The sequence below is a fragment of the Cryphonectria parasitica genome, assembly GCF_011745365.1.
Source record: "Cryphonectria parasitica EP155 unplaced genomic scaffold M406scaffold_1, whole genome shotgun sequence".
NCBI lineage: Eukaryota > Fungi > Ascomycota > Sordariomycetes > Diaporthales > Cryphonectriaceae > Cryphonectria > Cryphonectria parasitica.
This window is the reverse complement of record NW_024468909.1, coordinates 4,122,232-4,255,075: the sequence shown is the minus strand read 5'-3', so window position 1 is coordinate 4,255,075 and position 132,844 is coordinate 4,122,232. Positions and strand designations below refer to the sequence as shown.

The 132,844-nt window shown below is 54.3% G+C and overlaps 32 protein-coding genes across 32 annotated transcripts; 13 read left to right on the top strand and 19 right to left on the bottom strand.

The window, feature by feature from the left end:
• Window positions 1-6,744: 6,744 nt before the first annotated feature.
• On the bottom strand, window positions 6,745-10,052 carry M406DRAFT_105432 (uncharacterized protein; the record flags this gene model as incomplete). Its single annotated transcript, XM_040915145.1, has 3 exons — window positions 9,704-10,052; window positions 6,937-9,544; window positions 6,745-6,829 (listed from the first exon to the last, which is right to left on the bottom strand). Exons 1-3 carry the CDS (start codon window positions 9,924-9,926, stop codon window positions 6,745-6,747), a joined length of 2,916 nt encoding a protein of 971 aa, XP_040782414.1. The 5' UTR covers window positions 9,927-10,052.
• A 363-nt stretch (window positions 10,053-10,415) lies between these two features.
• Window positions 10,416-13,834, bottom strand: M406DRAFT_105431 (uncharacterized protein; the record flags this gene model as incomplete). The annotated part of the gene is made up of 4 exons (XM_040915144.1): window positions 10,416-11,413; window positions 11,480-11,579; window positions 11,633-13,607; window positions 13,821-13,834. The coding sequence occupies 4 exons, from the start codon at window positions 13,832-13,834 to the stop codon at window positions 11,004-11,006; spliced, it is 2,499 nt and encodes an 832-aa protein (XP_040781533.1). The 3' UTR covers window positions 10,416-11,003.
• A 2,843-nt stretch (window positions 13,835-16,677) lies between these two features.
• Window positions 16,678-17,235, top strand: M406DRAFT_247864 (uncharacterized protein; the record flags this gene model as incomplete). Its single annotated transcript, XM_040916489.1, has 1 exon — window positions 16,678-17,235. One exon carries the CDS (start codon window positions 16,678-16,680, stop codon window positions 17,233-17,235), a length of 558 nt encoding a protein of 185 aa, XP_040781532.1.
• Window positions 17,236-17,291: 56 nt separating this feature from the next.
• On the bottom strand, window positions 17,292-19,741 carry M406DRAFT_349296 (uncharacterized protein). Its single transcript, XM_040922460.1, has 3 exons — window positions 19,050-19,741; window positions 18,824-18,959; window positions 17,292-18,671 (listed from the first exon to the last, which is right to left on the bottom strand). The coding sequence occupies exons 1-3, from the start codon at window positions 19,114-19,116 to the stop codon at window positions 17,576-17,578; spliced, it is 1,299 nt and encodes a 432-aa protein (XP_040781531.1). The 5' UTR covers window positions 19,117-19,741; the 3' UTR covers window positions 17,292-17,575.
• A 4,850-nt stretch (window positions 19,742-24,591) lies between these two features.
• Window positions 24,592-26,463, top strand: M406DRAFT_271814 (uncharacterized protein). The gene is made up of 4 exons (XM_040918124.1): window positions 24,592-25,121; window positions 25,257-25,886; window positions 26,021-26,211; window positions 26,279-26,463. The coding sequence occupies exons 1-4, from the start codon at window positions 24,831-24,833 to the stop codon at window positions 26,334-26,336; spliced, it is 1,170 nt and encodes a 389-aa protein (XP_040781530.1). The 5' UTR covers window positions 24,592-24,830; the 3' UTR covers window positions 26,337-26,463.
• A 1,320-nt stretch (window positions 26,464-27,783) lies between these two features.
• M406DRAFT_354504 (Brix-domain-containing protein) lies at window positions 27,784-29,098 on the bottom strand. The gene is made up of 3 exons (XM_040922936.1): window positions 28,394-29,098; window positions 28,170-28,303; window positions 27,784-28,007 (listed from the first exon to the last, which is right to left on the bottom strand). The coding sequence occupies exons 1-3, from the start codon at window positions 29,088-29,090 to the stop codon at window positions 27,879-27,881; spliced, it is 960 nt and encodes a 319-aa protein (XP_040781529.1). The 5' UTR covers window positions 29,091-29,098; the 3' UTR covers window positions 27,784-27,878.
• A 915-nt stretch (window positions 29,099-30,013) lies between these two features.
• On the top strand, window positions 30,014-32,081 carry M406DRAFT_344243 (glycyl-tRNA synthetase; the record flags this gene model as incomplete). The annotated part of the gene is made up of 2 exons (XM_040921960.1): window positions 30,014-31,606; window positions 31,686-32,081. 2 exons carry the CDS (start codon window positions 30,014-30,016, stop codon window positions 32,079-32,081), a joined length of 1,989 nt encoding a protein of 662 aa, XP_040781528.1.
• Window positions 32,082-33,187: 1,106 nt separating this feature from the next.
• M406DRAFT_248933 (uncharacterized protein) lies at window positions 33,188-36,844 on the bottom strand (the record flags this gene model as incomplete). Its single annotated transcript, XM_040916576.1, has 3 exons — window positions 33,188-33,765; window positions 33,859-36,509; window positions 36,570-36,844. 3 exons carry the CDS (start codon window positions 36,842-36,844, stop codon window positions 33,188-33,190), a joined length of 3,504 nt encoding a protein of 1,167 aa, XP_040781527.1.
• A 5,773-nt stretch (window positions 36,845-42,617) lies between these two features.
• Window positions 42,618-44,106, top strand: M406DRAFT_349292 (uncharacterized protein; the record flags this gene model as incomplete). The annotated part of the gene is made up of 2 exons (XM_040922459.1): window positions 42,618-42,734; window positions 42,779-44,106. 2 exons carry the CDS (start codon window positions 42,618-42,620, stop codon window positions 43,901-43,903), a joined length of 1,242 nt encoding a protein of 413 aa, XP_040781526.1. The 3' UTR covers window positions 43,904-44,106.
• Window positions 44,107-44,494: 388 nt separating this feature from the next.
• On the bottom strand, window positions 44,495-45,547 carry M406DRAFT_27011 (uncharacterized protein; the record flags this gene model as incomplete). The annotated part of the gene is made up of 3 exons (XM_040918059.1): window positions 44,495-44,865; window positions 44,938-45,163; window positions 45,197-45,547. Coding segments are annotated over 3 exons (948 nt in total), but the record flags the coding sequence as incomplete, so codon positions are not given.
• A 1,108-nt stretch (window positions 45,548-46,655) lies between these two features.
• On the top strand, window positions 46,656-48,506 carry M406DRAFT_336213 (S-adenosyl-L-methionine-dependent methyltransferase; the record flags this gene model as incomplete). The annotated part of the gene is made up of 4 exons (XM_040921120.1): window positions 46,656-46,772; window positions 46,882-47,368; window positions 47,464-48,215; window positions 48,288-48,506. The coding sequence occupies 4 exons, from the start codon at window positions 46,656-46,658 to the stop codon at window positions 48,504-48,506; spliced, it is 1,575 nt and encodes a 524-aa protein (XP_040781524.1).
• A 5,403-nt stretch (window positions 48,507-53,909) lies between these two features.
• M406DRAFT_354503 (uncharacterized protein) lies at window positions 53,910-54,637 on the top strand (the record flags this gene model as incomplete). Its single annotated transcript, XM_040922935.1, has 1 exon — window positions 53,910-54,637. A coding segment is annotated over one exon (268 nt), but the record flags the coding sequence as incomplete, so codon positions are not given.
• A 775-nt stretch (window positions 54,638-55,412) lies between these two features.
• M406DRAFT_233895 (uncharacterized protein) lies at window positions 55,413-56,638 on the top strand (the record flags this gene model as incomplete). The annotated part of the gene is made up of 4 exons (XM_040915958.1): window positions 55,413-55,485; window positions 55,815-55,983; window positions 56,155-56,297; window positions 56,481-56,638. Coding segments are annotated over 4 exons (543 nt in total), but the record flags the coding sequence as incomplete, so codon positions are not given.
• Window positions 56,639-57,406: 768 nt separating this feature from the next.
• Window positions 57,407-58,103, bottom strand: M406DRAFT_100935 (uncharacterized protein). Its single transcript, XM_040914927.1, has one exon. It carries the CDS (start codon window positions 57,803-57,805, stop codon window positions 57,530-57,532), a length of 276 nt encoding a protein of 91 aa, XP_040781521.1. The 5' UTR covers window positions 57,806-58,103; the 3' UTR covers window positions 57,407-57,529.
• Window positions 58,104-58,121: 18 nt separating this feature from the next.
• M406DRAFT_105424 (uncharacterized protein) lies at window positions 58,122-60,876 on the bottom strand (the record flags this gene model as incomplete). The annotated part of the gene is made up of 2 exons (XM_040915143.1): window positions 60,847-60,876; window positions 58,122-60,757 (listed from the first exon to the last, which is right to left on the bottom strand). The coding sequence occupies exon 2, from the start codon at window positions 60,621-60,623 to the stop codon at window positions 58,122-58,124; it is 2,502 nt and encodes an 833-aa protein (XP_040781520.1). The 5' UTR covers window positions 60,624-60,757; window positions 60,847-60,876.
• Window positions 60,877-68,372: 7,496 nt separating this feature from the next.
• On the top strand, window positions 68,373-69,156 carry M406DRAFT_66954 (uncharacterized protein; the record flags this gene model as incomplete). The annotated part of the gene is made up of 3 exons (XM_040925028.1): window positions 68,373-68,690; window positions 68,765-68,844; window positions 68,910-69,156. The coding sequence occupies 3 exons, from the start codon at window positions 68,373-68,375 to the stop codon at window positions 69,154-69,156; spliced, it is 645 nt and encodes a 214-aa protein (XP_040781519.1).
• Window positions 69,157-69,418: 262 nt separating this feature from the next.
• On the bottom strand, window positions 69,419-71,488 carry M406DRAFT_33124 (uncharacterized protein; the record flags this gene model as incomplete). Its single annotated transcript, XM_040920608.1, has 5 exons — window positions 69,419-70,017; window positions 70,134-70,714; window positions 70,835-71,035; window positions 71,129-71,214; window positions 71,306-71,488. 5 exons carry the CDS (start codon window positions 71,486-71,488, stop codon window positions 69,419-69,421), a joined length of 1,650 nt encoding a protein of 549 aa, XP_040781518.1.
• A 4,097-nt stretch (window positions 71,489-75,585) lies between these two features.
• M406DRAFT_100934 (uncharacterized protein) lies at window positions 75,586-76,242 on the bottom strand. The gene has a single exon (XM_040914926.1). It carries the CDS (start codon window positions 75,866-75,868, stop codon window positions 75,704-75,706), a length of 165 nt encoding a protein of 54 aa, XP_040781517.1. The 5' UTR covers window positions 75,869-76,242; the 3' UTR covers window positions 75,586-75,703.
• Window positions 76,243-76,736: 494 nt separating this feature from the next.
• On the top strand, window positions 76,737-78,296 carry M406DRAFT_336210 (aspartic proteinase precursor; the record flags this gene model as incomplete). Its single annotated transcript, XM_040921119.1, has 3 exons — window positions 76,737-76,792; window positions 76,862-78,154; window positions 78,272-78,296. 3 exons carry the CDS (start codon window positions 76,737-76,739, stop codon window positions 78,294-78,296), a joined length of 1,374 nt encoding a protein of 457 aa, XP_040781516.1.
• A 3,463-nt stretch (window positions 78,297-81,759) lies between these two features.
• On the bottom strand, window positions 81,760-84,772 carry M406DRAFT_271803 (RNI-like protein; the record flags this gene model as incomplete). Its single annotated transcript, XM_040918123.1, has 4 exons — window positions 83,829-84,772; window positions 83,283-83,746; window positions 82,951-83,229; window positions 81,760-82,874 (listed from the first exon to the last, which is right to left on the bottom strand). Coding segments are annotated over exons 1-4 (2,610 nt in total), but the record flags the coding sequence as incomplete, so codon positions are not given.
• A 6,898-nt stretch (window positions 84,773-91,670) lies between these two features.
• On the top strand, window positions 91,671-94,488 carry M406DRAFT_66950 (uncharacterized protein; the record flags this gene model as incomplete). Its single annotated transcript, XM_040925027.1, has 2 exons — window positions 91,671-92,090; window positions 92,158-94,488. 2 exons carry the CDS (start codon window positions 91,671-91,673, stop codon window positions 94,486-94,488), a joined length of 2,751 nt encoding a protein of 916 aa, XP_040781514.1.
• An 860-nt stretch (window positions 94,489-95,348) lies between these two features.
• M406DRAFT_325992 (uncharacterized protein) lies at window positions 95,349-96,818 on the bottom strand (the record flags this gene model as incomplete). Its single annotated transcript, XM_040920036.1, has 3 exons — window positions 95,349-95,642; window positions 95,770-96,215; window positions 96,281-96,818. The coding sequence occupies 3 exons, from the start codon at window positions 96,816-96,818 to the stop codon at window positions 95,349-95,351; spliced, it is 1,278 nt and encodes a 425-aa protein (XP_040781513.1).
• A 1,097-nt stretch (window positions 96,819-97,915) lies between these two features.
• On the top strand, window positions 97,916-98,143 carry M406DRAFT_234870 (HET-domain-containing protein; the record flags this gene model as incomplete). The annotated part of the gene is made up of 1 exon (XM_040916002.1): window positions 97,916-98,143. A coding segment is annotated over one exon (228 nt), but the record flags the coding sequence as incomplete, so codon positions are not given.
• Window positions 98,144-101,329: 3,186 nt separating this feature from the next.
• Window positions 101,330-102,725, bottom strand: M406DRAFT_354502 (uncharacterized protein). The gene is made up of 2 exons (XM_040922934.1): window positions 102,267-102,725; window positions 101,330-102,197 (listed from the first exon to the last, which is right to left on the bottom strand). The coding sequence occupies exons 1-2, from the start codon at window positions 102,701-102,703 to the stop codon at window positions 101,579-101,581; spliced, it is 1,056 nt and encodes a 351-aa protein (XP_040781511.1). The 5' UTR covers window positions 102,704-102,725; the 3' UTR covers window positions 101,330-101,578.
• An 828-nt stretch (window positions 102,726-103,553) lies between these two features.
• M406DRAFT_336207 (uncharacterized protein) lies at window positions 103,554-104,831 on the bottom strand (the record flags this gene model as incomplete). Its single annotated transcript, XM_040921118.1, has 3 exons — window positions 103,554-103,951; window positions 104,441-104,724; window positions 104,812-104,831. 3 exons carry the CDS (start codon window positions 104,829-104,831, stop codon window positions 103,554-103,556), a joined length of 702 nt encoding a protein of 233 aa, XP_040781510.1.
• Window positions 104,832-106,534: 1,703 nt separating this feature from the next.
• Window positions 106,535-108,364, top strand: M406DRAFT_33113 (peroxisomal assembly protein; the record flags this gene model as incomplete). The annotated part of the gene is made up of 3 exons (XM_040920598.1): window positions 106,535-106,692; window positions 106,794-107,164; window positions 107,232-108,364. The coding sequence occupies 3 exons, from the start codon at window positions 106,535-106,537 to the stop codon at window positions 108,362-108,364; spliced, it is 1,662 nt and encodes a 553-aa protein (XP_040781509.1).
• Window positions 108,365-110,728: 2,364 nt separating this feature from the next.
• Window positions 110,729-113,614, top strand: M406DRAFT_87404 (uncharacterized protein; the record flags this gene model as incomplete). The annotated part of the gene is made up of 6 exons (XM_040926106.1): window positions 110,729-110,868; window positions 110,992-111,070; window positions 111,143-111,292; window positions 111,383-112,207; window positions 112,269-112,406; window positions 112,491-113,614. 6 exons carry the CDS (start codon window positions 110,729-110,731, stop codon window positions 113,316-113,318), a joined length of 2,160 nt encoding a protein of 719 aa, XP_040781508.1. The 3' UTR covers window positions 113,319-113,614.
• A 312-nt stretch (window positions 113,615-113,926) lies between these two features.
• M406DRAFT_354497 (uncharacterized protein) lies at window positions 113,927-114,835 on the bottom strand. The gene has a single exon (XM_040922933.1). It carries the CDS (start codon window positions 114,797-114,799, stop codon window positions 114,485-114,487), a length of 315 nt encoding a protein of 104 aa, XP_040781507.1. The 5' UTR covers window positions 114,800-114,835; the 3' UTR covers window positions 113,927-114,484.
• A 28-nt stretch (window positions 114,836-114,863) lies between these two features.
• M406DRAFT_271788 (serine/threonine-protein kinase hal4) lies at window positions 114,864-116,772 on the bottom strand. Its single transcript, XM_040918122.1, has 3 exons — window positions 116,560-116,772; window positions 115,354-116,502; window positions 114,864-115,235 (listed from the first exon to the last, which is right to left on the bottom strand). Exons 1-3 carry the CDS (start codon window positions 116,575-116,577, stop codon window positions 115,104-115,106), a joined length of 1,299 nt encoding a protein of 432 aa, XP_040781506.1. The 5' UTR covers window positions 116,578-116,772; the 3' UTR covers window positions 114,864-115,103.
• Window positions 116,773-124,082: 7,310 nt separating this feature from the next.
• M406DRAFT_271786 (patatin-like phospholipase domain-containing protein) lies at window positions 124,083-126,644 on the bottom strand (the record flags this gene model as incomplete). The annotated part of the gene is made up of 3 exons (XM_040918121.1): window positions 126,082-126,644; window positions 125,271-126,030; window positions 124,083-125,212 (listed from the first exon to the last, which is right to left on the bottom strand). Coding segments are annotated over exons 1-3 (2,145 nt in total), but the record flags the coding sequence as incomplete, so codon positions are not given.
• Window positions 126,645-127,046: 402 nt separating this feature from the next.
• On the bottom strand, window positions 127,047-128,736 carry M406DRAFT_320429 (GTP-binding protein-like protein). Its single transcript, XM_040919385.1, has 5 exons — window positions 128,594-128,736; window positions 128,305-128,408; window positions 128,116-128,155; window positions 127,966-128,031; window positions 127,047-127,827 (listed from the first exon to the last, which is right to left on the bottom strand). The coding sequence occupies exons 1-5, from the start codon at window positions 128,610-128,612 to the stop codon at window positions 127,487-127,489; spliced, it is 570 nt and encodes a 189-aa protein (XP_040781504.1). The 5' UTR covers window positions 128,613-128,736; the 3' UTR covers window positions 127,047-127,486.
• Window positions 128,737-129,217: 481 nt separating this feature from the next.
• Window positions 129,218-129,996, bottom strand: M406DRAFT_320428 (uncharacterized protein). The gene has a single exon (XM_040919384.1). It carries the CDS (start codon window positions 129,908-129,910, stop codon window positions 129,659-129,661), a length of 252 nt encoding a protein of 83 aa, XP_040781503.1. The 5' UTR covers window positions 129,911-129,996; the 3' UTR covers window positions 129,218-129,658.
• Between the last annotated feature and the right edge of the window lie 2,848 nt (window positions 129,997-132,844).

Genomic DNA, 132,844 nt, shown 5'->3' with positions numbered 1-132,844 from the left:
TGGTGCAAATGTGCCCTCCAGCCGGTCGTCGTCCATGGAAAGGTCTAGGCGCTTCATGGAGAGCTGGATCGAGCCGGAGCGCGCGAGGATGCCCAGCTTCCAGGAGGACGGACTGGTGCGGCAGGGAGTGCTGGAGACGATGGAGCCACTGGGGACGAGGCCCAAGCCCGCCATGATCAAGAAGCTGGCGGGAATAGGTCGCGAAGGGTCACCAACGGCGTCGTCGCGTGGTGGAAAGTCGGGTGGCAAGAAGATCGTGTTGAAGAGGAAGAATGGGAACTCGATAGGGATCGATAGCACGCTAGGTGGTGCTGGTGCTGCTGGTGAGGTAAATGGGTCCGCGATGGCCGCGTCGGATCTTCTGCTGCTGTCTGGCGTGCAGTCGACAACTCCCTCGACTGCTATGGCAACCCCCCAGCCAGTCACCTCGCCCACACCGACGCCAGCTCCTGCAGCGCTGTCTGCACAATCACCTCTGCCACGGCAGTCACTGTCGGTCCCGCAGAACGCTTCGCCCATCCCAACGCCAAAAGTCGAACAACTTGACACGCCTCTAATCCAGCCTCTTTTCTCAGACGCCAGCTCAGACCAACCAGAACCGATCCCGTACCAACGAGGTCGATTGTCTGGCAGCACACCTGAGCCCCGCGTCATCTCTCAGTCTCAACTGAACTCACGCAACTCGCAGTCTCTTCCCCAGCAGCACCAACAATCACCCTCAGCAAACCCTCTTCTCCTACCACCTGTCGCCTCGTTCTCATCTTCTGCCAACTCCTTTCTTCCTGATCCCATCAAGCCATCCATCGAAGAACTCCCTTCCCTTGCACACCTGCCCACGACACCGCGGTCTGTTCAATCGACCGCGTCTTCGTATGACTCGGACGACTACTTCAAACGCGAGTCTTCGATACAGTCGACGTCACAGCTCAGTATGCCGCCCAAACGCGCCGCGGGCATCGCAGAGCCCCGGCGCCTGCGATCTGCCTCGGTCATACCCGACCCAGAAGAAGACCAGGCTACTTCTGGCCCGTCTGGCCGTCCAGCAGCCGAGCCTCAGCTTGGCCCCCACTACAGCGAGGCAGAGCTCACCCGCATCATGCAGGAGCACGAAAGGATGGTCGTGAGGGCCATCGTCGAGCATGGCGTGGCCGAGGCCCTCAAGCACCAGCAGTACGTGGAGGCTTACGCGCTTCGTCTCGCCTACAATCATAACCAGACAAACGCGCGTTTTCTGCTGCAGACGGAAGCTATGGCCAAGCAGCTCATCACCAAGGAAGCCGCTGGCGAGTGGGCCCTCAAGTTACAGCCATACAAAGACGAGGGCACCAAAGACCACACTGCGCTGAAGTACTTCAGGCCAGAGGCCGAGACTGACAGCTCCATCATCGAGGCGCACCAGCCGCAGCAGGCACCTTATGCGCACCTCCTGTCCATGGACCTGAGCGAGGTGCGAAACCCCAAGCGCAAGCGAAACCAGCAGACTGTCTGGGGGGTGGATGATCGCGTCACGTCAAAGAAGCAGTGTACAGGTCGAGATGCCAATCAGGACGAGGAGGAGCCAGCTACGCTGCTGCAGGAGCACGTGGACGAGGGCGAATCACTGGCAATACGAGGCGAGCCTGACGAGGCAGCGGCGGAGCGGGTCGCCACACCGCCCCGCAAGAGGCAGAAAACCCAGCGCGAGTCAACTGCTCGCAAGGCTACCACAGCAGCTTCCACTGCCCGCCCTACGACCACCAACGGTGCCAGATCCGCCGCCCCGTCGCAGCGAAGAAGGGATCGCGCAGGCTCTAATGTTAGTAACGCTTCCTCCACGCTCAGCTCCATCCCTAGCGACATTGAGGAGGCGTCAGGCGACGAGGCCACAGAGGCTGCACAGCCTGCAGAGCCGCCCAACAAGAAGGTCCGAGCCTCGACAAAGCAGGTGCAAAAGACAAAGAAGAAGACAGGAAACGCACAAATCCAAATGCAGGATGGTGGTGGTGGTGGTGCAGCCGAAATGAGGCGCGCAAAGGGTATGGACAATGCTACCACTGCTGCAGCAGCACCAGCGGCGCGGCCAATTACCGATGAGGGCCCCAGGCGGCTTCCCGCCAGGCGTGCCAGGGGAACAGTAAATCCTGAAGGCTATTATCCGCGCGACCCGTTCTCCAATTCACACAACCCTCATTCCACCACTTCTCAATCGCCCAACAACAACAACAACACCAACAACAACAACACCAGCGCTGGCGGCAGTTCACAATTTGCACCTGTCGCCACCCAACCCGACCACAACAATCTCACAACCACTACAACTACTACTACTAATACCAACGACACTGCTGCTGCTGCCGCCGCTGCACAACAGATCAAGCAGCCCACCAAGAAGAGCAGGAGAGGCATGCCCGACTTTACGCCTCAGTACCGCCTTGACGACGAGGACGCGACCGACAAGCTGCGCGCTCACGCTCGTGCCAACACGCACAAACTCACCACCGGCGTGCGATCGGCCTCGTTCGCTAGAGGTGAGGAGCTGGACGCCCCGTCGCCTCCCGAGCGCCCTGGGTCGGCGGCGTCATCATTGCTTTCTTCTGTCCCCGAGGCTGAGGTTCTGGAGGAGACGGAGCGAGAGCTGGAGACGGAGCCCGAGACGCAGGCTGCTGCGCCCAAGGGCCGCGCAGCGCCTGGTGGTGGTGGTGGTGCTGCTGCGAGGGCTACTCGTGCCAGCAAGCGCACCATCGACGACGTCGAGGACGATGCAACGCCCTTCTCGCAGGATTTTGGCCCAGAAGTAGGTCCCAGCACAGGAGCGGGCTCACGCGCCGAGACCCCACGCCCGGCGAAGCGACAAAAGGGAACACGACGCGTCAAGCAATCGTAAGTTTATCATCAATCCTCGTTCTCGCTTCCATTTCATCTCGTTACCCAGGCGTCATCAAGCGGTAGATGGGAGCTCTCCCCATCCATACCAAGACGGCTCGGGTATTTTGCAGCCTGACTGCGCTGTATGCTGCGCTCAGGTCACGCTGCCAGCCGAGAGACTCTGCGTGGTGTCGCGCACACAGCTGCATCGGAATCCGAATGTCTCTTCCAGCAGATGCTAATCTTCCTTTCCTTTTCCTTGCAGGCCCATGAAGAACAAAGCTGGACCCTCTGCCGGTGCTGCACCCCCTCAGGGTGGAAGACGCGCAAGCCCAGGTGTGAACGGCGCTTCTAACAATCAGGTACGTCTGCGAGATGCGTGACCTTTCTTCTTTTTCCCTTCTCACTTTCTCCAACTTTTCGTTTTTCTGTCCTCGCTTGTCTGCCACATTTCGCATCATTGTCTGGCGGTCCTCCCGTGTTCGCGCGGCTGGTGGCGAGTTTCTTCTCTACATGGGTGCTGGAGTCAGCCAAGTTTCTGTGTGTTTTACCCTTCCAGGCGAAGGGCCCATTTCCGACACACCCGCGTCTTACTACAAATTTGGGCGACTCAAACCCTGTCTTATGACTGGTTGGGCACATGGCACGCAACGCCCTCCTCTCTCCCCTGTTGTGACGTCCCACAAGAGCATCTGATCGTCTTTGCTTCTTTGACGGAACCAGCTGACCTGACTTGCCCGCTTCTAGGAGGAGAACGACGATTTTTGCTCTTTCTGCGGCGGAAACGGCAACCTCGTCTGCTGTGATGGCTGCAACAAGTCCTTCCACTACATGTGCCATACGCCAACCGTCGATCCCGACGAGGACGCGGCCTGGTTCTGCTGGGATTGTATGGTGAAGCGTGATCCCAGCCTGGTGGGTGAACACAATGGCCCATTTGGCAGCCTCATGGCGAACCTCGAGAAGAAGCATTCCAAGGCCTTCGTCTTGCCCAAGAAGGTCCGTGACTATTTCGAGGGCGTTCGCACCGGTCCTGATGGAGAGTACGAGGAGTTCGTTACCCCGGTCAAGGGAAAGTAAGTACCTATCATGCGCACGTGCCGTTGCCTACGTCGAGTCCCGCAGAAGCTGATCTATGGTGTGGAAATAGGAAGAAGGAGAAGAGCGAGGACAGAGAGTTTGACTTCTACCAGCTCGTGGACAAGAACGAGAAGCCCGTCCTGTGCCACTCTTGCTCCAAATCCGCGTCCAGCAATCGAGCCATCATCCCATGCAGCCTCTGCGGACTGTGGTGGCACCCGGAGTGCCTGGACCCGCCCAGGACTCTTCCCCCCAACCACCGCACCTTCGTCTGCCCGTGCCATGTCGACGATCTGCTCAGCCAGGTCCCTTGCCAGCTTGGTCCAGCACACAAGCACCGAAAGATCAAGGGCTCCTCTGACATTACCTATGCTTATCGGCGCGGGAATGTAAACAACGGCTACATCGAGATCGAGGACGATGGCGGCGAGACAGATGGCACTTCGATGGTTGTGCATACCGGCCTGCGGGATCCCACAAACTTCGGCAGAACCCACCGAGTACGCTTCACCGGGATCAGGGATGATTTCATCTCCAAGTAAGTCGACTCTGTATCTTGTACATGACGTGCGCAAATGTGCTGACAAAAGTACTGTAGGGTCAGCCGCCGCCGCAAGCACTCTCGCAAGCACTCTCGCAAACCTGAGCCTATGATCATGGGGCCAGGCAACGCGCAGTTGCCAGATGTAGACTACGAAGAGGACGCAGAAGACCGCTACCAAGCCGCACTCACCATGATGGCCTTTGCCCGCAAGGCTCGTGACGAACGCGGTGGGGGCCCAGTCGACTTTTCTTCCATCTCCATGGGAGTGGTGAAGGATCGAAACAGCTTGTGGATCTCGCCCAAGAACATCAAGGGCGCGACCGCATATGAGCTCACCAACATAGAGAGAAAGTTGATCGACATGTACAGGGTGGTCAGAAAGGAACGCTCCAAGCGCAACGGAGACCACCCGGAACGGGAGCGTCGTCGATCGACTGGGCGCCAAACACCTCACCCGGGCCGCGGTCGCAAAAGCCGGGGAGCTGATGCTGTGAACCTTAACGAGCAGCAGCAGCAGCAGCAGGAGGAGGAGCAGGAGGAGGCGGCGGAGTCTGGTGACAATCCCGATTCTCCTATCGTGATCGACGACGACAACAGCGACTATGACTCAGAGCTTGATGATCTGGGCTTCGCAATCACTGCAGACGCTGCAGAACCCACAGAGAGGCTAAATACAGCCGGAGCAGCTCTCGAGGTAGCTGCTGAGGTGCCCACTAACGAGTCAACGGGTAATGATACCGAGACTGCTGCTGCTGGGCCTGCTCAGACCATCTACAACAGGCTGTTGCAAGTTGAGGCCGAGTCTCCTCCAGCCAGCGCGAAAGAGACCGAGTCTGACATGGAGGCCATCACAACAAGCGTGGTTGAGAGCATTGTCGACCAAGCCGTTGCTGCAGCTCTCACCCCAATCTCGGACACACTCAAGGACGGCGGTGACGTCTCTGCGTAAGTGTCGAGTGCGAACCACACGCTCGACAAAATCGAGACACCTAAGACTGCGGTGGCGGACTAGGCGCCCGCCCCTGCTGCGACTATTAGTCGTTCTGCAGGTTGAAGGGAATCCCTATCAGCCTACTGATTCGATGTATCTGAGATTCATGTCTTCTCTCAGATCAGATCAAACCAAATTGTTGTTATTGTTGTGTTGGGTGCTGGCTTTCATGACGTCTAGTCTGAAGGTTTTGTGCAGCCATTTTCTTTACCGCTACACAGGGCATTGTCGCACATTCATCTGCCCAAGACCCGGAGGAAGCATTTGTGCCTTTCCACTTCTCCAAAAGAACAGAGAAGCATTTTGTGATGACGCCCACTTGATTACAAGTACACTTGAAAATCACAACATGGATGAGCAGCATGCCTGTTTTACTTTGATTGCAGTCCTGCAAAATATCTTATCTCTTGTCTTTATGCCTCCCCACCCCCCCCCCTTTTTTTTCTTCTTTTTTTATTAGCATTCAGAGAGAGTTTGCACCACATTCAAGTGTTACCAACGGGTGACACCATTCGGCATAGGAGTTCAGGCTTTGACATTTCAGGCAAGGGCGAGGAAAAGTGCCACCAGTCCAGTTTGTTGGGCATCTTGAGGCTTGGGGCCTGAGTCTGTCCGGTTGTGTGAGTGAGTGAGAGTGAGAGAGAGAGAGAGAGAAAAAGAGAGAGAGACAGAGGAGAGTCTTTCGAGGCACCTGTGGATGTGCGAATGAGATAACCAAGATATTGATGAACAATACATCATGGCACGACCTCGTCCATTGTGCAACCCTCCTGAATAGCTTCAAGCAGTCCCCATGGACCTCAATGACCCTTTCCTTTCTCGTACTTTGAGGGGGGTTGTATATTTATAAACTATCTATGTGATTTGTTCCCTCGTTTCTCTTATCTACCTAGAGGTGTGTGTGTGCGCGCACTTCCTGAGCTACTTGTCACGTACAGTACATGTCGTGTACGTCCTTTGGTTTGTTATTGCTCTATTCATTAGGTAGCTCATTTCCTGAGCAAGAGTCTCAGGTACATCGAGATCCTGTCTGATTAGATATGCACAAATATCAACAAACACTTGGCTCAGAGCTGGGCTTGAACTGGGTATAGTATATCTATGGTGTCATCTATAACAATTTCCACCTTTAAAACAATAGAAGCTCGTCCCCTCTGGGCGCCTTTTCTTTATGCTTTCAGCATCTCACCGTCCCCATTTCATCGGGTCCCTCAATGGGTGAGTGGTCTTAGGCCTTGGGCTCCTGAGCCCTCAGCAAGCAACTGCTCTAGACTGTCCCTCCTCTTCATATTGCCCAGTCACTCAGATTATCATCTGTCTTGATAAATGGCTCATCAATCCTCTTAATGGCATAATCACTACAAAGGATGCTATACCACCAGATCAACAGTCAGCACATCATATTAGAGATGGCAGTCAGATGGCCATAAGGGAGAACAAAAAAAAAAAGGGGGGGGGGGAGTGGGGTATAACCAACCAGGCACTAGCAATCAACCCATCCAGCTCCCTGACAACTACCTCTCTTCTCTCCCCCTGCACAACACCCCGAGTGATCATGATCTGCAGCTCCCGGATCCTCTTTCCCCTCCCCACACCTGCCTGCTTGAGTACTTCTTTTCCGAGGCAGTCAGAGTGGAAAGCATGCTGGCAAGGGAACACAAAGAACTGCCTGCTCAGTAAAGGCAGCGCACAAACATAGCACTTCTCCCCAGGCTCGACAATCGCATATCGGTGGTCCAGCCCTGCAATGTCGAGCTTGATATTCGCGGCAGTCTGTGAGGACTCGTCCATTTCCTTCTTGAGGGAGTCGATGTTCCGGGAGTAGTCCTCGAGCGCGGTGCAGATTTCTTCTTTGAAGTCGTCGATCACCACAAAGTCCGGAAAGAAGGGGATTAGGTCTTCTATCCGCAGCAGGTCGCTGCACTTCTTCAGGAAGTCGATCGCGGTCTTGATGCCGTTCGTCTGACTGATGACCTTCTTCGCAACCGCAAGCCAGAGCCTCTTCCGAAGCTGAGGGTTGTCTATCGGCCTGTCTGCTATCAAAGATGCAAGGTCGATCTCGTCGTGCGACAGCGCGAGGTCCACGGCCTGCACGTACTGGCCCATGTTGGTATAAATATGAACACACGAGAGCACACGCTTGTGCTGGATGCACAGCCGCAGCGCGAAATCGCGGTCGAAATGCGGCTCGTCACCCTGTGACTCTAAATATGCCAACAGAGCCGACTCGTCACGGGACGGGTGGCTTGCGTACATCGACACGAGGGTGTTGTGGACCGCTGCATCGATTGAGTTGAGCTGGTTGACCACGTACAGAAGATACCGGACGGCCTGGTTCTGCGCCAGTGGGCCCTTGTAGGTGCGGTCATACTCAAGGAGGGCGGGGATCAGATTCCGCGGGTCGAGGTTCGACTGTCGCATGAGGATCTCGACAAGGTCCGCCGCAGCGTTGGTCATTAGCACGCTGCTGAACCTGTAGAAGACGGCGGGGTCCCTCTGCTTTTTGAGCACATTCAACGTCTCAGGCCATCTTTCCCGTTGAACCCAATACGACAGGACGTAGCCGTAGTCGTCTACCGCATTTGCAAAGAACAACAGCTCATCCTCGCGGCCGTGGCTGCTGATGATGTCGTAGACCGTCTTCTTGTCCAGGTCGCCCTTGTGCCTGGTGACAAAATCCTGGTACTCACTCCGGACGGTAGAAAGTTGCTCTTGCGTCTGTGTGGGGCTCAAGTTCTCCGTCAGCTCCGCCTTTGTCACGATCGTGTCGTCCAGGGTATTCAGCTTTGCCATGAAGATCTCGATCAGCCAAGTCGCGATCATGATGCGCTGCATCACCGCCATCTTCTTGAATGTGCCCAACTTGGTGAGCAGGTATTTTCTCAGCGCTTCGTGCTGCCCGTTATCCAGGAAGGTCAAGGCAACTTCCTCAAAGGGCTTGCTGCTCTTGCCGTACACGCCTGCGGCATCGGCATACAGCCCTTTGCTGATCAAATAATCACCACTCGCCTTCGCCACGGTGTCCTTCTGAGCAGGCGTATGTGCATACTGCAGCGCCGCGTCGAACTGTTGCTGCTCGAGCATGATCTTCCAGATATCCCGATCCTCGTCCCTTACTACGATCTCGAAGATCTCCTGCGCCGTGAAGAGCCAGAACGTGTTCTTCTGCAGGTCAACACACAATCCGACCGCCCGCTGTCCCTGGTCAAGGATCAGCTGATCGTACACCTGCGTGCCCGTGAGCCTGTTTGCGGCCACGACGCGTCCGCCAAGCAGCGCAATGACATGCCATTGCGTCAGAGCGATCGCCTCGATGTTGTCCACCGTAGACCGCCTCCTGGTGGCTGGGTCTGTCGAAGCAGCGAGTTGCGCCCTCGACAGCAGCTTAGACTCGCCGAATACTTTCGCACCGAGATCCGTGCCCTGCTGAGGGCTGAGCAGGAGCCTCCCGCAGAACACGCCTTGGGAGTTCAGCCAGGCAAAGGTCCGGTCTGGCGCAGCAGCCTCATACAAGGGGCCCGTCTCGCCAGCCGGGTCGGGCGAGACGACCAGCCCAGACCCTGTCGCGCCCGCCGTCCGCGAGAGCTCGTGGGCGACAGGCTGCTCCGCCTCAAACAGGCGCGTGTAGATGGACCCGGAGCCCTCGCCACGCCCAACCTTGCCGGTCAGGTGGTACAGCCGCGTCTGCGTCGCGACCATGACCCTCCGGACCTCGGCACGACCAGGCAAGACATCCACCCAGAGACCCGTGACAGGGCCGTCAGGGATCTTCTGCAGGACTTTGAGGAACTTCTCTTCTTTCCGGTAGAACTCGGTGGTCGTCTCAATGTAGGCTTCGTAGACATTACCGTCGCTGGCGCCGAGCAGGATCTCACGCGTCGAGGCGGTGGGCAGGGCCGGGTTCCAGGCTACGCACTCGAGCGAGACGCCACGGAGGCGGGCGAGAGGCCGTGGGGTGCGAGATTGCGAGTGGAGGTAGTAGTTCTCGCCGAGGGAGGTGCAGATTATGAGGTGCGAGGCGGTGGGATCGAGGAACATGCGGCGGATGACGCCCGCCTCGGAAGGTCTCTTTGGGAGGTCTATGTCTATAGATTTGGGGACAGATCGTCAGCACTCAGGGTATAATATACAAAAAAAGAAAGAAAAAAAAGAAAAAAAAAACCAAAGCGTGGCACATGCACAGTGTCCTTCTGAAGTTATCTGCCCGTCCATCCTCAGCTTTAAGCGCACGCAAGTGGACATACCGTCGATATCCTCGGGTCTCTCCAGATCGATCCGTAAGATCCTCCCCGTCGATAACGCCAATATCAAGACATTATTTGCGACCTGCGCAGCCACGAAGTCTGCTGAGATCGAGAAGGCCAACTGCACAGGCTCGACATTGAAAATGGGCAGTTGGCCCAGCCCGTTGCTCTCAGCTAAGTCAGCGGCAACGAACCCGCCGCCGTTGGATATCGGTAGAGCCATCTTCTTGAAATGTACGTCATGAGCGGTGAGACCTCATAGTCGCGAGAGAACCGTGGTGGTGGTGCCAGAACTGGCAGGTTCGTCGTCTGTGGGAGGAAGAAAATGAGTGGGTGAGGGGTACAAGTGAGCTGGCCTGGGTAAGTACTAAAAGAGCTCTCAAGGTGAGGAAGGAGCTCTGGTGGTGGTGGTGTTGACTGTCAATGCCATGAGAACCAACAGATGGGCGGGCCAGCTGCCTGCCGGCATGGTTTGGGGGGGCGGGGGTGGTGTTAGGCTCCTTCAGGGGACGACGTCAGTGGTCATTAGCTCCTCGAGCCCCTGTGGTATGTTGCACATGGGCTCAGGAGCTTGCTTCTACAGCTAACAATACAGCAACATCACGTACCTCATAGCCTGCTATGTCCACTATTGCTTGCCCAGGCACAGCAAAGCACAGCACATCACAGATGTCACATAGCTGAGACTGACTGAGATGACTAGCACCAAAGGCAGATAGATGTTCAATCAAATTAATTACCGTGGTCATGTTTCGACTCCATATTCATGGAGTCCTGATAGTCTAGGTTCAACCCCTCCATTCTTTCTTGTGCGTCAGTCCTTCTTTCCTACTCGTGTCCTTCGGCTGTCTGCTCTGCCCGTCGTTACTATCCATTCTCCCAAGGCGATGTTCATGACTGGGTGTATAAAGATGGTTTGTGCATCCCTTTCGTCATGATCCATCTGATGTTCTCCTTGTCAGAGACCATCTCGTCACCCATGAACCTAGGCTCATCGAAGCGTCTGCAGGACTTTTCGCCCCAAAAGGGGAACAAACAGTGCCTCAGAGGCCCGCGAATGCACACCGGTCGACTGTTCCTCCCGTAGGGGATGAAACGTGCCAGACGGGCAGTTCTCCAGCACCCGTAGCGATACTAAAACCATGCCTCATGAGGCGTGTCGCGCGAGAGATTTTTGTCCTTGTCTCCAGGCGAGCCTCAACGGCCTCAGTCTACCTCGAAGTCGAATGTAGCTGCGACATCCCAGTTACTGACTTGCTCGTCCCCTTCTCCCCTCCCTCCCCCGCATCCGTGGGACAGATTATTTTGAGTGCTTCTTGAAGGCCAACAGCTCGGCCAGACTGGGGACCGGACATCCGTGTTTCAGGAAGTCATGCTCCAGCAGTTCCCGAGCCGACGCTCGGGACTTGACATCCACACAGAGACACACCGACAGGAAGGCCTTCAACTCCTTGCTCAACTTCTCGGGCTTCTTGAGCCGCGGGGTTCCGTTCGTAGCGATGAGATACAGCGCCTTCAGAGGCTCTTCGTTCAGGTATGGAGGCTCCGACTCGATCATCTCGATCGCCATGATACCAAGCGACCAGATGTCCACCTTAGGGCCATACTCCTTCTGCTTGACCACCTCAGGAGCCATCCAGTAGGGCGTGCCAACCATGGTAGCACGCTTTGACTTGCTTTCGGTAAGCTTGGCGCAGAATCCAAAATCGGCTACAAGAAAAATAGGTGTTAGCAGTCTTCCAGGAGGACGCAAGGAGACGAGAGACGGAGACGCACTGATCTTGACGTGGCCTTGAGCATCCAAGAGCACGTTGTCACTCTTGATATCACGGTGGATAATGTTCTGAGCATGGAGGTGCTCCAGGCCCTTGCAGGTCTATAGAGACGCGTTAGCTGTGCACAAGTTGCGTTGGATCGTGGGTGACTCACTTCGAGAGAAATAGTCGAGATCTGCTCTTCCGTGATGACGGGGTTGTTGTCGATCACGTCGGTCAACGCTCCGCCCTCCATGTACTCCATGACGACCCACAGCTCCTGGTCGCCGTTACGCAGGAACGCGTCCAGGAAGTTGACAATGTTCTCGTGCGTGCTGTCCTTCATGACCATGATCTCGTTCACGATGAGTTCCTTTCTTGGCTGGTGCGCGAGATCCATCTGCTTGATGGCCACAGAACTGGTGATGCCCTTCACGTTGGGCAGCCTCGAGGGGTCTCTGACCTTAGCAACGTAGACGGAGCCCGAGGCGCCCTGGCCGATCTTCTTCTGCTTCGCATAGATTGAAGTCGGGTCATCCTTCGAAACAATCTCTCTGAGCTTCTTCATCACATCGGCCTCCGACATGGTCGACATGCGCACCTCCTGCTTCTTCTCTTGAGTCGGAGGCTTCGCCGTGAGCGCGGCTTCGGCAGCCTTGACGGCATCGGTCTGCGCATTGTTCTTGTTCCCAACGTTCAGGGGCTTAACAGCAGGAGCGGGAAGGCGTGATGGCTGCTGGGCCTGCGCGCCGTTTGTCCTCGGCTGGGATGAGGAACCGATGCCATTGGGATAACGGTTGGCTGGGGACTGGGGGGTCTGGTCCTGGCGCGGTCGCTGCTGATCGCGTACAGATGATGAACTCTGCTGGGTCTGTATTGGGGGTCGCTGCGCGCTCGAGGATGGTGGTGCGGGGGCTGGTCTCTGGGCACGCAGATCTGCAGGGTTGGTGACTTTCTTTGGTGCTGATGGCGCTGGCCGGACGGGGTTGTAGCGATCTTGCTGAGAAGAGCTGGATCCGCCGTACCCGCCCAGCTCCTGCTGCGCGATCGGAACTTTCTTCTGAGGGATGGAAGCATTGTAAGCCTCCATGTCCAACCGATTCTGTTCCTCTTCTCGCCGCCGCGCCTCTTCCTGCTGCTGCCGATACCTGTCCTCAGCACCGTAGTTGGACGGGGTGCTCTGCATAGGCGGTCGCTGGTCCGGAGGTGAGGGCCTGGGGGGTTGGCCGGAGCTCATGCTGCTCTGGGAGGGGGTCGACGTGTAAGCAGGGCGCGGCTGTGGCGGCTGTGGCGCCTGGCGGGGAGGGGCGATGGAAGAGCCTGCGTAGCCCAGCTGCTTGTTCTGCATACTGCTCGGGGGGGGAGTTGGTGTGAGGCTGGGGTACTGGGCAGGGTTCTCGGCACGCTTCGTCAGGTCCGAGTAGAAGTCGAGGACCTCAAAGACTGCCTGCGGGTTCCGCTCGTAGTCTTCCTTGGTAATAGCAGACGAGTTCAACAGCTTGGACCATTCTGGCGGCAGGCCAACAAACTCGCCCGTCTGAGGGTCGAAGCCGACGTGGACAGCATGGGAGAAGTTGGTCGGGTTGCTGACACCACCCATGCCAGGGCACCTGGCATAGATGAAATCTATCCACTCGTAGAGATCGTCGTCACTCTTGACGCGGATCTGCAGGGACTTGGTCGTTCCATCATCGTCTCCTGGACTCGTCGAGGTCCCATTAGAGTGTCGCTTGACCTCGAATATCGTTCCCGCGGCCTCGACCCGCCCCACATTGATAACGTCCTTCAGGAAGAGAGTGTATGAGACCTTGCCGCCTTCTTGTTTGTGGAAATCCAGTGCCTCTTTGCGCAGGACCAAAAATTTCTGTTTCCACGGCTGGATGAAGTTCTTACTCTCCTTGACCTGCGCCCAGCCCTCCTTGATGACCGCCACACCACCCATGCCGTCGTTCCGGTTAGGGTTGTTCACGGGCAGGGCTATCGTCGAGCCGCTGTACTGGGTCGGAGTGCGTGAGATAGGGTTTAAAGACAACTGGCCCATGCTGTTGGGTAGAGTTGGAGTCTGAGGAGTGTAGTTAAGGCGGGGTTGGGCGTTCACGGGTGGACGAGGCGCAGGGCCTGGGTTCATGAACTGGCCCGAGGTGTACATGCTATCAGATGCAACACTTGGTCAGCGAAAGTGTCCGTGCTGGAATGCTACTCAGGGATGGGGGGAGAAGATATCAAAGAGGACGCTCAATACGCGACACTGCCTCTAAGCCGAGCGCCATGTATGAATGAGGTGTCAAGGATAGAGTAGTGGCCGCTCATGCAACGGACATGAATGGGAGATGTACTGAGGAGGGGGTGGAGTTGACACGTACTTGGGAGCCGCCATCGTGATTCACCTGACAACGCAAGGCCGATTCGATCTGTTTACAGTTCGATAATGGAGGTCGAGACAGAAGCCGCGAGAAACAGCTGGCAAGGCCAAACAAAGGATGTGTTCGTCGGGACGGTTCCTCAGCCTCCTGAGGTGGGTCGTCTTCCAAGATCCCGCCCAGGAGACAAAGCAAGGCTGAGTGTAAGCCGACGGGAAGGAGTCGGCAGTGGTGGTACTTTTCAATTCTGGTGCGAAAAGGTCACCATCGGGGGATACAGACAATCCGCAGTCTCAAGATGGGCGTCCCTGGAACTGATGCCCCAAATTGCAGAGACGACAGCCAGACGAGGGAGAGGGCGTGGTGCAGTCGCCCAGGGTCAGGGAGGGCCAGGCCAGGCTGGTTGAGCTTGAGTCTTTGATGAGGTGAGGCTAGAGAGACAACAAGGCAAGACAAGACAAGCGAGTGCCAATGATATGCTGCGTGCTGAAGAGACTCAGATGCAGGTGCAGTGGCGGTAGATTGTGTCGCGGAGGAAGCGGGCAGGAGGCATGCAATGCCGCCCGATTGAGTTCAACAAAAACGCCTTCAGCTCGATATGCAAATCAAGGCGAGACCAGTCGATAGGAGATGCAATATGAGGCAGAGCAGGGCGAGGTCAGAACAAATTGTGGTCAACAGCAGTGCTGTGGCTCGCGCGATGTCGTTCTTCCTTGTGAAAGGGCAAAGATGGAAGACAGGCGACCGATGGATTGGTCTGGTCCCTACTTGATGGGTGTTTGGCTCGGGTCCGGTCCAAGGTCGGGTATAGTCAGGGGCTGTTTCGCCTTTCTCTTGGGCCACAATATTCAAGACCCAAGATGCAGGGGTCAAAGGAGCAGAGGCAGGACGAGACGAGACAAGGCGGTGACTGAGCGGCGGTGACTGAGCGGCGGGCGGGGATGAAAGGGGGGGTGTGGTTTGGAGGAGGGACTGTGACTGTTGCCCAGGTGCCGCGGATGACGAGCCCGAGGTGTTTTGGGGGCTTTGGTGCTGGTGCTGGTGCTGGTGCTGGTGCTGGTGCTAGTCAGTGGCCACCCATCAGCAGCAGTCAGTATTTTGGCAGCAAAAGCTTCCACAAGGCTGCATTCAATGTAGAACGAACTGGACAAGTAGTAGAAGAAAAGAATGAGACAAAATAAATAATAAAGCACAACTCAAAAGCCCCAGAGTCTCTTGAGATTTAGATGGTTGCAGGAAGACAAGCAAGCCTGGCTGGTGAGGAGGTGTCTGTTAAGGAGGGGATGTGAGAATGTCCTACAGCAGGAGCCCAAAGTAAGGTGAAAAAGGTAGGCTCCCAAGGTGGAGATCTGGAGGGGGGCACAAGAAACGGGAGGCCCCATCGATAGCGTATCGAGCCCTCTGATATGGTGCGTTGGCTGGTGGGCATAGGTCGGCTACTGTGCTGGTGCGTTTCTGGATCGGTTGACGGCGGGTGTCGGGAAGGGGGACAAAAATGGCATCTCAGATTGTTAGGGGATGGCAGGGACAGCTTACTCACCCCTTGGTGTATATTTGTTAGCCTCTGCTGGGCCTCTGATCGGCGCTAGACACCTAGACCCAAAAGCAACCAATCCCCCACACTTGTTGATCCAATCTTTGGTGCGCAAATCCGATTCGACCATCAACAAGCTTTTCCTAAACATGTGACCCTCAACCACCAATGCCTTTATCCAGCCTGGTTGGCTTGGTCAGGCCAACCAAGCGATTGCAAGGCTATAGAGCAGCTCTGGCCATATCAACAAAACAAACAGTTACTATACAAACACTAAAAAGATGGCCATTACTAAATAATACAAGCTAGAAGTGGACATGGTCTATATAAGACATCTGGACCGCACAGTTAGACATAAAGACCACAGCCTCAAACCTCGAGTACATGCATCACATATAGCCAGACTTCAATGCTGGTTCAGACAGCATCCTACTGCACAATCCTGAGCCAGAGCTATCGCTAGTAAACTGGTCTTGAACACCTCACAACTTGCCTACTTGGGTACTTACCTACCTCGCCTGCTGATGTGAACACAAACACATCAGCCACTCGAAACTCGGCATTGCCATCACGAGCACATCATAAGGGCTGTCACAAAGATAACGCGTGCCTGCCTCGATGTCACGAAGCCTGGGTAGCCTGTGTTCCCTGGCAGCTTCTCTACAACACCTCCATCCCTGCATCTGCAGTACGGAAACAAAGAAACAAACAAACACTTACACCACTTGTGCTTGAATACGACTGCACCATCCAGTCACCCCCCCCCCTTTTTGTCTAGCAGTACTCCCCATCGCAACTGGATCAGCCTACTCCTTACCATCAATTCTCATTGCCTGAGCAAACATCATCACCATGGCATCAAACTATCCTCAAGTTCCGCTACTCCCAGGTTTGAATTCACAAGCGTCAGTTTCACTAACAACATCAACAGCGCAATCTGAGACATCTGCAACCTCTCCGCCTGTTTTTACGCCGGAGAATTCACCAACATCATCCCCAGGTTCTTCTGAATGGATGCCTTTACGAATACCATTCACAACCCCTGATGACATTTTCAAGCAACTCAACTGCATTCAAGGGAATTTCGTTGTAGTTACGAGCATGTTGATCCATCAAGATCTCATGAGGCTTTGCTGAAATTTCTTTTCAGATGTTTCTTCCCAAGCCTATGTTGCACTTGATAAAGAAAGAGTTGCCTGTCGCCGCAAATTACGATTCCGATGATACTACTCTAGAACAGAGACTCTCATCATCGTTGTTCCTACCAGAGAACATGAATTGCTTCATGCTGGAATCTACGATCGAATTGTTCGCCAGTTGGACCGAATGGGTTCCTTGGACAGCTGGGTACCAATTCATAGTACAACACTTCGAGAAAGAGGCCATCCTGATGGCGATGGCGGTGAAGGCGATTCTGCGGGTGGTCCACACCCAGCTCGAAACATAGCCGGGGCGTGGCCAACATTGGTCATCGAGGCAGGAGTAACGGAATCGATGGCGCAACTACGACTAGATATGCAGTGGTGGTTCCGAGCCTCCGATCATCAAGTCAAAATTGTTATCATCATCAAATTGAATCGCGATAACAACCAAATCATTCTTGAGAAATATCAAGAGACTCCTACATCTGCTCGACTAGGAGCGACGACGACCCGAGCTTCAATAGTGCAAACGAACGGTGTGTTGCCAGAACCGCAACAAAGGATTAACATCACTCGAAATGTCGGAACGCCCCCATCGTATCATGTCGCTAGGGGCGCGTTAATTCTCAGCTTCCGGCTTCTATTCTTAAGAGATCCGGGCCCGGACGAGGGAGATATCGTGTTGGGTGTTCCGGAACTACAAATATACGCAGCAAGGGTCTGGGCAATACTCGGAGAATAAAGGCATGTTGGGAGCGCGTATTTGGTGATCGTCTCGGGCTCGGTGGTACTGATTTCAAGACAAGCGAGATGTATTTTATTGCTCGATACTGTGCTCTGCATACTTACTGAAGAGGCATACTACAAGCAATCCAAAACATGAGGATTTGCCCCATCCCTCCGTACCCCCTCTGACTCTACCCTGAGAACGCCGTGAAAATCCCAATAAAAAAAAATCCTTACGTTGTCCTGTCCCTTATCTCCACCCCCAAACCAAAATCATTTAAATCCCCGTTCACCCCAAACCCTGTACTCATCCATGATCGAAAACAACAAGAAAAACTAAATTTCTTTTTTTCCCCTCAAGAGACCTGGAAGGTCTTACCGTTGGACCCATTCAGGTCGCTGACCTTGCGCTTCTTGGGCTGTGGCACGTCGGTTACAGGCTCCTTGTCGGATATGACATCGGTGCCGGAGACAACGGGGAAAGGCGACAGGACCTTGGAGATGTCACCCCACCAGGCTTCGCCGAAACGGCGGTACCATTGGACGGTGATACGCAGGCCGTCGGCGAAGGAGGTCTTCTGGTCCCAGCCGAGCTGGCGCAGCTTGGTGCCGTCGACAGCATAGCGGTGGTCGTTGAAGGGGCGGTCGTGGGTGTACTTGACCCACTTCTGGAGCTCGTCCTGGGTCTCGTGGGGGATGCCCATCTCGGCGAGCAGCTTGCTGCACAGGGTCAGGTTGGAGATCTCGTCGTAGGAGCCGACGTTGTAGACCTGGCCCATTTGACCCTTGTGCAGGATGGTGTCGAAGGCGTCGGCAGCATCACCGGCGAAGAGGTAGCGGCGGGTGGGGCTGCCATCACCGTGTAGTACGACGGGTTGGCCGCGGTTCAGCAGACAGCTGAACTTGGGGATGATCTTCTCTGGGTACTGGTGCGGCCCGTAGACGTTGTTGCTGCGCACGATGATGACGGGGAGCTTGAAGCTCTTCTGGTACGAGTGCACGAGCATCTCGGCGGCGGCCTTGGAGGCGGCGTAGGGGTTGGTCGGGGCGAGGATGCTGCTCTCGAGGAGGTCGTCGTCGTCATCCTTGACCTCGCCGTACACCTCGTCCGTCGAGATGTGGATGAAGCGCTTGATGCCCACCTTCTTGGCGCTCTCGAGGAGCACGTGTGTGCCGTACACGTTGGTGTGGGTGAAGCCGTACGAGTTGCCGAAGCTGAGATCCACATGCGACTGTGCTGCGAAATGGAAAATGGTGTCGATGTTGTGCCGCTCGAGGCAGCCCACCACTTCGTCTGGGTTGGTAATGTCACCCTGGTAGAAGGTGAAGTTGCGCTTGTCGTTGAGCATGCGCGTGTTGTTGAGCGACGAGCAGTAGTCCAGCTTGTCGAACGAGACGATGTTGTACGCATGGGGGTACGTCAGCGTCAAATGGCGGACGAGCCAGCAAGCACTTTGTCCTCACTGTCAGCACGCTTTCTCTCCTCTTTTCTCCTCTCCTCAAAAAACAACCATTATCACGCCCTCCAACGTGAGATGTGTGAATGTGACTTTGAGTGGAGAGAAAGATTATAAGTGAGTTGAAGGAGTAAGACATCCACATACATGAAGCCAGCTCCTCCAGTGATCATGATATTCTTCACATCCGGGAGAGGCTCAAACTTGGTGCTCCCCGTCAGGACAGGTGCTTCCTTCCACAGGCCATAATCTTCAAAGAAACTAGGCCGTCGGCCGTTCGCCCCTAGTAAGTCCTCTGCGCATCAGCATGTTGTGCTCGGCACGAGTGTGGCATCACTGTTATCTTCATCAGACTGGGAGGGTGACTACGAACCATTCAAGCCATTGGAGTGACCATTGGCCCCAATTCCAGGACGGGTGCCGTTTGATGAGGTCGCCATGGTTCTGATTTTCTCAATTCAGATCAAAGAAATGGAAGGGAAAACAAGATTGTTGATTGTGGTAGTGGTAGTACACAGAGAGAAGGGGCAAGAGAGAGCAAAGAGAGAACGTGTGTGTCTTTTGCAAAGAGACAGGCTATTTTCCGGCGAGGCGTCGTTGGGGGGGCGGAGACTCAAATCAAGTACGAGCTGGTGAGACTAGATCCAGAGCAAAACAGCTCAGCTGATGGACCTGATTCACAATGTGAGAATAAGAAGGCAAAAGAAGGAAGGGGAAAAGGAAGAAAAAGACAAAAAGGGCTGTCTCGTTTCGTCGTTTGTTTTCCCTCCCTGAGTTCAACGATCGACCTGAGATTGGCGTGTCTTCCTTGTCTTTTAATTCATCCGCAAGGGAGACAGACAAGACTTTGTTTTTTTGTCGGTTCCAAATCAAGTCAATCAGTCCAGCGGACTCTTGTGGTGCCGGGCAGGTAAAAGCAGTAAGAGGCAAAGCTTCGAGGCCGTGATCCAGCAAGGGAGACTGCAACAACCAGTGGGTATCCAAGAGATTAATTATGTTTCTGGCTGAGAAAAAATGTTTCTGGCTGAAAACTAGATTCCCTTTGCTCTTTTATGTATGTACTGTATACTGTTCGCTTCCAAGGGCGAGAACACGCTGGCATGGTTGTGTCTCGAAAGCAGACTCGAGAAAGAGGGTCCGGGGAAGTCTAAAAAAGCTGCGCCGGCTTGTTAGTGGCATCATTTTCCTTCTATTTTCCAGTACATGCCCGCTATCGTAGTTGCACTATGGCAAGAATCTACCGCTTACAGGGGAACCCCCCATCCTTCTTCTAGTGGAGCCTACAGAGGTCCAAGTGCTTCCCTGCCGAGGCCATGTACCGGTACTTCTTGTTTTTTTTTGGGTAGCTTTTCTTGGGGGGGGGGGGGGGTTTGAACCACCACCAGCCAGTGCGCAGTTTGCTCCAATGGCAGGAGAACTAAGTACTTGGAGAATGCAACAAGCTATTCTGTCTTTTTCCTACGGTCGGACAAATCGTTCCTTTCCATGCAGATGTGGCCCTTGAGAGGCACGGACTCTATGGCAGAGCTCAGCTCGGCCCATCCCACAGCTCAGCTCATTGCCATGGCACGCGCACGCGCAACTATTCCCAGAGCCTCTAGAGTCTGGATCAACGCCACATGGTGCGAGTAGACCAGCCTCTAGAAGGTCGCCCCGCCGTACTATGATGGCGAGAGTCGATCGAGAGAGAACCTAGGGCCATAGGCATGCTATGAGAGAATAAGAATTGACAGCTGAGGGCGGAAGGACCAGACCTTGACATCGGCCGGCCCGCGCGGTCCACATCCCTTTCATCGCCGCCCACAATCAATCAATTACTGATGCAAACGTAAGGGACAGACAAACATCCCCACGGCTGGATCAGCCCAGTCTTTTGCCAGCCAGAACAACCTGCTACCCAAAACTTCAGACCCCCAATTTCTATTGCATATTGGGCCCCTCCCACAAGCCGACGGCCCCCTCCAAGAATGACGAGGGTCAACGCAAGCAAACGGCGTCCGAACGAATATTCCCTGGAATGCGCCGATCACAGGCAGCTCTCTCGCTTCTCTCATCTCCTCCAGTCACGGTGAATAATCTTGAAACGTGCCAGAGGGGGGAGGGCCCCAGAAATGGCCCGCCCCCCTGTTCATTCGGCCCTTGACACACCACCAGTACATACCTAGCAGTAGTATACGCGCCACAGCGGTGAAAGAGGAAGGGAAGGAAAAGAGAGGAAAAAGAAGAAAAAACGAGTCAATAGGTTAGACAAGATTGTCTCTGTTTTTTAAATTCTGTTTCTTGTCATCAAAGCCCCGCGTCAGGAATAGAGACAGATAAGGCACGAGGGAGAAAAAGAAGACGGCGTTGACAGCCCCGTCAAGCCCTCCCTTTCTCTCGCGTGTGCCTTCTGGTGCCTCGAGACACATGCCATCCCTCATGGCCAGAGTCTCAGCCGTCGGGCCCGTCCTTAGCTGTGCCCGTACCACGGCGTCGTCGCCGGCGGCGGCAGAAACGATTTTCGGTGTTTCGGTCGCAGTTGCACAAGAACATACGCACAAACACACACACAAAAGAAACGACAGTTCACCCATGATATTGCGCAAACATCACTCTGGGCGGTGATACTCGCTCAATGAAGCAGTCCTGCACGGATCTACGACAGATGCGTCGTCAACCTACCCCACACACATGACGCACACTGGCTCTTCCAGGGTGCCATCACGGCACACCTGGGGCCGATCAACGTGCGGTAGGTGGCACATGGTGGTACTGTATAATAGATACCAAAAAAGGGTGGGCAGTGTGTGTGTGTGTGGTGTGGGCCTTGTCGGCGAAGGGGCCCCTGATGTCTGAGGAGGTTTCGTGGTCCATCCACGGGCAATGATATTACTATGATGAGACTCTACGTACACACTGGCCCAGATGTGTGACGACTTAAGTTAGAATTTAAGCTCTCGTGAGGTCATAGGTATTGCCATGATACACAGTACCAAACTCGACATTATGGCACGACAGACAGCCGGTTCGAGCTGTCAGTCATCTGCAGGCCAAGCCAAATCCTACGTTGCCAGGATGAAATACTATTAGATCATAGTACATAACCCACAACAAGTGCTGCTGGGTGCGTGTGCATGTGTGTGCCATGCCACGGCAGATCGATCAGGAACATGGAGACAGAGGGCCCACTCGTACCAGCGCTTCCTCCCCCTTTCCCTTTTCTTTCGGAGGAGTAAATAGTACTTTGCTGTCCCCTTGGCTGCATCTGACGAACGTGCATACATAAGTACTATCGGAACTAATAGTGTATGAGCCGCTGGGTCGGTACTGGGCTGGAGACGACAAGAGCCATGTACAAGTATTGATGAGGGGCCAAGAAATGCAAGACTGCGCGGGCCGTCCCACGGGGGGCTGACGAGGGCCCAGATTTTGACACCTCATCTATGGCAATAGTATACGTAGATACGCACATCCTCGAGGCGAGATTGGCAGGCTGAGGAGCTCGCTTGACTGGCAGGTTCCCGCTTGGCAGGTCTCGTCGAGGTGGCTGCGTGCATGGGCGACGACTTACGTGGTGGAACATATTCTCAGTTGTGCCATCGAGAAACCTTGACCCCACACCCACTGGCAAGGCAGTTCTTGGGTAACAGTTTGTTTACATGACGACCCAACAAAACCCCGCCCCCTGGCTTCAAGACATGGTATGCGTAAGTATGTGCCATGTCACAGTGGCTGGCTGTGCTACGCTATGGCCTGAGGATCCAGGGCCATGTGGTCACGGACAAGGAACGCAGCTCTGTCCAAGGGAAACAAAGTAAAAAAAAAAAAAAAAAAAAGAACAGAAAAAAGGGTCTCGAGAGCATAGACGAAGAAAGGGACGCACGCGTCTCTTCGTGGCTGGCGCTCTCGTATAACGCCAGTTATGCGATTTCCCTGGCCGTGCTCGAGGGGGCGCGCGGCTGAAGAGGCACGGACCCAGCAGGACGTAGTAGCTTTGCGCCTTCTGGGCGGGGTGGCCGGTGGGCGCTGCAACATTGGCTGCTGGTTTAGCTCGGAGGGAGAGCTCGGAGGAAGGAGGAAGCGAGGGAGGGGGAAAGAGAACAGGACGAAAAGAAAAAAAGGCTTCAACACGAGCACGAGCCAGACACCAAGAGGTACCACTTCTTTCTCTGCGTCAAATGCGTCTAGACTATCGATAGGTTAGAGTTCTGGTCTCTGTCTGCGGAGTCTGGCGTCGCCTTGGCAGCGCTATCCGGTCGCTGCCTTACTTACCTGGGCGCGACAAGGCTGTATGTGGCTTTTGTTTTATTTTACTTTATTTCTTTCCCTTACTCTCCTCCTTTCTCTTTTTGTTTACACACTATGCACTATGGGAAAAGCTGAATGGGAATAGGGCCAGGGGACGGGGGACGGAGGGGGAGGGGACAATGTGCGCTTCCTCGATCGGACACGACACATGTTCTCTTAGTCGCTAGTTTCAGGCTGAAAAATAAAAGAACAGGGCAAATCATCAGGGTTGATCCTCGGCGACCCGAGAGACTGGTCTCAACCTTTTCTGCCCTCTCACACCACACACACACACACACTCTCTCTCTCTCTCTCTCTCTCCCTCTCATCCTTTCTTTGTCCGCAAACAGGAGAAAATTGGATGAATGGATAATAATTATTTATCACTACAAATAGCCTGTAGTAGTATGTACGGACGGCGGTTCTGGTTTCGTGTATCGGACGAGGCTAGCCTTGTGAGACGAGGGTGGTTACGCCCTGTCACGTCTGTACCACCTAAGCTTCGAGGTCGGTCTCGAGGTACCTAGGTCCTTTAAAAAAGGGGCCCACTGTGTAGGCTTGTCGTCCCACTGCAGGTACGAAAGCACTTTAGTAGCTTTAGCACCATAGTAACATGGTCCATCTCCAAAGGCCAGACTTAACATGTGAATCAGTACTTTTTTTCTCTCTCTCCCACACACACACACATGACCAAAAAAAAAGGAAACGGGAAAAAGGCGGAATGCCCCACCATGAGATAGCCCTCGGCAAGAACAGAGGGAAAAGAGATAGAAGAAAAAAGTCTAGATCAAATATGAGCGCGTCTGAACTCGCGCTGGTATGAGAGACAAATTGTTCAATTGACATGGGGGATGGGTAATTGACCATCTCGTTCCAGAGGGCTTAGAGGACAGAGATGTATCGATACGTCTGGGCACCCCTGCTGCTAAGGGTCCTGCCCCTTCCCCCTACTGATCACTCTGCCTCTTTCCTTCCATCCCCCCCCCCCCGGGTCGTCTCCTTCCCCACCAGCTTCAGGGCTATTCTAAACGCTATCGGCTGCAGGGCGTCCCGTCATTGCCCCTGCGCAAGGGAATAAATAAAAAGGGAATGAACGCAGGCCATCGATCCCGGATCGAGTGCCGACCACGTAAACCGTATTGCGCAGTGTGCATCTGTGCTATCAAAAAGGTGGTCACAAAACCAAGGAGCTTCTCTTCTCAGGTGAAGATCGTCATCCTAGCCCAGGCCACCCCCTCCTCCTCCTCCTGTTTCCCCATCTTGATCCGCGTCACCTTTCCCCGTTTGCACACTCTCCACACCTTGGTTTTTTTATGCACATGTCGGCGACAAGAAGCCACCTCGGTGACTATTGCACATGCATGCGGCAGTGGCAGCAGCATCGACAGCAGCAGCGATCTAGATATTAGCTTAGTTTCTGGGGCCATAATAGTCTGGACAGCCCGCCCCAAGCCACCCGATCCATTCCTCACCACCACCCGTCTCGCCCGCCCTCCCCACCGTTCGCATTTAGCTTTCTGGTTTCCGCATTCGGTACGAGTCGATCGCGCAGGCCACTGTTTCATTCCCACCCAGGCGTGGTCACTCCTGCTTCAAGACTTGTGTTCTTGTCCTCCCTTTTTCTCTCTTTTCTTTAAACACTCCGTCTGGTCCGCCTTGACTGGAGTCGCTCTGTCTATTCATACTCATCGGAGCATATCTTCTCTCTCTCGTCCCGTCTTTATTACATCCCATCTCCCTCCCTAACTCCACTCCTATCTGGGCTTACGTCGTTCACCCTTTCGCTCCTCTGGCCGGTCTCTACCTCCTTCACGGCCTGCGACATTCTTCACATTCACCACCACCACCACCACCACCACCACTACTACTTCAGACCTACTCAGCAGCCATGTCTTCAGAAGACGGTCGGTCCGAAAGGGCAGGCTCCATCGCCTCGTCTCACACCGAGGCAGGCAGTCATGAGGAGTTTAACGAGAAGTCGGTCTACATCCGCGATGACGAGAGCCTCTCAAACCTCAAGTCCCCTACCGTGTACCAGGACAGCCACCACGATGATGAGATCCAGGAGGAGGACGAGGAGCTGCTCGCTCACCAGTCGGAGAAGCCAGAACCAGCAAAACCCTCGGCAGCATCTGGTATAATATGGATCGCCGTGAACACACTGGCCACTGTTGGCATTGTAAGACTCTCCACCGTTCTGACAGCAACCGTTGGTACTTAATTTAGAGGGCAACGTTGGACGGCCAGGCTAGGGCTTGGTTGCGTTGTGTCGCGTTGCGCAAGATCTCGGCTAACACCGCATCACGCCCACTAGGTCTTCACCAACAAGGCCATCTTCTCGGACCCGTCCCTGAAGCTCGCCCAGCTCACTTTCGCAGCCTTCCACTTTTGCATCACATGGCTCACCCTCTTGATCCTCTCCCGCCAGAGGTTCGGCTATTTTGAACCCCGGAGGACGTCTATCCGCGCCATCTTCCCGCTCTCTGTCGCCATGTCTCTCAACGTCATCCTGCCCAACCTGTCACTGGCCTTCTCCAGCGTCACCTTTTACCAGGTCGCCCGCATTCTCCTGACGCCTTGCGTGGCCCTGATGAACTTTGTTCTTTACAAGGCCACCCTGCCGCGCAATGCCCTCTTGGCCCTGGTTCCGGCCTGCTTTGGCGTCGGCATGGTTAGCTACTATGACAGCCTCCCCGCCGCCGACGCCAGCGTCAAGACTACGAGCGGCCTGGGCGTCATTTTTGCCTTCTCCGGCATCTTCGCCTCTTCTCTCTACACCGTCTGGATCGGCGCCTACCATCGAAAGCTCCAAATGAGCTCCATGCAGCTGCTGTTCAACCAGGCCCCCGTCTCGGCCTTTATGCTACTCTACGTGATCCCCTTCGTGGACACGTTTCCCGTGTGGAGCGAGGTGCCGCTCAATCGATGGGTTATGATTATGATTGTAAGTTCCCTGCAAAACAAATCCCTGTGGAGGATTAAAAAAAAAAAAAAAGGGGGGGCCGGGGTCAAGAACTCCCAAATTTAGTGTTGCATGTGGCATAGTGACTGACTCGGTGTTGTGCTTGGGAAATTTAGTCTGGTGGCTTCGCCGCGCTCATCAACATCTCCCAATTCTTCATCATCGCACAGACCGGCCCCGTGTCAAGCACCGTCGTCGGCCACGTCAAGACGTGTACCATTGTCGCTCTGGGGTGGATGACCTCGGGCCGGGCGATCGGGGACAAATCTGTAATGGGTGTCTTTGTTGCTATCGGGGGCATCATCGCGTGAGTGGATCTCTTTTGATTGAATCACCGTCGCGATTTTCATCATGCTAATCAAGTGTGTCTACAGTTACTCGATAGTCATGCTAAAAGAGAACCAGAAGAAGTTGGGCCAGGGCGTCAAATGAGTCCTGTTGCCCTGCCCTGGCTTGGTTTTTCTTCTTTTCTGCATTATAAAAATATATATATATATATATATATATATATACATATTTCAAAAATATTTAGCGCAATGATTCATGATCTTTTCCCTCCATCTGCTGGACCCGATATCTCTTCCTTTTTCTCTCCTTATATGTGTCCTAAAAGTATGAGGTCGGTGTTGTTTACAATGGGACAAGTAAAACTACCCTAAAGGCTAGGAAAACCGTGAATCTTACCTGGGGACAGATAAGGTGGGGAAACACAGCTTCACAAGAGAAGGCAGCTGGGCCGAGAGAACCATCTCATCGCCTTCTTCTTTCCCCCCTGCCGTTTCTTTCTCATGCCTGGATCTCGAACTGAAAACGAAGTGGCTCCGTACCGTGCATTCTTCTTCCCCTCCCTCAGTGGTGGTGTGCGCTCTACGCTATGGCCTATCACCACCACTGTACTCTGGTCTGCTACTGCTACTGCTACTGCTCTACTAGTGACTACTACTAGTATTCATCCCTGCGTGGCGTGCAAGACTAGAAAGGGGCCCATATACTTAGGTAGGGCCCGGGCTATGGGGGGGCCCCCGACTATTTAGTAGCTGCTGTACGCCGCCGCCAAGACCTCTCTTCAGCTGAAGTAAGGCATACCCACCCACCTACCCGCACAGGGCTGGCCTAGGCGGCCGTCCCGGGATGTAGCCCATGATGTTTTCTTTCCTTCCCTTTCCTCCTCGCCTTAGGAGTATTTTAGAACTTTGTTCAGGCAGCCACAGCGGGGCTATGAACGCCACACCATGCGAGCATGCTGCTTACTAGCCAGGGATAACACAAATTTCGATATACACATTCAGACGAGGGAGGAAGAAGATCTTCCATAGGAGAGGAGGGTCCATCGGGCAAAGGGAATAAGGGGTCCCAGGGAGATGGGAAGCACTAAGGTGAGTTGGACGGACGGCACCAGGACGACACGGCACGGCACACAAGATAGACTTTGAAGGACGGACGGGAACATGTTCCTACCCTAAGTTTACTTTTCACCCATCCCACCATCCCCGCCGCTGCTGGCCGAAAGCAGAAAGACTTGTGTTCCCATTTCGGGACGAGGAAAGCCGAAGAGGGAACCAATATGTCTGAACGCGTTTCTAAGAGAAGCCCCCCCTTCCCCCTTTCTCGTGGCGTCGGGTGGATCGAGCCTACCTCCCGGCTGTACCATGTAGCTGGACTCGCGGGTGGAGATCCCGTCCAGCCAGGTCAAGAGGGTCTAGAGTGCACCAATGCTGCCTCGGTAAGGTGGTGGGAAGGGCTATTGGCCAGGTACCAATGTACACACGCTTTGGGTCAATTGGGTATCGGCACCGGGGGGGGGGGGGGTCGAAAGGAAGGCAGATGGTGGCCTCGCCCTAGAAATTTTGGCCCCTCCTGACGTGGAGTAATAGGCATTGGTTTGTACAGTATTGACGGACTGGTGGTTCGCTGGCTGATTGACCGTATCTCTCATACGCGCTCCTTTTCTATGACATAGCGGCAGAGTACTACCTACAGGTTGAACCGCGTCCGCGACTTCTCCATCTTGGCCTTCCATTCCCACGACAGCGCATCCTCGCCTTCGCTGCCTGCTCGTCCGATGCCCTTGTCCACACGGCGAAGTTTGAGGGTGCATCGGGGCTGTACGAGGTCCGTCAGTGAATGAGCTGCGGGAAAACCAAGAGGAGCGATTCCCTCCCGAGAGAGAGAAAGAATGAAAGAAGAAAAAGAAAAAGAAAAAAATATGAACAACTGGGAAGACAGAGTTAGGAGGTGGCGGCGGGTATATTAGTATAAACTTACACCCAGCTCCTGAAGACCAACTCTGATGCTCTCGACACCTTTCAGCTCCTTGCCGTCGGCAGCCTGGACGCTCTTCTCCGTCTCTCTCTTGTCACGAAAGATGTATCTGTGACGCCGGAGGAAGATATAGTCGCCTGCAGGTTAGGTAAAGGGGGAGGATGTTAACACAAAAATGCTTTAGTGATGCGGCGGTCTCGGGAAAGGGGAAGGGGGCGGGCACGTACGCTGATTGTGCAATGTCACCACCTGCCTCGCCTGGACGTCCGGCTGCGGGGGGAACAGCGTCTGGAAGCTCTTGGCCGCAAGCAGGCCAAGGCTGCTCTTGAAGTTGTTGAGGAGCAGCTCCGGGTAGAACTCGTCCTGCGCGTTGCCGTGGCCGGGCAGTTTCGAAGCCGGTATCCAGTTGTTGACAGAGTACGTCAGGGTCGGGCCGTGGGGGAGATGGACGACGGTGAGTCTGTTGGGCTTCTTCTGGTCCTCGTTGAGCACCAACACGGTCGTGTAGTCCCGGTTCGAGGCAAAGCGGCAAATCTCCCTGACGCTGTACTTGTGCCCGTATCGATGCGCCGACCTTCGTATATACTCGGAGTTGGGGAAGAGCGACATGAGGATCTCGGCCTCCTTGTGCAGGGTCGAGTTGAGGGATGTGGTGATCAGGACCTTGGGGACCCTTGGGGGCTCGTCGTTGAACAGGCTCGGGAACTTGGCAGAGAGAACGGCGGGCGTCATGTCGAAGTTGGTGCTCGTCGTGGAGGGGGCGACACTCGACTGCCTCTGTGATCGCTTGGCGTGCATCTTCTCCATGAGCTTCTCCGCTGCCTCTCCGTCTGGGCCCTCCTCGTCTTCAACGTCGGATCCAAGCATGCTGTCCGCCTCATCGTCGTCTTCGTCGTTGTCCTTCTCATCCTGCTCCCCATCCATCTCGGCGGCGGCCTGCGCCTCCTCTTCCTCCTCTATCTTCCGCCTCTTGACCGCCACGACGTCGGCGCTGGTGTATAGACTATCCTCGTCGCCATCGTCCCACACCCGCTTCTGGTCGATAGTCTTGGTCTGGTTGCGAGCGAGCCGTTCTCTCTTGAGCTCCGGGTCCCTGGCCTCCTCCTTCCTCCGGCGCATGCGCTCCTCGCGCCTTGCCTTGCCGGACGTCCTCTTGTTCTGCACATGGAGATCTTTGCGCCGTAATTTGTTGCCTGGTATGTTGTTGGTGGAGGGCATATCTTATGGTGTTCTCACAAAAATATAGAGAGGGAGAGAGACAGGGTGTGGGCGTGTGTGAAAGAGACGGATTGAAGGAATTGTGTGGCTGAGATTTGATCAACTGCGATTGGAAAAATGGTTTGCATGTGAGCAGTTCTCGAAATTTTGGCGGGCCCAGAATGGTTTATCGAGATAAGTATCCTTTTTTTTTCTTTTTGGGGCTTGCCTGCCGGATGGGCCTGGACCTGCTACAGGGGTTTGTGGTTTTGGGTTTTGGTTGCTGCCCCTCACTAAGACACAGCACTGCGGGGGAGAAGCACAGCAGCAGGCCCTGGTCTGTTCCTGAAATTTGGTGATCACTTTTGGAAATCTGAGTCAACGATAGCCTTCCTCCCACCTTGAAGCTTTCAACACCACTACTCGTCCCCTCTTTTGATCTCTCCGCCCCCCTACCCACGACGCATGACTCACAACCCCTCTGTCATTACAATTGTCAATTGATGAGAACATTGAGGATATTCAGACCACTTGTTGGTACGCGTCCTGTCCTCCCAACAGCAGCATTCAAGACAAGCTCGACCCGACTGTTTGCCTGCTCTCAACCCCCAGAACCTATACACGGAGGAGAAGTTCCCAAGCAGCCCAAGATGGCAACCCTGACCACCCGCACCGGTCAGACTATGGACCGTCAAGGCATGGAGTCCATGCTGCGTCGACGCATGTTCTACACGCCCGCCTTCGAGATCTACGGCGGTGTCGCTGGTCTCTACGACTACGGCCCTCCGGGCTGCGCCCTTCAGGCCAACCTGATCGAGACCTGGCGCAAGCACTTTGTCCTCGAGGAGGACATGCTCGAGGTCGACTGCAGTGTCGTGACCCCCCATGACGTCTTCAAGACCAGCGGCCACGTCGACAAGTTTGCCGACTGGATGTGCAAGGACCCAAAGAACGGCGAAAACCTGAGAGCCGACCATCTTGTCGAGGCCGTCCTGGAGGCAAGACTGGAGGGCGACAAGAAGGCGCGCGGCGAGGAGGTCCAGGACAAGGAGGTCGACCCCAAGAAGAAGAAGAAGAAGGTCTCTGCTGAGGTCAAGAAGCTGGACGACGCCCTTGTCAAGGAGTACGAGGAGGTCCTGGCTCAGATCGACAACTACGATGGTGACGCCCTCGGCGGCCTGATCAAGAAGTACGACATCAGAAACCCCGCCACTGGTGCCGAGCCCTCGCCCCCGAGGCCCTTCAACCTCATGTTCCAGACCACAATCGGCCCCTCTGGCAAAGACCATGGATACCTCCGACCCGAGACGGCCCAGGGACAGTTCCTGAACTTTGCCAAGCTGCTCGAATTCAACATGCAGAACATGCCCTTTGCCAGCGCCTCCATTGGCAAATCCTACCGGAACGAGATCTCCCCGCGTGCTGGTCTGCTCCGTGTTCGCGAGTTTCTGATGGCGGAGATCGAGCACTTTGTGGACCCCGAGGGCGGAAAGAAGCATCCTAGATTCCCAGAGGTCGAGAACCTCGAGTTGACGCTGCTGGACAAGCACACTCAGCTGTCCGGCCAGACGACGACGCGGAAGATTACCATCGGCCAGGCGGTCAAGGACAAGGTCGTGGACAACGAGACCCTGGGCTACTTCATGGCTCGAATCCACCTGTACCTGGAGAGGGTCGGTGCGGATATGAGCAAGGTCCGCTTCCGACAGCATATGGCCAACGAGATGGCCCACTATGCCTGCGACTGCTGGGACGCCGAGATGCAGACCTCGTACGGCTGGATCGAGTGTGTTGGCTGTGCTGATCGATCCGCCTACGATCTGACGGTCCACCAGAAGAAGACTGGCGCACCCTTGATCGTGCGCCAGGTCCTGACCACTCCCATCGTCGAGCAGCTATGGGTTGTGGACATTGACAGGAAGAAGTTCGGACCCCACTTCAAGAAAGACGGCAAACTGGTGGCCGAGGCTATAGAAGCCCTCGACGAGCCACAGCTGGCAAAGTTCGCAAAGGATCTGGAGGATCAGGGTAGCTTCACCATCGATGTCCCTGGCATCGCAGCTGGAAATGCCACGGTTGGCAAGGACCTCGTCAAGATTGAGTACAAGAGCATAACAAAACACAGTAGGGAGTACACGCCCAACGTCATCGAGCCTTCGTTCGGGATCGGCCGCATTCTGTACTCGTTGATTGAGCACAGCTTCTGGACTCGCGGCACGGAGGGCGGTGATGAAGCTCGCGGTGTAAGCATTCCCTCAAGCCTTCCTCCACCCCTCCACCCCAATTTTCACACGACAGGTTGCTAATCCCACATCTTTGCAGGTCCTTTCCTTCCCTCCAGCAATGGCCCCGACCAAGGTCCTCATCGTTCCTCTCTCCAAGAACGAGGAGTTCTCGCCCATCGCACGCAAGATGGGCCACAAGCTCCGCCAGATGGGCATCTCCAGCCGTGTAGATGACTCCGGCGCCAGCATCGGCAAGAGATACAGCCGAAACGACGAGCTGGGCACGGCCTTTGGCATCACTATCGACTTCCAGACCGTCAAGGATGGCTCGGTCACCCTGCGGGAGCGCGACTCCACGAGGCAGGTGCGGGCGGATGAGTCTCGCATTCTGGAGGCCGTGCAGAGCATGGTGAACGGCAGCAAGTCGTGGAAGGACGTCGAGGGCGAGCTGCCCAAGTTTGAGACACAGGAGCTGGAGATTAGAGAAGCTTAGGTGCGAAACTGAAGGAGGAAGAGGAGGAAGAAGAAGAAGAAGCCACTGAAGCTAATTGAAGAACAAGTAAAAATGTCCCTTTGCGGAACAGCATCAGATTAGATGTTGAATCTTGCGCAGTATTCATCCATCATAGATGAGCAATGAATGAATGGCTTTGGGGAAGTAGATGGGTCAATGTGATATAGAAGAAAAGGAAAAGTACATTGTCTCGGCCCATACCTGATAGACAGGAAGCATGATCTCACAATCATGATTGTGATTTGGCTCCTGTTGGCGTGCTTCACCTGTGTTGGCTATTTGTTATCTTTGTATCTTTTCATCCCATGGCTTCATATTTGTAGACTTCTCTAGTCTCAGTCTCTTGGGGGGTTTTGACTACGCCACACACGAAGCTTCTCGACGAGTGACTTTCACACCTCTGGCTCGCATTAATACAAGGCACTCTCACTCACTGACCACACCACTAGTCTTCACAACGAGCGAAAGGAGGGCTGGAGTGCAGCACTTTTGACCAGACATGGACGGACAGGGCGAAGAAGACATACATTGCGGGCGCCCGCGAACAAGCACCGCATCCGTTGACAAAGCAAGAAGAATGAATGAATAAAACAGTAATCTCTACAAAGAAGTATTGCGAAATAAAAAGGAGAGAAACCATCTCTGGCGTTTCCGTATTTTTGTTTTTGTCATCTCCCCATTCGCGCCATGGGTCGGGCCCTTCGGTCGTCCAGCGGTTGGGTCATGCAATCGTCCTCATGATCAAATCTTTCTTTTTTGTTTCCCCTCAATACAATACGCCGCCGTGTTTCTCTTCGATCCCATCTGCTCCGCCCTGCAGCCCAGCAATTCTCTATGTACCAATCGTGGTGTGTTCCGACAAATAAGAAGAGCAATGGCCCCGCTGAATGCTGCTGTATGCAAAGCGACCGTGGTGGCGAGGCCCATCAGTGTGAGTACAGGTCTGCCAATGACTGCCGAGGACAATTCAGGAATGTCATCGCATCGCTCCTTCAATCCAAGTATGTTGGCGTCCTCCAAACATGTTGCAACAACAGAAAAATAGAAAACAAAACAAGAAAAAGGACCGCGGACTACCAGTACAACTAGTAAGGCCTTGGGCTGGCCGAATTGTTGCGACCTCCATTTCGACCAACACGGCCTCCGCGGCGCCCAGACGAGCCCCCATTCATACCGCCGTCAGCCATATTGTATCCAGGAGGTGGCATCCCGTAGCCAAAGCCACCCATACCCATGGGCATCGGCATAGGGTACGCTGGTGCAGCATAGGGGCTTTGGTTCCCAGCTGGTGGGATCGAGTTGCTGCGGTATTGATCCATCGGCAGGCTGGCACTCGGAAAGGGCATTCCAGCCTGCATGGGATAGTAGCCGTTCATTGGTGGGGTGCCTCGCAACATGTTCTGTTGATATGGCATGCTCATCGGTGGCATCCCGCCCTGCGCAAAGCCAGCAAACTGCTGCTGAGTATTCGGGTCGGCACTATCGCTCCGAGGGACAGCAAGGCTAGCATCAAAGCCACCAGGACTGATTCCGCTCGCAGCTGCGTTAAGCGGGTTGTAGAATGGACCGGTGTTAGCAGCCGCGTTGTACTGAGCAGCTGCAGCCTGCTGTGCTTGCTGTTGCGCTTGTTGTTGCTGCTGTTGCTGCTGCTGCTGCTGCTGCGCTTGTTGCTGCTCTCTTTGCTGCTGTTGATGGTTGTTGTTGCCGCCCCTCTGAGCTGACCTGCTTCGCTCGTTGTGGTTATCATTCCGGGAACCACCAGTGTTGCCACTGCGCGTCGACAGACCGACCTCGTCCATCAGCCGCTTGTATCCCTTGTCGGATTGAGCCTTGATACGGAGCAGGACAGTCTTGACATTCTCAATCACCTGGGAGCGAACAGCCTCGTCAAAGAAGGGCGTGGTGATGACCTTGAAGATCAGGGTTGCTCCACATTGCGAATCCCGCAGGATTGACTCGAGCGTCTGCTCGTTCTTGCTAAAGAACATGGCCTGCACAATCTTGTCACGTGCCTCGGGCTCCGTCTTCTGATTGATCACCTTCAGAACGGTCAAGTATGCGACCTTCTGGGTGCACAGCGTCACGAGGCAGGGAACCAGCTGCGGCGCCAGGACCGTCCGTCGTTGCGGGAACGTGCATGTGTCCAGGAACCATGTCAGAAGCAGAGCCGCGTTGTGGTTTGTAGCCAGCTGCACACTGTGGAGTGCGATGGCCGCAGCCAGTAGCCTCTGCTGGTCCTTGGTGGCGTGGTGGCTTTCCAGACAAGCACGCATGCCACGAGAGCCGAAGCGGCCCTGAGAAATCTGCCACATCTCGCTCATCATAGTCTCGAAGATGAAGTCGGTATACGGGGCCCCGAATTTCAGGCAGCCCTGCAAGACATAATTGCCATACTGGTCCAGGAACAGTGGGATCGTGTATGGCCGAAGGTGGGTTGTGATCACCTTCATCTGGCTATCCGTCTTGCAGACGCTGATGATCTTCTGGGCAGCCCAGGTACCGTTCTTGTGAACTCCTATCTCGGCAAGGTGCGGCGCGATCTTCTCTAGCATTACGTCCCTGGTCGGATCAGAGCATTGCTCAAAAAGCTTCTGCACCACCGTGTTGCCCAGGTAGTCCGAGGACAACTCGGCAATCTCTGGCAGCATGTCGTGAGCAATGTTCTCGATCTCGGCCTGGGGCAAGCTCTGGTTGTCGATTCTCTTGCGGATATCGCGAAGCCTGGGGGCATCATACATTCTGGTGCTGGTAGGCTCGCCAATTGGGGGAATCTCGTCGACCAGAGCACTGTACGTGATGGCATCCTGGAGGTTCTTGCTAATGCGAACGGCATCTTCCTCGGTTGCACCAAACTGCTTGACGATCTCAAGAATGTCTCCTGTCATATCCGCCAGTGGCGGGACAGAGGGCGTGACCATACCAGAAGCTGTGTCAGCCTCACCGAGCGCAGCCGTGGCCGGAACCTGAGATCCGTTTTGTCCCTGGGTGAAGGGAACCGGGCTGGGAGATGGCTGAGTACCATCGTGGCCTGGCGTTGGGGAAGCCGAGGGTGGCTTTGCGAAGTTTATGCGGACAGGCCCAGCGCCTGGAAAGATCTCTTTCCCGTTCAGCTCATTCTTGGCGCTGATAGCGCTCTCGATCCTCTCAAAGTTCACAAAGCCGCAGTTCTTGTGTGTCAAGACTCTTGTGAAGTGAATTGGACCGTATCGCTTGAACATCTCGTTGAGCGTGGTCGTGGTGGTGGATGTCGGGATGCTGCCGAGCCAGAGAGCGCTTGTTGGGCCCAGTTCTGGCTCGTCAGCATTCAAAAGGCCATTGTTCCGGCTGTTTGAGCGGCCTAGGTTCATGGCAGCAACAGCCGGTGCGAGTTCATCGATGACTGATCGGTCCTCTGCCGAAGCGAGGTCTGCAGCCGTGATTGAGCTGTCCAGGCGCGAAGGCGTTGGGTAGTAGTTGGTACGCATGAGCCGCGAAGCTGGACTGTCCAACACGGTCCCGACAGTCCTGGCACGGGGCCGGCCGATTGCAGCCTGGCTGTGGAGAGCCTGGACAGCGGCGTTGTGCTCGTCGATCGCCGCCTGGGTTGCGGCGAGCTGATGCTGGATAAACTCGTACTGGCTCTGGATGCTGTCTTGCTCATAGCCCACCTCGTTTTCGTTCTCGTACTCGTCGTCCTGATACTTGTCTTTGTGGTTGACCGAGTACGACCTGAAGCGGCTGGATTGTGCAAAGTCTGGCATCCGGTAACGCGCTTCCATCAGTGGCTGCGGTTGCGGTTGTGGCTGTGGGGTGCCCACAAGACCAAGATAATCAAGAGTCCTCGCTGGCACGTCGTTCTCGGCGCCACCTTCCCTGGAGAGCTGTGACTGTGTCGGGGAGCTGGGCCCGTTGCTCGAGACACTGGCAATGCTTGCCAGTGTCGAGCCGCGCTCGCGACCGACGGTGCTCCAGCTGCTGCTGAAGATGTTAGGGCCAAACGGTGAGCTTGTGCCCGACACATGCGGTGGGAAGGGGCTTCGCTGAGGTAAGGACCCGGCACGAAGGCGTGAGAGTAGGGCGGAAGGGTTGTTGGACGTCTCAGAAGGCTCAAGACCAGGCGAGGGTGACTTGAACGGGCTGTGCGAAGGAGATGGCCTGGAGGTCTTGAATGCCAGAGAGGGGAGGCTTAGCAGGCCATTGCTAGGCGGACCACCGGTAGTGAGACGGGACGGAAGCGTGCCCGCCCGAGCTCGACGTGTGGACGGCAGGGTGTCTTGGCCTGCGAGCTGAGGGAACTCGGGAAAGCCGTCTGTGGGCGACTCTGGGATGTTCTCGCGGAGAGGGGTAGAGTTGCCGCTGGTGGGCGGCCCGCCCCAAGGATTCACAGGTATACTAGACACACCTTCCTGTGCTTGAATCTCTCTGGCCCTAGATGTTGACGTCTGGTTAGCTTCTGCAAGCCTCGGACAGGAGAAGAGCTCAACATACCTCTTGCTTGGGAGAAACCTAGCACTGCCCGGAGCAGCAAGGGGATCATGAGAGGGAGACCCGGCGCCGGAGCGCGAGGCAGCAGCCATCTTGACCGAGGGGTTCAAGGCTGAGGTGGTTGGGATGCCAAAGGGAGAGCGGAGGCTGGTGCTGCCCCCTGACAAAGGCTCGTTGGGCGAGGTACTGGCACTGGCAGGGTTCGACAGCGACTGGCCGAGGCCGCCTGGCTGTGCGAACTTGCCAATGGTCAAGTGCTCTGGTCTAGAAGTTGACATTATCGATTAAGCTGTCCGACCCTCATCAGACGTGCCTGTCTCTGTGTGTGTTTGGCAATGTAGTAATAGCACTTCACGAGGGGCGAAGTGGGTATTAGAAGGCTGTATGTAGTATGTATGCCCTGTGGAGGGATGCAAAAGATCTTGTCGAGATGAGTCGGAGGTGCGTTGATGCTGGGTCGAAGGGGTTTGTGAGGGGATTCGAGAGGTGTGGAGTATCGACGGGGGGGATCCGCAGATGGGTCGCCAGGGACTTGATCCCGATCGAGGTCACTGGCGACAATGGACGAAGATGTTGTCGATGGTCGGTCGCAGCTATGGGAGACGGCGTGCTGCAATGTTGGACCTCGACAAGAATGGGCCGAAAAAGGTGACTGCGACCAAGCGCGATGTCAAGAGATGATGAAGGTCACAGCACCAAAGGCGGTGGCCTCTGCAGCACTAGACCCACTTCACACAAGTGTGAGGGACGTGCTCTTGAGAGTAACGGTGGTGTCGAAAGGCCTCTCTGGAGGGGCGATCGATCACCAGGGCGAGTGAGACAGGATTATTGTGGTGGAAGCGGTGTGGCGTATACCAGCAACGGCTGATAACGGTCAATTGGGGATTGGACGAAGGCAACAACGAGTAGGTCGGTGTGCTGTGGTAGGAAAGAGAGAGTATGGTCGAGGAGGAACGTCGAAGGACAAAGAGCCAGGACAAATCAATGTGGAACAGGGAAATGGGTTCGTCGGCAAAGGTGTCGTCAGTGTGGACGTGCTGTGGTAGGCGAAGAGTATTTTTTTTCCTCCCTTCTTTTCTTTCTGCTCGAGTCTCGACTCTCTATTTGCCGACCGTACCGTACCGTACTGTGCAGGATGTAGTTGGTGGGTCAATAGAAACTTGGCAGCGAAGAAAGCTGTGCTGCAGGGGATAGGAGGGTCGTCTGCTCTACTCTTGACCCCTCGTCTCTCTTTCTCTCTCTATGATTATGGCCCAAGCTGGTCTCGTGGCCCCATACGTTCCTGTACTGGTGGATGTGTCCCGTAATCCTGCCTGCTGTGGATGAAGTTTGCAGAGCAGCTCAGGTCGTAATCCTTAAAAAATAAATAAGTGCGGTTGCGGGTGCGTGGCAAGCTTCCCGGAGCTGATCAGATCAGATCAGATCAGGTCACGTCAAGGTCGAGACGATATCGCCATGCGAAGGAGCGGACGAAGCAAGAAACTAAAAAGATGAATAGAAAGAAGAAAAAGGAGAAGAGGTAAACAGGTCAATATACAGGCTTCATTAGACGCTCTCAGGTGAGGCCTGGAGAAAAGGATGAGAAGAGGGGAGGAAAATGCTCTTGTTTAGGGATGGGCGGGAGCTGATTACTTGGATGATGTTGACGTTGGCCTAAAAGTCGAGGGTGGGCGCAGGCGGGTGGTGGACGAGGGTGCAAGAAGTCGAAACAAGACCAGCTTCTTTTTTTGGGGCTGCTGGACCCGATGAGAGATGTGGGGGGGGGAGGGATAGTTTCTTGGGTGAAGCCCAGGGAACAAGCACAGCAGGCTGTATGTTTGCCAGAGAGGTGGCGGTAAAGAGACTTTACAGTAAGGGCCGGTGCTGATGGAGCTGATGGTGCTACTAAACGACTAGTGGGTACTGGTGGTAGTTGGTGGTGGTGTTGTGCCACTGTACTACCGTGCTGTGCTGCGCTGGGCAGCCTATCACTGGCCCCGTAAGAGGATGAGGTCGAGGGGCAGGCATGGCATGCGAGCGAACAAGGGGCGAGGATGCGTGAAAAGGGGGGCTAGCTTGTCCCAGGTACTTCAAGGGTCTAGGGTGTTGCGACTGCGAGTCCCTTCTGGGCAGGACCGCGCGGACGGATGAAACACCTCTCTCCTCTTTTTGTCATCTGTATACGGTACCAAGGGCTGCGATGCGGGTGGAAGGATGACTTGTCAAAACTTTGGTGTCTGATACTGATTGGCAGTTCTGTAGCTACTATAGTAGACGCTGGAAGTCCTTCAATCTATCTCCAACAGTGGGTCTTCAAGCCGATGGCATATACTATGGAAGTACGTTGCTGCTGCTATGTACCACGGTACCTGGTAGCAGTACGTACTTACACAGTAGCTAAACGAACAAAGTATGGTACTACTACTACGGCTCACACTAGTATCTCCATTGTAAGGCTGGCTAGCTACCCGTTCGAGTCGCAAAGAACAAGTCATGTTTTCTACGTTTGTTTTCAATAAGAAAAAGAAAAACAATAATAGGAGACCTGGCATTGAGATGGCTCTACTGTGTATTTTTCATGACTCTGTTGTAACCCGAGGTGTGGGGAGTTCCCCACAGGATGTGATCTCGAGGAGGAGGTACTGTGTTTTACGTTTTGAAGCTTCACTTACCTTTCCTTAAAAGGCTTACACCTGCATCGTATCCAGGTGCAGAAGGACCGACTAGTAGGTTTGACGCTCTTCAGAGTGCATTCATACATAAAGTCGTATTCCGTCAAATTCTTTGCTCACCTCTTTGCACCATTCCCCCTTTTCTCTTAGAGTTCAAGGAGATAATCCTCTGCTGGTTCTATTCGATGCTTCCGTTCTGGTCTGCACTGGATCTGCAGAAGACCCTTGGCAGACTTGGCTCAAGTCACTACTACATAGCACGCATTGTTATGCAAAACTTGTTCTCCACACTTCTGAAGGACCCACGACTCTAATTCTGAACTGTCGAAGCGACGCTTCATGTACGAACGACACAGGAGGGGGGGGGAAGGTGATCGTCTGATCGCATGAGCTCGGCGAGCTGTCTGGGCTCAGGGGCCGCTCGAGGTACGCCGACCGAGCGGGAGAGCTCTCTTTTCTGCTCAGCCCTGCACTGTCTCGACTACTACACCTTTTAGTCTTACTACTCGGTGTGTACCTCGGGCTGTCGAGCCTGTTTACCATTGTTATGCCTTGAGGATGGCGTAACCTCGCCGCGCAACCATCCGCACGAGTCACGACTGTGCATTTCGATCCCTTTCGGAGTCGGGGCCGGTCCAAAGGTCAGTTTTGTATCTCCGGGTACATGTGCTTACAAGCGTTGTAATATGATCACAATAAAGAGTAAATAGTAAAAATGAAGGGAAGGACGATCTATACGGAAAGGCCGACGATAATAAGGAAATCCAGAGGTTGTACCAGTACCCCGACACATATATTAATCAGACCATTGATGGAGGTCTTCCCCTCCTGTGATTTCCTCCCTCCACTGCCAGTGTCCAGCACATATTATGTAGTAGTTCCACGGATGATGAACTCGTGGCGTAGACAGCGGACAACGCTGGCTTCTTGCTGGAGGGAACGTGAAATCACCAAGAATTGCACACCACACTGCGAAGAGCATGTACAATTACGGAGGGAAAAGAAGGAAAAAGGGCACCTGGATCCTTCCAATACGACCTCATGCAGGGACAAGCTGCAGGCACTCTGCGACGGGGGCCAATCAACCCTCCCAGAGCCACGTTGGAGCTGATCTGAAACGACGGCCTTGCACCTCACCAACTGACAACCACCACACACTTCTTCCACCCCCCCACTCCTAAAACAAAGCGCCCCCTTTCAGTCCTGGTGGGGAGACTCGCGACCACTCGCCCGAACGTTGTCGTGCTCTGGTGATCACTTTATGTCGGGGCCAACCCTAGGATGAACACCTAATGTCCAACACCATCCAGTCGGAAGCGTCACTCCGACTTTGCTATTTCGTGCCACTACTATATGCCGTGTCTGTAATTACATTGCATGTCCAATTACATTGGACTGGACACTTTTGTCTTGCTGTTTTTCTTTCTTTTTTTTCTTCTTCTTCTCCCGGATCATGCGATGACGTCCGCGCGAACTGATCACAGCCACATCGGCGATTTCCCTCCTCACTTTTTGAGTTCACTGGTGCTTTGCCACGACGAAGGGCTGTGCACTCACCATTGCAGTACCATGTGGTACAGTCTTTGGCTGGCGGGGTCATGTAGCATGAATGGGCAGTCAAGAAGGCTTCTTCAGATCAATACGAGACAGGCCAGGGCAACTCTCTTCGCCCAATTTGACGAGCTTTCCAGGGCCAACCCTTCACGGCCCGCGCCGTGCATGATCCTTTCCCTTCCGCCTATCTTCGTCGTATCGTCTGTTGAATGCGGCCTGTGTTTGCAGTATCTTCGAGCGACTTTGACCTATACAAGGGCTCAAAACCCACAGTCCGATATATGCTAGACAATCCATGCGAATGCTTTTTGAAGCTTCTATTTTTATCACTGCCCCTATTTGGAGCCCCCCCCCTTCGGGATGTGTGTTGCATGCCACTCCTACTAGCCGATCCTTAGCAGATTCAGCAGAAGATTGAAAAATGTCGGCAATGTTGAAAACTTGTCCGAAAAGGAAAGAATAAGAGAAAAATAAGAATATATGAGTCCACAGGGATAGATGAAAAGTATAGAACTTCCATATGTTTCCTATACCAAAGTCTGAGCATGCCACATACTGGCACTATCGTAGCCTTTACAGATTTAGAACAAATAAGGACAATTCGAAAGATCAAATAAAAAAAATAAAAAAAATATGGCGCGTATGTCAGATTTACGTTGAACCGGATACGTCGGTTGAATCAAGCTTACTGGGCACAGGCGTTTATACTCAGCGGGCCCCCACGAGGATTATGTTTTCCTTCCTGGTGCTGCAGAGTATTGGCTGGGCATTTTCTATAAAGGGCATGCCTAAGTAAACCAGCTCGTAGTTGAATTGATAGCTTGGGGTCGTGAAGTTAGACACGCCTTGGAAAACAAACATTCTTGTGTGTACTTGACATGTCAATAGAGGACTGGTCATGGGAGCCTGGTCGTGTGAACATCCGATAATTGTGTCTCCTGCCCTCAGTAATCTCATCAGTCGTATCTTTGAAGAAACATATAACTGCGCCAACCGTGCATGAAGGTCAAGATGACTGCTGTCTGATCTTGTATCTTGGGAACAGTATGTTGCAAATTGGGTTACAAGATTCGTAGTGTCCGATTCACATCAATAATAAGAATTAGGATCCAGGAAGAAAAGAAAAAGAGAAAAAAGAAAGAAGAAGAAAGGAGGAAGCGTCTCCCCCCCCCCCCCCCCCAACGACGATGACGATGGTGCTGACTGCTTATTCGGGAGCGACAGGGGCTTACCTCCAAAATTAAGCGTGGCTCCACCACCAGACCACGACCCGGTACCTGGGGACTTTCCAGATCTTCAACCTCGGGCTTCTGACGGCTTGTTCGATCACTCAACTTTCTGGGTAAGGTGATCCGATATCCTAGATTTGTTTCAGCACTCGAAAGGAGAGCTACTTTGGTCTGCGGGCTGAGGAGACGTGTGTGTCTCGCGAGGCGTCCTGCACATCCATTGCCACTCTGTTCCCCCTTGACGGCTGCCCTGCAAGGCTGACGACGACTTCACCACCTGTCGACTAGTGGCGCGCATCCGTTCCACTACCGGCCCCTGGATTGGAAGCCTCAGCCCTACAGCGAGCCACCACCCACCCGCCCATCTTGCATGGCCTGGCACAGCGCGCCCTCACCTCGATTCACCACTATAGTACTCACAGTACTGTCGAGCCTCTGCAACGACTGCTTACGTACGCGAAATTCTGCCCACGAGGACTGGTCATCGACTGCGCCGCCAGCCTTGCTTGCCACTTGACGATTTGCTGCTGTTCCTCTGCCTCCTATTCCTCCTCCTCCTGTTACTGATTGGCGTCGCATTCCTCGACACTCCTCCCGGTGGACTCCTCGAGGATGCCATGGCTCTAGGCGCAAAAGCCCCGGCCAGGCAAACGGTCATCATTGCCGCCGTGCTGGTGACGCTCGTCTGGTTCCTCGCCCTATACACGAGGACCGACTCCCTTACTACTACTCCTGTGAGTTGATATCTCTGTTGGCACTTGTCTTTGTGCTTGCCCAGCGTCAGAATTCTTGCAAGACCACCAAGCTCATCATTCTTCTCTTCTCCCCTTTTCAGACACATGCGACGGCGGCGGGCGAGGATGCCCAGGACGTATTAGAGCTCGACCCGGCCGTTGTACCACCAGCACACACGGTGAAACCCACGAAACCAGCCAACCCATACATCACCGAGGGCCAGCTCAACCCCTCTGGCCGCGCCCTCGATGGCCCCCTCTCTCCGCCCGCCGACGATCCATGGCGCACCCTCATCCTCTACGCCTACTCCGACACGCCCGAATCCCGCGAGAACCTGCGATATTTCCTCCGCCACGGCCTACACTCGGCGGCCGACTTCATCTTCATCATGAACGGCATCGACAATGAGACCGTCGCTTCCTTCCAGATCCCTGAGGGCGCCTCCAACATCCGCACGGTGCTGCGCCCGGCTACATGCTTCGACCTGGGCGCCTATGGCGAAGTGCTGCGCAGCAAAGAGCAATGGACGCAGGCGGGCTGGGGCGCAGAGCGCATCCCGCTCTGGAGGCGGTACAAGCGCTTCATCATGCTCAACTCGAGCGTCCGGGGGCCCTTCCTCCCACACTGGGGCCAGGGCGCCTGCTGGTCCGACCTCTTTGTCCAGCGCGTCACCATCGACACCAAGCTCGTGGGCCTGACCGCCAACTGCTGGCCCTTCTTCCACGTGCAGGCCGACGTGTGGGCAACAGACTTTGTCGGCATGGAGCTGCTCATCAACCCGCCCTTGCCCGGCCCCAACTCGACCGTCGACGACTTTGCCGACTGGTTCGCCCCCGTGGGGCTCGCCGAATGCTACCCTGACCTGAGCCGCGCCGTGCACGCCGAACTGGGCGCCACGCGCGTGATACTGGAGGCCGGGCACAAGGTCGACCTCATGATGAGCGCCTTCCACGGGATCGCAAACTACAGCGCCGTGTGCAGCCCCCAGGAGCATGCGGATCTCTTGTACAAGGACAAATACTTTGGCACCAACGTGCATCCCTACGAGACGGTGTTTACCAAGACGAACCGCGATCTGGACCGGACCCTGCTTGACAGGTTGACCGAGTGGCACTGGCAGAGCGAGTGGACAAGTTGGGATGCCTGCGGGGCGTTCTCAAGGTGGTGAAAGAGACAGAAAATGCCGCTGGGGGATGTCCATGCGTCTATATATAAATAAATATGCTGCGCGGGCTCATGTATTATATGATCAGGCGGTGCTCTACTATCTGAGCTTTATCAACGCCATTAGACTGTTGTATTAAGGGAATAGCTTCTCTATCACGAGGCCTGCGTCCTAATCGAGAATAACTTGAGGATCTTAAATATATTCTTCTGATAAATTCATATTTTTGGGCTCTTTGAGACAAACACACATGGTTTGAATAAAAGTTGTCCAGGGCCTTACAACTAACTTTACTGTAACAGCAAATGGCATAGGAATATAAATTCTATATTTTTTTTAGCTTTCTGCTTCTAGATGATATAGAGAATCCCGTTTTTGGGCTGGAATTTGCTTGCTGGGTCAAGTCCGGCACCGGGCTTTCTGAAATCGAAAGCGCTCAATGAGAGTGTATAGTCATTCACTTCTCCCCTCCTCTTCACTCTCCGCCCTTCTCTCAATCTTCTCACTGACGAAGAGCCGAGGAAGTTGTTGATGGTCAAATCGGGCAATATGCCACACCCCAGACTGCACCCGGCTCGCAAGGACTCATACAAGGATCGCTGTGCCCTTCACACACAACCCACCTGTAGGCCCAACAATCCAGACATCCCAGTTTTGGCCCTTGCCCTCCCTCACACACACCTTTATCTCTTCGTTGACGTATACAGGCGCCAGGTTCCGGTAGTCAAGGGTCTTGATGCGAAGTGTTTCCTTGGCGTGACATTTGATTGCCTCACGTAGGGCACAAAACATGAGGGTCAGGAGGAGCGGCCCGTGGACGAGCAGGTCTCGGTAGCCTTCGACCTCGCGGCAGTGCTGGCGGTCGAGGTGGATGGCGTGGGCATTGAAGGTGAGCGCGCTGAAGCGGAAGAGCAGCGAGGGTGTAGGAGTAAGCGTGAGGGTATATGTCGGCTCATAGGCGGGTGCTGGGAGGCGTCAGTCTACGTTTCAATGCAGAGAAGGTGGGGCAGTGACGAGATATGGTCTGACAAACTGACCTTTTATCACCCTTCTATGGGGCTCCTCAACATCTCTTCTGGCCTCGTCTGCTGTTTTGGGCGTCATGAAGCACAGCGTCCTCGTCTCCTCGATCGCCGGTTCGGCCATCACACACTCGGCGCCCGAAGCCCCGTCAAGCCGCTGCTGCCTCATCTCGTGCGCAATCTGCCTCCATCCGTACTGCCTCACGATGTCCACGAGGATCTTCTCGCCTGCGCCCGGCGTCTTACCCGTCTCCGCATCCCGGCCAGGCGGAACGCCCTTGATCCTGACATCCTTGATGGTCTCGAGACACCCGGCTACAGCGCCGTCGAGGACGACCTCCTCCTCCCATCCCCTGTGGAAAGTCACACTACCACCGGCCCAGACGCGGCGGGTGAAGGGCGAGCCTGGAGAGTGGTCTGTGTCTGTCCCGTCGGGCAGGAGGGAGGCGGTGGGGTGTGCAGGCGGGAAGTAGACGAGATGGTAGCCCTGGGGCAGCAGAGACGAGAACGGGTGAGGATCTAGGTAGTGGTCGGTGGAGCCTCCAAGGAGGGCGACGGAGAGCAGGTTGGCGTTGGTGGGTGTGAGGTAGTCGGTGTGGATCCTCGGGGGCCGGCTCATGAGCTCGTATTTGATGTTGGCGAAGGTGGCTGGCTTGGTGGTGATTGACCTCTTTCTCTCAGAGGAGGCTACATGTTGGCGCCACGATGGGCTCAGTGTGAGGCGTGGTCTCATCTTAGCATCATGGGTATATGTGTGCAGAAAAGGTTGTTGCTGTTGTTGTTGTTGTTGAGTAAGTGTTGGGTTATACGCCAACGACTTGAGCTAAGTGAGAGAGAAGGAAGTTGTAACATGATGTCAACTTCCTTTCACAGCATCGTGGTTGCCCCAACGGTCCAATACACAACTGTAACCATAAATTCTGTATACTCTAGTCTACTATGTAGATCACATTTGGTCCTTCAGTCCAGACCTCAATTCTTGTTGTTGGTCCTCTATAAACACTTATGAACACAAATACACTCCACGAATTTAGGTGATAGGCAGTCCCAGTCTTCTAGTAACTACTACCAAGTAACCATACTGGAGTGGGTATATAAGAAACCTGCAGTATAATTACAACCATACTGCAGTCCAGATGTATAGGCCAAGATGATCTTGTGCAATTCAGGATGACAATGAGAGGAAGCATTGAAACAATTCCCTCAACATCCTCACTAGAAATGCTCGTACACAAATATAGTGCCAGTGGTCTCCCCCTGTGTACTAAATAGTACCAAGTACTTGGCATATGTCTCGACTTTATCTGGTGTTGCGGGGACCTCTTCAGCGCTGAACTAAGCCCTGAGAGGAGAATGACGAGTGTCGCAGGACCCCCGCCGTACAGGGGCTAAGGGCAGCCGCAGCCAATCAACAAGCTCAATTGGTCTGAGGTCCCCAGGGTCCTCCCAGAGCTCCCCTTCTGCGCCCACTCTATCCGCCCGCTCGCCCACTATCCACGGACAGCTAACGTGCTAACCTCCCACTTTTTTTGCTCAAGCTCCAGAGCGTTCCGGCATGTCTGGCAGCTTGTACTAACTGACACGGCAGGCCGCGCGAAATCCTCCAAGCAGCGGTCAGAGCTCTGCTATCTTTTCCTGCTCCCCCACTCCCCTCCCGTCTGCTCTCCCGACTCTTTTCTCTTCTCACACAACTTGGTCTTCTGATAGCTTCGAGGCAACACACAGTCGCCAAAATGTCGAAGCCTCAGAGCACTAACGGCAGCGAGTCCGAGTTCGAATTCATCGAGACTCCCAAGGCTCCCACCCCTTCCTTCGAGAAGTTCGAGGAGTGTGGCGTGCGAACTACCTCGGTATGATCTGAAACCTGATCTTTATACATCGTCACCGCCTATAGCTCGAGCTTCAGGCAAGCTGTCTCTGACCAGCAGGAACCCTCTGCTAACCTGAACCCCCATCTAGTACCCCGCCATCAAGAATGCCCCTCTGCCAGCTGATGGCCCCGGCAGCGAGAGCTTCTCCCTCATCGCTCTGGGCCTCGCCCTCATAGTTCCCCCCTACTGGCTTGCCTGGAAGGTTGGCGGCGGTACCAAGACCGCCATCTTCTTTGCCCTCTTGACCTCGGCTCCTATTGTCGCAGGCTTCTGGCTCCTCGTCTCCACCGTCAGCCCCCGCAAGAATGAGAAGGCCAGGTTTCCTGGTCGCCCTGTCGAGCACTACCTCACCTTCAAGAAGCCTGAAGACAAGGCCAAGTACCATGGCAAGAACAAGATCCCCATGGAGACCTTCCATGAGATGTACTTTGACGGCGATGTCGACTTCAACGGCGACTGCCTCGAGGTCATGGAGTACAGACATGACTGGGCCAACTTTCGCTTCACCATTGGTCTGATTAAGCACTTCTTCTTCGGCTTCATTCCCGAAGCTATCATGCACACGAGATCCCAAGGCAAGTCGAGGCCCGAATTTTCAACCCTTTAATTACCCTTTTCCTCTCTATTTCGCCGGCGCTGACAGCAAGCCCCCCCCCCCCCCCCTTGACAGACGAGGAGCAGGTTCGTGACCACTACGACCGCGGTGATGACTTTTACGCCTGGTTCCTCGGCCCTCGCATGATCTACACCTCCGGCATTATCGCCGATATCAACAAGGAGGAGACCCTCGAGGAGCTGCAGGACAACAAGCTGGCCATTGTGTGCGAGAAGATTGGCCTCAAGCCCGGCGAGAAGCTCTTGGATATCGGCTGTGGCTGGGGTACGCTCGCCCGCTTCGCCAGCGTCAACTACGGCGCCAAGGCCACCGGTGTCACTCTTGGCCGCAATCAGACTGCCTGGGGTAACAATGCTCTCCGCAAGGTCGGCATCCCTGAGGAGCAGAGCAAGATTCTGTGCATGGACTACAGAGACATCCCCGTCCCCGAGGGCGGCTACAGCAAGATCACCTGTCTCGAGATGGCCGAGCACGTCGGTGTCCGTCACTTCCACAAGTTCCTGACCCAGGTCTACGATATGCTGGACGACGACGGTGTCTTCTTCCTCCAGATCGCTGGTCTGCGCAAGCCTTGGCAGTACGAGGATCTCATCTGGGGTCTGTTCATGAACAAGTACATCTTCCCGGGTGCCGATGCCTCCACTCCTCTGGGCTGGTTTGTCGACAAGCTCGAGGGCGCTGGCTTTGAGGTCAAGCATCTTGACACCATTGGTGTGCACTACTCAGCCACTATCTGGCGGTGGTACAGAAACTGGATGGCCAACCAGGACAAGGTTGTGGCCAAGTATGGCAAGAGGTGGTTCCGCGTATGTTTCCCTTCTTTCTCATGTACTCATCCGTGTGAAGTTTTTTCAACAGCCCACTGACGCCTGGAACAGATCTGGGAATACTTCCTTGCCTACTCTACCATCACCTCCCGCCAGGGTAGCGCGACCTGCTACCAGATCACCCTGGTCAAGAACATCAACTCAACCCACCGCATTGAGGGCATCAATAACCACTTTGGTCTGTCCGGTGCGCTGGCTAGTGCCAAGTTCGACCTGAAGTCCTGGCAGGAGGCCAACACAACTCTGTTCCCCTCTGTCCCTACCCAGTAGACATAGGGCGAGGAGGATTGGGAAGACGCAGCAGCACACTCTGGTCACAGACTAGTCCGGGCTGTTGCATAGCTCCCATAGATACGAAGGAAGAAGAGGGCGCGGATTCTAAGTCGTGTGTGCGATACTACTGGATCGGCAGCATACGATGGGGGGGAGCGCCAGTGGAAGAGGAGTGTGTCTATCAAGGAAGGCTTCGCATATTGGAGTCTCGCTCCATGACGGGCATGTAAAAAAATAAAAATAAAAAAATCACCATCTTTTTGTTTGGATGGCGTTTTGGGAAAGAGACGGGTTGCGAGAGCATCTGGGGCCCTCGACCTCCAATTGGCACGGTTTAGACAAGTATGCAGACCCGTAGATGATGGACGAGCAATGACTCTCATAAGAAAATAACATCTGAGATGTTATGAAGAACAGGAGATCATAGCACAATACGTGAGGCCCTTATCGACGAAACGAACCTCGAACCTCCTGTTTTTCTTTGTGGGGCGAGTCTGAGCCTTGGGCAGCAGCTGTTCCAACTTGGAGTTACAAGGTACAGACGAGAGTCAGTGCTAGGCCAAACCGGGTAAGAGTCGACGCAATACGACCTTGCTATTCTGTCTCTCAGTGCCAAGTGCTGGTCATGCTGCCTTGCTCATCATAACCTACCTAGACCTACCTCATTTCCACGAACGTCTCTTCTCCTTCCAGTTCCATAACATCGAGTCGACCGCATGGTGCTTGTGTGATTTTCTTTCTTTTTTTTTTTTTTTAACCAACAGGCATCCTTCGCAAAGCCCCGTCTTGATTGCTATCTTGTTCTTCTTTCCCCCATCTCAACGTGCATTCAATGCCAGTATTCTTTTACTTATTTCCAGGCTGTTGTTAATTACGCCAGATCCACCAACCAACCACTTGGACCACCACCCTCCACCACTTTGTCCAGCCGCGGAACTTCTCGTAAACAACCCCTGGGCGACCATCACGAAACCTCCTCCCCCCTTTCCCCCTTCCAACGCCATTGGCGTATCGACGACGACGACGACGACGACGTCAACCACAAACAACGAACGTCAAGATGTATTCCGGCTCCAACTCCTTCTTGGGCGGCGGCAATAGCTTCCGGCCCGGCCAGCAACAGTTTGGGAGCTCGTTCGGCCAGCCCGGCCAGCAGCAGCAGCAACAGCAGCAGCAGCCGAGCCCCTTTGCGCCCCAACCTACGGGTTTCGGCCAACCCCCTTCTCTACAGCAGCAGTATACGGGCTACCCGGGCCTCCAGCAACCGCAGGCGCAGGCTCCCCAGCTCCAAGCTCAGTTCACTGGCTTCCCGGGCCAGCCTGCCCCTCAACAGCAGCCCTTTCAGACCGGTGCTCCTCAGCAACAGCCCTTTCAAACCGGGGCCCCTCAACAGCAGTCCTTCCAGACTGGCGTGCCTCCGCCTGTCCCTGCTATCCCCCAACAGTTTCAGAGCCAGTTTAGCCAGCAGCAGCAACAGCAGCCGCAGCAGCCGCAGCCGACCGGGTTCAATGTCGGTTCAGCGCTATCTCAGTCAACCCCCCAGCCGGCCCCGTCGCCTATGAAGCCCCAGCCGACGGGCTTCAGCCAGATGGCTGCGTCGTTTCGGACGGGGGGCACCGCGGCTCCTGCTTCCAGCAGCGCTCCGGCACACAAGTCGAGTAAAATCCCGAACATCCGGCTGAGCTTCATCACGGCGGCAGACCAGTCCAAATTCGAGACTCTGTTCAAGCAGGCTGTGGGAGACAATGAGATGACAATGTCGGGCGAGAAGGCGAGAGATCTACTGCTGAGGTCGAGGCTGGACGGAGACTCACTGTCAAATATATGGTATGTGGCGGCGGCGGTGGTGGCTCGAGGAGGTCATATTCAAGGGAAAATAGCAGAGCTGACTGTGCATATAAAGGCAACTTGCAGATACTACACGATCTGGACAACTACACTTTCCCGAATTTGCACTGGCCATGTACCTCTGCAACCTAAAAATGACCGGACGGACAATCCCCAACCAGCTGCCTGAAGTGATCAAGAATGAGGTCTCTAGTATGGTCGACATCATCAACTTCAACACAGCAGAGGAGGCCGCGAATAGCGGATCGAACACGAACACTTCTTCGATGCCCACGATCCAGGCCCCACAGCCTCAGGCGTCCAACTCCCAGCTGTTGCAGAGCCAAATGACGGGCTTTCCTGCCCAGCAGACCGGATTCCTGGGCCAGTCTCAGGGTCTACAGCCGCAACAGACCGGCTTTCCAGGAGGTTCTCAAGCTACAGGTTACAATGGCCCGAGACCGCCGATGCCTCCCATGCCTACTGGGTTTGGATCTGGCGGTGGCATGGCGGCACCCCTGAATGCGCAGCCAACTGGAATGCCTGGCCAATGGGGACTTGTGAACACTCCGGCTTCTGGTCTGCCCAATATCGACGCTCTGCAAGCGCAGATGATGCCTCAACAGGGCCGTGAGCAGGGCAACTACACCACCACAGGGCTGCAGGGCAACGCAGTCATTCCATGGGCTATCACTAAAGACGAGAAGACGAGATACGACCAGCTGTTCCGGGCATGGGACGGCCTTCACAAGGGCTATATCGGAGGTGACCAGGCCATCGAGATCATGGGCCAGAGCGGACTTGACAAGCCTGATCTAGAGCGAATCTGGACTTTGTCTGACAGCGGTAATAAGGGTCGCCTGAACTTGGACGAATTCGCGGTCGCTATGCACTTGATCTACCGCAAGCTCAATGGGTATCCCATCCCCAACCAGCTGCCTCCCGAGCTCGTACCGCCCTCGACAAGGAACTTCAACCAGTCCATCAATCACATGAAGAGCATGCTGAATGACGAATCCGAATTCCGGAAGAACTCGGGTGCTGCACTGCTCCCTCAAAAGACCGGCGTCAGTTATCTGAAGAATCACTCTTTCCGTGGTGGTCCTGGCGGCGCTGCAGGCAGTCGCAAGGATGCGACCGTCTTCAAGAACAATGACGACTCCGTTGGCTACAGGTCCAGTGCTCGCCGTAGGATTGCTGGGGGCTCCTCTCCTCGTCCGGAGTCGCCTGCATCAGTCGGCTCCAACGAAGAGATGACTCTGGAGCAGCTGCGCAAGAAGATCCGGGAGAAACAGGTCATGCTCGACGCCATGGACTTCAAAGACGAGAAGAACCTGGAGGAAGACGACATCCTGGACCGAAGAGATCGTCGCGAGGCCGAGGAGCTGTACCGCCGTATTCGCAGAACACAGGAGGACATTGACGCCCATCCTGATTCCCAGCTCATCAGCGGCGACTCGGACGCTGAAAGACGTTCTCTTAAGCGTCAACTTCAGAACCTGACCGACAAGATCCCCGAGCTCGCGTCGCAGGTCCGAAAGACAGAGAAGGCCATTGCTGATGCCCGTCTGGAGCTGTTCCGGCTGAAGGATGCCAAGGCCCACCCAGGCAGCGCCAGCACGATCGTGGGCACTGGTCCAGGTGGCACCGTCACCGAGTCTGATCGGCTCAAGGCGCGCGCCAAGGCTATGATGCAACAACGCACGGCTGCGCTCACGGGTAAGAAGATCGAGACGACCGATGATGATGCCGCCGCACCTAAGCGGCTGGAGGAAGAGAACCTGAAGATCAGGACCGAAAAAGAGAACAACGAGCGCATGGTTCGTGATGTGGAGGAGAGTGTCCGTGACTTCTCTAAGGGCATCGAGGATGCCCTCAAAGAGGGCGGAAGAGACTCCACAAGCGAGCACGAGAAGCGCAGGTGGGAAGATGCCCTTGGAGTTGAGGACGAGGTCCGAGACTTTATCTTTGACCTCCAGCGCGATAGCAGGGCTGCCCGTGTCCGCAATCAGGATCGCAGCCGGGCGCCCGCAGCCAGCGAGCCTGTACGTGCAGCCGAAGCCGCAGCTCCGGCCCGTGTTGACAGCCCAGCAGCCACGACATCTCGTACTGCCACGCCGACAGGGGGCAGCACGTACGGTGCGCACAAGACGCCAGAGGAGCGTGCTGCGTTCATCCGACAGCAGGCAGAGCAGCGTATGGCGGAGCGACTTGCTGCACTCGGTATCAAGGCACCAACCAAGCCAGGCGAGACCCCTGCGCAGCGCATAGAACGCGAGCGTGCTGAGCGAGCCGCGAAGCTTCGTGCTGCCGAGGAAGAGGATGCACGTCGTGATGCAGAGCGCCAGGCTCGCATCGACCAGGAGATGGGTGTCCCTGCACCAGTTACGTCTCCCAAGTCGGACGGCAGGAAGGCCCCGCCAGCGCCACCCAGCAGAAAGGCTGCACCAAAGGCCGATGACGGTGTTGCCAAAAAGGCTGAAGAAGAGCGCCTCGAGCAGGAACGTGCAGAGGAGGAGAAGGAGAGACTCGGGCTCGAGTATGTGAGACCCAAACTGAACCCGAGAGAGCCGATACTGACCCGAAGCAGACAACAAGCGAGAGCGCAAGAAGATGATCTTGCCCGAGAGCGTGACGCCGCGGATGCACGCCTCAAGGCCCTCGAGGAGCAGGTCCGACAGGGCAAGCTCAAGAAGGAGGAAGAGAAGCGCAAGAAGAAGGCTGCTCTTGCCGAGGCCAAGGAGAAGGAGTCTCAGTTTGCTGCACGACGTGCCGAGATCGAGGCCGCCCGCAAGCGTGAAGAGGAGCTTCAACGCCAGCTTGAGGCCATGAACGACGACGACTCGTCTGAGGATGATGAGGGCCCGCAGCAGATCACGCCCCAGGCCTCGACCCCTACAGTCGCCAGCCAGGAGTTGGAGCCAAAGTCTGAGCCGCCAGCTGCTCCTGCTCCCCCTCCCCCAGCGGCCCCAGCGGCCCCAGCGCCCCCTGCAGGCGTTGCCAGCCCGACCGGAGAGACGACGGAGAGCCGCAATCCCTTCTTCAGGATGATGTCCCAGACCTCGGACCAGCCTGCACCGCCGACGGACGCGGCCCCTGCTGCCCCAGCTCCTCCACCGACGGCTGAGTCTACCAACCCCTTCCTGCGCATGCAGCAGGAGGCCAAGTCTGCACCAGCTCCGGCCATTGAGGAACCAGCTGGACCTCCCAAGCCCTTCACCCGCAAGCGGGCCGATAGCGACGACTGGGGAAGCGACAACGAGAAGGATGATGAGGACTCAGACGATGACGACCGGCCTGGTGGTGGTAGCGCCGCTGCACTTGCGTCCATCCTGTTCGGCACAATGGCACCGCCACGTCCCTTGTCCTCCATGGGTGAGAAGTCGGTGGGCTCGCCGGCGCAGAGCTCTCCCATCGCCGCTCCACCGCCGCCACCGCCTGGTCCAGCCCCGGAGACCACGGACTCGCCCGCCCCGGCCGCGCCACCGCCTCCTTCCCCACCAATGCCGGAGAGCGGTGCGGCCCCAGCGCCTCCTCCTCCGCCGCCGCCAATGCCGGCTGCTTCGCCAGCTGCTCCTCCCCCGCCGCCTCCACCCATGCCGGCATCATCGCCTGCAGGCGCTCCCCCTGGCCCTCCGCCACCTCCGCCGATGCCTGGAATGGGAGCACCCCCTCCTCCTCCAGGTCCAGCGCCAGGCGCCCTGCCATCGGGCCCACCGGCTGCAGGTGGGAGGCCGGCCGGGTTCCTAGGCGAGATCCAGGCGGGCAGGGCGCTCAAGAAGACGACGACCAAGGACAAGAGCCAGGCGGCTGTTGCGGGAAGAGTCTTGGATTAGTGTGACGGCAATCGCGTGAAGTGGACCGAGGGGCAGGGAAACGTTGTGGTTGGCGAGGAGGGAGAAGATGGCGACGAAGATGACGAGGACTGGAACCAGGCCACACCTCTCTCTGGTACCAGTGAGGATCTAAGTCCTACGGTGCCAATCCAGGACTATCTTGATTGCGTTGAGGAGACGTGGAATGTTGTGTATGATGGCGATTCGAGTGAAGAAGGGAAGAGGGAAGATCAGATGGGGAAGGGGTGTTCTGGCCTGAGCTCTCGGACCAGGATGTCATCTGCAGGCGACTCCCTCAGCATGGCACTTCTAAAGTTTTGCGAAGAGCATGGGATCGAGAGGGATGGCTAGGCTCCAGCAGGTCAGAGACGATGGATCTAGGTTGGGAGTTGTGTGTGGGAGGAGGGGTCACCTTTTTGGTTCCTGCGTCTATAGTACTTTATATCATCATCACATTAGTCCTACAACATTGCTTACAGATGGTGACTACTGTGAAGCATTGGTATTGTGTAGACTTGAGATAGGCCTATGATTGTGCTTGATGTTTGCTGAAGTGGGAGTGGTTATTGGGTGCCACTGCTCACGGAGAGTAGCCATGGAAGGGGTTTTTATCTAGCCTGGCCAAGTATATCTAATGAAACAGGGCACTGAGAAATCACGACACAATTAGCATGTATAATTTCTGCACACATTTAGGTACTGCTGTGTATTTTTTTATTTTATTTTTCAGATATGTCAATAGAGAATACACATGTGTAATAATAATCAGACAAGTTCGAGGAAGCCTGCAACAAGAGATCCCTTCTCACATTCACACAATGAAACATGAAGTCATCATCAGGGTTGGGGTCGCTAACCCAACCCCCTTCTAAAGGTACGTACCCGTCCTTACCATCATACTGTAGTACAGTATGTAACTGTGGTAGATAAAAGTAGTCACCTAATAATAATGGGACTAACGGCCCTCTCCGCCCTGGTACGATAAGTGTTGCCCCTCCCCCACACATCACATTGCACCGCATCGTGGCCATCCATCGTCATTGCCGTGTCACCTCGAAACCCCCCCCCCTCGAATTACGAATAGCAAAACAAACCACAGCATTCTTTTTTTTCTTTTTCTTCTTCTTGTTCACCAGCCTTACGACACACACCATTCTCCTCACCGATCCCTTTTTGTGGGGAAAAAAAATCAAAGCCCCCTCCCTCGATGTGGAACGTTGCCAGGATGGAGAAGATACCAGAGCCAAAGTTACCGCGGGAGTTCATCCTCGACGCCTTTGCCGACCCCGCGTCTGTCCGCGATGTTGTCCGAGGTGGGTTGTGTTCCCCTGATGAGATAGTTTGTCCGCAGCCTTGCAGCCTTGCCTTTCACTCTAGCCTTGTCTCATAGCCTCGTCTTCCCTGCTGCTCAGAACCGAGAGTCTTGTCCAGCATCTTGTCCTTTCTGACACACGGTTGCCCGTCTTTCTTGTACCTGCCATCCCACCATCACGCAGCTTTGTTCTTCTCTCTCTCTCTCTCTCTCTCTCTCTCTCTCTCTCTCTCTCTCTCTTGCTTTCTCTCATAGACACTTTGTCATACCACCAGCCAGTGTTCCTCGTCACTAACGTCTAGAGCAACTGGAAATAACAAAATAATAAAGGCATCCTCCACACAATCTTCTTCCACCGCTACTTCCCCACCATAGTCCCGCAGTCCCACGAGGTCCTCGACCTGACCCTCCCCTACGTCGCCGTGCCCGAGCTCGAAACCCTCATCGACGCCAGGACCGCCGCCCTCGTCCGCGAGCTCGACTCCTCGTCCTCTTCCTCGTCCATCCCGATCGCCCATCAGAGTCACCACCACCATCAAACCTCCCAGTCCCTCCCACAGCAGCAAGGGCGAGCAGCAGCAGCGGCCATAGGCGCGTTCCTCGGCGTAGGAGGAGGAGGAGCTAATGCCGCCACTCCCACGACGACGACGACGGGTGCCGGCGTGGGGAGGGGAGGGGGCCGTGGCCAGGTGTCGGTGCAGTTCATGGAGATGACGCGGCGGCGCAAGTTGTGGTACAAGGGCGGCGACGAGGAGGTCTGCTGGGAGAGCTGGACGGTGCGGGTCACCGTTGCCGAGCCCAGGACGGAAAGCGGTAGGTTTTTTTCTTTTGAAAGCAGACAATTTTCTGGTTGGAGATGAGCTCCCCCTCGTTCTCAATCCTGTCTTGCCCCCTTGGCTGGGTTTGGGGATTAAAGAAGGAGAAAGGAAGAATATCCAGGCTAATCATGGTGAAACCCTCTCTTTATGGGGGGGTATTCCTTCTCCCACACTACAGAACGAGCAAAGGTCCGCAAGGCCATGGAGTCTACCCTCCTCGCCAACGTCATGAAGGTCATTACCTCTGTCAACACATACAAAGATCACATCCCGCCCATCACCATCATGGGGGCCAATCCCTTTCCTTACTCGATTACCGTGAACCAGAGAGAGGCTGGCCTTGGCGCTGGGGGAGCGGGAGCAACAGCAGCAGGAGGAGGAGGCGGTGGTGGTGGCGGTGGCAGCGGCGGCGGGAGTGCTGGCGGCGGCGGTGGTGGTGGTGGGGTTGTCGGTGGCTGGGCTGGACGCTTTGGTGGCATATATTGAACCAGGCGTGGCGTGCCGAGGGCCACGAAAGAGACAAATCACAGATCTGGAGGGGAGGAGGGCGGAAGCGAGGCACACAGAGGGAGGTACAAAGAGGTCATGTTATGACCTATTCTATCCCTACCGTTTGCTCCCAACAGGCTGAGGTGACGTCTCGACAGACTGTCAACCCTACCAAGGAGACATGCTGGACCGCGGCCCCTCTTCCCCCCTTTCCTCCACGAGCGACAGAGATGGGACAGGTCCACCCGAGCCAAGCAAGAGGAGGCCAAGTCGAGGCTGGCTGACCAGCCTTGGCTCTTCCAGCACCTGTGCAAGACGAGCAAGCACAACTCACTCGTTGACTGACGGCTTACCGCCTTCTCTACTAATCTCTAATCACGAGCTAGGGTGGACGGTCATGCCGACCGACGAGACTTCGCACCAAAGATTTAGAAGAGATGAGGATAAGAGATAGATACCCAGTGCTGCTCGCTGTCATGGTTATATGCGGCAGTTCATTGTGAATAGAGACCACCGTACTCATTCCCAATAGACCATCGATATGTTCTTTTGTCTTCCGTAAACCGCACCCAGGAATGTCACCCGGAGCAGTTGTTCAAAGATACTGAAATGGATGTAGGTGCATGATGTGAATTTATGTAAAAAGTGCTAGACAACTTCTAGTCTGGTAGAGTGAAACCCGATTCAAGTCCTCTCTACTTAAATATACGAAGTAGGTACACGGAGGCCATGGGTAAACTAGCAAACACAATTCATCTTGCCTTTCGATGTGCGCACACACAAAATAATACCCTGTCCCTCCGATATCAATCCTGATCTGGCACCGCAGAATCCATAAAATAAGAACTCTTTCCATTGCTTTCCGATCCCAAAGTGATGCCACGCGATTATCCTTTGGCTCCTTGCATTCCCTAACAAATTCAAAAACGCAACGTGGAAACAAGTATGAAACCAGTCTCTCTCTGTAATCAGAACGCCATACAACCAGGAAGGACAGGATGGGCCTGAACCCATGACAAAATCAGAAGGAAGTATGGAGGCGGTAAGGAAAATAAAACAAGCAAAAAAACATGTGCTGGCTCCTAATGTTTCCCCCCTTGACTGTATCCTAAACAGTCCAATCCATTTAACACCTTGTCATCAGTCTGCAAAAGATGGGTGAGGAAACCACACCCTGCAGATTCTCACATCGTCATTAGTCGTGACGGTCATGAGTCCTCAAAGCCATCAGACCTCAGCCAAAGCTTGCCACGCACAGAAAAACAAAAAAAGGCTAAGCATCCAGCTAGACACAGAGAGCTGATGGAAGCATAAGGCATACAGACGGAATCTATCCGTATTGATGCAGAGTTGAAGGGCCGTATGCCTCAACGCCAACTGGCCGCTCGCCGATGCTCCGGAATGTTTGGGTAAGATCTAGGGAGGCTGAATCACCAAAGCTGTCAAGGTTGCTCAGGTCGATTTCATCATCCAGGTTGTCCATCGCTTCGGAGACGATCCAGTTGTCTGACTCCTGCGGACGGAGTTTGCTGGCACTTGGCAGGAACTTGCTGGGTGATGATAAGAATCGGCCTGGCGAGACGATTTTGCTCGGCGAGTCATACGTCCAGGGAGCGTTTTCGTCGCCCGGGGGAAAGAGCGGGAAGGTCTTGAAAGGAGACGACGCGATGAAGGGCGTCGTCTTCTGGTTCTTCTTCGCACTCATGAGCTCATCCAACATCCTGCCGGCGGAGTTGGCAGGGAGAGGCGACTCGAGCTCTGGGCCGGAGGTGCTGTCTTCGAAAATCGCGAAAGTATCGAAATCCCCTCCACGGTTCAGCCGGCGACCCGGATACTTCTTGTTGTAGTCACGAATACACTGAGGTGTCTCGAGCATGGACCGCACGTTGGCCCTGAGCTTGTCATGTTGCCGGATGGGAGAGTTATTATATTTGGACGTTGTCTTTGGAGGCAGAAGGTTAGGCGTCCCTGCAAGCTGTCTCTTGGTGTTTGCTGGCGTCTTCGCTGGAGCAGCGAGCTTGGACGGTGAGGCTCGGTATCGCAGAGGTGAGCCCTTGCCGAGCGGTGACGAAGGGGGTAGCATCAGAGTTCTGCCCTTGGATGGGCTGTCATTGGAGGATGCACGCATCTTCCTGATAGCGTCCTCAGCGCGGCCACCGCCCTGGAACTCGGTATCTGCGTCAGAAGAAAACACGGGCGCCCTCTGCGGTCCGTAGCGCAGAATTGAGGATTCGAGACCGGTCATGTAGCCGCTATCAACCATCGAGTAGCGCTTGCGCTTGCCCGATGTGCGACCGGATGAGCCCCCATATCTGACTGTGCGTGTCGGCGTGTGGTTGGGTGCAGATGCACGCCTGGAGATAGCAGGCGGTGAAGACGTCAGGGCAGCATCGAGAAGATTGTTCAGCGGGTCGTGAGCTAGGTCGGATTCCTCAAAGGCCTCTGACGCAGGGATCGTAGCATCTGAGGAGGGCTCGGGCTGTAGAGGTGCCGCCGCAGATTGCGGCTTTGGCGCCTGTGGGAACTGGAGCGAAAAGTCGGGAACCTGCGGCGGCAGCATAGGCTCTGGAAAGGGGGGAAGCGGCAAGGCGGATGGCTCCAGGCGGGCAGTGGAGAGCAGGCCCATGGTCTTGCCCGACATCGTACCATCAGGGCCTGGCCTCTCCTTCAGATAGACTTCAAGCAGCTCACGCTCGTTCCCGGGGATGATCAGCCAATAGTTGCCCTTGCCAGGGTCATCCTTGGCCCGGGCCTGCTTCTCGAAGAACTTCTTGTGAAGACTCAAGTTGTGGCGAATGCTGTTCTCCCAGGTATCGTCTCTCTGGTAGTAGCTCCAAGTCGTTCTGATAAAATCGTAGATCTGTGCCAGAGTTCGACGGCGGTATGGGGCCTTCCAGATCGCCAGTGCAATCATCTGCGCATAGGTATAGGGTGGCTTGGCGTTGTCCTCGCCAGGATCAATGGGAGGGAAGGACTCTGCGGCGGGGATCGGGATCAGGTCACGGTGTCTGCCAGGCTCGTCTGTCTTGGATCTTCTTGCTGCTTTCCGAGGTGAGGTATGCTCAAGGGTCGGGGACTCTGGCAGGGCCCGTTTGCCGGCATGCGTATTCGCATCACGCTGTGCCAGCGGCGTCTTGATGCCGGTGGGGGTAGCTACCAGAGACTGCTGGCTCTGTGCAGTAGCGACCGACCTGGCCCTGGCGACCTTCCTTGGTGTCTGCGGCTGGTTCTTGTGCATAGAATCTGTGGTAGGTCCCTGCCGACTTGAGGGTGGCGGCGCCAATATTGGGCCATTGGCAGTGAAGGGTGAGTTGTTGACCTTAGGAGCAGAGGGCGCCAGGGAGGAACGCGAAAACGACGTGTCGGGGCCGTTCACGGCGGCAAAATCTGTGGTATCGGTCGTGTTCGTCGTGAAGGCATCAGGGCCGTAGTTGGAGATGCCGTTGGCCAAATATGGCTCAGTTGAAGCGCCGAAAGAGGAATTGTCAGGAAAAGTTGGACCTGGCAGGGCCGACGCGGTGTAGGGCGAGGCGGGGTGGGACATCGACATGGAGGCGTGCAGATCGAAGGACATGTTTGGCATCTGGAAGGTCACATCTCCGAACATGGGCTGTGAGGACGACATGAGGTCGAATGTGGGCTCGGGCTGTGGAGTGTAAGACCTGCTAGGCGCAGCAGGCTGTGACTGTCGACGATGCTGCTGGTTGGAATAGCTGGGCATGGGCGCACTGTTGGGGTTGGAGCCAGCAGTAAAGGACTGCGAATGACCCTTTGGAAAGGGCGGGCGAGACGGATTGGCGACACCGTCGCCGTATTGTGAACGATGGCTCATGTCTCTCGAATCCGGGAGCGATAGCAGTCAATGATGGAGTTTGGTGTAGGTTGTGACCATGAGCGACGGGCGATGGGCGATAGGGACACGGTCGGATCAAGTCTCTGTCGAGTTCGAGTCAAGTCGAGCCGAGCCTATGCTTCCGGAATTAGTAAGTGGGATAACTGACGAGTGGAATGAATGGGCAACGAGACGGTCGCCGTTATCGCGAGGAAGACAGTACTTTTGATGAGAAGTTGGCGACTGATTAGTGGGGCGGCCGCAGCAAGGGAGGACTCAGGAGTGGCCCGTGGCGAGGTGGTCAGTGGGTTCTTGGTATTGAGGAGCGTATTGAATGTCTCAGGCGGGAGCGGCAGATATGGGCTCTGGACTCTTGCCCTGGGACTCTGGACTCTGCGAAATAATCGAATTGTGAAACGTGGGAGGCTGGGCGCAAGCATTTAGAGTCAGCAGAGCAGCGGCGAGCGACAGTTGAGCGTTGGGTTTTGCGGTATCGCGAGTTGGGAGGAGGAGGAGGAAGCAGGGAGGCCGACAGACTTGGTCGATGAGTGAGATGGATTGGAAACGGACGAGAATGGGTACATAGGCGACGTGGGATGGGGGGTACCGCAGGTACTTGAGTGGGCTATGGCAGCGGGTGGGCCCCTGTCATGCTCCAAGGATAAGGTTGGCACATACCCTGGAGATGGGGGCAATGGGAGAGGGAAAGGAATTCCTTGGGTGTGTGCCCAGGTTAGACCATGGAGGAGACAGAGGGGGGGGGGAACCTGGGCCGTGGAGCGAACCAGGAAGAGAAGGAGGATAGGACGGGTTTGGGCCAGTCTTGTTGACCTAAACTGGGCCGGGGGATAGTGACAGAGTTGAGTGCGTGCATGCAGCAAGAAGCCAGAAACGGAGGATAGAAGGCTTGAAAATTATGGAGATCTGGAGGAGACCCGGGGAATAAGTGAGGCACGAAACGACAGGGGGACAAATGGATGGACTGACAGACCAGAAGGGAAACCTTGCGCAGTGGAGCAGGGGGAGCAGATCGAGCAATGGGGACAGGGCAGTAGGGCAGATCAGTTTGATGGGCAAGTGGGAAAATGAGGACCAAGAGAGAAGAGGATGAGGGACCGATTGAGAGGGAGACGAGAGAGCAGAGGAGGGAGATATTCCAACTGTGTGGGTGATCTGAATGACACGGCGCGGCAGCGTCACTTACATTGAGAGATCCACTGCCAGCATTCCAAAGCTTCGATCAAAAAGAGCTACCCGATATGCCGGATGTGCAGGCTGAGGCTTGTCCGTGCTGACGATCTCGCCAACGTGACAGGCAGGAATCGAGAGACAAAGGAATCAAGATGAAGATCCAAAACCTGAGCGATTGACTGTTTGGATTGGATAGACGGCACCCGCCAGGACCAAAAAGGCTGCACAAAGCGGCAGCAGTAGTATGTGTGGTACGTAGACACTCATAAAGTGCAGCAGGGTCAAACGAATGACCATGCAGGAGGGGGAGAAAAGAGGGGTGAGGGAAGAAAGACGGAGAGAGAAGCGCAAAAGCTGGAACCTGAGCTGGGATCGCCAAGCTCGGTTGGTGCAAGTCCAGAGGTTGCAGCTGCCACCCACTCACACACATACTTTTTGGCAAGACCAAAGGACGACTTGCAGGTGTGAGGCAGATGGAATGCAGTGCTGGCAGCCACTGATTGGTGGGCGAGTGGTCCACCCTGTGACACGCCAGCAGGGATCGCCCGCCCGTCTCTTACCACCCACATGCACGCATACGATGTACTATAGTACCTCAGAGATGTACTCGAGGTGCTACGGCACGTGCATGACCGAAATCCAATGTTTGCAATTCATCGATTGACAGGGTTGCACAGCAATGACAGGTGAGGCGTTTTCAACATTGATAAATGCTTGTAGACGGCATTCCCAGCATAAACACTACAAGAGAGTAAATTAACTCGACAATACCAACCCAAGACCAGTGAGCCGGAGGCGGGAGACAAAGAGGAACTACTGTTGGGCATGTCTCGTCCAGGACGGCTCAATTCTTAAGTCTGACTGTCATTGCCCGCTAAAAAGAAGAAGAGGAAAAAGTACAGCAGCCATGGCACAGGGGTCATGGCGCTCCTCCTCCTCCTCACATTCTTGCACGAGGCGGGCGCTTAGGCCCAGGTGAGAGGGAGGCCAGAAAAGAGACAAGGTAAGCCTGAGCTGAGGCGCGCATCAACCAGCTCTGCCTGCCCTGCCCTGCCGCCCCCGGCATTTCCTCTCTCCTCTCCCTCTCTTTTCTTACCCTTCTTTTTCGTTTCTTTCCTCGAAGAACCTTGGAAACCCTGGGTATAGTGCGTGCATATTCCCCCATCACCAGCAATAGTCATCGACATCCACAATTTCGGGGGATCCTCTCACCATGTAACCTTTCAATCTGGGCGTCTTCGGAAGTGGCGAGGCCTTCAAGCCTCTCCCCTAACCCACAAGCCCACAAGGCTGTCCCTTCCTTACCCAGGTCTCAAGTAATCTGATTGCATATCCTCGATCGGTAGTCAGACTGAATCCCCAAGGTTTCTTCTCATCCCTTTCGAATATTCCGTAGCTGCTGGGCTATGCCACGAAACAGCCCCCAACTTCCCAACCTCTTAATTACGTTTGTCATGGCTCTTCACCTGAAATTCGGTGTCTCTCGTGTTCGTCTTATCGGAGAGGAGGCTTCTCGTTTTCCACCTCCATCAGAGACCCAAAACTTTGCGTGCCTGGTGGTGTTCGAGATCAGGTCGACTCGAATGCGACCCGCTTCCCCCAACTGAGTGCAAGGACAACCCCTTCTAGCCGATTTCAAGGGGGATCGAGATCTTGCAAGGTTGCTCGCTATTCCGCCCGGCACACACACACACACACACACAAACGAGAACTCACAGGTCGCTACAATTGTACTATTGGACTTGGGTGCCCAGGTGGCCCTGGTACTTAGCAGCAACGCATAACAGCAGCGAATTGCGCTAATCAGTCCTCCCTTCTTTGGCAGCAATAGTTGGGAATGGTTGCCATCATTCGACCGACACGGCACATCATGTCTTGATGAGTGCCCGTTGCATACAGGCTCCTCTAGTGCCAACGTCCTCAGTCTCCATTTCCCTTTGTTTTCTTCTTTCCTTTCCTTTTCCCTTGTGGAGGAGACCATACGTGCTCGTCCTCGGTACCCGCCGAGTCGACGGTCCACAAGGGACCCCGCCGGCATTGCTGGCATTTGCTGTCAGTGCAGATTTTGCGTCATCTCGCACCGGTAGGACGCCCGGCAGTCCTCGGCAGATTCGGTTCTCGAGGACAAAAGAGGAAAAGAAAAGAAAATTTCACCTTTTTGCGAGCCTGGTCTACCCACAAAATAAGAGACATGGGCCCAGGAAGTTGAGAGGATCCACAGATTGTTCATCATCATCCGAGAGCTGTTCACTTCTCTTCCTCAAATCTTCCCTCTCTTGTCCCCACTTAGATATTCCAAGTCATGCGATTCCATGATTTAGGGATCTTGGAAGTATGGCGAACAAGAGAAAGAAAGAACAAATGACTCGATGCTAACTTTTAGTACCGGTTACCTCGTGGCGTATTGCAAGCACGCCGTCAAGTTGCATTGGCGCGCCACAGTGGCATAGCAGCTGCGTGGATGACCACCAAGAGCTGCTACACCCTCCTCGCAGACAGGACGGCGTCGATCCGTCGAAGTTTACAGTCGTGTTGAGGGCTCCCATGTGCCAGCTGAGACTGGTTCGTGTCCCAAGCCGCCCAAACTCTATAAGATGGTGCTAACGGGGACAAGCACGCACTCTTGAACCCAAAAGCACTGGCGACTTTTGCTGAATTCGGATGAACTTGTGTGAGGATCTGGCCCCTACAGTATCGGTCCTGTTGATGCCGGACGCGAACTATTCCTATAATGTGGTCATAGGAGGAGGGTTCCATGCACAAAGCTATGTGTCGATATTCGAGCTGTGGTGATGCCGGCAGTCATTTGTCGTCGGTGACAATTTCTGATTGAGAATCTTCGTCGTGGCCTTTTTTTTCTTTCAAGAATATAAAAAAGATAGACAAGAGTAGAACAAGTGCTAGTATGTCCACGGACGTCTGAAGACATTTATATACATCGCACGCTCCCAGCCACCCCAAAATGAGGCAAGGAACCCAATGTTATTCAATGTTTACCGAGCCTCCCCACACAAAACGCGTCCCCACGACGACTCCTCTTCGGCCCTTGCCAGTGCACGAACATTCCTCTTCCGTGACAGAGGCATCTGGAGGGTCTATAATAGGCTTATTCCCACCCCTACCTTTTCAAAGAGGACCGAAAGTCACACTGCGAGCCGCACATGACGGAAACATGTCTGCGGCCAAGGACGAGATGAGGTCCTACGCGACGCGTCGTGCTTTCCCGGCGCGTCTCTTGGCGCTGACGCCATTGGTCAACAGGAGGAATTACCCCTGCTGGCCCGTTTCTCCTCTTTAACCCTAACCCCCTTCTCAGATCACAGTCCGATCTACAGCCAACCGTCTCCAGAAGCAAATTGACGAAAAAGAAAAATTGTCAGACGCAAGCACTTACAACAGCACAGACGACAGTCATCTTGGGCAGGAAGTACCATGTCGAATCCACTCTTACCCCTGTGCTGCTAATGCAAGGAATGGAAAATCCCACCGGAATGATCTCCTCAAGCCAGACCCCTTGCACCTGGGTACACCTGCGCATTGTTCCAACAAATCGTCCTCCAGCAGACAGATATTTTTCTAATTACCATATTACTGCTAATACTACTGCATCCAGTATGCATGCAGGCAAGCAGCACTGCACATTTTCCACCCCACGAAGCTCCATGCTGTATTTAGGACGCTGTGCACCGAACCCGGGCCTCGATCTGACAAAAACCAGTTTGAAAACCACGCGCTCCTTCTGTGGATCCGCTTGTGTATGTGTATTTATAGCAAGAGGCAGGCCCTATCCTGCACGTGCCTGACGTCCAGAAGCGACCGGAAATCGGACCACGGTCTGCCTAGTTGGGCCTCACGAGATGACGGCTTGCAGGGAGGATTTAGTGGACATGCGGGTAATATGCAGTACGATTCCCAAGGGCTCGTCCTCTCCGGTTTCCATCACATAGACCAGACGATGGCGACATGTTCCCTAGCGGGGAGCGGCTGCTAGTTCGTGCTCCGAAAGAGTAATCATCTTATGAAGGAGGCCAGGGCGGGCCCGCTGCTGGTAGAAGGGTGTAGGGTGAATTTACAACAACTAGTGAAACTCCTTGGAAATGTAGGAGATATCATGATGGCTGTCACAGCGCCTTACAAGGAGGACCTACAGAGCACCATCTATTTTGCAGGCGCACAAGGACGACTTGTAGGTTTGTCGAAATGTGCGTGTGGCTTTGGTGATACTTTCGAAGAGGTATTCAGCTTTGTGCATTGCTATACATTTAACGAGGCGGGCGTTTTCTAGCTCGGCTTTGGACGATCTATAGATAAGGTAGTTCGTGAGTAGTGTTTTGGAGAGCAGAAATATCCTATATGTGCGTGACCCTATAGTTTTAGGTAATACTTGGCTTTAAATGCCTGTTAGACTATCTTGAAAGTTGTGCCTTTTCACTCAGAGCCACGGTTTTCGGCGGGACAGGTCTACGGGTACTTGGAGTAAGGTTCGGCTGAAGAGCAGGTGCTAAGTTCAGTCAAGATGGACATTCCATTTCCAGTCTGATAATATGCGCGGGGATGTTGCCATCCTGGCAGGTACATAGTGAAGATATGAGCCTTGGTAAGCTTACTTCCACTTGATTACAAGGGTTCCATTCCCACCATCCCGAGTTTGACACCACAAGCTCTGTCGACGTGACCTTCGCCGAAACCCATCTTCAAGATGCGTAGAGCTTTGAATGCTCCATTACGTGGTTGAGGATACTATGCTGTGGTGAGATGAGGCTGATGTTGAGATTATAGATCACTTTCGTTCCTGTTATATCACAGAATACTTACAACCTAAGTCGTATGCCATTGCGTGTGGTGCCAACCACATGCGCTGTGAAATACTTGTGGTCCTCGATATCGGAAAGTGTACTCCTTCAAAGAGGCTGACAACATTCTGATCACTTGCACCCATTATTGGAACGACTATATCACTACACCTCCTCATGGTAACTTTGAACTCATGCGGGCTTTCGCGCTGAGCTTCAGGATTGTGTCCAGTGTCGTCACTAAGAAATTTGTCGAAAGTTTTTGCTCGAGGTTGAAGTGATACTAAGGTATGTGTCACTAGCACTAAGCGTACAGCCTTAAAATCTCGTGCTAGTCTAGGCGGGCCAGCCTTGCCCATCGTAATCATGTTAAAGCTCAGTCAAAGGCAGATAGCATAGGTATTAGGCAGTTCACTTGAGCGCTTTTGCCCAACCCAGCCGTAGCCTCGATCGAGCGTTACTATAGCCTCAAACTAAAAATCTGATTGCCGTACCACGATCTCGGTATCGATCGTTCGGTTTCTCATGGCTGGAAACGGACAGATGCGCTATCTAAGTTCGACTCTTGCTACTTGCACGTGGAGTCTAATCTTGGTTTTTGTTGTGTTAGTGAATCCCACTCATAATTCCAAGCGAAATGCCCTTGTGATTTGTTATGTGCAAGACAAGAGCCATTAGTCAATGCACACCTTCAATGTTTTCTGTTTGTATAAGTCGTCTCATTTTCTCTATCTCTGTACCCCGATGTCTCCCTTGCTTCTTCCTTGATTCTCTCTTTGGATCTTTAGCCCTGAACAAGACAAGAAGGCAAACTGGTCTTGGGTCGGATTGAGATCAAAGCTTTCACGTCATCACCTTTGCACCGTATACGCCTACAGCATCAACTTGAACGAACCACAGTAGGATAAAGTGTTTGAACCAACCCGCATACGATTTAGTGCAGCCAGTTCAGAAAAGAGAAAGAAAAAAAAACGTGCTCATGGGCACCAGGCCGTTTGCGGCACCCCAACCAGAACATTGCCTCGAGAAGACCGAAGGAGACTCAGGACCACCAACAATTCTCTGAATCTGGACACCACGTGCTATGTCCGCGGACCCTAGACTGCTCGTCCCGGGGGAACGGCTCTTGAAGATTTCTCCTTTCAACGTTACATGCCCCAGTCGTAGCGCACGAGGCTACTAGGCTCAGCGCAGCCTCACGTGTCTTTGTTGGTGGCCATCGGGCCGTAGCTGAGACAGAGGGATCGGCCAGACCAGAACCGGATCGTCGGGACCAGGAGCCTCGACTTACTCACCACGAGATTCTAAGCCGTGCCTCTCTCGCGCGGGTCACATCTCGATGCTTTGATTGGTTCTTTACTGGGAGCATGTGGCTAGAGATGTCCGGTCCTTCTTGGCATTCGACGTTGCTGTCTCAAAGTCGGTGCATCGTCTGCCGAATCAACTATTCTTTCGTTGCAATGTTGTCAAAAAGCTGGTGTTGAGATGTTACATTGTTTTCGGATCTATGTCTACGGTGCTCAATCAAAAAATATTTAATAGAGCCAAGAGACCCCCCTTTTAGACGTCAAGTTGTAGATCAATCAAGCCGTATCAAGCGTTTATGGTGCTGAGAATCAACTTCGTATAACAAACTACTTGGAAAATCCCTCCTTCAACACATCAATCATTGTCTCTATTCAAAGGAGACCGACTTCTTCTTGACAACTTTGGCACATCTCCTCCATACACAAGAGAATCCACCACCAAGTCCACTACACCCACAATGTCCTCCTTCGCCATGTCTGCCCTTCCACCCGTCGCATTCGGAGGGCCCTTCCCATCCCTAAGTTACGACAGCCCCTCCCAATCCGCCATAACCTCACGACCACCACGTCCTTCAGTCTCAAGACCAAAGAGCAGCGAGGACAGCACAATGTCACCCATCCGGCGGGTCTGGTCCTCGCCCGTCGAGGGCCTTAGGCGCGTGCGGAGCAACAAGTCCACTTCCTCGGCCGATGAGGCCCAGGGGTCGGATATGTCTCGTGTGCGGTTGAGAGTTCTGAGGCTCAAGGATGGCGGTTCCCGGTTCTTTAGGAAGCTGGTAAGTTTTCGTGCCTGTTGCAAAACATGTTGGTTTGTATCATATCGCAAATAGGTCTGACAAGAGTGTGATAGAGCCTTTCCCGCAGGACCAGCTCTGATAGCATCGAGACTGTCAGTAGTGCGGAGTGCAAGCCTGAAAGGCATGTTTCATTGTGAGTCTGTCCCAGGGAAACATGACAAATTATAGATTTTTGAGAAGATACGTTTCCTAACAAAGCTTTTTGCCCAACAGCGCCGTGTTGCCCGAGTCCCCTCGGACGCGGAACGCCAAGCTGAGAGAAAGATGCGCAACGCCAGATGTGATTCAGGAGGACCGGAGGGATATGGACTCTGATGATGATGATGATGACGACAATAGATCTATCTTGTATCATCGCCGGAGGGGGGACGACTCTATCTTTGAGATGAGCGAGGAGTATAGGAGGGCGAGCGAATACTATGCGCTGTCGTTCCTTTGGTTTTGAGAAATTCGTGGCTTGGCATACTTACATGTACGAAAAGAGAACCAACAAAGAAGAAAAGAGATAAAAAGACGCTACCAAGAAGCACACATTGATTATGTTTTGGGTAAAAAGATATTACTGTGTTTGAAGGGCAGAGTCTCACATTTCCTAAAATCACGTAGTTGGACATATTGGATTCAAGTCTCACTGATTAAATTAATCCACTTATGAGATGAGGCACCCTCAACAAGCTGTGACGCCTCTCCCGTGCGCCTTGTGATGATCACTCGTCGCTTTCCGCAGCCTTGTCTTTGTCCTCCTTGACTGAGCGCCACGGAATTCCCAACGACACAATCGTACAACAAGTGCACACCAAGCCCACCACAAACACCTCCCTAATAGAGTCCATATACGCCTCCTTCACCAGTCCCCTCATCGCCTCTGGCACAGCCTCAATCAGATCCAAAGCTCCCATATCCAACACATCCCTCGCCGTCAACCCCAGCCCCAGACTCTTGAGCCGCCTGAGCAGTGTACCGATGAAGACCGCCTGCGCAACAGCCAGCGCCATGAACCCGCCCAGCTCCTGCACGAAGCTGAGCACGACGATGGCGGTGGGGACATTCTTGTCCGGCAGGACCGCCTGGATGGCCGTGTAGGGCTGCTGGAACATGGCGCCGCCGCCGAGGTTGAAGAAGATCTGGTAGATGATCCATTCAAGGGGTGGAGTGGATAGGGTGAAGCGCGTCGTGATAAGTCCTGCGCCTAGAGAGGAGAGGAGAGTGCCGAAGGCCATGAGGGGCGTGTAGTAGCCGATGTAGGATGTTATGTGGCCGGCGGCGAGAATTGTGATGGCCAGGGTAGCAGCGGAGGGGAGATACACTGGTGACCATAAGCATTAGTGGCTATTTTCTTCTTCTTTCAATTTACCTTGTAAAGTAATGCTGATGTCGGGAAAGAAAGTGACGAAGTTTAAAAAGTAAAAGAAAACAACATACTGAGACCAGAGGTAAAAGTATCTGCCCCTCGCAGCGCCTGAAAGTATATCGGGAGATAAAACCCAAACACGTAGAACGAGCCACTGGTGAAGAACATGGCCAGTGACCCCAGCGCAACGGCCCTCACTCTCAAGAGATACAGAGGGACCATGGCGCGATGACCAGCCCACCTCTGCGCCACCAAAAAGAGAACCAGCAACACACCCGCGACCACAACCGAGGCGACCACCCGTGCGTCATCCCACGGATACACCGACCCGCCGATCTGCAGAGCGAGCAGGAGACACGTGGAGCCGGGGACGAACAGCAACACACCCACGATGTCGAGTCTGGCCCATCGCTCGCGGGTGGAGAGGCTGGCGTGTTCTGGCTGAGGGAGACGGTGGACAAAAGTGAGGATGGCGAGGGCGTTGACCAGGCAGGCGGGTGCGATGATGAGGAAGGAGAAGCGCCAGGAACCAGTGATGCGGGCGATTGCGCCGGAAACGATGGGGCCGAAGGCGAGGGCCACGCATTCTACACCTCCTGTGATGCCTTGGTAGATTGGGCGGCTGTGTAGGGGAGTGATCTGGGAGACGATGCTGGAAATCTCGAGTCAGTACTTGATCAGAGGGGGTCGAACAGTGGTGTTGAAGAAGCGGTAATTTGGTGGATCAAGAAGAAGAAGAAGAAGTTGAGGTCTAAGTAAAGTGACAACGTACATTCCTCCGCCAGAAAAGATACCTGCGCCGCCGATACCTGTGACGGCTCGACCAACGATGAAGACCACAGAGGAAGGCGCCATAAAGCAGATGACTGAGCCCACGGCGAACAAAAAGAACGAGATTGTGAAGACGGACTTCATGGGAAAGATGGAATACAGCTGCCCAAAGACCAGAATCGTGGAAACCAGGGCGAGGATGCTGGTGCTCTTGTCAGTCACACGGCCCCTTTGCATCAGACTCAATGCTTATAGCTTGCGAAAGCACAAACGAGGGTAGAGAACAAGTACTTACTAGGCAATCCCATACCAGCCGACATCACCAATCGAATGGAACTCATCGCTGATGACTGGCGTCAAGGTTGTCACGCAGCTCGTGTCCTGAGAAATCGCTGTCAGAAAAAGCGCAAAGCCCACTGGTTCCAAGAAAGAGATTCGAGGCTAAATGGGACATCGTCTAGACGAGACTCACATATCCCACGAAAAAGTCACCAAGCAGAATGCAGCCATATACGATGGCAAATCGGACACCCTTTGGTCGATCCGGATTCTCTGTGCCGTCTTCTCCTTGCGTAGACTGCTCCGTCGCTGGACCCACAGCGCTGGGCCCATTGAGGGCTTGTAGAAGAGGTGTTACCTCGTTGTCTGATGCCATGGTTGATCACTTCTGCGTCCTTTTTGAAACTCCAGAAGAGAATATTGAGATAGAGGATCTGGTTCAGCATTGGACCTAGCCAGTATTAGAACAAGTCATAATTCCTGTTCGGCTTAAAGACGGTCCGGAACAATCCCAATCCTTCCGGGCAGGTTCACCTGCTCCATCGGTTATTATGTTCACTTAGATAGGATCCGTCCGTGCTCAATTGCGCAGAGGGAATAGCACTGGAATAACAGCAACAGGGCAGGCTCTCTTCCTGCTATGGGAATTTGCTTGTGGTCGATTGATTAAATGCTCCACTCTCGAAATTGTCTCCCAAAAGAACAAAATACAACAACGGCAGGCTCGAATAGCATCACTCGATGTCTCCAGTGTACATTGCCCTATAGCAGGTGTCCGATGTTTTCCCAATTTGAAAGGGAAATGTAAGGATCTCGGGAGTCTTCTTTGTCCATTATTTCGACCAAGAGGCCACGCCTCGTCCACACAACGCCTTCTGAACGCTTTGAGATCGTCACATCACCCAACGACCGCATCAAGGAGACTGGATGGTAGGTGGGAGAAAACCCTCACAGATCCGTACAGGCAGTGTATGCAAGATGCAAGGACCTTGCCGCGTGTTCATGCCCATCCACCTGACGAAGAATCCATGTGTCTTGAAGTGAGTCGAGCCTGTGGCTGCAGAACCGTTGGCTCAACTGGAAGCCCATCCATCTCCTCGCCCAAGCCGTTGACCTTGGTCAATAGCAGACATCCAGAGCTTGCCAGCGAAGACATATTCCTAGGTCCTCATGGGCAGCTGTTGTGCGCTGGCTGGTCTTCTGAGACCAGGCACCTGCACCTGAGGACCCCTCCTTCAACAAGGCAAATGGCCAAGTCTTCTGGCACGCATGAGAGAAGCGAGGGAAACAAGCGGCACCTGGGGTAGCATAACGAACACCCCGTACAGATGATTTGGTGCGAGCCCACTGGACCTTGTCGCTGGTGCCGAAACTTTGGGTGCAGCATGTGAGCCTCTTGTTCAACTCAGCCCTGTTTCGGATATGCCTATCACCTTGGCGTGATTGAAAACATACGTAGGCTTTTTTTGCATGTCGACGCCAAGGAGGGAGATCAGAGGAGAGAAGGAGAGAGAGAGAGAGAGAGAGAGAGAGAAGGGGGGGGGGGGAAGATGCCTGCCAGAAGAAGAGAAAAGAATTTTATTATTATTAGAAGTTGCGACCCTTCAGACTTGAAGAGGTCAAATAACTGTTCATTGACAGGACTAGTGCCCGTAAGGATGGTGATCATCACCTGGCTTCACGACTGATGTCTTGCATGTGCTGCGACGGGGTCGAGTCGCTGCGTCTTCTGCGCACTTTGAGTAGCGAGTCAGCGCTTTGGTCACAAATTAAAGCGAGTGCACTCCATTTTCCAACGCAGACGCCTCTGGAGTCGAATCACCTTGTAAAATTGTTTATCAAAACTTCTCGCCTATGCGTTGAGCTCATGCATAGCAAGGAAAGAGATGAGGAGAGTGAGAGTATCACGCAGACGACAAAACACAAAAGATGACCAAAGATGCAACACAATCAGCGTCAACGATCTTCTCTCGTGAAGTCCGCTTTGGGTGCATTCGTCAATCTTGTCGGAAATTATTAAAATCACCGCTCTGCCTCTGCGGTGTACAGGCATTTCGACACCTCTTTGCCCAGGAGGGGGGGGGGAGGGAGTGTTCAATCATCAGATTGGATTCCGATCTGGTGACAGCAAGCCAAAGTCTCCGAAATTGGATGTATGCAAGCCACATGGTATGTGGTGGTGTGTGCCTCACTGGACCTTGCGCAGCGGGCCGATCGAGACCATCTCTTGGCGGGACGCCCACTTCGGCTCGGCTGTAAAAGATTCCAAACCCAGCTCTTGTATCTCTCTCTCTCTCTGTGTGTGTGTGTGTCAAGTGTGTGTATATGGCACAAAAGTAATACAGGTAGGCCTGCCTGGATGCGTATACACCAAGGGTGCCACCCAAGGCATAGTAATCCCTGAGACGACCAACTGCGGCCCGTCGGGATGGTCCGTTGCTGCTCACACGGTGCGCACACAGAGTAATACAGCTCGGCCGTCCGAGTCTATTGTCCGAGCAACCAAACTAAGCGAGGCCATAATTGTAAAGCGACAAATCCAACGGCACAAGACGGAGACAGGCAGACGGCGACGGTGGACCAGCAGGACTGTCAACCGAGTTTCTTCCTTTTTCTCTATCCCCTTTTGAGGGGTCCTTTTCCTAACGAATTGATACTAGTAAAGAGTCACTATGTACTATCACAGGTACATAGTACGTACTTGCGTGAAGCAGATCTTCGGCACACACCAGCCGGACGAAGGGGAGGAAATATTGGCGGCCCATTCCGAACAGACATGCAAGCATGGCTCGATGAGGATCGATATTGTAGATCAGACCGGGCCACCACTTGGCGACGACTGCGACGACGATGGAAGGTGTGTAAGTGGACAACGTCTCTCTCTTGTGTCAGCGAATTGTCTGAAAAGAGAAAGAAAGAGAGACGCTAAGGGGTTGTTGCACTGATGAACAAAAGACGAAGACAAGACAGTCAAGACGGGTCGGCAGCTATCCGGCTTGGTGCATCAAACTCTTGATAGCTTTTTTTGTAATTCCTTCCAAGTCTCTCTCTGCCAGAGGAAGGGTTGCCATGTAGCACTTGGTGTTGGAAATTGTCTGGAGTCTAGTTGTGCGTTGCCAGAAATAGGCCTCAAGCTAGTCCAGTCTAGGTAAGACTTACCTGTCATAGCCGCCCCTTGTCTCTCTTGGATGTTTCAGATCTCATATTTTTCTCCTTCTTTCCCCCCCCCTTTTGCACACAGAGTAAAACGAAACTCGTCCTCTTCCCTGACACACTTGTACAAGGCCAGAGACGAGCCTCTATCCTGCTCCAACATAACCTAAGACGGCCAAGCAAAAAGTTGGTTGCGTGCTCGACGCTTTTGTTGCTGCTGGTGCCGTGGCAAGGGGCTCTTCCGGAGTCTTGAGGTCCCACCAAGCTGCCATGACACGGGAAAATATAAGAAAAAGAATATGGGATGCTCTCTCTCTCTCTCTCTCTCTGTGGGGGGTGGTGTGTGAGAGAGAGAAAGAAAGAGGCAATTGTCAAAGCAACGAGTATTGTCTGAATTATGGAGAGAAGAGAGGAGAAAAGACTACGCGTCGGCAATCTTGACAGACTGGGGGCCAAGCAGGGGTTTGGGGACGAGGGGTACGTACCACACAAGACAGTACTATAGTAGAAGAAGCAGGGGTGTGGGCACTCGTACTTTCTTTGAAGGTCCTAAGCGGGACGACGGTCAAGGACGGTGAGTGGTGTTTGGCAAGAGCCCCAGTACAAAGTTGGGGGGCCCGCAATTGTCATGTCACTACCCAAGAGGACGCGCGTCACCTTTCTACCCTAGTACGGGCATGGCAATCATGGCAATCTGTAAGAGCGCCTCCTCCTCTTTCCCTCTTAATTTTTTTTTCCTGTTGGATCCCCTGGCGCGCGGGTTTGGCCATGGGGACCCCTTGGTTTTTTTTGGGTTTTTTGGTGGTTTTCCCCTTCCGTTCCTTTTTCCCCTTTCCATTTTTCTCTTTTGTTTGGCCGCAGTGCCGCCCTTCATCCACGCTGTCCCGGCCTGTACCAGTAGAGAAAAGAAAGGGTGTCATGGGACAGACATGGCTTCTGATTCGTTGGCTCGAGGCTGGGTGGTTCTTTTAAACCCCTTGAAGCGCTGAATGTCGAATCCCACAAGGGGAAGCCCAGTTGCAAATCGTGCTGGGGTTAGATGCCCGATGGATCTGCAGAACAACCCCCCTCCCAGGCACACAACGCACTTACACGTCTCGCACTTGCGGGGCCCTGTCAAGCCGCCTTGTGTGTGTGTGTGTGTGTGTGTGTGTGTGTGAAGTCTTTTTTTTCTTTCTTCCAATCCTCTCTAGTTATGGCAAACGTGGGGAACGCCTTGCGTGTGCCGTTATCCAGTCGATCGACGGTCATGAACGGACAATAGGGGCCGAGAGGCTGGGGATTTACATGATGGATTACGCAACTTCATCCCTCCCCTGATGTGATTTTCGTCTCTCTCTTTTTCTGTCTCTCTGTCGTTCTGTTCCTTTTACTGCCATAGTATCCCCCGTCTGTCAACTTACCAAGACGACTGAACTATACTACTACCCTTACCATCTCATCTCATCCCAACCCCTCGTCCTCCTCCACCTCCAACACTACCTCCTCCCCAGCCTTGCGCTCGAGCCGCGAGATCCCTGACACAGCGGCCGTGTGAGAGACTACTCCCCAAGACGTTTGACTGGCATACGCATGTGGCTTGGCTGCTTGTTTGTCTAGGCATCTTGGCTTGTGTGACTATTTGTCTGCTTGTCTTGGATGGTTTCTTGCTGCTGCCTGACGACGACTTGTCTGTTGATTCCCTCCCCACCCGGCCCTGGACAGAACTAAAGCCGGGCTGGACTGGACAGACCCGACATTCTGGCTCGAGTGTGTGTATACATGGACACTTTACTTATCTTGTCCATTGCCTGCACATTGTCACATCAGTTTTTGTTGTATACCCTCCCTGCTCTTCTACGGTGCTCATTTTTGGTTGTGATCTGTTCGTCGTGGGATCAACACGCAACCCTTGCAGGGCAGCAGTCACAAGCCAGACGAAGCCGTGCCACTCAATTTGCCTGGTCTTTTTTACACACGTTTATTCTGGAGAGGTGCTTCGCCCCATCCTGGCCGAGTTTCGCCTCCTCGCGGACCAAGTTTCTTACGTATAGGCACACGCACCCCGTCCCACATCGAGCCGAGTAGTCCCGCCTTTTACACCAAAGGACTCCTCTTACTCTCTCAATTGACCTGCACAACAACATACATGGGGAAATTTGGTCTAATGTTATAGTGCCTGGAGGATCCTTTTCTTTTTCCTACTCTTTTTTTTCTTCCCCCTTCCCTTTACCTCTTTCTTCCCTTTTGACTTCTCTTTTCCCCACCTTGATACACATCCACATCACTTACATGGTTTGTGGGTTCGTGGACGAGGTTTCATGAGACCACGTCCTAGGGGGAGGATTCACAACAGTATCACCACCACCGCCAGCAGAAGCAGCTCAGGTCAGACCAGGCTTCGAGAGAAAACGATACCCCTCACTCCCCTTCTTCTCGACCGTCAGCAGCAGCAGCAGCGGCTGCGGCGGCAGTATCGTCATCATCACATCATGAAATGCACGACAATATTGGCCGTCGGGGCCACGATAATATCATTAGCAGAAGGGTTGGACCTAAGGCAACGATTAGGAAGGACGACGACGACAACGACGACAACAACAACAACAACAAAAAGAGCACCGAGGGTGGTCAGCATCCAGACGCAGAGGAAGACAGTGACAGATCCACTCAAGCGAGACCAGCTGCGGAGGAGAGGGACGGTAAAAGCCACCCTGGAAAACGCAGAAACCCTCTACTTCATCAACGCCTCGATCGGGACCCCAGCACAGCCTCTCCGCCTCCACATCGACACGGGCAGCAGCGATCTGTGGGTCAACACAGACTCGTCCTCCTTTTGCTCCCAATCGCAGAAGCCCTGCGCCGCGTCGGGGACATACGGCGCCAACCACTCGTCAACATACGAGTATGTCGGGTCGTGGTTCAATATCTCGTACGTCGACGGGTCAGGTGCGAGCGGCGACTATGTGACGGACGTCCTTACCGTGGGGGGCACAACGCTGGACGATTTTCAGTTTGGGATCGGGTACGAGAGCACAAGTGGACAGGGGATCCTGGGCATCGGGTACGAGGTCAATGAGGTGCAGGTCGGGCGGGCCCAGCTGTCGCCGTACGAGAACCTCCCTGCCAAGATGGTCTCGGCAGGCGCCATCAACTCCAACGCCTACAGCCTCTGGCTCAACGACCTCGACGCCAACACGGGCTCGATTCTGTTCGGCGGCGTGGACACGGACCAGTTCGAGGGCGAGCTGGCCACGCTGCCCGTCCAGGCCGAGGGCGCCATGTACGCCGAGTTCTTGATCACCCTGACGAGCCTGCACATGGACGATACCGTTGTCGCCTCGGGGGAGGCCCTGCCCGTGCTGCTGGACAGCGGGTCTAGCCTCACCTACCTGCCCGACGCCATGGTCCAGACCATCTACAACCAGGTCTCGGCCCAGTACGACTCGTCCGACGGCGCCGCCTACGTGGCCTGCTCCCTGGCCAGCGACGACACCGTCTTCAAGTTCAACTTCTCCGAGCCCGTCATCTCCGTCGCCATGAACGAGCTCGTCCTCGACGTCGTCACCTCGTCCGGAAAGAGGCCTACTTTCTCTGATGGCACGGACGCCTGCCTGTTCGGCATCGCCCCGGCCGGAACATCCACCAATGTCCTGGGCGACACGTTCCTCCGCAGCGCCTACGTCGTCTACGACCTCGGCAACAACGAGATCTCGCTCGCCCAGACCAAGTTCAACACGACGACCAGCCATATTGTCGAGATCGGCACGGGGAGCAAGGCCGTCCCCAGCGCCACCAGCGTGTCCAATGCCGTGTCTGCCACAGGCATCGGCGAGGCCACCTCTACCACGGGCGGCTTTGGACTCAAGAGCGGAGCCCCGCCTAGGCTGCAGGGCGTGGGAATGACCTCGTGCGTGGTGGCAGCTGTCGTGGGGACCTTTGGGTTTGGTCTGACCATGGGCTTGATATAATTCGAACTTGTGGTGGTGACGACAATGACGACATCGAACAACAACAACAACAACAGCATAGGATTCTCGGATGAGGGTTGAGCCTGTATCGCACGCATCCTTTACTCGACACATGCAAAAGGACAACATATGCATACACACAATTACACACAAACATACGCATACCACGATACCCACAGAGAGAAAGAAAGGCAAGAAAGAGACCAAGGCGTGCGGGGCATCTTCATTTGATATGACGAGATCGGTCAAACACAAGACGGAAAGGGGACAAAGAAAGGCACAAAAAAAGACGTGAACGATCTCATGATTTCACCCCCCCTTGGCAAATATTTGCATGAGGGGAACGGCCTCATTTCTCTTCTTCTTCTTCTCCTCCTTATTGGTTGGTTTTTGAATTTTTTTCAAACATTGTTTATATCCCTCCATGGCATGGCGTTGTGGTTTATCGGGCCGGGGCGAGGTTTTTTTATTTTTATTTTTCTTCTACATCCAAGTACTTGGTACTGTAGAGAAGCAGCGAGAGAGAAAGAGGGGCTCACTAGAAAGGCAAGGAAAAAAAAGGCAGAAGATTCGTCGGTGGGAAGGAGGAAGGGGTCCGAATGGCTTCATCTACTACAAGGCATTGCCTAAATCGGCATTGGAAATTCTACACATTCATCTCGTGGTCACCCAAGTGACCGAGCCACAACAACACAAACTGTTCCCTCCCCGTTCCAAGTGTTTTGTGATGCAGTAGTGATACCATGTTCTGAAGTATTGCACGTTATTTCTCTTGACAGGGAAAAAGAAGAGAGAGGAATAAAAAACTACAGAGTAATCTTTCTGAGACGATCCACATCCCTTTGTGTTACATCTCTTCTGCCACGCCTCGTCATCACGACTATCAAAATAATAACGAACCTTGCGTAGTCGGCAACGCACAGCCCTGCAACCAATCAACCCCGGCCCCCGTCTTCCCAATGCCGAAGGAACTTTTTAAATTACTACCCGTTCAAGCAGACACATGCATGCACACACAGCCTCACTTTCTCAAACCACCAAGACGCGTTATCTGCGGATCCCTCGAAGTGGTGGTACTGACCCCCGGGCAGACCAGGCGTCATCCATCACATGCATCACATAATTACAAAATGTGAAACGATATTCTCGTGGGAATCAAGGGGGAACAGAACAAATGGTCAAGGGCTTGTTGGGATACGTGCTTCTTGTGATTTTTGGTGTGTTCTCTACCATGTAATTACGGTGTTGGTCTGAGTGTCTTGACTTGCCTCAGGGCTCTCTCTCTCTCTCTCTCTCTCTCTCTCTCTCTCACACACACACACACAAGCCTGTAAGGAAACGAGGGTCCACTCTTCTCTCAAAATACTTTACTGCAAAAAGCACAGCGTGGGGGTTTCCCTTCGGATGTAAGCGTGACGAGGTATGTGTAGAAAGAGGAGACCGACTACGTGATGCTATTCGTTCCTGCAGAACCCCGCGGAAGAACGGCACCACACAATGCCGACTTATCCATACATGTTTTTTTTTTTTGGCTTATGCAGGTACGATACTGATGCTTGTTCTTCCCCAGCATCGGTCCTCTGTATTCTGTGGAGTTTCTCCTTCGCTCCCGTCCAAGGTTTATGAAAGTCGTGCGTGACAAGTACCCCCTCAGAGTTGTGGTGAGGTTTCTTGCAAGTGGAAGAAGGGCGGGTGGGAGGACATATATGATAAAATATAGCTGGGCGTCTCTTCTTTCTTCTCATCATCCTCGACTAGCATCATCGACAAGACGGACCTCGGGCAAAGAACAAGGCAGTCTCGCTCCTCTCGACTGCCGAAAAACACAAAGATATCCACCTTCTTCGGGTGATCATTTCGATCCTAATCACTGCTTACATGTATCACACCGCATACACGGTGGATCAGTGCAGCGTGCCTCCACAGCTCGGTGGCACACCAAGCTCTTACAGACCCCGAGAAAAAGACTGAGGTGGTGTTGTAGGTAGGGGGTAGATCAATCAATATATGTAGATCGATGGGAGCTCGGAACCGGGAAACGCTCGGCACAGTCGGCAGCAGTGCCTCTGCAGATCAATACTGCTGCCATGCCGGATGTCCGAGCAGTGGATTTCCCCCGACGACAAGGAGAGGACCTGTTGAACGATTAGGCAGGGGCGAGAAACACCAACAACCCCACGGTGGTGGAGTTCTGACACGCGAAGCTGGTGGTGATGGATGGGCTTGGGCCACCGAGACTCGTCTTGAATGCACAGGGTCTGCAATGAATTGTTGTAATGATAATATTCCAAAATAAGATTAGCTTTTTCTAAAAGGCTGAGGGTATCTTTGAATGCTCCATCCATCCTCGGAAGGAGGTAATATCGTACACACGTTCACGCTCTCCCGCACATGATGCCATCTCCTTCAACAGCAGCCGACCCATTAAGGCTGCATTGCATCAACACCCCATCCCATCCCGTCGTTTTACAATACAAATATACAGAATGGCCACCTTCAGGCCGCCAACCACCGTCAATCAACCTCATGGGTCACTTGATCCTGGCACCAGACACCATTATCCGCCATGCACACACAAGTATGAGCTTGCTTTGGAAGGACTGACTCACTCCTCCTCATGCGCCTCCAGGCTGCCCACCCGGAACCGGCTCACCACAAAGTCTCTCCCACCTCCAAAGTATGGGCCCATGTCAAATGAGCCCGTAGGGCTTGATAACCTTACCTCGCTCGCACTGGCCCCCGCCTCATTGACACGGCCACGGCCACGACCACCGCCACTCCTCATCACTAAACCTGGCTCGGAGGCGGCCTTGTCATGCCCCATCATGTCTTCTGACTCGGCATCCTCTGACCCAGGGATTGATTCGGGCGGTGTGACGGGCATATCCGGATCAGTGGGACTGAATCCTCCGCCCCGACCAGCATCCTCGTCTTCATTATTCGGGCTGAGAGCACCCGGTGGCGTCTCCAGCAGGAGCAAGGCATCTGCGTCGCGACCGATGTGATATGGATTCTCGACGTCGTTTTCGGCTCTACGTCTCACGTCGAGCGAGTCGGAGCGTACGGTCAAGGGGTCCGGGACTTCGTGGACTCTGCGTGTGAGGTCGGGCAAGGCCGGTGGCGCGTCGACAGGGCTATCCATGAGATCAGCGTCGAGGTCCATGTCGAGTAGGCGAGTTGGGCTGAGGGTGGGCCGCGGAATGGTGAGGGCCTTGCGGAGCTGCTGGACATGCGTGAACGGTGGTGGCTTGGAGAGGCGTCTGCTGCTGCTACTGCTGCCGCTGCTGCTACTACCGCCGCCGCCGCCGCCGCCGCCGCTGTTGTTGCTCGATGGCATTTTCAGCTGCAGACTCGGCCACCCGCTCTCGCCTCCCGTCGTAGTCGAGTCTCCAAAGTCCATGGTGAGGGGCACAACGCCTTCCACCGCCCCACGGTTGCGCTCCACCGCCTCTCGCAGCTCTTGGACCTGCCTGAGCAGGGCGCCGCGGAGCACGTCCTGCTGCTGCTGCTGCATCGTGGCAGAGGCCTTGTTCGAGCCGCTCTGCCGCCTGACGTCAGCCGCCACGCGCGACCAGACACGCTCATATTCTGCATGCGGAAAGGGGAAGTCGACGATGGAGCTGTTGAGCTTGAGGCTCTTCACGAGGAACTGGATGCTTGTCAGGTTCCAGCTGTTGTCCTGGCAGTCGAGCATGCGCAGGGTGTTGGTCTGCCGAATGACGCTGCCCAGCGTGCCGACATCGTCGTGAAGGTTCTGGTTACGGATACGCAGGTGCGTGAGAGTCCTGTTGTGCGCCAGGCCACGTAGTGACCGGGCGAAGCCTCTCGCCAGTTGCCCCTCGTCCAGCTTCCCGCTGTAGCCGGAGAGATCGAGGTACTTGACTGATGTATTGCCCCTGAAGAAGGTCTCGAGCGCTTCGCACACCTCGGGCCCGCAGGGGCCATCTGCGAGTGGTGTGGGGGCAGTCCCTGCCATGCTCAGGAAGATGATGTGCTTGTTGAGGGCCAGAGCCTTCATCAGCGCAACGAAGCTTTCCTCGCGGCGGAACTCGACCATGTCAATGTGCAGGCCGGCAGGGCCTGGTGTCAGCGAAAGTGCACGGCAGAGATCCTCCACGCCGTCGTCGAGTGGGTTTCCGGTGAGGTGGAGGTGTGCGCTGGGGTGATTGGCCAGCGCACGCACGAGACGAGCGGCTTCGCGCCCGTTGATACCGCAGTTGTTGAGGGCGAGCTTCCGCAACGTCGAGGTCGCGGCTGATGAGCTGTCCTGAGTGTCAAAAAATTGAGGCTCTGACGGGAGTGGTTTCTGCGAGAGGAATCTCTCTAGGGCGTTCAGCGACGCGTCATTCAGGTTGAGCTTCGACAAATCCAGCTCCTCGAGGTGCTCAAAGCGCGAGAGTGTCTCGAAGGAGAAGATGGGACCAGGAATGTCTCCCATTACAACACCAGAAACATTAAGCTTTCTCAGATCTTGAATAGACTGGGAAAAGTTCGCAATGAAAGAAGCATGAATACGACCACGATTGCCAGATATGTCGAGTGACTGTAAAGAGTGTCCCTGATGATACAGGACCTCGAAAATGTCTCGTAGTGCAAGATCAGAGAGACCACAGTTCGAGATGTCAAGAGCTTGAATCGTGACGTTCTGCGTCATCAACGCTTCGACTATAGAGCAAAATGGTTAACAAGGAACCTGCTTGAATGAGGCAGAAAGAAAAAAAAAGAATTAGCTCACCCAGACCGTCAATGTCTGCTGAGCGCAGGTAGTTGCCGCTCAGCAGAAGGCGGTTGCACTTCGTCAGGCCCAGCTCAAGCAGATTCAAGATGGGGAAGAGGAATCCCAGATTGGTCACCGTCGAAGACGACATGTTTCGCTGAACATTCCGTTCAGTGAAACAACGAGTAAAATCGATCTGCCGGATGGTCTCCGAACAGAAGGCAAGGGCATGTATTTCTTGATGCAAAAGCGTACCAAACTTCATCTGGCCCAACTCGACCTCGCTCAGTGCTAGGCCTAAACGCGTGTCAGTCTGGAACCGTATGGTCACAACCACAGGGGGAACTCACAGCTACGGTTTATATAGGGGACAGGCGTTCTGCCAGCTGGATCCGTCCTGTCCCACAACCCACTGAGATCGATGCCATTGAACGAAATGGAGTTGAAATACCCGTTGTAGCGGAGCGACCTCATGACGGCCAAGAGCTGCAGGTTGGTGTAGTTACCGCCCGCCTTGGGCGGAAGCAGGCGGAACTCGGGAGCAAGGTCGGTCTTCCAGTTGATTTCCCATTCTACCTGCGGGCTGTGGTACGCCGAGAGAAAGGCGCCCAGCGTCCGCTTGAGACCGCCGTAGTTATCCCCTGGGATCAAGAGCTGCGGGTCGGTAAGCCCAGAGATATGGAACGTCTCCATCGTCTGCATTGTTGTTGGCCAGCACGGCTTGAGGAACCTATCTGCCTTCATAAAAGTGATGACAATCTGTCTATAGTACCTGCTTGCCAGTTCGAGTCTCACTGCGGGTTTGAAGGGTTCGCTGTTCTAGGAGGTTAGCGGAGTCTCACGAGCTTACCTCCTACAGAGAGGGAGGAAGAAGAAGAAGTAAAAGGCATGCTCACCGGAAGGTCAGAACAAAGCGCTCTTCGTGAAATGTCCAGTTGGCCCGAAACGAGTCCAAGGTCACCAGCCCAAAGGTCTGATACTTCACATCCACGGGGAGGCCAGGACCCACTTCAGCAAGGTAACACGAATTCCTGCCCAGAGCGAGATACCAAGAAGACACGTCTTGAGACTTCCTTGGCTTATCCTTCGAGTACACGTCTTCTCTGACCGACGTCCTCCTTACCACAGGAAAAATCTCTGGCTTGCATGTCTTGAAATCAGGCTCTTCTTTTCCGAAGATGCCCACAATCTGCGCCTCCACCTCCAGTGGAACGAGCGATGCTTCAGGAAACTCAATGTTCTTGGCCTTCAGCTGAGCAACAATGATGTGCAGCATCTCAGATCGCGCCTCCGGCAGACTAAAGTAAGCCTGCGCGCTGCAATAGGCTGCCCGACACGTAGACGACCTCCACCACATCTCTATTCCAAATGAGGGCCGTGAGCCTTCTGCCACAAATACGGAAACCATCATGTGGACTGGAATGACAATGAGAGGTTCTGGAGGTGGCATCATGCTGTGGGTCTCCTGGCCGCCGTCGATCTGAGGAAAGGCAGCTATCGCCTCTGCCTTACTCCTCATCTTGACGATGTAGTCCCGCGTCACTACTAGATAGGAGGGTTTGCTGCGAAGATCGGCCTCCACGGCACAATGAGCTTCCACCTGCTGTGTCTTCCAATCGATGGCCGTCTTGAAATCAATTCCCGTCATAGGTAGTCTGGAGGAGCTCAATGAGAGCGAGTATGCTCTCGACAGGCGTCGGCTCTGGACCGAGGTGGCCGAGCTCCGCCGCGGCAAGGTATCGAAGGACGAAAATGACCCCGTCTGTTTATGCAGCACTTTTCGATTCGATGAGGCCGGGGTGTCCGGTGTCGAGTCGTCGTTGAACCCCCGTGAAGTCGAGGCCCGGCTGAGGCTTCGCTTCACCGAGCTGAAGAATCCAGCATTCCTGTTCTCATGTATCGAGCTCGCCGCTGAGCTTCCTCCCGGGCTCGAGCTGCTGGGGGAATCCACCGCCAGTCCTTGCAGCGACTGGACGGAGCTCTGCCGTTTCCATTTGAGAAGGTCCATGGCTACTCAGTCCAACGCTGCTCCCGACACCGCGTCTAACACAAAGTGAAATAGTCGAGGTTGGAGCTTGGGTCTCACACCAATGACCCCATACAGAATGCGCAACACTTCAAGCTGGATGGCAGTCGAACGTGGTGACTGCTCAATTTAATGATGCCAATCAGGCTCAACACAGCCTGGTGGAGTCGACGTCGGACTGGGAGGTTCCACAAGAATCGTCGCCAGCTGATCCGAGTGTCTGGATCGACAGATACACGCGGCAAATGAGCCCCGCGGGCGGACGAATGGTGACGGGAAGGCCGCTGCGTGCGCGGATATGCGAGATGCAGGCGGGGAGGAATTGAGGAGGTTGGTGAAAGGGGTCGCGTGCCGGATGCAAACCCTTAGGAATGTTGTTCTGCAGTGGCTGACAACCGATTGCAGACCAAAAATGGAAACCTCTTCGGATTGAGAAATCCCCGCCTCACGATTTGGGAAAAGTGAGAAGTGCCGTGTTGCCGGATCTGACAAGATTCGGTTGAGGCGGATCACCCTGCATGGACTCCTGCTCGAAGAGGAGCCGCAAGGGAATAATCAGGTGAGGTTGACGATGCCTGCGGCTAGGGTATGTGCAGAAAAGCCCCGCACCGAGAGGAGAAATTGACTGCCAGTGCAGTGAAAAGGTTCGTTCTGAGACAGATTCCTCAACCTCGTCGACGCGACAAGAAAAGATAGCTTCGAAGCAGTATATCACTGCACTGCACTGCACTGCACTGCCCAGCCCTGCCTCATAGGCCTCCAAAGTTAGTAGTGAGGTGACCTGGCCATGCGAGCAACTGCGGAGTCGTGAAGGATGTGACGATAGCGCCTCCGAGGATCGAACAGTACAGCGGGTGCCTTGCTTAACCAGAGCCGAACCCTAGATGTTGCAGTGGTGATATGAGAGAGCCTTGTCGACCAACCAGTCTAATAAGAGCCAGCCTGAACAGATCACCAGATAAATTCTGGTGAAGAGGTTAAGCGAGCGAAATTTCGCTGCCGATGAATTTCGTGTTGGGAGCGAGGATTAAGTCGCAAGTCTATATCTGAAGATAGGACGGATCGATCCTACGGCTCCAGGGGCTGCGAGAGTCGTTTTGCCCAAGATAATGTAACGGGGCGTAGCGGATGACAGACAACCAGCGACAGAGGACCAAACGAAGGCGGTAGTCGAAGCGGCAGTCGAAATGTTGAGAGGAGACAAGGACAAGATGATGCGAAAATGCTGCAGCTATTACGCAGATGGTAGATTCCACCTCAACAGTGGAGATATCATAGCGTCGTGAAGCTGACGTACCTGCGTAAAGGACGCTTGATTTATGGCGCTGGTTTTTTTTTTTTTTTTGTTTTTTTTTTTTTTTTGTTTTTCATCTTTTATGTAACTCGGGTGCCGTAACACTTGGTAGGTAGTACTGCTGCTCCCTCGGATGGGTGGTGGAGACCGCGAGGGCCTGCAATACAGCATGCAAGACTGCGTTTTCCCGGTATCTTTTAGCATCGAGAAAGCGGCATTGCCATACCGTTTCTCCCATTGTCGCCGCTCCGAGGGAGAGCGTTGTGCCAGGGATTGACGCTACATGTGGAGGCCACTAGAGCCGGGTTCGAGTAGGCAAGCGAGCTCGCAGCGGAAAGTTGGCTTGAGGGAGAACCCGACTATGATGCCATATCCCAAAGCTCTTATCCTGTTTGTGGCTGGTGGCTACAGCTCATTGGTCAATGGCCTGCTGGTTGGTTGCTATCTCCTGCAGCTCGTGTGTGCGGCCGCTCAAGGCACAAGGCTCAAGGGGCCCAATAACAGGGTCTTGCAGCGCGGACCTGAGGATGCTTTTGGAGAGGATCAGAGGGGGGTGACACCTCCCCTCTCATGCTGTACGACCAGTGACGCAGGGCTCTTCCGTGCCGTAATTCGCTGCACGAGAGACCGTCAAGCAGGGCCCGAAAGACTCGGATAGGTGAAGGTCCGGTTAGGAGGTGGGAGGGAGCCTCGGTCAGAGGTCAACGTCATGCCAATTTCCATGAGGATGGTTGATCAAACAACCCTCGAAGGCTAGTCCCTGCGGACTCTTGTGTTGGTGCCATGTCTGGCAACGCCGAAAGATGCGCCGACCGCAAGCTGCCTCGAGATCATCGTTGTGCGCCCAGGGGCATCCCATCTCCCATTTGTATGTAAGCGCGTGTCCATGTTGCTCGTGGCTCGCGTTCAACCTAGAGCTAATCCGAGTCAGCTCTTATTGCTTGAGGGAGAAGCTTTAGGAGTAGCGCTTCATTTCACATGAACGGCGGCGATGAGGACGTTGAGAGCTGACAGCAGATTGTACGTTGACACACTTGTGATTGCGCCCACGAATTTGGGACAAAATAGCAACGCCGCTGGCTCTGTCACCCTTGTCTCGTTATGATGACGGAATCTTCCTCAGCGGCGGGATGCTCGATTGACGCCATACCCGGATAAAGTTGGAGGGGAAGGCGTGGGTAAGGATTGTCGCGGGTGTAGGGGAAGGAAGGCACGGGTAACATGTGGCGTTGGTGTGGCTGTGACTTCAGCTCTTGGCTGCCTCTCCCCACATGACGAGAGACAACTGAGTCTCACTGCCCACGTAAAACTGCAAGACAGAGCGCTCTCTTCACCAATGCCTACTGCGGCGGCACACTCGTACTTTGAGCTGTGAACGGGCATGCACAATACACAAACCTACCTGGGTTAGGTCTGTAGTCTGTGAGCCAAATGCTTGCAAGCATAGCAACAGCATCATCTCAGGAGCGGATGTCACGATGGGGCACACCGTATGACCCTTTACTCCTATTGTATATACAGATAGAACTTGTGCATGTTGCACTGCATGGTAAAGCTTTGTGCATCATGTGATGGCAGTAGCCCCTTAAACATGCTTGAGCACACACTCAAGACACATTCTTGAATTCAGCTAGACGGGCTAGGTCAACTGGTTACTGCCCCTAGGGCTTACAGCCAACCTCACCATGCACGCGCCTGTCGTTCGCACTTCCTGGCGGCCCAGAGAGAAGTGGAAGTGTGCCAATTGTTCATAGTGGCATTGTTGCAGGTTGAGGTGAAAGATGCGATATTATGATTGTCGCAGTATATGTCTTCTTCGATATCTTATAGTACAATAATAATAATAGTGCAAGTCTAACGTGACAGGGACCCGAGGCGCTGGGAAGGAGGCAGTCGATGTGGAGCCGGGATACAGCTCCCTTTGCTACTGCCACCGTAGTTCCATCATTACAATTTTAGTGTACGTTACGTAGTATCAACCTAACGTGTACAAAGTACAACCGCCACGTACTTGCGTAGTCATTGCGATGATATGAATATGGCCGGGCGACTTCGCGGACGCATCCCTGCCGGCGAGGTGACAAACGCACCTGACATCCACTCCTCTTGTTTCATGTTTTATCACCGGCACCGATTCGTGAAACTTGTTCACCGGAATAGCATCACTTCCACAAACCTTAATTCTTAAGAGGATTCGGGCTTGAGCGGTTCAATCCTCCCGCAAGAAACATTGATTACGTCCTCCTTCTTCTCCTTCGCCCATCGGCCCTTTTTCTTCTGGGAAAGGCTCTAATCGAGGCTCGCTCGGGTCTCACGGCGCCTTGGTGGCCTGGCTATGGGACCATTTGCCCAGCATCGACGCTGACGAGAGCTTCAGCTTGTGAGCCCGTGCGCCGCTCGGCTTCGATTGTCTTTGTGTTGTCGGTTTGCGACTGACCGGTTCCCCATCACCCGCGAAGCCACACAGCTCTCGGTCGGGATAGATGGAAAATCCCTGTGGTGCGGAAAATTTCCTCCTCGGCTGACGACGAACTTGCGGTACGAGCACAGACATTCAACGCGATCGCGAGCCTCTGAACACGCTACTGATGACCAAGGCCGCTGCTTACCATGAATTCCTCGGCGAGTTGCCGAGTACCACAGCAAAATTGAGAACTATGTCTTGTCATATATAGGGATCGATCTTGACAACGGTCCCAGGTCGATTCTGTGATCTACACTGGGGCGATATCACCAACGACTGCAAGTCATCATTTATTGCCCTCCCCATCCCCCAGTTAGTGGATCAAAGATCGTCTGTCCATACTATTGCAGTACATTAAAAGTCATAAACAGCGGGCCAGTGACGCAAAACAGACACCTAGATACTACTACAGTAGTATTGTTGTTGATCCCGTCAAAGAACCCTTCGTGCCTATGACTTCAGGGTGCCGATCATCATCCTCATTTCCTTGGGTCTCATGCAGGCAGCCCTCCAGAGATGGGTAAAGCTGCAGAAAGAGCCCCATTCTGACTGGGAACGGTCCCAAGTTAAGTCTCTCGCGCCGACACGTGTCCGCGGCTTTTTGTTTCTTTTTATTCCCCTGTGCCGTCCGCCACTTGTTGATCTTGTTGACGATCCTCAAGTTTCAGATGAAGAGGAGTAGGGGTCGCAGGAGTGACGACCACAAGCTAATCTTCCTCCTCCTCCGCCTACTGCTCTCTTCTCCCGCAAAAACTGCCCGTGATGTCGCCTTCCAACCACCCCCGTCAGCCAAGGCAAATTAGTTGCCATAGTGAGACCTGCTATTGCCGGTGACTGTCAATGCTTCATTTCCCGAACGACCGATCTGTCATGCTGAGTGTTTAAGTTGTGGGTCGTGGCCTCAGACGGGCAAAGTACCATAGTACTCCTTCCATCTATCTACTACAAAGTTCGTTCCGTGAGCTGTGGAGGGCCCCAGGGGGGGGGGGAGGGGAAGACTTCTCGCGTCCGATAGTAGTGGCAGGTCTCTCCTCTTTCGTATTGACCTCAGATCACGATTTCAGATATCGGATAGCCCTCTGATTATGAACCAAGACACGCTATCGTCCATAACCCCTTTGTGACGGTGACGAGACCTGTGCTAACGCCATGACCTCGCCAGTGAGCCAAAGAGAGAAAACAAAAATCATCAGCAGCCGTTGATGCTGGTTCACCCCACCTCTGTGCGTCCCGCTGGTGGTTTCGTGTTCTGGGGCATGACCAAAAGCCTACAGATTTGTTCAAGAATGATGAGTGGGTGATGTGTACAGGGCTCCGTGCGCAGGCGCCCCCCCTTTTTTTCCTCCCTCCGTCTCTCTCACAGACTGTTTCAACTAGCGGAGACGGGCTGCTAGTGCGTAGTGGGTTCCAAGCCTGATCAGGCAGGCTGACAGGGGGTTAATTCCTCTCTGAACTTGCTGGATTTGAGTGTGTCCCCGCGCTGCCGGACCCCCCTGAAAATGTACCCAGGCTATCCTTCTTGACGCGCCTGAACCAATCGCAGCGGGGCCCGCAGGCTGTCCTGCAGTTCTGCAACCCGCCAGGTCATCACTTGGCAGCGGTCGATTTGGCGTCGGTGACTCCCTCGACCCTGGGATACTGCAGCTGCAGAATGCAAGCTGCACACTGGTATCTCTGGCCCCCAAGCCCATGTTCTGCTGCATACCCTGAGGCAAAAAACCCCACACCCTCCACCACAAAGACAGTAACAGTAAGTGGTTTAGTGATTTCCGTACCACCACCACCACTCGCTAAGCACCGCTACCGCCTCCACCACATCAGACTACTGTTACCACCACATGCTGTGTGCTTACTCGTCCCGTTCTAAAACAGATCCCCTCCAGATTATTTTGTTTTCCCCCTTCAACCATAGAACAAACCTCAACCCCCTCCCCCTTCCTCCTCGTCACCTCCACCGCCATCCCTCGCGCCTATTCTCAAACGACAAGAGTTTTCCCGCCTGATCCTATCCATTCTACAATCCCCGCCAGTCTCGCCAGGTTTCTGTCCAGAACAGTATACCCCAGGCCTGGCCATTTACACATCGAGCCAGTCTTTTAATTAATCCCAGTCTTTGAACGGACTGACAGGTCAGAGTTGACACGGATTACGCCTCGAATAGATCGAACCCTTCCCTCACACCTGACATTAACAACTCCTCTCGAGCCGCCTGCGCTGAGGGACAGACCATACACGGGGAATCGAACGGAAATCATCTTCCATTTATCCCACCTTTTTGTCTCGCCGTGCTGTGCTTGGTGAGACTGCTTACGACCCCGAATCTGACCTGCCGACCAATTCGATGGACCACCATTTTTGAAAGCAAGGAACTTTATTCCCCAACCGGCCAACACTTTTCGGCGTGGCACTTCCCCAAGCGAGACACACACTCCCTGCGTGCCTCATAAGCATTTGATACGAAGATTGAGGCCCAGGCTGCGGCCTCGTTTTCCTCCTCCCCTTCAGTCAGCAGGGTGACGTCCACCTGCTTGAGTTCCCTCATCTCCTTATTTGTGTTGCCAGGGCCCAAGCTTCTCAGAGGGGCTTTTCTTTGTTCCTCACCCGCGCCACCATTAAAAAAAGAACAACCAGAAGCCTGTGCCTCGTCCGCCTCCGCTTCTTGATCGACGCGTTGGATCCCGCCCTCCGACACACGAAACGACCTCCACTGTGGGTATCCACCTCTTGTCCCGGCGCGTACATAAGTACAATACCTACTTGAACCCTGGAGAGCCCCCCTCCCAAAACGCACCCGACTGGCGAGACCTCCCTGACAGGCTTCGAGGCCAACTTCGCTCACCGACTCGGCCAGGCTCACGCTACACCACACCTCGACACTACAGCCTCGCACCACGCACCACTACAACATCGATATTCACCACCATCACCACCACCACCACACACAACATTGCATCATGGCCATGCTGGCCTCGAAAACGCCGTACCAGGCGGGCCTCTCCTCCAACCAATCCACATTGGTGCCCTCGAGCTCAACACAATCCTCCTATGCACCACCAAGGAGGGCGCCGACATTCCCGACACAGAGTCAGTCTTTTGCGAGTCCTACCGAATCAGAGTTCTCCGAGGGCGATGGGCCAGACTCGGTCAAGTACTGGGACGAGGACAGGGTGTGCGACTACCTTAGGAGTGTAAAATGTGGCGACTACGAGAAGCTGTTCAGGAAAAACCACATCAATGGCGAGAACCTGCTCGAGATGGACAAGGAGGTCCTGAAGGAGATGGGTATTGACAAGGTCGGCGACCGCGTGCGCTTGTTCCTGGGCATCAAGAAGCTGAGGACACAGGCATATGCCAACCAGAAGAAGCGGAATAGGGTGAGTCGCTCGCTGTCACATGCTTGGATGGGCTGCTTGGACGTGCGACTGATGTAGATACCCCTAGGACTCCTTTGGTGGCCTGATGGACCTCCCACAGTACACACCATCATCAACAAGCTCCCCCCGCCCGCCGAACTCAGCTGCCCGGTCGCTGCCCACGCCCTCGGCCAACAAGCGCTACTCGAGACAGTACGACACATCCATCATGCTCGATCCACAACAAAGGTCAACGTCGAGGCCCACGTCTCCCTTGCCCAACACAGAGTACAAGTCTAGCAACCAGAGATACGCACCGCGGAATGTTGGCCAAGGCCTTCCTACCGGACCACGGATGCCCACCTCGCCGCCGCAGACCCGCACCGCCCAGCTGTCCGCCCACAACAGGAACAACTCAAGCGCGGATGGATCTCTGATGGCAGCGCTGCCTCAGAACCAGGATGTAATTCGCGTGATCTCCAGTGGTGGGGTCACCAAGGTGGTTAAGATCGCCGAGTGTAAAAACTGCGAAGAGGTCATGCGGGTCACGCTGCGCAAGTTTTCTCTGCGGGAAGATTACGAGAGGAATTACTGTTTCTGGGTCCTGGTTGGGCTCGAGCCTGACCCAAAAATGTGCCGTCGTCTGGGCGACACGGAGCTCTGGAAGATCATCAAGGACGAGAAGAGGCCCGAGAGGAACAGGCTCATCCTCAGGAGGGTGCCCGCCGGCGAGCCAGGCCACAGCGAGCTGGAGCGGGCTGCAGCCATCGCGATGGAGGAGAACCAGCAGAACCACCGGACCGTCGAATCCTTTGGCAACAGGAGCCAGATGAAAGTGCAGAAACTGCTCGGGGAGAGCTGGGAAGCCATGCAGCCGCCGCTGTCACCCGTATCATACCAGGACCGGGAGAGAAACGTAAAGAACACTGCCCGCGAGCTGGAACGACCTGCACCACAGGATGCCGCCAGCCCTCCCCTGCCGAGAGCTCGCAAGGGGCTCCTGAGGCAGTTTGGTGGACTCCGGCCCCCCAGCGAGCTCATCGCTTCCGACCTCACCTCGTACTTCCCAGACCATCCGAGAGAAGATATCGACCGCACTGCCCGGTTGTCTATGCGCCGATCTGCGCGCCTCAGCAAGGTCAACAGCCGCCTCAGCGTTGCAAGCAATCTGAGCTTTGCATCAAGCATCCAGGACGCACCCCCCATCCCAACGATCGCCGACAGCTGGCTGAACGCCACGAGTCAGATTGCCAAGGTTCGTCCCAATGTCCACGGACGCATGACGCCAATGTTCCGCGACTCTGTTGCCTCGTCGGTGCTTGATACGCTCCAGGAGGAGTCCAGCCCCATTGAGCCGAATCGCAAGTCATATGTCTCCTTTGCCGATAGTGGCTCAGACTCAGCTGCCGTCAGCGTCACCGACCCCGAGGGCAATGTCGTCAGACATAGCTATTTCGACGGGGAGAGCAGCACTGGTGGGTCTGGCTCGAGCTCACTCCGAGATGTCAACCAGGCGCTCAACGAGGATGGTGAGGATGCCGATGAGGAACTACAAAGCTTCCTGGCCGGCGAGTCATGGGACGACAACAAGTGGATGAAGGGTGCCATGATCGGCCAAGGTTCTTTTGGCTGTGTCTATCTCGCCCTGCACGCCGTGACTGGCGAGCTGCTGGCAGTCAAGCAGGTCGAGACCCCCTCGCCAGGCGCCAATTCTCAGAACGACCACAGGAAGAAGAGCATGATCGAGGCACTCAAGCGCGAGATCAGTCTGCTCCGAGACCTCCGCCACCCCAACATCGTGCAGTACCTCGGCTGCAGTTCCTCTCCTGAATACCTGAATATTTTCCTCGAGTACGTCCCTGGCGGCTCTGTGCAGACGATGCTCAACTCGTACGGCGCGCTGCCCGAGCCGCCTGTTCGCAGCTTTACCAGGCAGATCCTGACGGGTCTGTCATACCTGCACGGCAAGGAGATCATCCACCGCGACATCAAGGGTGCCAACATCCTCGTCGACAACAAGGGCACGATCAAGATCTCCGACTTTGGCATCTCCAAGAAGCTCGAGGCGACCAACATCCTCACCGGCGCCAACAACAACAAGCACCGCCCATCGCTGCAGGGCTCCGTGTACTGGATGGCGCCCGAGGTGGTCAAGCAGACGAGCTACACGCGCAAGGCCGACATCTGGTCCCTCGGGTGCCTGGTCGTCGAGATGATGACGGGCACGCACCCGTTCCCAGACTGCTCGCAGCTGCAGGCCATCTTCAAGATCGGTGGTGCCAAGGCGGCGCCCACCATCCCCGAGCACGCCAGCGAGGATGCCCAGAACTTCCTTGGTCAGACTTTCGAGCTTGACCATACCAAGAGACCCAGCGCGGACGAGTTGATGCTCCACTCGTTCCTGACGCCCATCACCTAATTTTTTTCGCCCCCCTCTCCTCGGGGCTGGGCTATTCACCATGCCTTGGTAATATGACAAGAGCACCTTTTTTTCTTCTTCTTTCTCTTTCCCGTCTTATCATTCATGTGTACATAACAAGACAAAAAGATTTACGTGTTCCGGTATCACGAGATGTATGATTTGGACAAAATATATTTGTTAGTTGGCTTAACAAAGACGAGAGCGGTCTGTATGACATATGCATGGACATCATGGCGGAGGCGCAATCTCTACTACTTTGATATACTGGATCTGGCTGGATCCTGTTGTCACCTTGGGTATCATAATGTGGCCAATACGGCCACCTTGCTCGGCCTCGTGCTGTGTATAGAATAAGGATAAATATGATGTATCACCATGTACGATCTGTGTTTCTATGCTATTGTGAGAACCTGGACTGCCAGAGAGGAGATGGTGAAATAGTTGTCTGAACACTGTGACAGTTCAAAGAACTTATGGACGATCTCCACGCTGTGCATGTTATATTATTGCCAGGAGACATGCTTGGCGACTGATTGATATTCTTGAAGCCTAGAGGCCCTCCTAGGCATATATGGATGGGTGATATTATATCTACTTGTGTCTATAATTATATGATGTAACCTTTGGACCAGATGGCAAAGTGTCAGAGCCCCTTTTTCTACTTTATTGCTCAGTGTAGCGGATGATGCTGTTCAGTTCGGCCCATGTGACCAGAACACCGTCATCCTTACGATCACTTACCAGTAAGACACTTGTCCTTTCCTTCCCAACCCGCTCCTCTCTCAAAGAGGGCCGGGGGGTCCCTTCTAGACTCGGCAAACATGCTCTTTCCCCTCTCATCCTACTTTGCCCATCTTTCAGCAGCTTTCCCCCGCCCAAGCCCTATGATTAAGCAGCAGCCAAGCCAAGAAGACCAACAGCGTGACAGGCACGGTGAAAGCCCAGTAGATCCAGAAGCTAGGCTGAATCACCCGGCCCGCAGGCTCATCCCACTGCAGCGACGGCACCGAGAAGAGGGCGGCGAAGAAGGTCGCCGGGAGAAAGGCCATGGTCATGACGGCGATGGTCTTCATAGACGAGCCGTCGCGCTTGGCGGCGTCGGCCAGCTCGATGGCTGCGCGGGCGTCTTCGTGGGTGAGCATTGTGGTGAGCTGCAAGAGAGAGAGGAAAGGATGAAAGCAGAGGCGGAGTATGAGTTAGTTTTGAGTGGGGGTAACGTGTTTATAAGTAGGCAGGTTGGGGGTTTGGTTTTTTTTCTTTCTTTCATCATGTCCTTACCGTGTTCTTTTGGCCGCCTAACCTCTCGTGTAGGTACTGGATGTTGACCCTGCAGGAGGCGAGCTGCCTTTTCACTACCCTGGCCGCGTCCACGGCATCTCCTGCTGTGTTTCCCACGTCTGACCTCTGCGACACTGTCTTCGCCTCCTCCTCCTCCTCCTCCTCCTCCTCCTCCTCCTCCTCCTCGTCCTCGATATAGCCAAGCAGTGCCTCAGCAGCCTCGGCGTGCCTGACGTAGTTTGCACATTGCACCAAGTCCCCGCCGATCTGCTTGGACCAGCTCGCAATGTCGTCGATGCTGGGCAGCATTTTGATGGTATTGTGATGAATCCAGCCCCCGAAGCCACTGTCAGACTCCATAGATCGCACGTCCTCGAGAGTGCTGAGCAGGGAACCGTCCAGGTACCGCACGATATGCAGCGCCGTCACAAAGGCCATGAGGGGGCCTGGCCTGCTCAAGTGAGGCGGGGCACAGTCGCGCAGCATGCTAGTAAGTTTCATCGTAGATGACCTCTGGCCGCTTGAACTCGTTCTTGTGGCGGAGCAGGACGAGGACGCGGACGGAACTGATGGTGGTGGAGTTGGTCGATGATGGTGTCGAAGGGGGGCGGCGTGTGGTGCTCCATAGGATGGTGTAGAAAATGGTGCCCAGGTAAAAGGTTGTTGTTCGGCCATCTCCTGCGTCTGTGTGGTGTTGGAAGCCAAAGCACCTTGTTGGTGATCAGATAGAGAGCCCACGGGTCCAGCTTGAGAAGGCGGAAGACGTCGAGAAATGCAGTTCGGGATATCAGCAGCTGCCTCTCGAGAAAGTCGGGAATCACTATAAGTTTCAAGTCCGCATGTGCCTGGGCCGGCGACAGCACTGGGTCGTTTTTACTAGCGAATGATGACAGCTCGGCTTCGGATAGCACCTGGGAGTGGTAGCGCACCAAAGTGTTGGTCTCTGTATTGGTTGTCATGTCGAGGGTGCGGTAGGTTAGGCCTGACCACCTCTCAGCGAACCGGCTGACTGGAGGCTGCCCATCGGCCAACTGCCGGAGTGCCTCCATGATGTGTAATGAATTGGTGTGGTGATTATTGGTGGTGGTGGACCGACTGAATGGGTTTCATTTGAGATGTGAGACTGCGCAAGGCTCCGTCGAGTAAAGGTTCTAGAGAAGTGTGCCTCTGGGTCCTGCTGTGTAAGATTCTTTTAGTTCAGTTGACGTGCACAGGTGTGGTGATGAGTGAGGTGAGATTCCTACCCTCTCTGCATCAATACGGACGCCACATTGCTTACTTGCATCATCGCTGCCCAGATGGAGCAGGCCAAAGCAGGCCAGCGTTCTCTCACGCACCACTGCGAGCAAGCTGCAGGGGGGCGGCGGGCTGTGATGGAGGATCGTCCAGAGGGACAGGCACAGTATACTGACTATGTAAGAAACATGCATTAGACTATAAGTTTGGCCTGCAAATATGTTGATGAACGGATATTGAACATTTAGTAAGTGGATCAATTGGGCGGGGTTGCTAAGTGTAGTATAACTGCTGTACACAACATGCACGCACACTACTTAATGAAGTAAGCAGCGCATAATTGATCACTGAATGCCTCCCAACATCTTTCAATTACCAGGACTGAGGTATGAGCCCTAGCATTCAATGTTGTGGGGGAAAGTATAAGTATAGTCAGTCCTGAGAGACAGCCGGTCGTGCCCCCCCCCCCCTTCCCCCCGATCAATACTGCCATCGATCCCTGCCCTCATACTTTAATATTGTTGAATTCTGATTATAGATCATGGCAGTTGTACACCTTCTTCAATGACAAAATTATAACAGTATGTGTGCATATTTTATAAATGAATAAATAGATAAACAGGACCAGGAGAAAGAGGAAGCGAGGTCTGTGATCTCTGGTGAAATGAAATGATTTTCTTATTAATTTTCTTGGCTCTTTTTTTTTGGGGGGGGGGGCACAATGCTCATGAAAGTGTATTAAAGACTTAAGTGATTTATGGGTTTGGGAAAGCCTCATAAGTCATCAGCTGAGAGCAGGCAAGAAAACCTTACATGAAATATTTTCAACAAATAAGCAGGAGGCAGATTTGCTGAGGGGATAAGCTGCCTCGCCCTTTTTCTGACGTGTCATCCCACATCCCAGCTGGGGAAAGAGGGGGTTCCGAGGTACGCAACCATCACTATCAATGGAAAGACGCTCGCAATCACGACGAACCTGAAAGAGGCGCTCTGGCAGGCGAGGCTCACGGATAGGCCGCGGGCTCTGTGGACCGACTCTGTCTGCATCAACCAGCGCGATGAGGCGGAGAAGGCGCAGCAGGTAGGCCTGATGGGCCGCATATATAAGATGTCGAGCTGTACCCTAATATGTCTCGGCCTCGAGCCCAAGTCTCGACAGGCCGCCCGCAACGTGGCCGCGCTGATAGACGATGTAACCGAAATGATGGACAGGGTCCTGACCTCCTTGTTGTTGCAGTCGTCCAGGTGGGACTGGGACAGCTTCCCGTATCCGCTTGAAGGAGACCCGCTCCTCGACGAATACAGGTGGCGGCGGCCTTGGTCACAATTGACAGGTCATGCCTATTTTCACCGCGGGTGGGTTGTGCAAGAAGCAGCACTCGGGCGAGACGCAGTTCTGTTCTGCCTCCTCCGAGTATTCTGGTGGCTGTTCCGGCGGGAGAAGTCCGGGATACCCGCGTTGAGCGCATGGCAGATTTCACCAGCTCACATCAAGAGCTATTTACTCAGCCGAGAAGACGAGTACCGGACACTGATCCCTGAAAGTATCCAAGCGACGCTGCAACCCTGTTCAACTCTCGAATGAAGCTGCAGTTGCACAATCCCAAAAGATCGAATTTACGCATTCATGGCTCTGTCGACCTCGGACGACGGGATGCCTGATCTTCAGCCGGACTACAGCAAAAAGACATCGCATTTAGATGTCTACCGCGACTTTGCTATCAAATACTTGGAACACACATCAGATCTGGATCTTCTGAGCTTCGTGGAGCATGACGAGGACGATGACCTGAGCTCCCCTGCCTTGCCCTCGTGGATCCCACGCTGGGATCGCGGCGCAAGCGTTTTGTCCTTCTTAGACACGACAGTATTCAAGAGCAACAACGATGACAAGACAGTCCATATAGACGACGAGTCTGTGCTTCGAGTCAAGGCGACTATCCATGATTCTGTCATATATGCCTCCAGTGTGTTCAAAAAGCAGGCGGAGATTTCAGCAAAGGTCGAGGAGGTGATCCGGCTGTGGAGAGAGGTCGCACCGCAGTCGATGAAATGCCCCGGACCACACCAAAATCGCCTGGAGCTGGCATTCCTCGGCGCACTCTGTCAAGGCTCCATCGAAAGGCCGCTAGACGAGTTCCCAAGCTCTCGAATGGCATTCATACAGCTTTTGCAGTCCGACCAGCCACATGAGCCCATGGCTGTGTATACGCAGGACAGCGATGCGCGGCGTGTCCCAGCACTCATGACGCACAATAGACGGCTTGTTCTCTTTAGTAACGGCTGCTATGGGTACGCACCAGCTTCGACTCGTGAGGGTGATGTGTGGGCTGTCATTTGCGGAACGTGTACACCGTTCATACTTCGCAAGGTGCCCGGGAAAAGCAGACCACTATAGACTTGTAGGGGCGGCATTTGTTCAGATGCCTCGCTTCTGGGATGATGGTAGTCCATGTGATTTGAATTTCAGGGGAGAGCCTGATGAATGGGAGGAGTGGACTTGGCCAAGTAAACATGTCTTCCTCCGCTGATCAAGGCGTAGCTTGCTCCAGTGCTAACTCCAGAAAATATTACTATACCCTGAGCTGTTTGCATAGCCTTCACTAAGTATATGCACTAGTAGTAGCCTGCGGCATGAGGCAAAACGATTCGTATAGCCCGATCTCCGCATTAGTAACTGAGCCAACACATTAGACAATCCCCGAGGCGATTAAAATGTTTTCCTGCACAAGACTTTTTACTTTACACGAATCATCTCCTTTCAACGCATATCAAGACTTTGTTAACCTGAGAGCCTTGCTCTCTCTCTCTCTCTCTCTCTCTCTCTCTCTCTCTCACTCTCTCACACACACAGAAGTGTGTATGTAGGTGGTTACTGCAACCAGAGAGAGACAAACGACACTAACTGAAAAGATCTTGGATTTCTACACTGGCCTTGGGACGGACGGAAAACGGGAGATTCAGCTGGATACAAAGACATCTGTCCGTGCCTCGCCAACACTGGCTGAACTGCAGGCCGTGAAAGTTGCCTGGGTAGAGAATTGGCTGACACAGCGGGCTTTTTGAGGTGATGTTGAGGGATATTTGTCTGAGCGCTTCTAAAAGTGAGCAGTTTTGTCCACTGAAGTGGCTGTTGGTTCAACCACCCACCAAGTTCCAAACCCTGCACCAAAGAGCGTATACTTGTGTTGTATTTCTGCATATGATACAACTGACAACAATCTTTCCTCATGACTTTATCTTCTGAGCCGTTGCAAAGATAGGACGTCCTCACAACAAGGATGTCTGCGTCCTGAGATCCTTGCAGAGTCCATGTAAGACGATTGGGTGAGATTCAATGCACGGACCAGGTCCTCAATGACATGCCGTCTGGGTCAAGAGTAGAGGGCTTAAATAAGGATTCTTCTGATTGCTTCATGACCATCTACTCATTGTAGAATAATGCAGAGTGGAAAGAGAGAATAGGAGATAAAGGAGAAACCTGTCTCAAAGAAGCATGATGTTGGATGGAAGAAGTCTACGTGACATCTAGTATGAATCGTATGAAAGAACAAAAGAAAGACATTGATCTCATTGTTCAGAGCCGGCGAGTCAAAATAGTCCATGTACTGGTGTGGCCAGAGACTTAACAAAGTACATCCTCTTTCCTCAAAATGAGTATTTGAGGTTCAAGTGACTGGCGGTATAATAGGCTGATAGAACGTTGCCAGCACAAGCAGTACCAGTATCATGGCAGATGTTAGCATGACTTGCTTTAGACAGTCTTTCAGAGTGGACACGGGCTCGCATTCAAGATCCGCATGAGCAGCCTAGCCAACACGTAATGAGCAACCATGCAGTTTATTGAATATCTTGAGGCCTGCAAAATCCAAACGATCCAAAGGCCGACCGATGACTTTTTAACTCGGCCGCGTTTATAATTTTATTATTCTCAAATGCTTACCGTGTCAATCGATGCTCTTGGAATTGCTTGCGGGTTAACATCTTCCCCATCGACTCCAGCATATTGACATTGTCTTGAATCTCTGAAAGGGTCTTGGGTGCCTGGCTGATACCGCATGACCGCTATCCAAGTTCTTCCATCAAATTTATATCCACCTTTTGCCAATTTTTAGGACCCTCCGAACCAGTCGTATATAGATCAGTCAATATGTTGTTGCTGCTAAGAGACCATCGAAATTCGACGTTGATGAACTCGACGGCTCTGTTGAAACTCGGCCAGGATCCCAATAGAATACTTCAAGATAGCTCTATGATACAAGTCTAATTTCATCTCCTTAGATGTGATGTTCGTCACTGAGCCAAATGGCAAAAGCTACAAGGACGTCAAAACGCGCTATATTGGAAGCAAACACCGTTAACAGAGGATATGAACGCCTGGAGGCCACCTCTCATAGCCTAGAACTACCCAAGGAGGGTGGAAGACAAAACATTGCGCTCAGTGCGGCGGGGGAAAGGCATCAGCCTTCTCCAATGACAGAAAGTGCGGGCTCTACCTCGCAACTGGAAAGACAGGGCTCTAACAACACATCATCTAATATACAATCCTTCATCATTGGAAATTTCGGCAACCTCAGTTTCCTTTGGGTCGAGCAAAAGTGGCTCTCACACCCCGACGATTCTGCGCAAGGTTCAACGGCTCCGCAGTCCGTACCACCTTAGTACTGGTTGTTGGATGAGGCGGGTTATTTCTGCCAGGTGCCTGCTCCTGAACACGAGCCGCAAGCGCCGCACCGGCTCTGCTCCCATTTGGCTGATCCAAGAAGTCAGAGATCCACTGGCCCGTGGCAACCAGCTCCCTGAGGTTGACGCCAGTCGGTACTCCAAGCCGCTGGAACCCGTACACGATATCCTCAGTCGCCACGTTACCCTTGGCTCCTTTGGCGTAAGGACACCCTCCGAGGCCCGCAACGCTGCTGTCAAAGGTTCGAAGCCCCATTTCATAGGCCTTCATCACGTTGGCGACTGCCTGGCCGTAGGTGTCGTGAAAGTGCCCGGCGAGCTTCTCGGCCGGGATGGACTGGAGGAGGACCGACAGCAGGGTCTCCACGTTGCCAGTAGATCCAACGCCGAGCGTATCGCCCAGGCTCACCTCGTAGCAACCCATGCTCAGAAGCTCGCGTGCGACGTGAAGGACAGCGGCAGGGGCTGTGGCGCCGTCATATGGACACTCGATCACGCACGAGACGTATCTGAGCATTTGTCAGTTGTCACCCGGCTCATCGTGGCTGACGTTCATTCACAACCTCAGGGTAACTTACCCCCGTACAGCGATTCCGTGTTGTCTGGCCTTGTACGCTACCTCCCGTGCCCTCGTGAGCGCCTCGCTGACCGAGCAGTTGGTGTTCCTCTGCGAGAAACTCTCAGAGGCAGAGACAAAGACGGCCACTTCTGTTATCCTGTGACCGAGCGCGGCGTCCATTCCCTTGGCGTTGGGTATCAGGACAGGGAAACTGAGGTTTTTGTCTCTCAAGAGCGGCTCGATGGCCCTCAGTATCTCTGCATTGTCGGATAACTGAGGGATCCATTTAGGCGAGACAAAGGACGTGACCTCGACAGTCGAGAGGCCTGCTCTGACCAGGCGCTGAATAAGCTCGACCTTGACTGCCGTCGGGACGCTTTTGGAGATGTTCTGCAGACCATCCCTTGGGCCGACCTCGACAATCCGCACCGCCGGCCGCGACGTTTGTTGATTCATGGCGTCTTGGGTAGCATGTTCGTGCGCTTTTGGGGGGGGGGGGCAGCCTGCAGACCCTAGAGACGTCGTGGAAGGATGGCCAGCAGAAGCTGTGTTGAGTTGCAGGATTCGGGAATGACGCAGAGTGGTGATGACAAGCTTCCAGCCGCAGGTCAAAGGTGTGCTGTAATTCGCCGGTCGGTGTATTACTGGACATTCCGCATCCGGCTTGGTATTCTGTTCAGCCACTCTTCCTGTTGTAGGAACACGCATCGGAGCATTCACAGACCCGGCTCGGGATGTACTCCAACTTCCTAGATGGGTAAAGATGCCACCATTTTCGGATCAGCATCACAAACCAGTTTGTAAATTGTTGTTGATGACTCAGTTGGGTGTTTTTAAGACCTTCAGCTAATTATTTTTAAGTAGTCTTCGATCCCCAAATTTGTGTGAGAGCCTTGAAGACCCACGAGCAGCAAAGGCAAGGCGAAAGAGACTCGGTTTCAATTGAGAGCAACAGGAAGTTTTTATAATAGCACATGCAGTTCTCGAACAACGGTTTTACGACGGCAAGACAACAGAAGAAGATGTATTTTATCATGATCCAGGATGGTTGTTTGCCGATGGCGAAGCGGATCGCGAAGATACAGTCAGACACTTGGGAGAGGTTGCAGACAATTGTACAAAAGGGAGGCGAGCAATTGAATTGTGAATGTCACATACGGCATTACCTCGATACTTCTCGTTTAGTCCAATATCATGTTACCCCCTCTATGCTGGTACCAAACATTGAATTCATGTTCCCAGGCTTCATTCAGTGTTGTTCACCAGTCCCGACCTCATTCTCACGCCAGTCCTCAGGCCATCTCAATCAGGAAAGTCTCTCCCTCATGTTCGAGATTAACCCAAAAGCAAACTCAGGTGTTGTGTCGAGGAGCGACTGCAGTCCGTCATGTTTCAAAGCATCTTCGACTATGCAAGCGTAGTATAGTGCGATGATCTCTCTGATCCGATCATCTGGGCGCGTGTTGTCGAAAATATATTGAGCCAGTGTGGCAAGATCGTTGAAGCGGCTCGGATAGAGGGTGAACTCCCTGAGAGTAACATAAAGTCGGTGCAGAGAGAGCTGGCGCAGCTGTGGGATGTCGTACGTGTCGCCGAGCACGTAGAGTTTGGCATGGCACATAAAAACACCGGTGTAATCCTCGCACCCTTCGGTATTCTTTCGCGGGATGAAAGCCGATGTCGAAGAGGGGCATTCAGTGCCATCTTTGTTCAGAAACTTGGCGATGAGGTTGACCTTCAGTGACAATTTTCGTTGCGACGAACAGCTAGGGCAACCTGCGAAAGCAGAAGCACAGTAGGAACAGGCTGTGCAGTTGTATTTTTTCAGACACATTGGACAAGTTGGCGATCGTGAAACTGGTGACTTGTGCCCAAAGTGGGTGCATGCTCGTTTTGAGCAACCGTTTTTCTTCGCAGTTATACAGGAGGCGCCTTTGGGACATTCTGAGAAGGCGGAACTGCAACCTTTACATCGCTTGGACTGGTAGCCGCTCAGACAAACAAGACAGACGACTGATTCGGTCTTGTAGTGATCGTTTCGCCTGTAATAATCGCAATTTGCATTGCTGCAGCGTTCGATATTGGCGCGGGCGGCTTCCATGGCTGAAAGAAGGGAATACAGAGGTTTTTCCGCAGACTCATCTTCGCTTGTCGTTATCGACTTGTCCTTGGAGTCGGTGGGTGCGGGCGTGCTGTTCTCCCCAGATTTATCATCAAAACATGGGATGTCGTGTTGGCCAAGCACAATGTCCGGCTCTTCTGTGACGTAGTTCTTCGTATAAGCCCATTGCGTGAACCGCACAAATGTCTTCTCGTCGACATCCGGCCATTCCACACATAGCTCCTGAGCTTCCTTATGCGGCCCGTCCAGCAAGACGTTCAACGGCTTGGAGAGCGGAGAAATTGCTGCTGCGTGTACATGATACTCCTTCTTTCGAGAGCCCACGATGAATTTGAAGATTTTAGACCCGATGATACTGCAGAGGGGCAAACATTAGCATATCCGAAGTCGAAAACATCTCTTGTGATACTAAAGCCTTGGAGCATGGTCGTCTTGAACTCACTCCTCGTAGGTTGGCTCCATCTTGACGCAGCTTCAACAGCGGGCCCAGGTTGTTATCGGGCTTCGTTACGCAAGGTCGGCAGTGGTAGAAAGTATGTGCCTTGAGTTTTGACAGGCTTCTAAGGAAGTAGGCTAGATCAATCAATGCTGAAGACGACAACTTCTCGTGCGGCTGCACCACGTTTGGAAGGAAAGTTGGATGGTATTTTCGCTAGCCATTCACAGACGCATCGCAGACAAGGAAGGGTATGAAAGAAAAGAGCAGTCGATAAGGGGGGGGGGCGCCAATGGGTTGATGTGGAAAGCAATTTGAGGCATCGATCAAGGATTGGGTGTGCGGGGGCGTCTGCAAGGTTCCTCTGCCCCTCCACGCCCCTCTTCTTGAAACTATTGACTGGGTTTGTTTATCTTGTATTCAAACGTCATCGGCTACAGTATATAAAGTACATGAAGTAAGTATGCAGGTGTAATCAAACCTCTTTTGAACCGTGTTGGTCGCATGCTGCACGACCATCTCACTTCGCATACTACCGTATCGCGGCTTTTGCAGTGGCTTGAAGCTGCATTGGGCGCTGCCTCCCGCTCCCTAATTAACGGCTCAAATTCCCCTTCCTCTCTTCAGGAAAGAACTCAAGTTCCTACATATCAGCGAGCGGACGTCTGTCTAATCCCGAGGTCACTGAAAAAGAGCAGACAGACTGAAAGCCGGAGCTGCAAACTAAAGTCTACCTACATTTTCAGTAAGTACTTTGCGTACCATTGTAGGTGGTGGAGGTAGACACAGCGTGTACTAGAGCGGCAGCGTGCTATCATCAACGTAAAATGCCAAGGCGACGTCTTGATGCTCTGATGGCATTGGGCAACGCAGTCCACGCCAAAGAGGGAGATTAGATAAAGCTACAACAATTGTCTGTTCTCCTTACGCAAGAGCAGTTGGATCTTGAAGAAGATCTTGTTAAGATCACAGTAGATTTGCATGAAGTCGCGAAAACCATACTCTGTGCCCCTGGGTCGTTGTATGGCCGATGAGAATAATAAATAAAAATTTGACCGTCCGTGGTGCCCACAGCTTTTACACCCTAGCCAGAGTCTGGAATATGACGTTGAATTTATTTTTATTGTTGATTTCTCTTCCCTTTGTCTCGGTTTCAATACTGCCACAGCACGAGCAACCCCTCGCCTTCTTACGAGTACTTCGTGTGGCCTGATTCTGTGCAAGAAGAGAAAATGCAGTGCTGTGCAAACAATTTTACAGCCTTCTCCACTCCTCCTTCTCCTCCTCCTCCTCCTCCTCCCTTTTTTCTTCTTTCCCTTTTCTTTTTTTATTCTTTCCCTTTGTAGTATTCTTTAATTTCCTTTTCCCCTCTATTGGACGGAGGATGGTCTCGTTATGTAAGCGAAGCTGTTGAGCGCTAAAATGCTAGCCGAGTTCACCCAAATCTGTGACGTCTTGTCTTACCGAGGCACTGCAACCCAACATGGGAGAGCTGTTTTCGAATAGCTAAGGCACCTTCCGCTTAGGAGTGTGTGTTTGCTTGTGACACAGCAGCCTTTCCGTCAACAAGTCCAGATCGGTCCTGTAGAGTCCCTCCTGCAGAATGAGACATACCATCTTTCTCTGAGCCGTGCTCCTTTATTCTTCTTCATCGTTATTCAGACCACATTGAATTTCCCATCGACACGGCGCCCTCCCCGCACCACCTGACGGGTGGAAAGTGTAGACAATGTTCGCTGCCACGCGGCGATGGTTCCGCCGCAACAGAACTCCTATCGCCGTCGGCGTAGGCATCATTGGTACTGGCTATGTTGTCACGCAGTACGTGCTCAACAAGCTCAATGATGCGCGCGAGCGGATGAGCAGTGATCGGATAGCAAAGGAGAAGTACGCCTTTCCTCCTCCTTTCTTAATTCATCGGCATCTTCGTCATCTTCATCGTCATCGTCCTCGTCTTTCTACTAACACCCGGCCCGCTCACCCAACAGCCTCCGACGACGTTTCCAACAAAATCAAGAGGACTGTACCTTCACCGTCCTAGCCCTCCTACCCACGGCGGCGACGAAGATCCTCGAGACACTCGACGTGGAGAAGATCACACTCGAAATCCAGCAACTGAAGAGCAACAATGGCGCCAGGTCAGCCAAAAACGGGAGCGGCGACTCGATGAGCTTGCCCGAGACGACAGGCATGACGGACGAGGACGGACGGAGTATGATCTCAGCCAGCGAGAGTGGCATACACGCGAGCCAGGTCACGGTGCCGCCCGCGAGTCAGACATCAGAAGGGGAACAGGCGCAGCAGCAGGACAAGCCCAAGAGGACCAAGAAGCAGCTGTGGGGAGATGTGACGATCAGCTGTAGGTTGATTCTCTCGCGCACGGATGCTACCCTGCGACCAGTTGCGCTTACTAATGGATGCCACAGCTATCACGAGGGCCTTTACGCTCATGTACACCCTCGCCCTGCTGACCATGCTCACGCGCATCCAGCTCAACCTTCTCGGGCGGCGGAGCTACCTCTCCAGCGTGGTGTCACTGGCGGCTGGCTCTAACAACGCTGCCATCAGCCTCGAGAACAAGGATGACGACAACGCAACCGAGGCGTATGGCGACGACTTCGAGGTCAACCGCAAGTACCTCACCTTCAGCTGGTGGCTGCTGAACAAGGGTTGGGTGGACGTGATGCAACAGGTCGAGACCGCGGTCAGGCAGGTCTTTGGACAGATGAGCCCGAGGGATCAGGTCACCTTTGACTCATTCTCGCAAATGACGAAGCAGGTCAGGAGACTGGTCGAGGGGCCTTCATTACAGGAACAGCAGCAGCAGCAGCAGCAGCAGACCGTTGGCGGGACCACAAAGTGGCTGCCGTTTCTCTTGCCCCCGCAGGACATGGAAGATTTCGTCCTAAAGGAATCCGGCATCCTAGATGACAGCGCCACGTCGCAAACCCAGCTCACCGAGCGAGAGCCCTCGAGCCCTGCCTCAGCAGCCTCTCTTCGGCGTCTCCTAGACGAGACGTCCGATATCGTCGAGTCACCCACCTTCACCCACGTCCTCACACAGATCCTCGACGCAGGTTTCTCTGTGCTCCTGGACAAGAAACTAGCCGAGGGTCCTTTCGACCTTCCACCACCACAACCATCGTCACCACCAGCGGCAGCACAGATTCTGATCAATGTTGACGGCATCAGTCCTGAGCTGCAGATCCTCCGGCAGGAAAGGAAGGTCCTCTTGCCTAAGTGTCTGTCGACGCTCACCCGGCAGGCACATTACATTGGCATTGGTATGCCAAACGAGTACCTCCAGGCGATGGAGAGCGTGCAGGATCTCGAGGGGTTCGCGGCGGTGGTGTATTCTAGCAACTGGGAGAACGAGATCCGGGAAGAGGGGATGATACCGTCTCCCAATAGCGGGAGCGGATCAACACGAGGCGGTACAGCGACGGCAGACTCTAGTGTACGGCATTCGACGATCATAGGCGAGGAGAGCATGGTCCTGGTAGACCCCTCGCAGAGCTCCTTTGAGAGCGTCTGGGCAAAGGTCACGGACAAGACATGAGGGGCTCGTTGAACAAAGGCAAGAGAGGCGTTTCAAAGAGTGCTTACTATTGTCAAGACGATATACCCATACAGATGCATGGAACTCGCTGTCCACTAGTAGCACGTGTCGTATGTACAGATCATGTCAACGGCATGATATGAATACACGTGAACAGGTCAGACCCCTGGCCTTTGCATTATGACTTTGGTCCATAGACACATTTTGGTGCCTCTTGATGGTTTTCCATGCCCTTTGGCGTCCGGGGCCTCGTTGAATCGCAGGCTTCTCCCCTCCCCCTCCCCCTCTCCGGCCCTCTTTGCCGTTTTCAAAGACGCTTGGAGGATGGACAAAATGATCATGACAAGACAGCGAGACAATTTTCGCTCCCGGTCTGTCTGGCCTGGGCCTCCCCTCCTCAACTTTCGACGGTGGTCTGGTTCTGCTCCGGCCAAGTCGCGACGCCCTCCTCAGGGAAAGAGGGGTGCGACTAGCGGTGTTGTCTCCAGAGGACAACGTTCCTCTCGGACGGGACAATGCTCATAACAAGAATCGTGACAGCCTGGTCGTCCCTTGGCTTATATCACTGCCTTCCGGCCTGCTAGCACATGCACCTCATTCTCGGGAAGGGGGATCCTATGCCATGCGCTCTTCGTGTGACAACCCGTCTGGCTCACTGGAGACCCCTGATAAACTGGTCAAGGCCCATTTCGAATAGCTCATTCCTGACGCCGTCGCCGCCCTTGTGCTCGACCGGCGCGAGCGGGTTCTTGATCACTACACCCACGTAGATTGTCAGCCACTCTGTCGTTTACCGTGTCCCTTTTGTGTCCCCCTTCATGCCCTTCTCCATCCCAGGAGAGGAGGGGGGGGGGGATGCTAAAACAAGAAATGAGATCTCTCCTATCATAACGTACCATACTCCACCCAGAGATTGATATAGATCTGATGCAGCACGTTCCGCATGCTCATGGTACCCGTGTCCGTCAGCAGGACGAAGCGCAGGTTGGTGGGCGTCTCATAGTAGTGCAGGCGGTACTGGCCCGTGCGGTATGAGATGAATGCGTCGTCCTCGCCGCCGAGCTTGCGCACGATGTTGCGGAGGGAGAAGACGGTGCCGAAGATGAGCTTGGCGTCGTTCTGTGCGCGGGTGGACTTGGGCCCGCCGCCGTTGGTCTGGGGCCGGGGGGCTGGGGTGGTGGTCGTGGTGGTTGTTGTCGAGACTGGGAGGGCGGCTTGGGAGGGCTGTAGCCAGGACTTGGTATAGACGCATTCGGCTATGAGTGAAAGGGTCAGTTAAAAGGCCATAGCTGGCTTGGGGATGGGACCGGGGGGAGGGGGGCGGAGCTCAAGGGCAGTGTCTTGTGACTCACTATGCCTGTCAAAAATGTAGAATGAGTAGACAGGCATGATGGGCTGTCTACATCACGACCTTTGAGGAGGTCGCTGTTGTTCAGGCGGGGGAGGGTCGGAGGTAGAGGAGGAGGCCCGAGGAGAGGTCACTGAGTGCTAGTTTAGTTTCGTTGATGATATTTGGGCGGGCACTTGTCATCCCTGAGACAAGACGTTGCAGGCTGCTGAAAGCCAGTGGAGCTTTAGCGGCTCCTCAAGGGGTGCCAGGGGGGTCCCATGGCGGGTTGTGTGGAAAAAGGCTTGTCAACGCGGGGGAAAGTGAGAGGTTCCTTCTGTTTTCTTGGTCGAGAAACGAACTGTGGGCCCTCCAGCCTTGGGAAGGAAGCTTATCTGACTTGCAGGGGTTCGAAGGGTGTGAGGTGTCGAAGGAAGAAAGGGCCATCCAGCTCCTCTGACTCGTCCCACATGCCCGGGTTTAGGTCCCAAAAGGTTTATTAGTTGAGGCTGAGGACAAGCACGACGGGTAAACCGAGTTGGCGGAAGGAGAGAACAAAAGCCCAACAGCTTCTTTGGTTGGTCAGAAGAGTTAAATGACATGTCGACCTGAATAAATTGGTGTACTCCTCCTCCTGCTTCTTCTTCTTCTTCTTCTTCTTCTTCTTCTCCTCCTCCTCATGGCTGCTGATCGAGTCTATCTCTCCGCTCCTCGCCTCTTCTTTCTGCGCCTCGCCCCGAGAACACTTCTTCCCCAGAGTCAGCCCACCTAGAAGAGCCTCCTCACAAGGCTGTGCCTGCTGTACACCAGTTTACGACGAGACAGAATCGATACGCTGCTGCTACTTGCTGCGCCGTGTGCAAGAAAGACGCAGTATCTCCTCCGTAGGACGAAGTCTGCTGGAAGTCTTTCCAGGCAGAACAAATACACCCATGGAGGCAACCCTACAACCGCCAGCACCGCTCAGGTCGAGCAACAGCTCCCCAGCCGGTGCCACCAGCATTAGAGATGGAGAGGGCGCCCTCGACGGCGCAAGCATGAGCAGCAAAGACCCTCCAAGACCCAGCCTGCAGTCCCCGGGCATCAAGGTCGAATTCCATGGCGCAGGCAGTGAGCACCAGCGTCAAGGCGCTGGACAGGATGGTGGCGCCCGGCCTGCGCTGCCCCCTCAACCTAGGTGAGTTCTTGAGTTAGGAAGCCGAGCAGGGACGAGGGACAGAATGTGTCCCGGGCGGGGGGCGGGGGGGGGGGGCGGAAAGGGAAAATAGGGCATGTCTGACATATCGAGTCAATCTTTTAGATCTGCACCTGCTGTCCAACAATTCCAGAGCCCAATGAGGCAGCACAAGAGAACCCCCAGCCAACATAGAGAGGTCAAGGTGTGTATTTCCCCCTTTTCATGTCACTTCAATGCCTTGAGCTGGACTGACAATTCCGGCTCTTACTTTCAGGAAACCCTCAATGCGCGCTCTGAATACACCAATGACGACACCGATGGCTCCTCGCACCACATCATCAATCAATATACTGTTCAGGAGGAGATAGGCCGTGGCTCATACGGCGCCGTCCACCTCGCCCTCGACCAGTTCGGGAACGAATATGTAGGTTGGACACACTGGGGAGCAAGAGCAATAGGGTTGTCATGGCACCAGACAGAATCAGGAGACTCATGCCCCAGATGAAATTTCTAGGCCGTCAAAGAGTTCTCAAAGACCCGCCTCCGCAAGCGGGCGCAGTCCAACATCCTCCGCCGCGGGCCTCGTCGCCCAGGCGCGCGAATGCCATCAGGGCTTGGCCTTCGTTACGGGCCGGGTATGGACCAGACAGTGTCGAACCAGCTGTCTGATCAGAAGGCAGAAGAGGCCAAGGACGCCCTGTTCCTGATCAGGGAGGAGATCGCCATCATGAAGAAGTTGAACCACCCAAACCTTGTCTCGCTTATCGAGGTTCTCGACGACCCGGAGGAGGACTCGCTCTATATGGTCCTCGAGATGTGCAAGAAGGGCGTCATCATGAAGGTCGGCCTCGAGGAGTCGGCAAAGCCCTACAGCGAAGAGGAGTGCCGCTGCTGGTTCCGCGACCTGATCCTGGGCATCGAGTACCTACACGCCCAGGGCGTCGTGCACCGCGACATCAAGCCCGACAACCTGCTGCTCACCGAGGACGACGTGCTCAAGATTGTCGACTTTGGCGTGAGCGAGATGTTCGAGAAGCCCGAGGAAATGCGCACCGCCAAGTCAGCCGGGTCGCCAGCCTTCCTGCCGCCCGAGTTGTGCGTTGCCCGGCATGGCGACGTCAGCGGTACGGCCGCGGATATTTGGAGCATGGGCGTGTCGCTGTACTGTCTGCGCTACGGGCACATACCGTTCAATGAGTCTGGCGTGCTGGAGATGTATGAGGCCATCAAAACGAACACGCCGCAGCTGCCTGAGGACGAGAATCCACTCTTCAGAGATCTCATCATGAGGCTGATGGAGAAAGACCCCATGAAGAGGATCACTATGCCCGAGATAAGAGTACGTCGTCTCGTTCGAGATCACTTGGCTTCCACGAGACACCAGCTAAAATAAGGCACAGGAACACCCTTGGGTCACAAAAGAAGGTGCAGATCCTCTGCTGAGTACAGAAGAGAACTGCTCGGAGCCGGTAGAGCCTCCAAACGAGCTCGAAGTCAGCCACGCCTTCACCAGAAGGATGAGCCACCTCTTATGTGTGGTAAGTGTATTTCTTCCTCCACTCTTGTTCTTCTTTTCCTCCCCTCCCTCCACCCTATTTCAGCTGTTGACAGGTCGGGCAAAGATGAGAGCAATATCCAACTTCAAGGCCCTCCTCCACTCTCGCTCCCGCCTGAATAGCCCCCGCCTCAATCTTTCACCCTCAGACGCCGTCTCAGCTCTCGAGTCCCGTCATCAAGCCCGTCTCCGCCACAGGCCCAAGCCCTCCATGGACGAGCAGGAGCTTGCTGACCTCAAGCGCACTAACGAGGAGCTTGCCGCACAGCTGCTCGAAGAGCGCAGGCGCGTGCTCAAGAACCGTGGTAAACACCCGGCCGGCGTCCCGTATTCCGGGGTACCTGTCGAGGCAATTTCAGCTAAGGGAGGATCTGAACCACCGCCATCAGCAGCAGCAGCAGCAGCAGTCGAGGACGATGGCAGCAGCGCCAGCAAGGATGAGCACCAGCACCGTGAGCCGCCTCGCCACGTGACGGCCCCTCTCGTGCTGGGCATCGGCCTTGGGGGCGATGACCTGCCTGTCGCCTCCTACAGCGAGCCTGCGACCGTGGTGGCCGACAGCCCAACGGCGGTCGACTTCAATGTATATAACCGCGCGTACACCGAGGAGTTGGAGCGCATCAAGCGCAGCGGGGGCCGGCCCAGCGTGTACACGACCCGGCACCTTGGCGGTGAGAAGGAGAGGTTCAAGGGGGAGGAGGGGGTTGACGTGCTAGACGAGAGCAGTCGCCACCATCCGATGGTGAGGGAGAGGGAAGGAGACGGCGTGAGGGATAGGGCGAAGGACTCGTCTAAGCCAGCTCGATTCGCTGATCTGGTGGCACAAACAATCCAGAACACGCGAGAGAAGGTCTCCAAGGATACAGGCGGCGGCGGTGAAGAAAAAGGGGAGTAATGATGACGGTGATGATGATGTTGTTGTTGCGTTTCGTATTATGGAAACTGGTAACTAATCTGGCAGTGAGGGGTTTTTTTCCTTTTCTTTTTTCCCTTGGAAACAAGTTCGGGTGGAGGTGGCTGCTTCGTTCTTGGGACAATAAAGACGAATGCATACACGAATAGACCCAAAAAGGATCAAGGAGGCGTCGTTAGGGTAAGTTTCCCCCCGTCCTGTATTTCCCTTATTCTTGTCTTTCTCTTCGACCTGGTCATATTATAGCAAACAAACAAGCAATATACATAACATTACCGAGCTTGGTCAAGAGGAGCCCGCTTGAGATACACTGACTGATACATACCATATCTGCTGCCTACCGTAATCACATGCAGGGGGTGCCCTCCTGTAGTAAATTCCAGCACGATAATAACATGTATTATACACAAGTACCTCAGTTCCTCAAAATCATTGTGGGCATTGCAGACTGACTGATACTTTTTGTGTAATCGGAGGCTGCGTATTTACGAAGCATGGCAGATGAACCTCGAGCAAGGCTGAAACAGGCAGAAAACACATACACAGAGATACCAACCGGATGATGCATGAACAGGAGGCGGTCCTAAGCTGATGTAGTGTTCATCATAACTTCATTTCATTCCTTAGTTCCCCTAACGCAGATGCCAAGAAAAGAAAGAAAAGGGAAAAGAAACACAATTTCTTGGGTAGACAGCGAAAGCACTTCTACAAACAAAAAAGAATAGCCGCCTGCCTCCCTGTCTAGCTCCTGGGGACCTCCTCTCCCGGCTTTTTGTCTGTCTGTCTGTCTGTCTGTCTGTCTGGTCTTGCCAGGTGTCGCAATGAGAATGCTTTTCTTCCTTCATTTTTTCTTTCTTTCTTCCTCTTTCCGTTGAAGGCTCGCTCACCAGACCCTCCCGTACTACATCTCGCGCACACGGACGACCAGAACCATTCAATGAGCCAGATACGTTGTCAATGGATTCCTTCCTGCAGACATCTGGGAGTAGACGTTGAGCAACACATCTCAATTCTGTTCACCCTTCTCGTCCAGACCAGCAGACCAAGAGCTAGCGGTTGAAAGGCCCGGCCCGGCCTATTTGGTGAACATCCCACCACTAAAGAAACGCATTGCAAAACATAAAAAGAAAAAAGACTGTTCCTCGCATTCAAGAGGGCGTCCGTGTTACTCCGACGTTATCATTATTCCCCATGATCCTTGTGATGGTGGGGGGTTTCTTCATGTAGCTGTGTGCATTCCCGAATGGTATCAAGCCATGTTGCTGAACATCCGAGATACAATCTTCCTTTGTGCTGAATGCAGTTGTAATTTGACCGTACGAGATAACGAATGCCACGTCGTGCATACTGATTGCTTGCCTGCCCGCCCGCTTGTGTTTATGGGGGGAAACTAAAGAGAGAGAAGGAAAACGGTTCGGTGTAAACGAAAGAACAGCAATCATCAGGCAGCAAGACAAAATCATCCTTCCTGGACTCCAGTGCTGCTGTGTCGCGTGCGCAAAACCAGGAAAACCTCATCAAGTGTTTGATCGTGAACATGTCATAATATATATTTTGTGGTTTTTGGATTTTTTTCGCTCGTTTCTTTTTGTGTGTAGAGACGGCTTCCTACTGAGGATGAAGAAAGCCTTGGTGGCGGCCTTGTCGCGCAGGTGTGTCTGTAGGTTTTGACACGTGCTTGTTGAGGCCGCGGTCTGTTCTCACCGAAACGTGAAAGCTACCGCCATCCCTCACCGGTGTGAGCCGGTGGAAACGACGGGACATAGGTTAGAGACCCTCCTCACCGGCTTTGCAGAGTTTTATTTCGCGGCCCCATTCTGACTTGAGGACTTGTGATGCCGTGATCCGGCGTGTTGGGTTGGGGTCTAGGATCGAGTAGATGACGTTCCTACATCGTGCCTGTTTTTGTGGGTTTTCCTTGTTAGGGCAGCCCGGACCGAGCAAAAGAGAGGCTTGTGTAGAGACAGAGCCCGCTTTCAGGTCAGATCAGATGGGTCAAAAGAGATGAACAACTTACCCTGTGCAGGGACTCTATCGGTCCATATCCCTCCTCATCTCGCCGTCCCTCCAGATAGCGGGCATAGAACTCGTCCTCCTCCTTCTTTGCGACCCGCCACAGATGCCTGCCCGTTCTCATTGCCATATATATGACGCCGCAAGCCCAGACATCCACCGCCCTCGCGTCAAACTCCCTGTCAACATACTCCTCTGGTGCAATGTACGGCGCAGACCCGCAGAGCCCGGACACCATATGTGCATCGTTCTCCCAGGCCATGCGGAAGCACTCGCCATTCCCAAAATCGGTGATTTTCAGACCACCATTCGTGGTGAGGAGTAGATTTTCTGGTTTCAGATCACGGTGTGCGACGCCCATTTCGTGCATATACTCGACGCCACGCATCATTTGCTTGAAGTAGCAGTCTGCCTCCTGCACCTCCAGCTTGGATGCTGCCAGGACCAGCGTGTAGAGGTCGCCGCCGGGACAAAACTCCATGACCTCGCAGTAGTCTCCCTTTGCGTCCTTGAGAAGGTCTAGTGTGTGTATAACGTTAGGGTGTCGTAGCGATGATGAGATGCAAAACTCGGCCGTCAGACGTTTGCTGTACTTCTTCTCCGTCTCCTCTGGCCTGCGCCGAAATTCCTTGACGGCGTACAACTTCTCGCCCGGCTGCCCTTCAATCTTCTTGTGTGATATCCTCACGATGCCAAAGGCACCACGTCCAATCACCTCCTGGCATTTCCCGTACTTTTCCACGAGGGTGGCCGTCTGGTTGGGCCCGCCCCTCTTCTCCGCCGATGCGTTCAGCGACGCCTTCTCCTGCTTGAGCGTGTCTACCCAGCTTGACACGAGCGACAGGTCGTTCTCCGGGGCGTGCTCGGTCTTCCTCCCCAGTAGACCCTTGAACATATCCGTCAGCTTCTCCTGACGGCGGCTTGACTTGAGGTGATGCTCGTGGCCGCCCTGGACGTCAGGATTCACAACAAAGCGTGTTGAGACATGGCCGTTTGTAGACCTGGCGGCTTTTGGCTGCGCCGTCTTCTCGACAGGCTTCGGTACGTCCAGCTTCTCGGTGACGGAGGACTGGCGCGACGGGGCGTTGGGCTTCTGGGGTGGCGTCGAGGAACCAGTGGCTGAGGTGGCGGCGGCAGCACCTGCTGGAGCAGCCTGGGTCGGCATCTGCTTCTTGGACGGCGATGCGCCGGTCATGTCGGCCTTTGTGACGTCCTTTGTGGAAAACATGCGCGTGAGGCGATCTTTCACGGTAGGCTTCTCGCCGGCTGCTGATCTTGGTAGTTGATCCGCTGCAGGGACGTGGCCAAGGCCGTTTTGAGGGTTTAGTCTCGGCGAGGCACCCCTGCTGGAGAGCTCGACAGACTTGATAGAGGCAGGTTGCGAAGAAGAAGAGGCAGTGGTCGACGACTTCGCAACGCGGATGGGTGGAGTGCTGGCCATGGTTTCCTAAGAGGACGGGGGATGCCGAGACCTTTTAAAGAAAAAAAGAAAGTAAAAGAAAAAAACAAAAAAATAAATAATTGCCCCTTGTAAGCCGACCGGAGAAGGGACTGCAGTGCCGTGACAAAGACGCAAGGCGAAACGCTGTAGGCCAAAATAAGAGCCTGACTGGAGCTGGTACACAAGAGGGTCGTTGGGCGAGGGGCGAGGGGCGAGCGGCGAGCGTACTGGTGGTCTATAGCCCCTATGGCCTATGACCTGGTGACTGCAAGGCCCCAAGAAGCAAAGGTGCGCGGGCCTTATTTGACGCCCGAGCCTCGGTGTAACGCGAAAAGGTTGTGCTGTCTGAGAGAAGCAAGTTTCTCTGTGGTGGTATCGACAAGGGGGGTAGTGGGCGAACCACCAAATATGAGCCGAAACAGGGCGCAAGACCAGTCGCTGGAGCGAAGAGGTGGGAGTGGGGGGGGGGGTGCACAGCGCAGAAGTGTTGTGCGGCGACAGAAGCGCCTTGGGGGAGTGGGCCAAGCCCAGGATTGAAATCTCTATGAGACAGACAAAACGGCAGACGATGATGGTGGTAGGGTGCGTTGGGTGTTTGGTGTGTGTGCGCTTTTTGTTGTTGTGGTAGCAAGTGGTAGAATTTCTCTCGCGCTTTCTTTGTCTCGCTCGGGGGAGAAAAAACACTATGAGGGAATTGTGCTGGGGCTTTATTAGAGGGTGAGCAGCACAGTCCAGGCCAAGGTCCTCAGTGCGTGTTCAGGATGACAAACCCGTGCAGGGTGTGTTGGAAATTAGAAATTGGGGCCACTGGCTAGGCCTGGAGAGGTGGAGTGGAGGGGGGGGGGGGGTGCGACAGTGGTTCTGGGGTATCCTGCCCGCTGGAACTGTCCGTCTACGGCCCTGTAGACGGATGCAGTAGTTGACGGAGGTAGCCGCTGGCTGGCCGCTGTTTTGGAGGTCACCGCGCTCAGCTTACAGGCGGCTCGGTGCAGGGCGGGTCATGACCATTTGATTATTGGAGGGTGTGTGAGAGAACCAGTGGTCTGTTGTTGACCAGAATAGTACATAAGGTGGAAAAAAGAAAAAGAAGAGGGAAGTAAAAGGGAGGCGAAAAGATGGAAGGTCAGAGAGACTGTTCCTCAAGGTGAAGAGTCAAGAGAGAGCAATTAGGCAGTTGGCAGGCAATTAGGTAGGGTAGGGTCTTGATTTGTGTCTTGGACCTCGGAGGCGAGAGGATCTTAGGATTGGTAGGAAGTAGGTAATACAGGCCGAATGTTAGAGGGCGATGGCCCTGGTGTCTAAGAAATGGCTGGCCATTTTCATTTGATGGGGTGTGGTTTGTGTGTTATGTGTTGTGTGCAAGACCGTGTGGGCGCGCGCGAGTTTGGGAAGGAGTTTGGCCTGGCCTGGGAACCAGACCAATTGGACTGGGGATTGATTGGGATCCGATGACGATAAGACGAACAATCTTAACAGCCGCAGCAAAGTCCTGGGCCCCAACGTGTTAGCTGACAAACTCTTTGTTAATCCGCCCAAACTCGTCACCACCCACTTTATTATTTTTCTCCAGGGTAACGTTTCCACAAGCACGGAACGGGAGATGGACACACGGACAGTGTAGGCAAATGTGGGAGCTAGGTCAGAAAATACCTCGGGTCTTGCCAGTCTAACTAGGTGCAAGTGCAGTTATACCATAGCAGATTTGCCAATCTCTTGGTGGTAGCGACGGTGGCAGTGCAACTTCCTCGATGACTGCCAAGGCGTCTCAAGACCAGGCTTGTGATGCTGCTGATGAAGCAGATGACGCTGATGAGCAAGAGACACTGGGGAGGGGGCGAAAAGAAAGAACAAAACCCGCAGGGCGTGGAATCTTATAAATTCTTTCTTCGGGGTTCGAGGTTCGAGACCTGACGAGACGACGGCAGGGCTGACAAAATGGACCCACGATGTATCCGTCCTGCCGTCCCAGATCCAGGTAGCGCTGTGGAGCGAGTGGGAGGGGAAGCAGCGTGGAAGGGAAAGGTAGGGAAAAAAATTTAAGACTGCAGGGTGTTTTTGTCAGGTGCAGCGTTTAAGGCTCGCAGCTAGTTTGGAATCTGGAAAACTTCTTGAAAGGATCTTTCCACTGCTGGCAACTCTTTTTTATTTATTTCTTTTCGTCTTCTTATTCTTTCCCCCCTTTTCCAAATTCTGAAGCGATGGTCCCGCCTCTTTATTTATCCAAGTTAAGAAGTCAGGCGACCAGCCTGTTCTCTAGTGTTGTTCTTTAGTGCTGTTCTTCGTAAGCGGCGTAAATCGGCTGGCCTGTAGCTTGCATCGTCCTTCCTGCCTTTCCCCTGTGCAGATTCGCTATCGTGAGCGAGTGAGGCACCGATCGAGTTGGTCGTACAAGATGTATACTTTGTACTTCAGGACATCAGGACAGTAGTAAGCAGTTTAGATAAGATATGTACTTATAAGAGGTGTACTTGGGTGGTTGCAGTGGTTGATTAGGTGCAAAGCCACTATTCGCGCCTCTCAAGTTCATCATGCATCCCTCCTTCCCTACTTGCTTGTGGTAGGTACCATGGTATGATCTTGCATCACGGCAGCACTACTACCCATTACTACTTCCTCTTCTTCTTTTCCCTCTTCGTATCTCTTTCACATGTCGAACATCCCGCACGATCACCAAAATGATTTCTTTCTTTTCTCACCCACTAACCAAATTACCCGGCTGAAAAAGGACAAACCGAAGACACCTTCTGCTGATCCAATAGGTCGCGAGAAGTCTCGCCGCATTTAAAAATAGACAAAAGACGAATTAGTACTTTGGCATCTGTTGCAACGCCAAGGACTGCTTGGATCAAGATGATGACAACGTTCAGCAAAAGGGGCATCGGGCTATTTCGTCCCGTCTGCACCTTTCACCGCATGTCTACCTAGGCAACATTGCGCGAGGTGACCAGAGGTGACCAGACCAGCTCGGAGCTGATGATTTAGGTCCTTACACGAGCTGTTTTAAGAGATGACGACCTCCTGCGTGTTGCGAGGGTTCGAAGACCTCGACCTGGCGAGGAGAGCAACAAACCCATACACATACGCTCTCTTCCAAAGGAGAGGAGTAGTGGTGGTACTCTGGTACCTCCCACAGAAGCATCCTGGCGGCTGACAGCACATATGCTTCTAGTGCTTCTGCTACTCTGCGATGCACACCACCCACACAGACCCCCTCCCCATCCAGCAGGGGAGGACGTAGCGAGCTAGGCGACGTGTCAGCTGCAGCATACCGTCGTTCAACCCACCATGGTACGGCAAGACAAGACGAGGAGAGGGGTGGGAGCAAGACTTCGACACTAACAAAGTACTATGTAGTACGTTCGGCACAGACTCCGAGCTGCTCCTGGACGAATGGCGCGACGGCTATTTGCTAGCTCCACGAAGGGCCAGATCAACCTCTCGTCAAGTTATGGATCATTGTCAGTGCAAACAGAGACACAGACGCCATCTTGATCGGCGCCATGTTATCTCAAGAATAAAACACGCATTGCATGGGCCAGTATGCTGGCTGCATGGACCTTCCAGATGCCATGCATGCCGGCGACCTACCAGAAGTACAACAATCCAGGTATCCTGCACAGCGCACGACAGACAATGTCATCCTCCTGGATCGAGCTTCACTATGAGGGATTTAATTCCCCCTTGGAGGGTCGCAAGCAAACTACTGCACCCCTCCTGCCGTGTCTGTCAGTCGTGGCCGCTGCCCACCGCATGTCGACATTCGTCCGTAATGTCATTGCTGAAAGTAGGCTGGCGAGCCACTGGCTCGAGCTGGGGGGATAAGTTGAGGGCACACGCAACCAACAGCCGACGGACCATACTTGCATCGGACGGGGGCAAGGGGTTTGGGTCAGGCCCCATCTGTCCCGCAGCGCGACACAAACAGCTTTGCGTTCGAGCAACCCTCGGATGAGATCTGATGGGTGGATGGCTGGGGTGGATGGCTCAGCAGAGAGCTGCCGCGCGCCCATACATACCCATGAGAACGACTGCAGACGATTGCAGTCCACCCTGGGCACCACCCCGTACCTCCCTACCAGCGGGCGGGGCATCTCCCCAGGCCCGACGACGGGACGCCGTGGAGACGCTGGCGTGCTCTCTGCCGGGGTCGCTACGGATCATGCTCCCTGTATTCGGCAATACTCTGTACTGTGTAGGCCTCAGCGGGTTGCTGTCCAACAAAGTACCTTCATCTCTCTGGGCCAAAACAATGTGTTCGAGACCACTTCTCGTGTGACCTGCCGCGCGAGTGGCAACTCTAGCAAAAGAAGAGGAAAACACGATTGTATGGGGCAATAGAAAAAGGAGAAGAGGGTGGGAAAATATTTCTGGTAAAAAGACAGACCACGTGCCAGCGTGTCATCGTGCCGTCGACGGGCCAGCCACAATCTCACAAATTTTTGGAAGCTCGAGGTGAGACTTTGTTTTTCTTTTTTTTCTTGGGTCTGGGCCTGGGCCTGGGCCATAGCCCAAGCGGTGAGCCACGAGCTTAGGGGTCCAACAGTTTCCATCACGGGTCTCGACGACTGGCTATGAAACCCTGGCCTCAGCGCGTGAACGAGTGCGGGAAAGAGGACAGAAGATGTTGCGGTCAAATTTAAGCTCCCGAACGATTTACGAAATTCGGATGATTTGGATGATTTGTACAGGTACGCAATGATCACCAGAGGAAACGGCCCGGAACGATGAAGCACCCCGCCCCTTGCTCGGCCATCCTACCCACCCTGCCACCAGTGCCAGGGTATCTTTTGTTAAGCGATTTTTGACGTCACGCATCCTCTCACGCCCTGACACGCCACACGCTTCGAAAGAAGCTTCCCCCTACCTCGTTGGGAGTACCACGGCGTCCGTGTCTTTGTGTCTGATCGACCAACGAGCTCAGGTACATACATAATCTACGAAGACGCAATAGCCCTCAAACCTGGGTCGATGGACGCAATACAACACACCAAGAAAAGGAGCATTGTCTCTGTGAAAGACTGCCTCTGTGAAAGACTGCCTCTGTGAAAGACTGCCTCTGTGAAAGACTGCCTCTGTGAAAGACTGCCTCTGTGAAAGACTGCCTCTGTGAAAGACTGCCTCTGTGAAAGACTGCCTCTGTGAAAGACTGCCTCTTGTGCCAACAACCCCGTGGCAGCATTCTGCGCGCCGAGTGGTCGGCCTCTGCTTTGCTGACGGGTTCGCATCTCGATCTCGCAAGGCTGTATTTTCCGCTTCAGACAGTCAGATGGTGGTGAGATCACTACTATGGTAGCGAATTGATCCGAAAAAGCGAGCCGATTACTACCACATTACCACAGAAAACCTGACATGGGGATATCTCGGCAAGGTCCCGGATCTGAAATCTGAAGAGGGGGCCAAGCCGGAATTAGAGGAACCACTTGGCAGTCAGGCCAGGAAGAACATTGTGTTTGTGCTATGTAGAGCGTGAGCCGGAAGACGAGGCTCCAGACCCGCCAGCCTTGCCCTTGTCCCCCTTGTGTCATCATCTCTTCTTTTTGTCCTTCGCCATGTCGTCAAGCCGTCCTCTTCAGAATCGAGGGGGAAAAAACCTGCTTCAGCCTCATTGCTGACGTCGGCGGAAAGGCCAGTTAATGCTGCTGCTACTGCTGCTAGCCACACGACCCATCACGACCCATCTTTCTCACAACCTGCCCAGAGCATTCCGACTCACTACCGGTACGTCGGCTTGGCCAACCAACCCCCGGCCGTTCCTGTTCCTATGCCTTTGACGAATAGCAACCTGCACTGCGGCCGGCCCTCACGACCAACCCGCAACCCCGACATCAAAGGAATCTCTGTTGCAGGCTGGCGGCCTCCCCCGTACTAAAAAAAAACGTCAAGTGCTATGGATGAAACGAAACCCTCGTGTGCTTGTTATCATACTAGTTCAGCGTGACAGGCACGTGGGCCCTTGGCGCCGTGGGACCCTTATTTTCTTTCCTCCCGTCCGTTTCGTGGCTTATTATTCGATGACAGACCACCCGGTGACGTGAGTGTTCCTCTCGACGTCACTTTATCGTGATTGTGATAGTCCCTCAAGAAACCAAAAACGGCTCCTTCGGGAAAGCTCGTGGCGCTGCCAGACCTGTTCAGGTTCCTCTTCTCGTGCGGGTCTTTGCCCTTGCTCTTGTCCACTCACTCACCCGCGACCGTTCACATCTTCTCTAGCATGAATGAACATTCTGTTCTGCCTCGCCTCGAATTTCCGAAGGTGGTCCGGATCAGGTCTGTCTTCTCGTGTGGGCCAGTGGCCTTGAGACGGGCCAGAAGGGAATAAATGTATTGAAACCATTCCTCGTGGGCCCGCAGGAAGGCAGGAGGTCCATACGGTGTAATGAATGATGTGAGATTTTCCTTACCGGCGACTGCCACGAGTTGAAAAACACATTATCGTCGGCACAGACTTTTGGCTGCAGTGTCGTGTTGATTATGATATGGTAGATCCATGCAGTATATTCAGGAATCCTTTCTTTACTTCCCCTGACGGTGAGCTAGCTGTCTTGTAGAGTATAGCGATGAGAGGAGCGTCTAGCACTGGAAGAGATCGTCGGGGGGTGGTGTCACTTGGACGACGTGCAGTGGTAAAACAGGACTTGAGAACCAAGTGACAAAGACAGTTTCGAGAATCTCTCTGTTTTCTCCTCCGTCCATCTCATCCAAAAACAAGAACCAACCGCAATGGATGCTATCTCTAGATACCTATCTGTAGTCTTTTGTATTCAACCGACGCTCTTCTTTCTCTTTCTGTCTTCATTCAACGACGCCTTTTTCTTCTCCAAAACTCCGCGCAATGGGGATGGTGTGTGTGTGTGTGTGTGTATCTGTATGTGTAAAACCCAAAACCAAACCAAAGAGAGAGAGAAAGGAAACGCTTCCGGGCCACACTACTACTTCTCCTTCTCCACATCGCCGCCGTCCTCTTTTAGGCCCCCTTCATCATCATACTCGTCATCATCCCTCTCGATACTCTCCAGCACCGTATCCCCAGCCGTGGCAGCAAACTCATCCTCCTCTTCAACCACGGCGCACTCGTCATCCTCATCAATCCCATACCCCCCAGCCTCGCCCTCGTCAGCAGTCGTCTCGTCCTCAGTGCCTGTGACGCTGCTGCTCGCCAGGAGCCCGTCCCTGTCGTCGGAGCCCCTTCCCGGCCGAGACCTGCCTGAGCTCCTGAGCAGGCTGCGCAGGTCCTCCTCGCTGATGATGCTCTGGATGCTGGCGCGCCCTGCACTACCAGCGAGGTCGAGCCCTCTCGTCTCCCGCCGCCCGCGCTCAACAATCCTCTCGAGCTTGAGGCGGTTGGCGATGAATTTCACCGTGGGGAACGCCGACTGCTGGCCCTCGTGGATCATGCGGGCCAGGCGAGGCGGCGTGGGGTCGGTCAGGATGTGGACAAAGTCCATGGGGATGCTGCGGGGCCAGATGGTGATGGTGCCGCCGAACCCCTGCTGCAGCCAGATCTGGCTCCAGTCCTGGCCCACGAACCGAGGGAGCAGCTCCAGCTGCCGGAGGATCTTGAGCCACTTGGTGAGGTCGAGCTTGATGTACTGCTCGGCCGCCGTGCCCAGGAACCCGCCACGCCACCCACGGCCCTTGCGGTGCGTGACCGGCTGGCCCACAGAGCCACGCGAGGAGAAGAAGAAGAGGTTGATGTGGGGGTTGACCTGCGACACGATGGTGAAGTTGACGTTGAAGTGCAGGTTCAGCGCCTTGAGCGGGATGTCGGTGCGCAGGCTGCCGTCCTTCCACTTGTGCCCGAACGAGTAGGGGACCAGCGTCCCGTCGCGCTGCTTCATCATGAGCACGACCGGGTTCAGGATGCCCGGGACAGCTGCAGAGGCCAGCACTGCCGACCACACGACGCAGTCTGGGCTGGTCAGGTAGTTGCACAGCATGGTTGGGCTGTGTGGGTCGGCTGGCACGCAGGACACGTTGAGGATGCGACCTGTGCGCTCGTAGGCCTCGCGAAAGGTCATGGAGCCATGGGTGAACCAAGAACACTTCTTAGCCCAGTCGACGCTATCGAACCGCGCCCCAGTGCTGTACCACCGCCGGAACCAGGTGAAGAAGGGGTCGGAGCAGGCCGTGATCTTGTGGGCCAGGGCCGGCACGAGGAGTTGCTTCAGCTCGTCGTTTGTGCGCGTGGCGACGAGGCCTGCGACGAGGGCGCCACCGCTGGTGCCCGTAATCACGTCTGGGAGGAGGTCTTCTTCGAGCAGGGCCTTGACCACGCCAATGTGATAATAGGCGAATGTGGCCCCGCCAGAGAGACAGAGGGCCGTTCGACCATAGTTGGCATACAGGCTCTTGAAGAGGTCGCGCTTCTCCTCCAGCTGCATCTGCTTCGTCTCGAGAATAAACTTGAGACTCTTCTCAACTGCTCACCGTCAGTCAGTACTGCGCTGGAACAACAAACACCCCCGTCGCGAGAGACATACCTTCATCAACGTGATTCTGTACCAGGTTCTTGGTCCCATAATAGGTCTGCGAATAAAGCCTGGGGTTCTCAACCCCGACAAAGTTGTTTTTTACGCACGCCGTAAGCAGCGCCCGCAGCGCCTCCACAGCCTTCTCCCCGTCCTGCCGCTCCTCCACCTCAACACTCTCGCCGTCGTCGAGTCGCTTCTCAACTGCCTCGGCCCTCTCCCTGCTCTTCTTCATAGAATCCCACACCCTCTTGACCGTCTTCCAGTCATAGTAGGCAAACTCATTCGTCTCCTTCCAGGCGGCGTTGCCCAGAAACTCGTCCAACTCCCTCGCCGCGGCACGCCAGTCCTTATAGTTGCCCGTCGCTCGCATGTTGCGCCGCAGCTGCTCCCGCCGCCCGCGCCAGCTGATGAAGTACTCGTAAAACCAGATGTAGTACCGAGTCAGGACGTAGGCGGCAGACAGACCACAGAGCCAGCAGCCCACGAACAGCAGGAACGGGTACTTGAGCAGGCCGTACAGGTAGCCCTCGCGGGTCTCGTCCTTGGTCCTGCGCCCGGGCTGGACCGCCTTCGCCCGCTTGTGCCGCCTCTTGGCCTTGCTGCTGCCGCCCTTGGTTCCTGGGCGAACAATCTTCTGGTGCACGGGCGCCCAGTCGTTTTGTGCCGTGATGAAGAGGCTGTCTCTCTGGTGCCCTCCTGCTCCTCCTCCACTGCCGTTGATACCCTGGCCAGAGACATCTCCCGCAGCAGCAGCTGCATGTGCTGCCACCTCTTGGGCCTCATCCCCCTTCTCAGGCATCGGTGGTCTGTCCGCGATGACGCTCGACTGCCGCCGTGTGATATCGAAGGAGGTGCGCCCAGGGCTGCCCGGCCGCGGCGTCGATCCATCGTCGTGTGCCTGGGCCGGGTCTGGGGCCGACAGTGCTGAGATGAAGGCCTCGAGGTCTTCCTTGGAGAGAAAATCGACGTCGCCGCCAGGCAGGAGGGAAGGGTCGAAGGCGTCGCGCGGGAATCCGTAGTTTCTGTCGGGTACCACCACGGGAGGCCACCCGTCTTCCGTCTCGTCCGCCGTCATACTGCTGCTGCTGTTGTTGTTGCTGCTGCTTGTTACGGTTGGATTTACTGCCTTTGGGAGGTGCTTAATTGTTACCTGCACGACCCTATGTGCTGTTCAGGAGTCGGTGGCTCATCTCGGTTGTACAGGAGCCGAGGACAAAGGAGAAAGTGTTCGTTTTCTTGAGGGGTAAAGTATGGAGTTTGGTACTCTCGAAAAAGAAAAGGGGAAAAGTAGGGGACCAAAAGAAGAAAACAAGAAAGAAGATGAAATGAAAGAGTAGCTGGACAAGTCTAAAGCAACCTCGTCAAATGAAAGTGTGGTGGTTGTTGAATCTGGTGATGTTTCGCAAACTATGCCACGTTCAGTTCAACAAGAGGTCACATGTGTGCTTCTCTTTTCCTTCAACTTGGGTCTTTGAGTGGTTCAGAGACAAATGACGTCGGCTACAGGCATGTTTCGTTGGGGTGTTGGGGTTTTCGAGGCAGGCCCCCCTTAGCGCTGCTGCGGCCACTGTAATCTGGCCCCTTACCACTGGCTGTCAGAGCCCCTCTGGTGGGCGTGTGGGGGGGAAAGACCGTGCTATGGAACTCCCTTAGTGACCGAGGTACAGGAACTATACAAGAGTTCCGATATACCATATGATAATAACAGTCTCAAAGACTTTGTTCTCACCGGCCGACAAGCAAAACAAGTCTGACCCTGATAATACTTGTTCTAAACATGTTGCTGTGCTTTGACTCATGACATTGAATATCTCAGCTTATCGTCTGCAACCAACCAAGGTCGGGAGAAGAGTTTCCTGTCGAGTTGGTTTCTAAAATAAACTGTTCCGATTAAAAAGCATCAACGCCATGGGCCATAATTCTTCCTAATCGCAGACACATAAAAATAAGAAAAGATGTATGTGGTTCATCATGCCTTTCTGGGTTCGCCCTTTCTCTTCCGACCTTGCCATGCATAAAGCAACCTCTACCGCCTCGCCACCGTCATGCTCACCCAGGCAACATAGCTCTCAGCGTGCTCTCTCCTGCTTTGTCTGTGGACCGATGTCCTACCGCGCCTGGTGCAGGGGATCTATACAAGCTCATGGCGGAATCTTTCATGACCATAGTCCCGGCTTTGCTCATCTTGCTTCGCAGCTTGATGCTGAAATGCAGGGTCCACAGGCTTAGACATACTGGCTCAGCCACCGGATACCCTCACCATAGCCCTGTCGCATAACCACAGAGCACATGAAGACCTCGACAGGCCTGATGCCCTCCAGAGGGACCTTGCCCTTGCCCGTGGTCTGGTACATTCCGAGCTGATGGCGGAGCTCGTCCTCAGACACGGCGTCGGGGTGGTCGATCTTGTTGCCCAAGATCACGAAGGGCACTTTGGCCAACTCCTCCATCTGGAGTAGGGCGTCTAGCTCGGCCTTGGCCTCGGGGAAGCGCTCGTGGTCCTTGGCGTCCACCAGGAACACGATGCCGTTGACCTCGGGGAAGTAGTCTCTCCATAGGCGGCGGGCTATTCAGGACCAATGGTTAGCTTCGTCTTTCGTCTTTAGTTGGAAAGTTGACACAACTCTGTCGACAATCTTCTCTCCAGCGGGCTCAAGGCGTAGAAAAGGAAGGGAAAGGGAGGCCCCTCTGCTGGTCCTCGTACCTTGCTGGTGACCGCCCAGGTCGAACGTTGTGAACCTCACATTGCCAATCGCCAGTTCCTCAGAGGCTATAATCCAAGTCAGCACGGCTGCCTCTTTTCTCCAAACGAGCATACACATCTCGTCTCCCCCGACAAGGCCCGGCTACTCACTAGGGTGAAGCGTAGGCTGAAGGATAGCAACACGGTCGTTCTATAAGATTTACCAAAAGTCATGTCAGCTCCTGTGCATTTCTTGATCCATCGCATCCGTGTATACCCCATCGACAAAGATTGGTCGCCAGAAAAGGGGTCGGTTGCTCGGCGCGTATGCTTTCGGGCCGTTTATTGTCGGTCACGCACCTTCAACATGTGCAGCAGCGTCGTCTTGCCCGCGTTGTCGAGACCGAGGAACAGCAGCTTGGCGTGCTTGTTCAGCAGACCGAGGGAGGAGAGGACATCGTAGACTAGATCGCGACAAAGGAAAAAAAGAGGAAATTCAAGGTCAGCATCCATGCGTCTTGTTCGTTGCTTCTTGTCCGCTAGCCATCTGCCTGCCCTGTCTCTTCTCTCCGTCTCTCTTTCTTCTTCTCTCCTCTCTCACTCCGTCCTCTGCGCTTGGGGGGGGGGGGGGGGGCTCGTGATCACATACACCAGTTGATAATCCACATCTTGAACGGGATACGTTATCCAAATTGCAAGGAGACTGATATGGACTGTACGAAAAGGAAATATCGTCGGTGTGGGAGGGGGAAAAGGTTGCTCGGTGAATGGGTTGTTTCGTCGGGGGGTAGGAAAAAAGGTGTCTGTCTGCTTTGCGTGTTGGAAAAGATGACGGCAAGCTGGCAGGAATGGAAGCGGACCTTATGGAACTATTTAGCCCCTACCGCACCCCCCAGGAAGGTCTGGGCGAGCCTAGTCGGATCATCCCCTGATTGGCTGCAGATTTACTTACTAAGCCAGACCGCTATCACCAAGTACCTTAGCTTACACCAGTGGACAGGCTCGGGCTCTAGGACGGAGTGTAGAGACAGTCTCTCGTAGCTCAACTCTAGACTGGCAATCCCCAAAGTTGGACACAGAGTGCCCAGGTTGTCCAGATTGACTCATTGTTTGGTAAGGCCACTCTGTATCATGGGCTCTTTGGGTGAATGATAGATGAGTCATGAAGACTGCACCCGCAGCAAAAAAAGACCATCTACGCTTGCTGCTCTGACGGCCGCCAGCCAGTCAGTAAACGATCACAAAGGCAGCCTTCACATGGTCAAGGTCCGTCTAAATAGTCACAAGTGTGTTGTCATCATATATGTTTCATATATGGAAAAGCCTAGCTGCGCCGAGGCCGAGTGCGTATGTACAGACAACGAACGGAGTCGTCCCTCAAGCCACGTCAAGCAAGTGCTGGATTGGGTATCGGATAACATATCCCCTGAGCTCCACAGATAAAAAAGAGAGAAAAGAGGAAAACGAATGCTAGGTACAAGTAGACAGAGACAGCGACAGCGGCGTCTCTGTTCCTCTGAAGCTTGTTTGTCATGACCAGTCGTCATTAATATCCCACGCAACCTCATTCCCGAGAGAAAAGAAAATCTCCCAATAAAAGACCACCAACCGAAAACCAATACGCCTGGGTATGATGATGATGGTAATGATGATGATGATGACGACGACGATAAGGCTCAATGAAAATGTAATGCAGTCGGTCCCTCCAGACGGATTATATCGAGATCACGTAGTTGCCCTGGCCCATCTTCCCGGCCAGCTCCCGCATTCTCTCAGCTCCCTCGCCGGCCTTGGCTCTCTTCTCGGGGATCTGACCCTTGCGCGCACGGTGGCAGTACTTCTGATAGAACTTTTCCTTGCGCCGCTGCCGCTTCTGTTCGAGGCCTTTGACAATGTCAATAGCACCTCGCTTATGGGTGGTATTCTTGGTTGCGGGATTCGTCTTGCCCCGCTTGCCGTTCTTCATGTGGCAAGGGAAGCAGGCGGCACGGGGTAGGGACTTAGTGTGGGTCAGGCCGGGCCGCGCAGCCAGAGACTTGAAGCCAGCGGCGTTGTTGTGGCCCTGTGTAGGCGACACGGCCGGAGACTTGGGATGATGATTCGGTGCTGGCGACTTGATGCGCTTGGGAGAGGACCTGTCAAACAGGCGGCGGGGCGAACGACCACGTGCCTTGGGAGGTGGCGAGTGGTATCGCTTAGCCGGAGGCGGGGACCGCAGTCTCTTGGGCGAGGGGCTCTTCCTGCGCCGCCTGTCTGGCCGCTCATCGTGGAGCTCCTCAAGCTCGCCGTGAAGCCACACAGGCTCACCGCTGTCGCGGTCGTGGGGGGAGTCCTCATCCTCCTCATCTTCTGGCTCCGAAGTTGGGAAGCTGGGATCGATGTCCTGAGGAATAACGCGGAGCTTCTCCTGCTTGCGAGCGGCAAGCCGGGTCATGAAGGCCTCTTCAAGGGGTCTGTCCTCGTCCATTGTGCCGCAGACAAAGTCGGTGCTGTCAGGCAGCTCCGGTGTCATGGGACGAGGGATAGATCGCTGTCGAGAGTGCTTGGTTCGGATGACCTTCCTCGAGTATGTGGATGAGTCCGAGAGTGCGCCGACAGACGTAGGTCGAAAGATGGGCGTGGCGTCAAAGACTTGTCCCCCCGATGTTTGGGTTGTCGTCAGAGTCCACAGCAGAAGACCGTCATCTTCCTCGTCATCATCTGAGTCGGCGAAGCCCAAGTCCTCGTCGGTATTGTAGCCGTCCGAGAAGTCATCGTCAGATCCGTATCCTGACTGGCCATCATCATCGTCGAAATCCTGATCGAGGTCATCTTGGTCCTCGTCATCCAGATTCTCGCCGTCCTCATCGTCGTCCTCTTCGGCGCCCTCAGCATCATCCTCGGCTTCAGCCTCCTCGTCCTCAAGCTCGGCTTCCTCTTCTGCCTCCTTGCCAATACGTCGGATGTCGTTCTCCTTCTTCAGCAGGTCATCAATAGTAAGCTTCACCTTCCGCACGGCTGTCTCCTCGCGGATCCAGTCCTCCTGCTGCAGGTGATCGCTGGCAAACTCGTGAAAATGGCACACCTCGCCCTGCAGCTTGTCCGAAGTCGCAGTAATGTACTTCTTCTTACGCAGAGGAGCTGGGCTCGGCAGGAATCTCCTGGGGGTCAGGGGCTTTGCCCGACGTGTCGTTGGCGACCGTGCCTTGCCGATAGTGGAAGGAGTGCTGACCACAGTCGAGACGGATCCGCTCTCCTCGGCATTCCTGGGGATTGCGAGGCCTTCTCGAGGTGGAGGTGTCTGCTGCGTCGCCCGAGGTGGCTTGGCCGCGCAGACAAACTTGATGCACGACTTCCGCGGCTGCGCCTGCTGCGCAACTGCAGGCGCTGCTGGGGCTGGAGCCGGGGCTGGAGCCGGAGCCGGAGCCGGCGCCCTCTTCACGTCGTCCTGGGGCTTTGCCGTGCAGGCAAACGAGATGCACCGCTTCTTCTCAATCGTCTGCACAGCGGGGTCCTTGGAGGCCTGGGTGGTAGTTGGCTGCTTGGGCGAAGCCTGGCCCTTGGTCAAGGGATATGCGGGAATGGTTCTCTTTGGTAGCGAGCCGACAATCTGGACGGGCGCACCAGGCTGCTTTTCAAAGGACAAAGGAGCAAATCCGATGCTCCGCAGGCGCGGGCTAGGGCTGTTTGTCCTCGCGGGAGTGCTCACGCCCGTGTCACTCGTGAGATCCGCGGTGGATGCGATGGAGACATCGCTAGTGATGGATCTCCGTCGCTCTCGGCAGCTGTTGTTGCTCTGGACAGGTGTGCTCTCGGTTGTCTCGCCCTCAGACGCGCTCTGGAGGGCTCGAGTCAACAAGGAAGCGTGGTTCTCCTTGGGCCTCGTAGCCGACAGTTTTCTCCTGAAGTCTGGAGACATCCTGTGGTGGGCGATGCGTAAATCAGGTGGTTCGTCGGCGTCGGCACCGGCGTCCTCCTCGAGGGTGGACTCGACGTTGGCGGCAGTGGTGCTCCACGCCAACACATTGGATGTGGCGTTATCGTGTATTGTGTGTCTCAACATGGTGAAAAAGGTGTCTTGTGTGTCTTGTTAGGGTTTGTGTCTGCAGGTCGAAACAGGAGGGTGGTCGTGAAGAGGGTATCTCGTGGGATAATATGGTCGTCCTGGGTGCCAACTCGGCCAGGCTCCAGACAGGTCAAGTTATTTGGTCGGCTCCGCGTCCAAGGCTTCGGGAACGTTGTCGACGACGAGTCTGGTGGGGATACAGACCACCCTTTCAGGCAGATGTTGCGCTCAACGTTGCGCGTCGGAAAAGTGGTAAAGTGGTGTGTCCCTAGGGACAGATGGGCTATAAGCGCAGAGCCATGGTTGGGAGGAGTACACAGAAGGGTATGTTTTGAGTGGTGTTGGTAGTTGGTAGTTGCGAGGGCCGCGGCCCAGCTCGAGGGCGGTGATGAAATTGGGCCGCGGGTCAGTTTCTGGGTTGTTTTCAATGATTGACGAGATTCGAATCCAGCTTCAAATCCAGGGTCTGGCCGTTTCTTGTTTTTGTTACCCTGCAGGACCGGAGGCGCACACACGGGGTCTTGGTTGGGATCCTGGGAGGGATGACGTTAAACCGAAAGCCTCTCTGGTAAGGGTGGCGCAGAATGTAGTAAGCAGGACCTGCTGACCCAAGTCTTGGAAGCGGCTTGTGAGTCGTCTCGAAAACGAAACAAACACAGGTCGAACCCAGGCAACAGGTCTGGGAAGGGGGCACAAATAAGGCTTCTCTCTTGTGTGTGTATCAAGATCGAAATTCAATTTCTGTGTCGGTGGAGAAGAATTGGAAGAACACGAAAAGGAAGAAAATATTGTAAAATAGGGCGGTCGAGGTTGTGCGGGAAAGTGAGAGATTTGATGGTCAGGGAAGAGGGCCAG

Coding starts and splice junctions, on each gene's coding strand:
- M406DRAFT_271814 (XM_040918124.1), top strand. CDS start 24,831: ATGTCTTCAGAAGACGGTCGGTCCGAAAGGGCAGGCTCCATCGCCTCG. Junction 25,122..25,256: donor CACTGGCCACTGTTGGCATT/GTAAGACTCTCC, acceptor CACGCCCACTAG/GTCTTCACCAACAAGGCCAT. Junction 26,212..26,278: donor GCTATCGGGGGCATCATCGC/GTGAGTGGATCT, acceptor GTGTGTCTACAG/TTACTCGATAGTCATGCTAA.
- M406DRAFT_349296 (XM_040922460.1), bottom strand. CDS start 19,116: ATGGCGACCTCATCAAACGGCACCCGTCCTGGAATTGGGGCCAATGGT. Junction 18,960..19,049: donor TCACTCCAATGGCTTGAATG/GTTCGTAGTCAC, acceptor AGGACTTACTAG/GGGCGAACGGCCGACGGCCT. Junction 18,672..18,823: donor ACTGGAGGAGCTGGCTTCAT/GTATGTGGATGT, acceptor GTGAGGACAAAG/TGCTTGCTGGCTCGTCCGCC.
- M406DRAFT_320428 (XM_040919384.1), bottom strand. CDS start 129,910: ATGAAGAACGGCAAGCGGGGCAAGACGAATCCCGCAACCAAGAATACC.
- M406DRAFT_100934 (XM_040914926.1), bottom strand. CDS start 75,868: ATGCCTAGACAAACAAGCAGCCAAGCCACATGCGTATGCCAGTCAAAC.
- M406DRAFT_354504 (XM_040922936.1), bottom strand. CDS start 29,090: ATGGATGGGGAGCAGGATGAGAAGGACAACGACGAAGACGACGATGAG. Junction 28,304..28,393: donor GGTGACATTGCACAATCAGC/GTACGTGCCCGC, acceptor CCTAACCTGCAG/GCGACTATATCTTCCTCCGG. Junction 28,008..28,169: donor TTGGTCTTCAGGAGCTGGGT/GTAAGTTTATAC, acceptor GACCTCGTACAG/CCCCGATGCACCCTCAAACT.
- M406DRAFT_271788 (XM_040918122.1), bottom strand. Junction 115,236..115,353: donor CGATAGAGTCCCTGCACAGG/GTAAGTTGTTCA, acceptor CCACAAAAACAG/GCACGATGTAGGAACGTCAT.
- M406DRAFT_320429 (XM_040919385.1), bottom strand. Junction 128,156..128,304: donor CGCTGCTGCACATGTTGAAG/GTGCGTGACCGA, acceptor TAAATCTTATAG/AACGACCGTGTTGCTATCCT. Junction 128,032..128,115: donor TCAGCCTACGCTTCACCCTA/GTGAGTAGCCGG, acceptor CTTGGATTATAG/CCTCTGAGGAACTGGCGATT.
- M406DRAFT_100935 (XM_040914927.1), bottom strand. CDS start 57,805: ATGGGTTCAGGCCCATCCTGTCCTTCCTGGTTGTATGGCGTTCTGATT.
- M406DRAFT_354502 (XM_040922934.1), bottom strand. CDS start 102,703: ATGAATCAACAAACGTCGCGGCCGGCGGTGCGGATTGTCGAGGTCGGC. Junction 102,198..102,266: donor CACGGAATCGCTGTACGGGG/GTAAGTTACCCT, acceptor ACAAATGCTCAG/ATACGTCTCGTGCGTGATCG.
- M406DRAFT_354497 (XM_040922933.1), bottom strand. CDS start 114,799: ATGATTTTGTCTTGCTGCCTGATGATTGCTGTTCTTTCGTTTACACCG.